We start from the raw sequence: 128,187 nt of genomic DNA on the forward strand, positions 1-128,187 counted from the left end.
TTTGCAGGAAAAGCACTGTGTAAAATGTAATTAGGTGTGACATTCCATGTCATGGAGCATTATGTTTAAAAGCCAAAGTTACTAACTGTAGCCTTCTACTGCCACCTGGCGGTTTAAATGTTTAGCATTGACTATTGCATAATATTATTGCATCATGCATTACTTTTGCAGCATATCCAGGATGTAATCACGAATTTTATGTTTAATGACATGTTGGGGGATTAGTAAAAACACATCTACATACAATGCATGCAATATGTAAGATTAAGTAGTATTCAAGACAACTCTTTTGAACAGCAGTTGGACTACACTAATGTCTCTAAATGTTGGTAAATAACACGATAATGTTGTCTCATGAGAGTATTTCCTAAGCAGAGGCATCAGCCTGTAATTTATTTTCTGACACTGTGAGTATCAACTCTGAAGGTTACACCCCACACTCTCATTAATTAAGGATTAGTGCTCTTTTGAAGTGGATGATTCAAATCCACGTGGGGGCAACATGTTCCACAAAGACAAAGCTGTTGCCTCCATTTCCATAGAATCTATGTTTGTTGTTAATTGGGGAGTCTCGGGAGATGCTCTCAAATATTCAATGCTAATGGTGGAGCAGTGCTGAAATATTTCAGGAACCCAAGAGGTACTCATCAGAGGGTGGCCTGCAATTTGTAAATGTGTTAGTCTTTCTGTGGTCTCTACTTTTATAATATATGCACAGCATCATTGCATTGTTTAAAGGTTTTGTGGCTTCAAGACCTTCTAGTATAGTGTTCCTAAAACATGGCTAAATGAATTTTCCTTCTCTTCCAGGATTGAAGACTGACTAAAAAGTCCCACCTTAGTTACAATCAGGGGATGAGGCAAAAGAAGTTTCTCATTAAGTTGTTTGGCTGGTCCCCACAAAACTACATGATCTGAATTGGTCCATCTCTTTCTAAATGCATGTTACATATCCTATTGTGAACAATTTAACCATGTTTAATTATTATTATGTATTTTATTGTTTTTTTTTTTTTTACAGTTTTGATCTGGCAGTTTCTAGTAAAAACATTATAACGGAATTAAAGATCTATTGCTACATTGATTTTAGTGCCACTTTAACACCTTAGCAAAATTAGCTAATACATTTTCTGATATATATATATATATATATATATATATTTAGCAGTGTCTTATGACGTTCTTGTTTGATATATGAAAGCACATTGCACTTGTTTACTGACTTACAGTACTCATATCTCTGCTCGACTTCCTTCCTGTGCACATCTTACAAGAAAATGTAGTATAACTAATTCATTACCTCAAATAGCAATCACTCAAATCAAGCTGTTCAGGGTGCAGGCCGCAGATTAAAAAAAAAAAAAAAGAAGAAAAAAAAGAAACTCATCTGGCTACAATATTTTACCACAGCTTGTGATTTCACAATTACCTCGCAAAGAGAGTTCATGATCTCATTTGAGTTGCTAATGTACTCCCCCGCCCCCCTTCCCACCTCCTTCTGTTATCTCAGGGGGAAAAAATATTTTGTACACAGGCCAGTTATTATTCCATATTTACAATGTTTAATTTGAATGCCAAGCGAAATGTGGCGAGTTGAACCATATGTAGATTTAATTACACTCCTATCTTGGTGGCTGACTCCCACTCATTTTTGAAATTACCTTTCATGCAGTGTACAACACAGCTCTGGGTTAACACAGTGAATGAAAACTCTAAGAGCGCACTGTGTATAAAGTTATTATCTTTCAAAAGAAAGAGTCGACTCCAAGTCATGAAAATGAGTCATTTTTTTAAAGCGAATCTTAAAGCTGTTTCAAGCTGACATCACCATGAAAAATTTGCATATTTATGCCCGCCCACTCGGATAGTTGGAAGAACAGGCAAAGCATCTGCTCAGATAAGACCCGGGAACCAGGAGCCGTCCTCACGTCCAGACTATAGAATTTAATGAAGGTGCTAGGAGAGAAACCAACTTGCCGCAGCAAAGACATCTTCTAACGAAGACCACTTAAAGACACCCTGAGAAGAAGCTACTGCTCTTGTAGAATGAGTACGCATCCCCAGAGGTGAAGTCAAGCCACGTCCCTCGTTGCCCAGAGAGATGCAATATTCTCTGTTTGCTGTCAGCAGACCCTCTTCTCTTATCACCAAAACACACAAACAGCAGAGCTGATCCATGCCACTGGGCTGTGCGGTCGACACAGACCTTCAATGCCCTCACTGGGCAGATTGAGAAAGCTTCCAAGATCACTGGCTGAAAGTGAAACAGAGTCGAAGCGACCTTAGGAACATAATCAGGCCTGGGTCACTCGTGCAAAGCAGAAGGGCCTTAGCCATCTCAAACTTTGTGTGAAACGTGTCGGTAATCTCAGCTGAGAGACCGGAACACGTTAGCGCACTCTGCTCAGGGGCCATACCCACAACCATGAATCCAGCCGAGGGTTCAAAGCCATACCCCAAGCTTGCGTCAGTAGATCGTGTCTAAGGGGAACCTCCCAGGGAGGGCCAACTAGCAGACTGACCAGGTCTGAAAACCATGTTTAAGTGGGCCAAAATGGGGCCACCAACAGCAAACGCTCCACTCTGTCTGACTGTACTCCACTGGCAGCAGCCCTTAGTTCAGGTGGCCTGAGACATGGGCTGCCCCGACTGACAGGAACTTGGTCTGAGCCCAAAGGAGAAAATTTTTCGTCAGTTTGCAGAGTGGGTGGGAATGTAATCCTCCCTGACGGGACATTGATGCTTGCATATAGAACAGCCACTGGCTCAGCACCCACCTACTTCCACTCACTATTACGAATCTACATCCCCTCCAGAAGTTTGAGATCTGATAGAGAGCAACACCTCGTGGTACCATCACAGAGAGGCTTAAAATCACTTTCCAGAACATTCTTGTTCACCATTCCTGGCTGAAGGAATGATCTTCCCACCCCTATCTGGAATGCTGAATCCCTGACAATTTCCAAGCGACAGCTGAAAACTCTTTTCATTTTTTAAAAAATAAAAAACTTTCTCTTTATTTATTCCTTCTTTTTCTAGCTTGTACTTATTCGAACAATGTCTAAAACTTGGTATTACAAGCACTTCCTGTGTCTGTTTGCCTCTTTAAGAAGAACTGCTTTATGTATCCCCCGATTGTTAGTCACTTTGGATAAAAGCGTCTGCAAAATGACTTTATGTAAATGTAAAATATAATGTGGCAACCCTTCAATTGAGGTAAAAACTGTTTGAGAGCCAGAAAGACTGGCATTAGCTCCAAATTATTTATGTGCCAACCGCGATGTAGCTCTGTCCAAACTCCACAAAATGGGCGTCCTTGATGGACCACCTTGATGGGTTACAATGAGTTGAAATATTTTGGCTCTTAATCCACCGCTGAAAGGGCAGAACAGTCTGAGGCATAAACCTACCTGGACTAAGTGGCCTGTCCTGAATTGATTCAGACAGGTCTGTAATGGCCAATGTTGGACAGTAATGCATTACTGTAATTTGATTACTTGTTTAGTAACAGAGTATTAAAGCGTGTTATAGCATTAGCTAGTGCATTTATTGAATATGCACTGTGCGATGTCCGAACCGATTGCACTGTATTTTGCGTATTCACTGTATTTTATGTAAAATCATTTTCTATTTTTAACTGTTTTAAATTCATTTTAAATAAGTAAATTTTCAAATCATTTCCAAAGTTTTAAAATTGCTTGTTTTTATTTTTGTATTACTTTTCTTCATGACTATTTTACTTTCTTTTATGTTAAGCACTTTGAATTACCATTGTATACGAAATGTGCTATATAAATAAACTTGCCTTGCCTTATAATTTTCAAAATAGTAATATAGTTATAGTTACAAGCCGAGGTCTCTATACATTATTGCCACGTTACATTGCTGACAGAATGCAGCGTTTTATAATCTCTAGAGTTGCTGGGGTATATTTTTAGCTGTATGGGTCAAAATTATAGATTTTTCTTTTACGCCAAAAACCATAAGGTTATTAAGTAAAGATCATATTCCATGAAGATGCATGGCTAAGTATGGCTATGAATTCATCTGGACATTTTCAAAGGCAATTTTTTCAGTATTTAGATTTTTTTTTGTACCCTCAGATTCCAGATTTTAATATAGTTGTATCTCGGCCAAATATTGTCCGATCCTAATAAACCATACATCAAAGGAAGCTTATTTATAAAAATTAAAAAAACACTCAACAAATTTCTAAAAATTGACATTTAAGACTGGTTTTGTGGTCCAGGGTGACATTTATCTATTGCACAAAAGCAACATAATAGGGGTGTGTTGAAAAACGTATTCCACAAGATGAGACGAGACACGAGACAGGGTTCACAAGAATGTGACGAGACAAGATTTTTTTACTTTTTTTAAGAGAAATCCTCATTGATGAAATATATAAGGAAAATATTATTTTATTCAACTGAAAAACACGAAATGCAAAAAAAAAAATGTAGATTGATTATGAAATCAACTTGTACTTTATGAAATTAAACATCTACATCTACATATTTTAATCAATTTTATGCAGTAATAAACAACATGTAATCACTGCAGAAGGCTGTGCCACAAACTCAACTGACAAGCATGTAACTGCATAAAAATTATAAACAGTATAAATAAAAAAATAAATAATAAACAACACAAATATCCCTCTAAATTGGATGTGAAGCAGTCAATCAATGTTGATGTTTTAATGCTTTAATAACAAAATATTTATCTGGAGCGTGCAAACTGGGATTTCATCCAAGGAGAAAAAAAGTAGTGTAACTAGTAATGTAACTAATTACTTATTACTTTTGAAATAAAGTAATCAGAACAGTAATGTGCTTCCTTTTAAAAGGAGTAATCAGTAATTTGATGACATTCTCAGAGTAACTTGCTCAACACTGGTAATGACTACACATGCGTGCGTATTCTCATTGCTTCGTTACATTACAGTTGAACCACTGATGGCAGATGGACTATTCTGACAATATCTTTCATACTTTTCTGGACCTTGACATTGTAATGACTACTTGGCAGTCAATGGGACAGTCACAAGCCTACCAGTTTTCATCCAAAATATCTTAAATTGTGTTCTGAAGACTAATGAAGCTTTAACGGGTTTGGAATGACATGGGGGTAAGTTAATAATGACAAAAAAGTTTTTTTTGGGTTGGAGTATCCGTTCAATCATCTTTCCATCCACATGTTTTACTGCAAACTGTGAGACACTGCAAAAAAATAAAAATAAATTAAATAAATAAATAAATAAAGATAATGAAAACATTATAAAATACCAATATAATTTCCAAAATGCTCATTAAATATGTACTGTACATGCTCACTTTAGGTTGTGCATTAACTCCTATGGCAATATGCATCAAGACTCATTTATTTTTGTCTGATGAGTTTTACATTTAATCTGTCATTTTCTACAAACCTCAAAAAAAAAAAAAAAAAAAAAAAAAGCATGGCATACGTTACTTTGGCATTGCTATAGGGCCATGTTCCACCAGGGATAAGATTCGCTGGGACAATCGCTTCTTGACCAATCTCAGTCAAAGACACAATATTAATAACTCATCAAACAATCATGGCTTGGGTCTGAACCTGCAACCTTTCAAAGCTGCCATCCCACTACGCAGCACCTCGGCAGTTAATGTATCTTACAGTGTGACCGTAAGTTGACAGTTGTTGCCTGTTTATTAGATAAAGTGAATTGTTTTTTTTGTGTTTTTTTCTTCTGTCCACCCGGTCCACCGAGCTCAGCTGGAATATTTCATCTCCACTCACCCGCAGTCATCCTCACATTAGCAAGCATCTGAGCTTTGAGGTCATTTGATTTGCAGTCCACTCTGGTGGAGCTAATGTTTTCTAGATGGCTTTATAAAATGCACATCGCTCCTGGCTCCGTTACAGTGGATACCCATGGTCCCCGATATGTCACTCACTCCTGCTTTGGCTTCACGGAGCAGCCTGACAAAAACAACCTTTGGAAATGTCAACAAGTTAAAGCTGCACGGTTCTAGACGAGCAAGGCCAGGAGTGTCAAACACCATTAGCTTTAATCCTATTCGCTGTGAATCTTCACTTGGAAGAACGCATATCTGTCTCAGCTCATTAGTTTTGTGCAGGTCTCTTGTTTTGCAGGAGACCTTTTCTGCTGCCAAGAGGCAAAACCACATTTGACTCGTCGAGCTCTGAAGAGTTAAGCTGGCTTCAAAATGGGCAAAGGCACTTTTTTTCTTAAAGGCTATATCTCCTGCTTCAAAGAATGCATCCTGTAGCTTTAGTGCTGTAGCTTTTCTCTTGCATGTATTATTATACTGCATTACAAATCGAAACGTTCCTTTTAGTTTTAACAATTTGTGCCTCTGTTTTGAAACCTCTCTAAAATCTCCTTATTCCAACTTTCAGTAAACAGGTAAAGTCTCGGCATTGAGAACAAACAGTGAGTGCAGTGCATGTTTGTGCTAGTTTATGAATAACAGGATTTCTCTATCAACATCCTCTTTGACTGCTTGCACAGCAGCCCACAGACGAGTCTACGCCACTTCCTCCCTTAACTACAATAAAGAGATTACCACAACGGTTTCATTTCTCCTTCCTCGGGGGAGGTTGGTTTTCTCTGAGGATAAGTTGCTATGGGGCCCCGGAGCCACAATATAGCTGCTAGTACAATAACAGAGAGATAGCAATGTTTGCACACCTAGAGATGAGATATCCTTTTGATTATGCCGCTACCTATTTCATGCAACATTTTGAACAACAAATGCTGGAGCGACTCCAGTCAGGTAGAAAAGAAAGAGTTTTAATTGCCTAGATCAGACTCTTAAAACAGGGTCCAAGACACACGCTTTTTTCCCGTCTCGGCGTCTTCCCTGAAGACACAACCTAAGACTGCACAGATGTTGAGCTAAACATCATAACATACAGAGGTGAATATGATGTTGCGGTTTGTGCCCGCCTTTTGAGTGTTCACCGCAGGAGTGCTTCCTGTAATGTGTGTGATCTGCACTAGCAGCCCTCCATAATAACTAACAAATTCTCTAATTGCCCATATGGAGAATAATCTTTCCCCCTTTTAGTATGAGCACCAGATGGTTATTGTCACAGTGTCTGGGTTGTGTTCCCTGGGTTTCCACTAGGTGTCCTCCTTTCTCACAGTGTCTGTCTCCTTATCACTTCCTGTTCCCTTATTTGGTCATCTTCCTCCTGTTTAGTAATTGATTGTTCCCCACCTGTCTCCTGTTCCCTCATTATCCTTCTGTGTATTTATACCCGGTCTGTCTCAGTCTGTGTTACGGAGTCCTTGTTTAATGTTGATGTTAATTCATTTCCGTCATCTAGTCGTGCCCTTGCCTTGTGTTCATGTTTTGTTTATGCTTTGGATTTGTTGGATATCGACCCCTGCCTGGACTGTTTATTCTCTTTGGATTATTCCTAAATAAACACCTTACCTGCAATTGGTTCCCTCTCCTGTGTTTTCTGTAACACCGATCGTGACAGTTATTTGAAGAGAAAAGGGAGTTCAGACCTTTGGACCACAAGCATAGATTGAAGCAAATGGTGCTTATGCGTATTAAAAATTTGGTGGATGCAGTCTATGGGTGGCAGGCACAAAGGTCACAGGTTTGATCCTGGGTTGAGGTAATCCATCCAATTAGTGCTTTTATTATTATTATTATTATTATTTTACTTATTTTTATGTAAAGCACTTTGAATTACAGTACCTTTGTGTATGAAATGTGCTCTATAAATAAAACCTTCCTTGCCTAGTGTTTCACAAGTCCTGCAAATAAAAGTATCTGCTAGAATTGTTCAAGCTTATATTTCTTAAAGATTATTTCAGCCCAAAATAAAAATGTTGCCATTTACTCAACCTCATGTTGTTTTAAATCCATTAAGCTTTCTTTACTTTTTTCGGAACACAAAAATGTAAAAAAAACAAACAAACACTTTTTTCATACAACAAAAATTTAAGCTTACAAGGTCCAAAAAAAAAAAAACACCTTTAAAGTGGTCCATACAGCTCCAAATGCACGTTGTTCCTGAATTTTCTCCATCATACCTTTAAACTCATATCTTGCGCTTTTGGATATTTCATTGCAGGTTTCTTACACACTCCCGTTTTTTTTCTGAAATAAATTAATGTATTTTAATTCACCAAGGCTGCATTAAATTGATTAAATGCGACAGTAAATATTTTTGTTTAAAAATTAAATTTTAAATAAACGCTGTCCTTTTTTATCACAAAAATTTACCATGGTTTAAAAAAATAATAATATATATATATATATATATATATATATATATATATATATATATAAAATATATATATATTAAGCAACACAACTGTTTGAACATTTATAATTACTTGAGCAAATATTAGAATACAATTCAAATAAGTGTAATACATTCTTTAGAATAAAGACTGGAGTAAAAGCTGCTGAAAATTCCGATATGCCTAATCCAAATCTTAAAAATTAAAGTGCAACTTTCAAGGACCTAATGCAAATTTGTAGCAAAAACCAATTAAAAAGCAGCACAGTGGGATTTTTTTTTAATATAATATAAAAATGCTAATATAATCTTCAGTTAGTATACAGTAGCATGACCTTGACCTGCTCTGTAGACCTTCATTTAAAATTCAATTTTCTTGTGCTGTTTTATACAGTTGTAGATATTCAATGGAGAGCTTGTAGTGTCATGCAACTTTATATGAAGTCTTCATTTAAGGGCCAAAAGATTTATACTGTTGTAGATCCCATTATAATCTATTTTTCCAGTTGGGCTGTGAATCACTGTGGAAAGCCAGGGATGGAAAACAAAACATGAGGGAAATGGTTATTATTATCAACTTAATGCTGACCATTTTCCCTTTAGAAACAGAGTCAACATCAACAAAAAAACATAATAACATACAATCTATCTTTAATAGACTTCAAATAATGGAATGAATTATACACTCACCTTGCAGCATGGTAAATCAAATGTGAAATAGCCTATTTTCCTGCAAGTTAAACTCATACTGATTGAAATGCAACACTTATGAATGCACTGCATCACAAACTAATTTTAAACAAAAATGCTATTGCCAGCATTGTCAGATTTCTGATATACAATGTCTGTGCAACGTGCTGTGCTGAACACAGAATTGTTTATGCAAGCAATACGCAGCCCATTTCTTTATATTGCACTTCATACATCACTATTTATGTTTTGTGTCTTTTACCCGTGTTACCAACAAATTATGTGTTGACTTAAGCACCTATGTTTCTAACCTTATAAATGTGTCCCATACCTTTCTCCTCGAAGATGTTATCTTTTATTATGAAAGTCCAAAGCTATTATCTGTTGAATATGTTGTTAATTTTCTTATATTGAATGCAAAATTCTTCATTCATAAAAAAAATGGCTTCAGTCCCCTTTTCAGTCTTTCCCCCTTTTTCTTGTGGAATTGAACTCTCTTGTTTCATCTCTTAGACTTACGAATAACAAAAAAAGTAGTAAGTTTTTATGTATTATGACATCTTTTCCAAAAGAAGTTTCCATAATACTATAATTTGATATGTAAATCCAGAATGTTTGTTTTTATTTTATGATTGCTTCTTGTTGGAGTGTATTTATGTCTCACTTCCCTGTTTTTGAATATTTGTGCAAGTTTTGCAATTAAAAAAAAGGGAAAAAAAGAATAAAACCTCGTCAGATAATGCAAGGGATTGACTGATAAAACTCTTAGACATCATTTGGCAGGAGGTCGTGTTAATTCTTTTAAAATATGTAGGAAGAAAAATAAATTAAATGACAAGTAATCTTTGAGGCGCCGCCTGTTTGTTTATTCTCTTAGGACCAACCTGTTTTTTATTTATTTTTTTGCTTTGATTTGATTTCAGGTTTAGATTTTAGATTGTATACGTGATTTGACCAGCATTTGTAAAATAACTATCTGGTCTTTCACCATTTTAGTAGATAAGTCGTTGTAAATAGGCCTAACAAAGTCCCTTTAAGGGATAATTGTAAATCTTTGATAAGTCTTTGATATACTGTATCTATACCTGAGACAGTCTTGTGAAAATAATCCTAGAAGTGGATGTAAGATTTTATAGTGTTGTTATTATTATTACTATAGAACTTATTTAGGCCTATTTATTATTTTATTTATATGTTATTATTTTGTTATTCTTATAGATTCTGCTTGCAAAACGCATGGTCATTGTTGTTTTTGAACTGTATTAAACGTGTCGTTCCTGATAAAATTGAACAGCAGAGGGCAGCAAATGCTCACGCTCCATCTTAAACACTCCCTGGCCTCTATAAGCCCTTTTTTCATCAAAATTAGGAAAACATAAGCTTTTTTTCTTCTTTTTCTTCTTTTTTCTGCTGCTGATGGAGCTTCTCTTTGCACGTCTCCTGACGAGATGACTTTAAGAGAATCTCATCAAAGCAGAGACTCTTACTCCAAGCTGTGAAATGTGCCTGAAGACAAGTGAGTGTGCATGTGTTGGTAAAATTAATTTCTTCTTTAGCATCTTGACTGGTCTTCCCAAACCTCTCTGCTGTGAGATGCACTGACTTCACCCCGGATCATATTACATGAAGCCATATGGTTTCGCTAGTCATTTAGAAGATTCAAAGTAACTTATGGTCCCCTGGAACCAACCTGGGGTTTGTTGAATTGCATGGGTGTTGTGGATAATCAGATATCTGCTGATCTTATTGCAGACCTTTTGAATATTTTTCACTCATGCCAGAATTAATATGATACATCCACCATCCTGAGTTCACTGTCAGCCTTATGGTCACACACACACACACACACACACACACACACACACACACACACACACACACACACACACACACACACACACACACACAAAGTATATGAATATTACACAATATCACACGTGTGCATGTTAAATTCATCACATTGAGGTTTGGAATTTCAAGTAAAGTCACTCTTTATTACTGTAGAAAGAATAATATTAAATAATCCTTTGCAAATGATACATAAATGTGACCCTGGACCACAAAACTTAAAGTCTTAAGTATACATTTTTCGAAATTGAGATTTATACATCATCTGAAAGCTGAATAATCTAAATTTAGACTGAATTTGTGCATTTATATATACATAATAAATATAAGGTACACATACATATATTATGTAAACAAATCTTTTATTTTAGATGTGATAATCATTTAAAATTTAACTGTAATTCTTTTTTGTGTAAAGCTGTATTTTCAGCATCATTACTCCAGTCTTCAGTGTCACACCACCTTTCAGAAATCATTCTAAGATGCTGATGTGGTGCTCAATTATCAAAGATGAACAGTTTTTTGTTAAATTATATTTTTGTGGAATCATGAGACTTTATTTCAGGATTTATTAATGAATAGAACATTATTTATTTTAAATAGATGTGTGCACGTGCGTGTGTGAGTAGTGCAAATGAGCATATTCTAAAACCAGGATGTGCAATTGATAGGGTTACACCAGAAATGATCTTGTTTCTTTTTCTCCAGTCGGAGGCAGGTGTTTTTCACCTCTGCATCACTTTCTGTACTTCAGCCACAGCCAAGAGTGGCATTCACTTGAGCCCTGTCTCAGACAAGGTTGACAAGACCCCCAATGGGTGACTGAATGAATGAGTCAGCTCAGTTTGCATCAGGATAAAGACACTGACTGAAATGTGCTGTCAGCATCCTTGCGGAATTTGTGTGTCAAGATGTCAAAGCTTCCATTTCTGGGTACTGTCTGTTCATATGTGTGCATATGACTTTCCATGTGGCACATCTCTGTGTGTCAAGGTTGTGCTTGTCGTATGTTATTTTTACATGTCTGTGGTGCACAATGTATGCCCATTTACTTTGTGCATGTTCCTGCATTGACATTGTGCACTGCAGTTTATGTGCAAATTGATACTGACAGCATGGTCGTGTGTATTTGCCTTTCTGTATATCAATGTGTTTCTCAAGTGCATATGGAACGTATGAAGGTGAGTGTTAATGAACAATGTACTTAATCTTTATAACTGGGATAATGCTACTTTAATGCCATGCTTGTCGTTTATTGATCCTCATGATATTAATTGTGGAACAACGTTAATTAAGAATTCCCACTAGGTGTGAAATAAAAGGTCTCGAGGCCGCCCAGCAGTACTCCAGATATGTTTCATGCCTACAGGAGATTTGATGGATGAAGGAAATAGAGATAAAGAAGACAATTAAGAGGGTTGAGATCCTCTAAAATGTCTATACAATCAAACACCATTAGCATGCAGCAGCCTCATAATTATCTAAAATTAGCAATCTTATGGTTGACCAAGTATGTTTATTATTCAAAGTGTAGCCATTTTTAAGATTGGCGTGACCAAGTTTTGTAACTTACCGTTCAAAAGATTGAGTAAAAATAAAATAAATTTTTTTTTTTAGACCAATAAATGATCAGAGTGAAGGCTCTTAAAAAACAAAATTATCACCGTTTCCACAAAAATAATAAACACAACAGTTTTCAACATAGAATTAGAAAACTGTTATTTTAAAATGTAATATTTCATCGAAGATCGCTGCCTAATGGTGTGTGAATACATATAGAGCATACGGGGCTGACACAAGTCATCCTGAAATATCCACCCTCAGGTAACAGAAATCAGTGCGGAGCTAATGCACGTTCCCTGAACACAAAGAATCATAGATACTTGGTCAAGTTTAGCTTCCTTTTACTATCATATCACATCTGACCGGATCTAACTTGTCTTAGATTAAATGGACCAAACAAGAAACAACACTCCAGCATCTCCAAATGTGACTTTATGTATTTTCCCCCTTTTTTGGCTGTATGATGATTAAATCTGGACGAGGTTGGATTTACAGTCACAGTCACCATGGTTACATAATAACTCTGACCCTCCTCTCTCTTGACAGGGACTGTAACGATATGCTGATGCATTCTGAGTAATAGGATGAGATCCCTGTTAGAGAATCAGGTGGTGCAACCTTGGGATTTAAAATCAAATTCCATGCTGAACCCTTAAACAAATTGATTCCTTAACCTGGCTCACTTGTGAGATATGTCGTATTGAATAATAAAAGATCACTATCGCAGTCTTACATTTTGGATAGAGGAAACGGTCTGCTAAAAGACATTGATGTTTTGCCAGTTACAATTACAGTCTTTCATAGCAGAAAAACAGCAAGGGTTTCAGAAGTATAAATGCAGAAGTATGTGTTCAAATCAAATACAGACCTCAATGATAACACATGGTTTGTTGAGGAGAAGTATGCTGCTACTTTTAAAAAAAATTGTTGGAAATTTACAGATTTGGAAAATAAACAGATCTGGAAAAATCTTGCATCACATAACTTGTTCAACAATGCATCCTCTGCAGTGAATGGGTGCCGTCAGAATGAGAGCTGAAACAGCTGATAAAAACAATCTCAAATATAGCTGCAAGCAGCAATTATGGGCACAAGTACTACAGGAGCAAGTCTCTGACCAACTCCAGGAATGGGTAATTAAAACCATATTTTAAGATTATTTTAGTCAAAATGGCTGAAAAATCATAAATACAACCACTAGTAATATGATTTCTTGGCTTATCACTTTTGACCAATAGGTAGCCCTGTTAAAAAATGAATGTGGCGTGGTGAGTGTGAGGTGACAATGCCACATACAAAGTTTGGTGTCGATATGTTAAATATTTCCAGAGATTTCTAAAATGTGTTAGTAAATTATAGTATTTTATGACAAGATTCAAAATGGCAAATGCCCAAAATGTCTGACATTGGGAAAATTGGATATTATTTGATTTGGCATTATGCATCAAACCTAAAGATACCAATTTTGTCATATTTGGCCCAACCATTCAGAAGTTATAGCAAAAATATGCATTTTTCTGATCTCCTGACCACTAGGTGGCACAGCTCCGAAACAATACAGGTAGTCTCAGGTTATACTTGTTATAACACACACCAAGTTTCGTCTCAATATGCCAAACCGTTGTGGAGATATAGCCTCAAATGCATTTGGAAGAAGAAATTCATGCTAACGGATAAAATAGCTTGGCCTCTAATTATCCTCAATTAATCCACATGATTCAAGGCTATTAATGCCTTGAGCGAAAAGCTGCATGTTTGTTATATACAAATCCATCATTAAAGGGATAGTTCACCCAAAAATGAAAATGATGTCATTAATAACTCACCCTCATGTCGTTCCAAACCCGTGAGACCTCCGTTCATCTTCTGAACACAGTTTAAGATATTTTAGATTTAGTCCGAGAGCTCTCAGTCCCTCCATTGAAACTGTGTGAACGGTATACTGTCCATATCCAGAAAGGTAAGAAAAACATCATAAATTTTTATATAAATCCTAAGTATTAAATACATGCTATTTAGTGCATCCCTGGGAAACAAACCTATAGACTTGATGCCATGCTCTACAGGAACCTTCTTTAATAAAGCAATTGGATCTCAACCTTCCAGCTGTGCTAAGCTGACTCGCTCCCCGTGCTGGTTAATTAACTCTTCATGAGTTTAAGGTTAATGACTTACTGGTCTCCAAGGCCAAGCAGAAGACGCCATGTCAATCTCAGACTGATTTTAGCTTGAGGTTTCTTTCTGCAACAAGGTTTTTCACTCGCCCCTTATGACATCAAACTGGAAATTATTTTTGAAAATCACAATCTCCGATCAGATTGCAACACTGCAATGCAACACCGTTAAACATTATGTAGAAACTTTCATTTTCTGTAAAGCTGCTTTGCAACGTTTTGTATCTTGAAAAAGCTCTATACAAATAAACGTGAAAAAACGTGGACATCCAGGATATTGGTTTGTTTGAACTCAGAGGGAGTGTCAGCCACATTAAAAAAGTTAACAGCTTAAGTCATTTGTGGATTAATGCGTATTGGTCACGCGAACCGTTTAAAACGATTCAGTTCGATTTGGTGAACTGGTTCAAGAAGATCGTTCGCGAACCGGATATCACTAAACTGTTGTGTTTTGAACTCTCTCTCACAACAGACACGGAAGAGAAGACAATGCTGAATAAAGTCATAGTTTTTGCTATTTTTGGACCAAAATGTATTTTCGATGCTTCAAAAAATTCTAACTGACCCTCACATGGACTACTTTGATGATGTTTTTCTTACCTTTCTGGACATGGACAGTAGACCGTACACACAGCTTCAATGGAGGGACTGAGAGCTCTCGGACTAAATCTAAAATATCTTAAACTATGTTCAGAAGATGAACGGAGATCTTACGGGTTTGGAACGACATGAGGGTGAGTTATTAATGACATAATTTACATTTTTCGATAAACTAACCATTTAAGACACATTTAACTTCAGAGCAGTAACTGCTTCAAGGTACAATATAAGTCCAATATTACTTTCCGTAGTGAGTAAGTGAAATAATATGCAGATCAAGGCAAGTCCCCTTTATTTATAATGTTTTATGCAACACCGATTTTGTCGAAGCAGCTTGATGGTATTAAACGAGAAAATAGTGTGTCGATAATGAAAGGGCACAATAGCAAACACTAAATTTTCCACTTAATGTTAGTTCATTATCGATTCGGTGATGTTATCATCCAGCTCAGTTCAGATCAAATAGTATCTGTGCAGTCAAGTCAACAATATTACCAGAAATTAAGTTAAGTTAAGTTACAAGTGAAAACAGTCCAAAACAGTTCTAAACAAATGTATCAGTGTGAGAGGACAAAACAGGATGGACTTTCACTGAAGAATGCATCATTATGGATCAGGGTATCATTTTTGGCCAAAAGCCGTGGTTAATGACGGGTTTATTTCTTACAAACATTTTTGTGTCAGCAATGCTTGTGTTCACATTTGTGCAGTACAAGCCTAGTCCAGTACAAGCACGTAAATAGAGATTTTGGGGTACCATCGCATGAAGTCATGCATGGGTTATTTAATTTGAACTTCTTTATTTGGGTGTCTGTAGAGATTCAAAAGTACTTACAGGAAACTGGGAGATTTTAGTTCTAGAATACTACAAAAGGTTGACTCTTGATTCTTGTCAGTAATGCAGTAGAGAACATTACTTTCAAAGTGCTGAGGCTTTCCTTTTGCTTTTCCCTTTACACCTGGCCCAGTTTTATCTACGGATTACAGACAAATTAAAGCTCACTCTCATATAGCACACAAACATAGGCGAAATGCCACATAATAAATTACCATTTCAATTAAAAGTGACGGTGTAGCTTATTTTAAACCTCAAAATGAATGGTAACTGGATAGTGGAACTGAGGAATAAGTAAAGCCACAGAACTAAAAATAATGACCACTCCATGAATAGTATGCTATGGTTTGGAGTCTCACGACTATAAACAAGTACTTGGTTCCAAATTTGCTAGCTCATACTAATATAGACTAAAGTGCTTGTTACTAGTTGACATTTCTTTAATGTATTGTATTTTAGTCAGATTCTAAACTGTGTGTACACATGTCCAAAATAGTGTTGCAAATTTAGTTTGACCTCCTGAGATCCACAATCAAAATGTTCTGATAAAGAGTTCACTGAACTTTTGATTAAAAAGGAAGGTAATTACTTTATTTGATGTTTCAGGCCCTATTTCGAACCCCTTTTAAGTGCTAATTTCAACACATAACACATTGTAAGTTAAGAACTGCCTGTACACATACTTCTCTGACATGAATAGTCTCATCACAACAAATCTGCCACCTTAGATTTGGTCATGTCATGATGACATGAGCATCCTGTGGAGAAGTGTGATGATTCCTGATAACTCTCTCAGTCTTTCTGGGGAACCAGGGTTGTCACACATGCACCATGTCTTGCCAGCTCACATCACATGTCCCCGTTTAATGTTGTCAAACAGCATGGCATATGTGACATAAGGCCTTAGGTTCAAAATGTCAGTAAGATGTCCGTTTGATGAAATTAATCCGTATGCATTCAGGATGCAAAAGGAATGGTCCAGATTCATTATAAGTCCACCTCTATTGCATCAGTGACATGCTGCTGGTCACTAAAGGATGTTATTTCATCCCTTCTGTTTGTAAAAACAGGTAAAAAGTCTTGTTTACGGTCAACCTGTATGGCTGTCACCCTTAGATAACACAATATAGACTTTTAATAAGATCTCAAGATGATAAAGGTTCATCCAAGACAGAAGGGAACACAAGCATTCACAACAATAATGAACAGCAACTGAAACAACCAAGGAGAGATCTTAAATAAGGCTCAGGGGTTAACTGAAAATTGACTAATGAAGTAATGCACTAATGACTACAGGAACAAGCCAGGCTTTTGATTGGTAGGCTCCAATGGAAGTTTGAAGCAGTTGGTCTTGGAGTTTCTGAAAATCCCAGATTATCCATACAGCATAAATTGATGCCACTCACCATAAGAAAACTCATGTATGAGCTATCACAGCTGCTCATTTGAAGGAAGAACACTAGAGGATGTTAACTGCGTTGGTTTAAAATGCTGAAGGCAAGAAACATGCAAGATGCTGTAGGCCTACGTTTCCCAAAGGGGGAATGAAACCCATTAATATAAGATGATACTAGATGAATGGAGAAATGGGAGAGAAAAAAGCTAAATTAAATAAATTTTCTTGGAGATTTTGCTCCAATATCTGTGATTTAGGACTGTAAATCTGGATTAAAATGTATGCACCCCAAAACAAAAATGCAAAAATAATAACTGTTATAATAACACTCCCCCAGTCTGCCATTGGTCAAACATACAGACAGTCTCGCTGCAATTTCACAATGTTGCTGTGCTGCTTAATGGCTTATCCTTCAAATTTGTCTCTGCATATTAAGCTTGGAAAGAAGAAAAATTATACAAATCAGTAGGGCTTAGTGTGATTATCAAATCGCAAAGACTGCGATTTCATTCAAATTAATGTATGTGAAGGGCTCTGAAGCGCTGCACTGGGTTCATTTACAATTATGCAGGTCGTGATCCAGTGCTTGTAATGACAAATGTATATTTTTGCCAACTGTAATATTGCAACATCTGTTAAATATTTTATTTAACCTCAACACATATAATAATAATAATAATAACTTTAAAATAATACTGATTTATAAATCACAAGATCCTCAGCACAAAATCTTTTAAAAAGGAATACATTTTTTTCCCCAAGTTGCAATGCACAAATTAGCTTTAAATATCCAGAAAAAAAATTACAAATAAAAAAAATAGTTATTTATGCAACCTCATGTTGTTCCATGCCTTTTTCTGTGGAACGCAAAATAAGTTATTTTAGTCAATGTACCTGTTTTTGCCCATTCAATAAAAACAGTAGGGTCCAAAACAACATTGGAGCCATTTGACTTTCACTGGACAAAAATACACTAAAGATGACAATGTTTATTTTTAGGTGAACTATACCTTTAAGCATCTAATTAAGAATCTATAATGCCTACAATTAATCAGACATCTGATAAATGATGAGACATTCCTCACCTTGTTGCTATGAAGTCCTAACAGTTTACACTTACTTCAGCATGTTGTAGAGGTATTATGGTTCTTTTACAGAAGCTGACGCTAAAGTTTTTAGCATCCTTAGCCTAGGGCTTTCTCTGAGCTTTCACAATTTCCCCCTCAGTTTATAGCTCCATTACTGCAGGCAGTAACTGTGGCATTGCGGTGTTAATTCACTGGCTGTAAATTCAGCGATGACAGTAAATGGTTCAGCGCCTCTGGACAGCACCAGGTACTGTGTGTGTGCGGACACAAGCTGATTAGAATCCAGCTGAAATACTACAAGCACATCCGTACCACTCAGAGATATAACAATGGATGTAACATTAGAGGTTGCCCAGGGTGTAATTTCAAGCTTGTTTCCCATAATTCCACATTGGTTATCATTGTACAGCTTGTTTGAACTTTGGAGGCTTATTCGATTATTTAACTGCTCCCGACCGAAACAGAGCATCCCCAAACTCAAATTGTAATGTTTTATTTGTATGTTTAAAAAAATATTTAAAACATTAATCTTACAAAATATCAAACATGTTTGATTTTTTGTCAGAGCCAGCTGACAACATCGATTGTTCTCCATTAGTTTTTAGTTTTTTTTCTAGTAAAAAATGACTATAGAAACTAGTTCGCTAATGCATCCTTGCAGCAAAGCCGAGAATTCAATGCATGCTTCGGTTTTATTCTGAACTGCAACTTCAACTCTCTGTACATTCCCTTATTATTCCTGTCTGATTTCATCATTTTCACCTCTTAACTGCTCTTTTGTGTTCTCATGTCCATTTTCTTTATCAGCTTTCTGTTACTCTCTAGAGGATGGGAGGAGAGTATTTGTCAGTGTCAGTCACTGAGTTCTGGAGTGGACAGACCTTAAACTGAACTCAAACTTAGAAACCAGAGCATATTCACACACGCCTGACCCTCCCTCATGCACCAAACACACACACACACACACACACTGAAGGAAAGAAAATGGAGAATATCAGCAGAAGGGAATCACAGTGAGTAGGCAAGAAAGAAAATCCAATGATGAGTCGCCGTACAAACATTCACTCACTTGCGGGTCAAAATGTTCTGTACATATTATCTGAGAGCACTCAGGGTGTGAGGATTAGGTGTTTACTTCATCTTATTACTTTACCCCTCAACCCACCTCAGCCCACATTCCTTCAGCATTACCGCCTGAAAATTAAATTATGTTTTATTTAACGCACTTGTGCAAAGTGATTTAACTGTCACTAAGAGAAAACATCGACAAAGATAGGTTAATCTCTAACATAACATGATTCTCTCGAGAGACTTCCCACAAAACTGTAAAGCCGGTTCTACTGTGATGAATTCAGTTTAGTTTCCATCTGATGTGTATCTGATGTATATGATTTCCTCCTATGTGATTTGCTGACATTTCTTGTATTTCTTTGTGACACAGCTTCTTCAGTATCCGCCTGATGTAATTTCTCAATCTTTAAAAAATATATTCCTGTATCAGTACAAATAATTACAGCTCTATTGACAGCACTTGTGGCATTAATTAACAACAATGCATTCAATTGATCAGAAGTTGCAAAGACTTTCACATTGTTAAAATTATATTTCAAATAAATGTTCTTTTGTTTTTTTTTTGTTGTCCTTTATAAAATATATATAACTTTTTGCTGCTCTTTTGAAAACTAGTTCAATTTTTCAAAATATCTGTTTTTGTGTTCAACAGAAAAACAATATTAAAGCCATTGTCACAGATATGAACTCTCTTCTGTGTTTCGTTTAGTTTCTGTCTTCTGTTCTGGTTTAGGTTTGCCCATATTTGGTTCTGCCCCAGCTCTGTCTTCACTCCCAACCCCTTCTCTTTCTGATATGCACACACATGCACACCTCATGCTTCAGCAGTGTCTTTCCAGGCGTGCATCCTGATTTAGAGTCTATACATTTATTCATTAGGCATCTACAATTGCACAGAAATCACGATCTAAATCTCTTCAATCTTAACTGGCGTAGCCTAAATTGCACACTAATTAGAGGTGGGCTGTGCCGTTACACACAGATTGAGCTTTTAAGGCACAAAACAATCTTGTGCGCCAGCATGATGCAACTGCTCAAGATTGAGAAGTGTGTTTTTGAACAAAGAAAAAAAAACTGCATTGCAGGGGTTAAACAAACAAGCTGGGCCATAAGCACTTAGCCCTTGAATGAGTTCATGTGATAACAGCAAATTTGAACAGTTGAGGACATGGTGACTTGTCACAGCAACTCCACCGTGGACTTCTATTTGCAAGAAAATTAACATGTTTTCACCAAGTATGAGACCAGAATAAGACCCTCACAGTCAATTGAAGACCCAGCAGGAGACGATGCCTGTCATTAAGAGATGTTTCCTCTAACTATCAGTGGCATGGGCTCCATTAAAACATGTCTCTGCACCCTGATTTTAGTTTCATTTTTGTCAGAGAAGACTGATCTGATCTGTTGTGCATTTCTGGTTGAAAGATGCACAGGTGCTAGAACCTATTAGCTCTCTGGATTTTGTGTGTAATAACTGAACATTTTATTTATATAAAATGTATATGTGTGTCATGCACAGATTGTTTGTATAATATGTTGTCTTATAATTTTCTGCTAAATATGTGTTAGTATATATTGCTGTCATTAGTTTGGGGGTATTTATTTATTTTATTTACAATTTGATTAAAAATAAAGGAAAAATAATATTGTGAAATATAATAACAATTTATAGAAAAGAGATAAAAGAGATTAAAAAGAGACAATTTTTTCAGGACTGACTAAAAGAAAGTTAAAAAAGCATTTTATATATGTTTTTATTTTTATATATTATATATTATATATTTATATATAATATATATATAATTTATTATATATATTTTATATATTATATATATACACATATATATATATATATATATATATATATATATATATATATATATATATATATATATTTTTTTTTTTTTTTTTTTTTTTTCGAAAAACTGAACTGCAGAACCTTTTTGTGTTTGTGTGTGTGTAGAGAGACAGAGCATGCAAATATTGCAGTGGCTTGGTTGTTGATTCCGCACATATTGTCTTTACTAATTACAGAAACCTTACACTTGTGAATCATCTTACATTTGCACAACTTGTTCTCAAACTTAAAGACTCAAATGTGTGCATGCCCTGTCTGGACTTGAGAACCCTCTAATAGGATGCTTGTTATTTAAGGATGTAACAATTAACTGCGAGCCGTTCGAAAAAAATCTATTCAAATACGTGACGATTCAAATTGGTGCCAAACAAATCACAATACAACTGGAGTAGAAGTTTATATTAATGTATCGCTGAGGGGAACTGTTTATCTTTAGAAATTGTAAGTGGTATTATCTTTTGATCTTGCCTCTGAACAATGCATATTAAAGCGCCCCTATTATGGGTAATGAAAGTTACTGTATAATGTCTTCAATCAAATTTTCTCACAGAAAAATTGTAAGAAAATCGAATCGTGAAATCCAAATCGTGAATAAAATCGAATCGTGAATTGATTGAATTGTTACATCCCTACTTGTTGATCATCTGGATCATCATCACCATAGACGAAATGCACCGAAATTTAAAATTAGAATTTTCTCTCTTTTTCTTTGTAGATATACCCTCTCAAACAAGTTCCTGTTTCGTGCTGCTCGACTGCCCTATCAGTCGCCATGACACAGTGATTTATTAGATCAGAGAAGGGTGGTGCAACTAAGGAAGGGAAGAGGTGTGAAATTCTCCTTGACTGTGAATTGCTTTGGACCCAGTCCTGCCGCATACGAAATACTTGCTGGGAAAGGTAATATTTTGTGCTTCAGGGAGACCGGGGCTAGTTGTCACACTGGGTAGCGGTTGCAGGGTCTTTGTCTCAGTAACTTAACGGTTTCAAGTGAAAAGTCCAATTAAACTAAAATTAATTTAGGTATTTTTATTTTATTTTTGTCATGTTATAAAATATAATAAAGTCTGGATTTATTTGATCAAATTTATTCCTCTGATGCAAAGCTAAACTTTCACTCTAGTCTTCAGTGTCACATGATCTTTCAGAAATCATTCTGATATGCTCATTAGGTGTATAGACTAATAATACCCTGACAGATATTTCCTGTAGTACAAAGTGTGAAAACTAACCCCAGTCTCATTTTCCTTCCATTTAATCGTACAGCTGGATTCAGCAAACAGTTCAGTGTCATACAATAACAGTATAAAAGCACACAATGTGGGATCAATTCTCAGATTGAAACTAGTGCTATTTGTCAGACCTCATCATATGCTCTGAATGGTCAGATCAGAGTCAGACCTCACCTGGTCTACTGTGACAGGACAGGATTGATGACAGGGAGTTAATCTGGCTAAGAGTGTGAAGAATCTATGAGATGAGATTCAGACAGTTAATATTCACGCTTCCAAGTCACTGAGGGAGATTCGCAATGACAGCTGCAGATAACAAGCTTTACCCAATCAGCTGGAGAAAAAGAAAAAGTGAGAGAGTGAATAGACAACTGCTGTTTTTGTAGTCTAGCAATGTGTGTAGTTTTGTGAACAAAAATCGTCCAACAGTAATCAGTGCTGATTATTATTATTATTATTATTATTATTAAAAACTATTATATGCAGTTCTGTTTGTGAATAGTTTGCCTCAAAGATGCTTACCCAGTGCCTTTTAAACTGCTGGATGTCTACGTTTATTTGTTTTTCAAGATACAAAATGTTGCAAAGCAGCTTTACAGAAAATTAAAGTTTCTACATAATGTTTAGCGGTGTTGCATTGCAGTGTTGCAATCTGATTGGAGATTGTGATTTTCAAAAATCATTTCCAGTTTGATGTCATAAGGGGCGAGTGAAAAACCTTGTTGCAGAAAGAAACCTCAAGCTAAAATCAGTCTGAGATTGACATGGCGTCTTCTGCGTGGCCTTGGAGACCAGTAAGTCATTAACCTTAAACTCATGAAGAGTTAATTAACCAGCACGGGGAGCGAGTCAGCTTAGCACAGCTGGAAGGTTGAGATCCAATTGCTTTATTAAAGAAGGTTCCTGTAGAGCATGGCATCAAGTCTATAGGTTTGTTACCCAGGGATGCACTAAATAGCATGTATTTAATACTTAGGATTTATTAGGTGCATATATAAAAATTGATGGAAAGCAGGAAGAGTTTGGTGGATGGGACAGATAAGCCTGCTTGAGTGATCCAGTAGTGCCATCCAGTCAACATGAGTCTAGTTGTTTAAGGATCTAGATAAAGGCTACATTCACACAGCCTTGAAATGTCCTGTTTATACCACAGCTTTCAACAGAGGCTTGGATATCGTCTGTTTGAACATGCAACTGACGTCAACCCCGTCTTCTGTTTGTGACTTTCACCTGTAACTAGCGACAGTGACTAAAGAAATCAAAGATGGCGATGTTCGAAACTTTGAAGACTTATACCATTTGACATTGAGGCGCAGGTTTCTCCATCAAGATCTAATTAAAGAATGGCAGCTTTTATACCTCCGTAAAGAGTTTGAGTCACATGCAGACCACAAAACTGTATGGAGCAGTTCTGTTGGAATAGAGTGACTGGATTTAACCCTTTAGATGAAACAAGGCCCATATATGCATCTTTGTAAGTCTTACATATAAAACCAGCAAGATGCATATGTGCATTGCAGATCAGATGTTTTTCAGTCCGGTTCTGTTCACACAACAGGGCTTCCATGACAATAGAGCTGTGAGACTTCGAAATATATTTGCGGCTGACTTGCTTTGCTGCTCTATCAGGCAGTGTTGCTTTTAAAATTGATCAGATGAAGGCATCTTAGTCGACAGGATGTGACACGATCATTAAATTCAGACATGCTTTGCTGACTTCCTCCCTCTCTGTGCTGAGCATGGTGGCAGCATTTGTCACAGCCTTTAAATCTGGTTTAAGTGTGTTTGATTAGGGTTGCAGCTGAACTTTGCAGTAGATCTGCTGGAACAGGATCGGGCACCCCTGTGGCTTAAAACAGAGGGAGATTTTGAATCCATAAAAGAAGGTAAACTGCTGAAAAGGAGGTCAGCATGGTAGCAAAAGAGTGCAGCTCCTTAGTGACTTGGTGAATTCCCTAGTGAGGAAATTAAGAGATTGGCAAAAAGAGCCTCGTGTATTTTTCTGTACCACCTTTAAATGGTTAATTTTCTAGAAATCTCCGATTTGAATAGCAATACATGAGATGCCTAGATGAGAAGAATGGAAGTGGCATTACCTTACTGGTTTTCAAAGACCACCATTCATTGTTTAGAAATATGTATCATGCAAATTGCATGCAAAAACATCAAAGAATATTTTAGACTCATGCTTTTAAAGTGCACATTCATCACAGGCAGAGGTATTTTTGAGCAGTATTACTGCAAATGCCTTGTTTGCCATTTGCATATAATGGAACTATTTATATTCCAAAATACTCGTTGCATTCACTGTGCTGTTTCTTTTTTCAGGATTCAGAAACTTCTGTGTTCTTGCTATTGCATTAGGAACTAGCAATCACCAGCAGTCAGAGTTTGTTTTTGAAATTCTAATCATACATTTCTTACATAAAGTTGCCAGTTAAATGCTATAAGCTTTTAAAAAGCCATAAAAACAATGTAGGATTAATACAGTCCTAGAGAATAAATAGATGATTTGTGCCTGATTGCAGATTTAACACAGAACCAGGAACGTTCTTGAAAACAGCTTTATGTCATTGCACTCGTGGTTTATGAGAACAATGTATTCCTATGCATAGCAATGGTCTGTGGCCCTCTGATGAGACAATGGAACAATTAAAAGAGGCCATGTTCCAAAAACAAGTGTATTGAAATTACCTTTCAATTTCAATTGAACCCATGTTGATGAATTGTGAGAGCTTGTATTCTAGTTTTCAAATAGTACATTTCAGAAGATTCTTTTTTCAGTTAACAGGACTGTGTTTTGCATTTGACGAATAATATAAAGGTTCTATTAATTTTCGCAATAGGTAAATAGTTTTTTTTTAACAAGAATGTATACGCTTTTTAGGACAGACAATGTGATGTAGAAAAGAAAAAGAAAAGAAAAGAAAGGGAAAATCAGGTTTAACAGTTCAATTACTGGTGAAGGACGTGAAGGACCACACTAATTATGAATCATGAAGATCTACCAATCAGTGAACTGTTACTATGGAAACAGAAATTGCCGGAAAAGAGCTTGATGACTTCAAACTTCCATGAAGCAACGTAATCAAGTCTCCTTATGCTCTAAAACCTCTTACTGTGCATATATTCATATATTAATATTTTGCAATTATATATATTGATATTATATAAAATATAATTGCAAAATATTCATTTATTTTGCTATACACTATAGCATACTTGATCTTTCCTTTCTTCTGCGTATTCTATAGATGGATAGATAGGTAGACAGACAGATAGATACTCGTATGTCTTTTTTTTATCCCAATGGAGAACATGATTGAGAAGAACTTGGAAGCAAGACTGCAAAAAAAAATAAAGTGGGCAGCTGCTCTCAATTAGTGACCTGCATGTCCTCTCCTGGTTCATCTTCATTCTTCTTTTCTCCACGTGACCTCAATAACCTTAACAGTTTCTCTAACTTTTGTCTTTTTAAGCCACAACACCCTCTGTCGCTTTACTTAATTATTTTCCCGTCGACTGCCATGCAACGCCTCTATCTTTAATTACAATCACATATGAAGATGGGGTGGAGGAGGATAAGGCAGAGGAAGTGAAAGAGGAGCTTCATAAAAAAAAGAATAGATTAGGGGTTGCTCAAAGCTGTGTTTCTGTATATAAACGATAGAAAATGTTACCATGTTACTGGAGCTGAGCCATGATAGTACTCCTCTGTAATGTTGTGATGCTGTGATTATACAGTATGATTGGGATAAGTGACGGTTGCTGTTATTGAGTGATATTGTAATGTTGTTACTGGGGTGCCTCGCATGTGATTTTAATATGTTGTGATTCTGAGTATTATATTTGTCTGATGTTGGTGTTCTGGTCTCAGTTACACCAGCTGCACACTAGTTACAACTTAGCCTAGTTTTGACATAAATGTGCACTAAGCTTCAAGTTACAACATTTGCACCACTAAATGTTTTCTTCCTTTGAACCATTACATACTTAGTTGAAGCATAACTCTACTTATAAACTAAATGTTTATGGAAGCATCTGGTCAGGAGTAAAAGTTGGAATTAAATAACCGACTGAGTGAACTGCATCAATATAATTTACACTTACGTACATATTAAGAGAGAGAACAACATGTCAATAAGCTTATTTTTGTGCTTCTTCAACACCCCATACAGCGCTCCTCTGTGTGCTGGTGCTGGGAAGTCAAAATTATATGATGCTTTCTGTGTTGTTTGAATATTATTGTGATTGTATGAAGCAGTTATTCAATGCTCAATGATTTGTGTGGTGTTGTTGCAGTTAAGTGATATGACACTATGCAGTGCTGTGATTGTGTGATGTTGCGATTTCGGAGGTGTTCTAGAATTTTGTGTCTTTGTTGCGATATTGTAACGAATTGTAATGTGATTGTGTTTATTCAAAGTTAAAATGATAGTAGTGATAGTTATTGTGTGGCATTTGAATGTTGCTTGCATGACTCAGTCATGTGATAGTATAATGTTGTGATTGTGTGATGCTATCGTGTGTAGTGGTGTGGTGTTATTTTCGGGATGCTGTTGTGTAATTGTCTGCATTTTGTATTTTTTTATTGTCCTTGCCTGAACCTCATCACTGTAACTTGCTATGATTGTGTGATGTGAATAAGCAATACTGCAATGAGGTTATATGTTGTTGTGATTGTGTGATGCTAGGTATTTTGTGAATGCAATTCTGCGATTAAATTGTGTGGTATAGCAGTTCTGCAGTGATTGTGTGATTGTGTGATGATGAGAGTTGATCTGAGGGGTGTGGCTCTTGGCTGGCTGCTCTGTTGTTCTCTAATATCCTGCATTTCAGACCCGCTGCTTGATATCTAGCTCCCAACTGTTCTCTCGGCTGAGGGTGTGTGGAGGGATTCGTGTGAGAGTGTGCTTGTGTGTGTGCATAACTGTCTGCTAAAGGAATGTTGAAGAGGATTTGACCATATGTGCATGTTTGTAAGCATGGGTGTTATGTGTCTGTTCTGCTGTATCTAGTAGCATGATGTGTATGTAACACATCATAACCATCAAGACAATAACAGCTGGTCTGTAGATGACCACAGATGGACAGAGAGCATGCACATCCCCCCCAAACACACACACACACACACACACACACACACACACACACACATTGGCCTGTTTCCCTGGTGACTAGCAGGCAGGTGCAGCTTCTGCCAGTTTTAAACTTTTGCCATTGAATTGCAGCTGAATTCCTTGTGTGTTTTTCTTTTTGCCAAACTCACAGCCAGACACTACTGGTCCTTCTCAGTTAGTGAGCCATCTTAAGCCTCTAATTAAAAAATAACCATAATAATAACCATCATAATCTTCATTATCTCCCTATCTCTCACTAAAGGACTTGTGTCCAGTGGCTAGTGGATAACCTGCATGTAGGACTATCTATCTATCTATCTATCTATCTATCTATCTATCTATCTATCTATCTATCTATCTATCTATCTATCTATCTATCTATCTATCTATCTATCTATCTATCTATCTATCTATCTATCTATCTATCTATCTATCTATCTATCTATCTATCCTCAATTCTTTATTCAGGATGCAAAACTAAATCTAGCAAAGCATTTAATTTTACATTCACATCGCCATTTCAAGTTACCATGCACAGCATTTAAATCCTGAATCTTGCCATTGCACAACAGGACATTATATAGACAGCAATCTACTTATGTCAAAAGCATAATTAGATTTTTTGGTCAAGGATTCTGATCTTTAATGCGATGCAACAGCTTGCATGTAAATCCGAAGGCACTAATGTTAATTATTCCATTCTAGATAGCAGACTGCAGCAGAAAGGACAGTTGCTTGAGCATAATTTGCATAGAGTTAAGCTTTGCCCTATGCTCCTTAGTTGAGTCAGGCCTTAATATTTTAAAACTGATCATTAATGAAGCTGTCTTGAGAGGAAGGTGAGTGTGAAGGTGTGATGGTATGTCCACTGGAGCTGCCCTCAATCAATATGATACTACCAGATTATCTGATTAAGTCAATAAACAAAATCTTGTTTTTAGTGTCGGATATAATGCTTCTTGCATGTTTAATAAGCACAGTGATGTGAGCAGGCAGGGGTTGGGGCTGAATTGGTAGCTGCAGGCTTGCTGGAAGTGATAATGTACAACTCTGGCAGACTCCAGTAGATTAGTGTCATTATATATTACACTAAAAAGTTCATAATAAAAGGTTTTTCGAGGCTGCTAATCTATCTAATCTATCTGGCATTTTACAGTTCTGTCTGTCTCTCTGTCTGTCTGTTATTGCCTCTGTCTGTCTATCATTGTATCGTTCTATCTAATGGCTGTCTATCATTCTATCTTTCTGTCTGTAGGCTAGAAGCGTCTTGTAAATGGAAATAAACCTATATATAATATTATACTATTATTTTATATCCATCAAACAATATGTATGTTAAATGTCCAAGAAATCATGATATTATCCAAGTAAAATTCATAAATCCTTTGAGGGAATATGCATTTCTTATAAACAAAACCTTGTGTTTTCAAGTTGCAGATTGAATTCTGAATACAGCATGTTTCGTTTAGTTGCATCATTTCATTTGAAAGGCATCGTCTGACACAGAAGCAGAAACAAACCAATAAATAAAATAATAAAGTGGCTTGCTGGTTAAGCACTTTAAGTAACTGATAAGTAGCACTTACTCAGTTTGCTGATTAATGATATGCTTGTTAATTGAGAACGGCTGTGGGTTTGAGAGGCTAGCGAGTCTGAATTACAGCCAAGCTGCTGGGTAAAGACACATTACTTCAGCTCTCCCTTAAGTACTCTTACTCCTTCTCTCTCACTCACTCTCTTCTTTTCAGGTCTGGTGAGATTGGTGTCTGACAACTAGGTGTGCAAGGAAAGACTGGCTTCCCCTTGAGCTAATACTACTAAAAACCCTGAAAGGCAAGTGGCATCGGCTCTTCGCTTCTGTGTGGAGTAAAAGCACAAATAAAGCATGTCACCGAGGATCAGCTTGGTGCAGCTATATTTCCATTTTTTATCTTGGTGGTTTCGAAGTTCAAGGATTTGTGGACATTGTTAATTTTCAAGTCATGTGCTCTTCTAATCTTGAATGAAGGAATAAATCTTTCAGAAAACTGTCACTCGATAGCAGCAGGTAGCAAACAACAGTGATCCAAACAGTTCCCAATGGAGAAAAATCAAGTCCTGCACATTGTTCTCATTCCAGAAACTGTTTTACTCCGATTTAGAGATGACACTCATAGTTTCCATTTAATGCCAACTTCCAACTGCCAAAGAAAATGTTGAACTTTGTCATGTACCTGTGAACAAAACTGTGGCTTAAAAAGAAAAGAGATCAACTGTACTGTTTCAAAAGGTTTAATATTTTACCTAGTATCAATCGATTTTGTTCAGGAACTGAAAACTGTTGTTAACATTATCATTACTACAGTAGCTAAAGTCGATCAGCAGCAATCATGTTCTTTCTATTGTTTTGGAGAAAATACAAGCATTTCCCAGTCCCATATGTTTTAGCAGACGTCTTAACAAACCCAATCAGCATCTTCTCTAATGCAATTCACATTAGGCAGGAAAACGAATTAAATTCTGCAAAGACAGCCAGTTCTTGTCATTATGCATATGAGAACAAATTGCATACGTGTTGTAAGCTACTGTACGAAGAAGACGTAGGCTATACAACTTAATTTAAGAGTGCATATTTTTATATAACACTAAAATAAGGTAATAAGGTAAAATAAAAACTCACATACTTACTAAAACATATGTAAATAGGTTTCTATCCACAAGTTGAATTGTGATTGACAGGATTAGATAAACACATTCCTCCTGTCTTTCATGTCCAACTCCATTATTTGTAGTTAGAGGACTATGGTAGCTTTGAGGAAAGTGAAATGGAAATAAAAATGAAAGAATTGGGGGAACTACAGGATATATATATTTTTAAGTATCATGGGAACCATTGTTTCAGTTTGGCTTTTGAAGTCAACCCCCGGCCAACTCTCTCTCTCTAAAAGCATGTGCATGCATTAGGATGTTTCTGAGTGAATTCTCCTGAGTTTTCCTATCTTTATTCTTTATTTATTATTTTATTTTGATGATGCCATGTAACAGAGGCTGCATGGGTTTCTTTGAGAGGATTAATCTCCAACACCTCCAGGCGAGGTTTGCTCATCGTACAATTTGTGTGAGCGTTTGGAGTTTCCGTTTCACAGCCAAACTGGCTGAACAAATCTGAGTTTAACACAAACAGGGTTCAACAGTGTCTTTTTAACGATTTTTTAGGATTCATATTGTGGGATACCTGTTCACCTTCTTGATTTATTGCTTATTTGATTAGTCTAGCTATACAGATGTTGCCCATGGGCACTTTATTTGTTGATGCTGTACTATCTTAACAGCAATTTTAAGTGTGAAAATACTTACAAGACAATAAAATGTGTCTTCGTCAGTTCCCTTTCTTAGTCGCTCTTTACTTAAAAGAGTGTATGCTTCTCTGCATGCATTGAATCTATTACTGTATGGATTTAAATACAGTTAACCAGGATCATTTCAAATGCTCTAATGCACAACATCTGTGGAAAAATGTTGTGACCCATTTTATGGTGCTCATGCACATATTGGAAATGTTTAGAATCAAATATTAGCATACTCTGTACTGCACTGTTATTTTAGTATCATAAAGATACTTTTTTGTTTTTATTAATATTTTTATTGTTTTTATTTTTATATTTTCTATTTTTATTGTAGTTTTAGTTATAGTTTTAGTCATTTTCTTGTGTTTTTGTCATTTCATTTTTTTTATGTTTATACACCTTTTATTCATTTCTTTTTCAGTTTTTGTTATTTTAGTACACCAAGTTAAATAACATTTTAATTAATTTAATTTAAAATTAAATTATGCCTTGGCAAAAAAAAAATTATAATAATAATTATATATATATATATATATATATATATATATATATATATATATATATATATATATATATATATATATAATAAATGAAGAAATAAATAAATAATAACACGTTTCTTTGTCTATACTAGTCTATACTTTTACTCAACCGTAGTGTACTGGACATTAAAAATTAAAAACTGTATAGTGTTTTTTTAAATGGTACAGTACAATTTTTACCTACAAATCTATGTAGTGTGCACAGTATATACTGCAGGAATGGTAAGACTAGTATGATATCTCAAACTTAGCCAAACATTTCATATGATATGCTACACAGTGGCATTTAGGTTTCACAAAGTGGTTATGTTTTTTAATGCTATTTTGTGTACGGTGTGTTTTGTCATTCTAATCCCATAATAATGCATGCACCAGTCACATTTTATAATTTCTGGTTCACTTTTCACACTGAAATGGAAGGCCATGTTAAGTAACAGGATATTTAATGTATGTGCTTTTGTTGAAAACTGCATAATTGTTGTTAATGTCATAAGTTATCTCATCTGTGTATCTATGAATACGGAAAAATTTTATGCATGCAGTATTTATAGTGCAAAAATAGCATTGTAGGTTGATACGCTATAATAGCTGACATTGCCATTTCCTTCTCCTGTCTCTTTTTTCCTCTCACTGTCTCCATCTGTTCCCGCTGCAACTTTCCGTATTCATTATTTAGATTGAATCACTGGTCAGGCACTTCACATGGCAGGCATTCAAGTTAGCATAGTGCTAAAATTGCCCGCTGCTGTATACACGTGTCCGGACTGCTCATGTGGATGAGATTGCTCACTATGTATAAATGTTAGCTTGCCCAATGCTCAACCATGTAGACCACCAGAAAGCTGCTTGTTTGGTGTGCTTCCTATATTGCTAATTACTTCAATATTGACAATAGACTTTTATGGCCAATAAACATTTGTAAAGGAGGTCTATGTGACTTGCCCTATATTCCAGGTCTTCTGAAGTCACAGGAAAGCTTTGAATGAAGAACACCATTACAGTTTGACTTTCTGTATTATCACACACAAAAGGTTATCTGCCTCTTCATAGCTGTCATTTGGCACAATTGAGTATGATTGGCTATTTAGTCAAGTATTTAATAGACATTTTAAAGAAAATAAAACTAATTTCTATAGTCTATTTGAATGTAAATTGTGGTAGGTTTCGGGTTGGGGTAGGTGTAGAGGTTAATAAAACACAATCTAAAAGGTGGAAAATTAAATTTATTGTTAGCTTCTGGTTTTTGCTGTATCCCTTCTAGCCACAATACGTCATGTTTATCTTCATGCTAGAGCATTTAAACAGTCCTCAAGTAACAAATATCTTCTTATTAGAGCTACGGAAATTATTAATTCAAGAGCAGTGAGTGATTTTCTGTTTTATTTCATTGTTTGAGTCATTTTAACAGCTTAGACAGCATATTACACTGCTGTCATCAGACATAACCGACTGTGTTTTTGTAGCTTATGTGTGTTTTTGACATAAACTTGTGAGTATTTGACAGTTTAAGTGCAATAAGACATGAAAGAGAACTTATTTTAGGACTTACATGTTGTGTGAGAGCTGCTTTCTGTGTGCCTTAGAATGTGTGGCTTAGAAAACCCTATATCATAAGTTTAAAATTAACACATGATTGCAGCACATTAGACATGATAATCAAAATCCAACAGATTTTTTTTGGCCAAGTAACTAGCTGTAAAGGCACAGCCCTATTTTGGAAAACAGGGCAGGAAACAGCAGGTCATTTGCATTTAAAGATACATGCACAAAAACAGCATACTTCTGCTTCCACTCAAAATGGGCATTTACAAAATGAAATGTATGGAGTATTTTCAGCTGATACCTCACAGACACATTCTGGGAAATATTGTGCAGACTTGTATTACTTGTATTATTTACTTGTAAAAAGGGTGCCCTTAATAAAAGGTGCCCTTTAAAGGCACAATGTGGAATTTTTTGCCGCTAGAAGGATGTACTAAAAATAAACAAAGACCAGGTAGCATAGTTTGATGATGAAAAAGCAACTGAGCTTTTATTATGCCACAGTCGGAAATCGAGGGGTTATGACATCATCAGCAGGCAACACAGTGACACTATGTCAAGCATTCCTCAAAACATTTGGGATTAATGCAAGTACACAAATCCACAAAATATATAACATTCTAGTGGTTTTTGGATATTTCAACTAAACAAATCTTACATATTGTGCCTTTAAAGTTAAAACTATTAGTGTTACAAACCAGCATGTTTATATTTCTTATAAAAATTGAAATAGTATGAAAATAAACACCGGTCTGCAATATAAAGCAGCAAGACCGTGTGTTTTTGCCACACACATTGAAGTTACAAATGGCTGCACCTGCTCTTACCTTAAAAATAAGGTGGATAATGTTCTCAAATGAATGGCATTTTGCGTGCATACACATTCAGCACATTTTGTAGACTGACTTACTGTAATCTTACTTTTGAGGTTACAAAAACATTTAAAATGCTTCTCAGAGGCCATTCCTTCATGGTAAACAAAACTTCTGGCTAGGCGAAAACAGAAACAACAGCAATAGACACAAAGAACAAACTAAAAATGGATGAGAAAAGGAAAGGACGTAGCATGTGGCTAAGAATGCTGACCCATACTTGGAATTTGTACTCTGTTTTTACCCATCCAAGTGCACACACACAGCAGTAAATATAGTGAACAAACACACACACACACAGAGCAGTGAGCAGCCATTTGTCGGTGCCTTGCATTGAAGGTGGAAGAGAACACTGAATATTCACCTACAGTCCCTACCGAGAATAGAACCAGCGACCTTTGAGTTTCAAGGCTGACTCTCTAACCGCCACGAATGAAGTAACTTGTCTTGAAGAAGAATAATGGTAGGCTATATAATCAGGGTGTATCTAAAGCTCTGCGGTAATTTACAATTAAGATAAGTAATTCCAGCTCAAAGTGACAGCTCCTGTGTTCATTAATTTGTTAAGGACCCACTGATTGCTCACTATCCATTTGAAATGCCACATTTGCACTTGAGGGTAAAATTGCACAACATTATTCTTCTACAAACTCTCAGAGTTGTAATTCAATTGGCCAATCTCCGTGAAAACATTAGAATGTAATCCACAAGCTTTCCTCATCATCTATCATATTCCAGCCTTTCATCCCCTCACGCAGTCGGTTGAATATTTATGAGTTTGCCGACGTCACCGGAGCGCTGAGCAGCGCGTGAAAAGCGGGATGTGAGGGAGGGAGCATGCGGGGAGCGCGATAGAAGAACGCTGCCATGCAAAGCGTCGCTTGACAGCGTCTTTTTCACTTCCACCTGCGTTCGTCTCTTACGGATTGTGGATTTCATCTAAAATCGCGTCCTACTTCGATGCATCTTTGCTTTAACAGATAGACGGAGTCCCGCGAAGGATGCTGCACACGGAGAATCGTTGTTTGACATGCACTGACATTTAAAATGAGCCTTCTGAACTGTGCACATCTCGTGCTCTTCGACTCCTGAGTGCACAGCGTGATTAAACGCGTGCTTTTAATCGGAGCGGAATATCCGTAGGCTACTCTGACACATTTCTAAACGTTTGTTATGGGGGTCAACACAGGAAACCGTGGCGGTGGGATTTGATTGCAACCTCTATTACGTGTGTTCGCTTATATATCGCATATGCATCATCGTTTATGCTCGCTGATCAGCTGTTAGGCTTGTGAAACTGCGGCGCGCGCGGTTTGTTGTGCGTGGTGCTGAAAGGACAGCTCCCTCACAGCCGATCATATGGATCAATATTAGGGGTCTGACAGTGTCGCTCGCGGGCTTTAATGGCTGTGGCACGCAAAATCAAAACATTGCTGACGGTCAACATTCTGGTGTTCGTCGGGATCATCTTGTTCTCCGTCTACTGCAGAATCCAGGACCGATCCGAAGAGCTCGTGCAGATCGGGAGGCTCTCGGATCAGAGACTGCGAGGCAGGAATGCCAAAGTTACGAACTCCATGGACAGACAATCCATTCTCAAAAGGCTCGAGCGACTAGAAGATGTGGTCTATAACCAGTTAAATGGTATGTAGGCTTTAATCATCTTTGACGTTCACATGCATTACATAATGCAAGACAGATCAGTGTTTTATGGGCATTTAGATATGATTTCATCTAGATTTACACTTTGGATTTTACTGGGATTGTCATCCTAATGCTTTAACACATGACAAGCAATAAACGTGAAGAAAAGCAAGATTAGGTGCGCATAATCCTAATCTGACCTATCATAATATATCAATCAAACGGATTTAATGTAATGATTGATAAACGTTATATGGTTCCATAACGTTATTGATTAAATATAAAGTGCTGTCAGAGAAATTAGAGAAAGGGCAGTATAATAGCAATGCCTGATTGTAACAGTAATGCATTTTTCCTGGGTCTCTAATTTGAAGATGTTGTTCTGAAAGTTTTGTTACATCATAAAAACAAAGTATGCATTGTCATGTCTTTCCACATGTGTATTAATTCTTGGAGTCATGTGAATTAATATCAAATTAATGTGCAATTCTGCATGCTTGTTTGAATCCTTATGAACTTATTTGAATGATGAATGATCATTTTTTATCTAGGCTGATTCTTTTTTTTTTTTACAAGCAAAACATAATGCAAGAAATTGCAACAGTGAATCATAATTAAAGTAAATAAATATTTCAATTGTTCTACATTCCCTATAATGTTGGAGAAACCTTAGGAAGAGCATGAATTTAGCATGAAAAAAGGAAATTTTACGTCTTGTCATTCAACAAATTGTCATATTTGTAGCTAATTTTATCAAGTTTTCGGCTGCCAATATTAATGTCAGCTTTGTTTAGTACGTTTTACCATTTTTAAATCCATTCCTTAAAATCCCAAAGATTTTACCTCAAAATAAGTGCAGAAAATAATCAGAAGCTTCTCTCCGGGCCTTTAAAAAAATTGTCCTATGTGATCTTGCTTCCCATGCACTCGTCCTTGCCTTAACCACATTTGTGCTCTCTCTCCTGAGTTCTTTTCTTAGAATATTAGAGCCCATTTCTTCAATAATTATGTTCCTGGATCATAGAACATTTTCATCATGTGAAGGTCATAGATCACGTGATGTGCTATCTTTCCTTTAAACGTCTGTTAGAAGATCTGTTTGCTTTTCTTAGTGCATCTGTTTGATCTGATTGTTATTCTGTAAGACCGGCACCATTTGTGTATGAAGGGGGTCACTCTGTCAGTTTGAATTATCCTTCTTGCATTTGGAAGAAAGCCAAGAGGCACTGCTTCACAAAAAGCTCTCTAATGTGCCCTACTGATTGAGAGGGCTTTCATTCTGCACAAGTGCCACCACATATTTCCCCCGGAGGCTTTTCCACTCTGTAGAATTCATCAGTCTGTCACAAATCTTCTTGATGTTGGGGCCGTTATACATTTTATTTTGAAACATATTTATCTGATGTGCATAAAACTTGTGCAATAGTACGTGGCATTTACCCATTGTATGTGGAATTGGTTTTCCCATGAGGTTTTCAAATTTCTGTTTTCATTTTTGCTTCCAATGGTGAATTGAGGTATTTTTCAATTTTTTTCAGTTGTTTATTGTCCTGAGAATGAGACCCAGCGGATTATGCCAAGGTCCAATTGCATTTCTAGGACACAGCAAGTTTTACAAGAAATCAGTAATTGTTTGGTTGTTGATGGTGCCCTCGTGCCTAGAAAGATCATAGCAAATATGCTGTGAATGTTTATTTGACCATTACTTTGATGAATAATTTCCCAGAGAACATATAAAACATTATCACACATAATGATTCTGTTTGGAGATGTACAGATGTGGCATCATTTCCCACCCCCAACATTCATTAAATGAGAATTGTAGCTCACAGCATGATCATGCACCAGTTTTTTATTTTCGAGGGGGCATGAGTTGTGGGCCTGGCAAAATTGCAGTTTAACTTGACAGCCAGTGATCACGTTGCATTGTATTGCATGCAGTATATACAAGAAGGTGTGACCGGACTGAATGGACAATATTTAGACATGAATGGATGATCTTTACCACATTGTTTTACACACAAAAAGTTTTTTTTTTCAACCTACAGTAATCAATAAAGTAAATAAATAAACAAACAATCTTTTTTATTTTTTTAAGCACATTCCACCCTAGGGCATGGGCATGATGTCTATGTATAAACGCAATAAAAAAAAATTAATCAGATTTTTTTTTTCTCAGTAGCATAAGTATTCTTATATAGTGTCTCGTTTACTGTGGATTTACAGACAAGTTCATGGCCAGTTTGAATATGTGATGAGTTTGAGTACAGTTGAAAATTTGTTGAAAATGTACTCACCCTCAGGCCATCCAAAATGTAGATGAGTTTGTTTCTTCACTGGAACAGATTTGAATAAATGTAGCTTTACATCACTTGCTTACCAGTGGATCATCTGCACTGAATGGGTGCCATCAGAAAGAGAGTCCTAACAGTTGATAAAAACATCACAATAATCCACACAACTCTTATCTGTGCCTATTTCTTAGCCGGAAGCAACAATTTGAAGTTAATAGTGTTTTGAAGGATTTGAGGATTAAGTTGTATTGTGACATTCTTCATTGTTTAATGAAAAGTGCTTGTTGATTGTTCTGTTGGATTGCTTCACCTAACTAAATCTGACCTTAAGGAATAGTTGTGTAGCTAAAGTGTGTGAGGGAAGTGGAAATGTCACTATAAAACCTGAGTAGTTAGGCAATTACTTAAATAATGCATGCAAAATTGGTTACCTTGAGTCAGAGGAGTCAAATTATTTCCAATGTACAAAGCTACACAGTATAGTAAACTACAACAGCATAGATTAAGGTAATCAGTGCAGGAAGTGTAATGCCATATACCATTTGGACAAACTAAACAAGTGCATTTAACAGTAAAAAACAAAGTGCAAAGAGCCATTCAGGGACAGACAGTGTGTCATCTCAGACACAGTTGTTTAGAAATGCTGCATTATTGTGAAAAAACCCCTTTATCTGAATGCTATTAAAAATGCAGATATGAGAATATGCAATTAGCCCCCTGATTAGGCAGCAGATCTACCGTGAGCATTACCTCTAAAGTGTGCTTAATTTCTACAGCTGTAGTTCGGTTTATCTCGGCAAACACAGATGCAATAGACCTCACAGATTCCTACCTTGGAAGTTAAGTAAACAGAGAAGACTATATAACCAATCAAAACTTTGGGTTAGGATACGATGTTTAAAATGTTTTTAAAAGAAGTCTCCTCTGCTCCCCAAGGCTGCATTTCTTTGATCAAAAATAAAATAAAAACAGTAATATTGTGAAACATTATTAACGTAAAAATGTTTTATTTTTATTTTAATACATTTTCCTTTAATACAGTTCCTCCAGTCTTCAGAGTCACAGCATTCTACAGAAATCATTGGAATAGTTGATTTGGTGCCCAATAAATATTTCTTATTATTAATGTTGAAAACAGTTGTGCTGCTTAATTTTGTGCAAACTTTTTCTTTTGAACTATCTATTTTTCAAACAGCATTTATTTGACAATATACGTATTTGTGTATTTTTGTAAATATGAATGTGACAATGCAAAAGCTGTTTCACTTTTGATCAGTTTAATGTATCCTCGCTGAATAAAGGTTTTTATTTATTTAAAAAATGACCCAAAATTGAATGGTTTCCAAACCTTTTGATGCCAAAAATTCCCAAATATGATAAATGCATAACTGTGACATTATGAAGACAGCACATTGTTTGCTTAATTACATAACTGAGTTTAAAAGAGTTTAATTTTTTTTTAAAATAGGTTTAAAAAATATGTTTAATTTACTCACTTGCATTTAAACATTGTATGGCTTTCATGATTGAAATTGTGCCATAAAGTTTTTTTTTTATAAACATCAATTGGGTCCAATATTGTTCCTAACATGTCTTATGTTCTTCATAAAACAGGAAATGACATGAAGTGAGTAAATTATGACATAATTGCCATTTTGGTTTAACTAAAAAAAAAAAAACCTTAGATGGATAGGCCGTTAGATGAAGCTTCAATGTAGTGTTCAAAGACACATTTAGGCAGTATATATGTGGTTTATCACACCACGCAGGAACCCCCTGTAGGGTTGAGGTTGTGTAGGTGCCTTGTTTGTCATGCATCTATAAAAAGTACAACCGCCCCGACATTGGTCTGATACAGTATGCTGGTGCTATAGATAATGTAATTTCTCTGGCTCTAGTCATTAAGAGGAATAAATGAGATTCAGTGGAAGAAATTACAATATCTATAATGGCTCCCAATGTATCACATAATTTGGTACTGTACTGAAATACATGAAAAAAATATTTTTCATAATTTGTATGTTCCAACTATATCTCTTACTTTATGGTTATAAATCTGGCTTCGAGTAGGTATTTCACTACCATTGATGCTTTATGGCCCAGTACATTTTAGTGTCTGATGCATTCACTGTGGACTCTAAGGGGACTGTCCAATCCTGTCATTCAGTCCCCTTAACCGCATTTTCCTCATGAATATTTATGCTGCACTAGCATCAGTTTTGACACGCATTTTTATATTCATTCAACCCCTAAATCACCTCAGAAAGGAGTATCTCTTACCCCACGATTCACAGAGGGTCAGTAAGAACATTTATTTTATTTTCAAATCATGTTACATAATTTAAAGCAATCCTGAGTGAAGTGAGGCAGAGCACTTTATGAGAAAGTAGGAGATAAACATGACTTGTAGGATCATGGCTAGATCAGGAACGGATGACTGATTGACCTTCACAAACACAGAGCGGATTAAACTGCATCAGTCGAGGCAGTGGCTGAAGGGGTCGTGACCTCTGTCGTTTGTTGATGTTTTTTATAGTACACTGTTCACCAGCAATGTGCATGGTTCATTTTTCTGATGTGTCCCAGTTCCCAGATTTAAACTTAAACTGCCGACTTAGTGTAGTCTTATGAGCTAAAAAACAGTGACCTCTAAGTTCCTCTGGGCTTGGATCTGTACTTTGGCTTTCAGGACGGTAATAGCTTATCATGAGTGAAGTATTCATGTTTCTGAACTGTCTAAGAACACATGCACGGAATGTGCTTGAAAAGAAAGTGAGCTATATGAATTGAAGCTGTCAGGAAATTCAAAGCTTTTGCCAAAAGTATTGTAACAGGATGTGTTCATAAGCCATTTCTCAAAGACAGACTGCCGAGCTGCCTGTTAAAATGATGAGTCTATTACTGTAAGAGAGAGAATGTCACAGAGAGAGAGTTACTCTATTCCTAATCAGGGATCATGAATTTTAGACACACAACCTTCACTTTTTCAGAAAAAAATTGTGTTGTATATTTTTAGCAGACAAAGTACAAATTTTGTGACCAAACTGTAAAAGTCAATTTTCTTTATTTTTTACTTTCATAATATGAGCAAATGTGTTTTTATTGACTGCATGAAGCAGAAAGGAAGGGAACAAAATTGCAACTCCAGTGCTGATGTATTATTATTATTGTTATTATTATTATTATTATTATTATTATTATAGAAAAATAAAATTGGGTCAGGGCTTTCTTTAATTAACATATGATGCATGAATTAATAAATGTTTTTTTATATTTCTAAGGGCAAACCAAATTATCATTTTTTTACTCCATTTTTTTTTTACACATAAGAAGGCTATACATTTTATATATGTCCTAAAATAAATAATTATACATTTTATTGTATTATTTTAAATTATTATTATTTTTTACTTTATTTTATTATACTATTGTATTTCTCTTATGCAGATGACCTTAAAGCTAACAGATATTTTAATATTATATCATGGGATCTTTAAGAGGTGTTCTTATTTTTAATTCAAGTGGACACTTTAAATTGTGATTGTGTGCAGATCTGTGACATCGTTAAACAATGATACTTGGTTGTTTTTGTTTTTTTATGAGTGAATTGCATTTCATAATTTGATGTACTGATGTCAATCTTCATGTGGAGCAGAAAATATGGAAGAGTGCTAATGGTTTAGAAGCAGTTGCTGATTAGTTTCTAGACTCCATGTTTATCTTATTTCTGGGGATTTGTTAACTAGAAGCTTCCAGATCACCAGTCTCTATTATGCTCTTTTCATTTGGAGGTTGAAATAATGGCAAGAGAACTGTAGATTTTCTTTTAAAGGTAAGAAAACAGAGTAATTGCTCGTCAACAGAGTCTGTTTCCTTTGGTCTTTGTAACTTAATTTCTTCAGATCACTGTAATCACTTCTGTCTCTTTACAGCCTTCAAAGTGTATTATTATCAGCATACACATGCATGCACACGCACATTTACATAGACAGAGATTAAGTAGTGACTTTGAGCTGAACAGAAGGGGGATAAATAATCTCCTTTACCAAATTTATTAGCAGCCACTAAAATAATCTGAGGAAGTCAGTTAGCTAGTTAGTTTGGAGGTTGAAAATCCCTAAATCTACTTACATATACTCTTAAAAATAAGGGGTGGAAAAGCTGCAGATTCATTTAGGTGCTTCTAAGGCATCAATGGTCCTACAGAAACGCAGAATTCTGAGTCGGAGGACTTGGACAGCTCCAACTAGAGTAACGCGTTATCTCCAAATTAAGGTAATTATGACATGACGTGAACCCCAATTAAACCCACCTGAACCAGAGTTTAGCTCCAGCTTGAATGCACTTGCAAGGAAGTTTGTAGTTGTGGTTTAATTTTGTAGTCTGCATCCTCTGGAGTTGTACCTCATCGAGGATGTCTCATTTCAGAAAAGAAACCAATATAAAATGTGCTGTTATTTCATTTGAGGCATAAATTACTGTAATTTAGTGTTCATTTTGTTAACGAAAACTATGATGAAAAATATATAGTGATGAGCTTTTTTTCCCTTGACTAAGATGGGAAAATGATGTGACGAAAATAAGGTCGATGGATGATAACTGTGACTTTATTAACATGCAATATCATTGACGATAAAAGACGAGACTAAAATGTATTTAAAAAAAAATTAAAACTTTATAAAAATCTCTTTTTATTTTCGTCAAAAAAAAAAGGAGACAAATATTATTGTGGATTGTTGTACTCACCTCTACTATGCCAGCTTTTTTGTGTCAGATATCAAGAATTCAAATCCCCAAATCAGAGCTTCTCTGTTTAAACGATTCATTTTCTGCCCAGTGTTTTTTTTTCTTTCTCGCTTTTCATTACGGAAGATGCGACAATGATCTGAAAACAAAGACAAACAAGTAAACTGAAGTCTGGCGAATCTGTGTTCTATCATGAGATCTAGACTACAGTATATTGTTTGCGATTGTGATTGCTGAATAAAAACACTTACTCCACCGCTGTTGTTTTAATAAAGAATCATTATCGCAATTTGTAATTATTGGAATTAGGCTTCTATTAGGAATTTCACTCTTGTAATATTTTAGTTTGATTTAACAGTTTTCATAATACATATAGAGAGAGTTTTAATATTAATTAAAAAATGCAACCTCCAAAGGACGCCGGCCTTTAAAATGAGACACAGCAACCACAAACTTCCATGCAAGCTGGTTGGAGTTAAACTCTGCAGGACTTCAAGAGCATGATTGGACATCTTTTGTTTAGAAACCCAGCCAAGTTGGTTTTCAGCTGGCTTAGTTGGCTGGCCAGCTCTTGACAAATGTCCAAAAACCCTCTAAACCAGCTTAGGCTGTCTTGTTTTTTTAGTTACATCATGAGATCGTTGGCGAAAATGTTATTTAATAACTTTTCTAACTTTATATTCATGAAAATGACATGATGTTGCCCCTCGATATTTTGTGTTGTATTAGCAGTATGCTGCATTAAGTCAGTGTGATATGCAGGTTCTCTCTGCCATAGACAGCTGGCTCTTAGGGATTAGTGTCAAAATGCCAGGCCGCTATGTAATAGAATTCTCTCCAAACAGCCAACAGAGGCAGCCTTCGAGACAATGGCAATAACAATGACACAAACCCTCAGACGCTTACAGAGAGACATTTCCATTTCAGCTCCAGCTTGCGAGAAAACCTCATGATCCAAAAACTCAGTCTCTAAGACAAGGCAACACTCTGGGAGGTCACCGCTGCAGCTGGGACGGAGCCAGTTGTGGTGCAAGTCTGGTTTCTAGGGTTGAGGGTGGAATTGGCTTTAATGTTGCACCAACTGCTGTTTGTAGAACCGACCGGTTTGAAGTTAACGACACAATTTCTACGTTTGGTTGCAAAGCATCGTTACCCAAGCCAAACTATCCAAGCAGACCTTCTCAAAAACATTCTGTAAGGATTCATATAGATTTTAATGATGTTTGTGAAAGTATAACCTCCCGATCAAAGAAGCTCTTTACATGGTGGACTGGATTTCAACTCTGTGGTCTTGAGAAACATGGACATTCGGAGTAATGATGAGAGGAATTCATAAAATATTATTAGAAAAATTGCATGTTTTAGTATAATTTTAAACTATTATTACTGTATCATAATAATATATTATAAATAATAACTCATTTTGAATATTTTTTAATAAAGAAATTTAAGTACTTAAACTTATTTGCTTGCCAAGAAAACATTTCTAATTTCCATCTAGTTTAAAAAAATAATAATAAAAAAAAAGTTATCTAATGTATTTGTAATAAAACAGCATTTTTGTAATATGTTATGTGACGAAAGTGACTTTTATTAGTTATGATTGCTACTAAAACTTTTCTGAATATTTCAGTTCACTGATCACATGTTATTTTATTTTTAATGCATTATTTTGGTTAGTTCTAAACTGCATTTACTGTATGTATTATATTGAGAATACATTTAATGCTTATTGCTTTTAAAATATCACAAACAAAAAAAAAGTGATATAAAATAAAAAAATAAAAATGATATGACTCAGATGTTATTATATAAATGTCTAATAATAATATTGATTAGCTAAAAAATATCTCCCAAGTATTAGATGAATGTATAATATAGAATATATTTTACAGTCGTACACATGCTTTGCTTGGCATCTTCAAACATGCCACATTTTAATTATTGTTAAATGATTTTTAATGCAGATTGATATTCTGTTTATAAAAAGAGCAAGTAAAACAAAATCAACTGCAGGGTATTTCTGTCGTTTAATGCAGAACCATCTTAGAAACGTGATAAAACAATTTTTTTGTTATTCAAGGCTTTAAAATGAACATCATTGGATCATGCACTTATTTCAGAAACGTGATAGAAATTTTATGTAGTCATTAATAATGCAGTGAAACACATCATTTTGCTTTTTTAAATGTCAAAATGAAACGGCATCTTTAATAAGTCCGTTACACTAGTTTCATCTCTTTTAAAGAGCACAGCAAAGGCTTAAATCCTGGCTTTCAAAGAACATGTCAATTATTCCGACCAAAAACTTTGGCAGTTCACGAATATTCAGCAGAAAGAATGATTATTGTAATTAAGAACAACCATATGGCACTCACTATCAGATATAATGGATTTATTCTTTTTTGTCATATTCTTTGGGGTGTCAAACTGTACAGCGTTTGATGTGCCGGAAACAACCCCCGCATTTAATTAGCATAGAGAACAGATGAGACGTTTTAGGTGTATTTCCAAAGGGAAAGAAGTCTTACTCTGTACTGACAACCTTTTAAACATAGTTCACTTGCTTTCCACCTCTCCCCCCGGGAGGTCCGTATCAAAGAGGTGACAAAAGGCGAAGGTGGTGTCTTGGAGTCCAACATCCAATTATCGCTCTGTACCCTTGTTCAGCAGTTGTTCAACCGTTCTTATGGGATGTCCTGACCTTTGAAGTCAAACCTGTTTTTCCCCACATTGCTTGGCAGGTCTAGCCAAGCCCATGGGTCTGGTGGAGGGTCCTGGAGGTTTGGGAGAGGGCGGTGCTGCGGCCACGCTGGGGGTGGACAGCCGAGAGAGTGAAGGAAGGTTCGAGGAGTACGGCTACAACGCCCAGCTGAGTGACCGCATCTCCTTGGACAGGAACATTCCGGACTACAGGCCGAAAAAGTGAGTGTGCTGCAGTGCCTTTAAACAAAGAACATGCCCTTGGAGGTGAGATAAGAATAGACACTGAGCCGCAGTGTGCTAAAGGGGTTTATTCTTTATATTATATTATATTATATTATATTATATTATATTATATTATATTATATTATATTATATTATATTATATTATATTATATTATATTATATATAAAGTTTTAATAATTTTGTTGTATGTTGTCATCATTTTTATTAAGTTGATGATGTTTTTTTAATAGTTTTATATAGGGTTTATTAATTATTATTTGAGTTTTAATTTAAGCTATGCTTAATGTTAAGTTGTTGTTTTATTTTCTATAATATATGTAATTATATTATATTTTCTGTTTTAATGTAAATTTTAGTTAAAGTCTTAGTAATTTTGAATTGTTGTCATTTTTATTAAGTTTTGTTTTTATGTTTATATAGATTATTTTTGTTATTGATTATTATTTATTATTATTCCATTTTTTATATTCTTTTTATTTCAGTTTCAGTTTTATGCATCAAGTTAGACAAAATGTTAATATGTTAGTATTTTATATAAACAATTTAAATATTTTACATTATTTTATAAACTCCTTTTTTTATTTCAAGTAACAATTTTTTAAATGCCTTTTGTAAATATAAGAACCCTGTGTTCTACAATGAACGTTTAAAGATTTTATGAATAAAAAAAACAAATTTTTTACCATGTTCAACAGAAAATAGAAACAAAATGAATGTGAATCATGACTGAATTTTCATTTTGGGGTGAACAATTCCAATAATTATTTACAGGAAAATATTCACAAGATATTTGAAAATATTCATTCTGTTCTTTGATATTTTCTGGAGGAAAATAAACATTTGGGGTGGTTTATAACAATCTGTGACCTTATTTGCCACTTTGATTCGTCGTGCCATAAATGTCATGGCCCTTTAAAACTAACTACACTGCAGGGTTGATTTTCAGACGGCGTTATACAAAGAAAAGGGGTTTATAAATAGCCTAGAGGCTGAATAATTTTAGCATTACAACGCCCTTCAGGGGAGAATCACATTAATAGAGTCAATAGCTAGCAGTGAAAAAGCATTGCATTAGACAAAGAAAATATTAGCCCACTAGGATAGTGTTAATGGTAGGAATGTTAATCATGCAGCAACAGTGCAGGGGTGTTTTATATGGCGGGAATCAACCTTAGAAACAGCACTGGAATATTAATTGTCATTCGTAAGAAGTTATATATTTAAAACGCAACCCAAAGCACAGATCCAGTGACTGGACGAGATAACATCATCCAGCTTTTCTTTTGAAACTACGCATAGTTTTTTGTGGTTAATGTTTGTCAACTGCCAAAAAAACTAAAGCTAATATGTGAAATTTTGAAAGTATCCTGGACTTTTTTTTTCACACTGATGGGTTTGATTTTAGGCCATTGTAGATGATGGAGCCTCTTGAAGTTGTTGTGATTCAAACTGTGTGTAAATCACGATTCACTGTGTGCATTCATCTTGGCAGTAATGTTTCCGCTTGCATCCCTGATAAACACAATCATTCACGCTCCTGTACACAAACATGTGTTGTATAAGATATCTCCATGTAACTTGCACAATCCAAGGCATCACAAATCTGACCCTCACGCTGCATGAGGTGGAAGGTCCTGTTATGCAACTATTATATGGAAGCATAATTGCAATGATTTTTTTTAACACGTAGGTAGAACAGGGTAGAATCATGGTAAATAATTAATGGGCTCCTTGTTTGGTAAGAAACGTGAAAAATTTAAATAAACATGTCTGCTCACAGTCCTCACTGTCACAGCATTTCCTCATCTCTTGTGTGGTGCTAAAATACATTGAAAGTTGGTAGGATTTTTTTTTTATGTTTTTAAAAAGACTTCTCTTTAAAAAAAAAAAAAAAAAAAAAAAAACATTACTAGATGGCGATTTAACACATCCCTTCGACAGCTATTTTAGAAGAGAGTGGGCATGCTTTCTAAAGATGAATGACTCCCCGGAATTATCCCCTTCTCTTCTGTGGGAAGCAGGGAAAGTAGTACTAAGAGGAAAAATCATTTCATTGTCCGTTCACAAAAAAAAGAAAGAGAAGGAACAACAAACAGAATTGGAAAAAAAAATCAAAGAACTACAAGGCTCGAATGTAAATAATCCAACAGAAAAAACACAGGACACATTAAGAAAATATTAACTTCAGTTAAACGAATTAATCAACAAACATACCCAATTCTTAATACAAAGGTTAAGACAAGAAAACTTCCATCATAGTAACAAATCTGGTAAATATTTGGCAAATCAAATCAAGCAAAATAAGGAAAAAACAACAATAGCAGTTATTACAGACACAGCAGGGAAGTCCACCAATTCACCAGAAGAAATAAATCAAATTTTTCTCAATTTGTATAGTAAGTTATACTCTTCAGAAAAACACCCTATACTCAGAAAGACATCAATTCATTTCTCAATAATATCAACTTATCTCAACTTAATAAACATCAAATAAATACTCTTGAATCCCCGTTAATAGAAGTCGTGGCCTAATGGTTAGAGAGTCGGACTCCCAATTGAAAGGTTGTGAGTTCGAGTCCCGGGCCGGCAGGAATTGTGGGTGGGGGGAGTGCATGTACAGTTCTCTCTCCACCTGCAATACCACGACTTAGGTGCCCTTGAGCAAGGCATCGAACCCCCAACTGCTCCCCGGGCGCCGCAGCATAAATGGCTGCCCACTGCTCCGGGTGTGTGCTCACAGTGTGTGTGTGTGTGTTCACTGCTCTGTGTATGTGCATTTCGGATGGGTTAAATGCAGAGCACAAATTCTGAGTATGGGTCACCATACTTGGCTGAATGTCACTTCACTCACTCAGAACATTAATTTTTTAATGCCCTTAAACTTAATAATAAAGCACCAGGTCCTGATGGATACCCTGCTGAGTTCTACAAACATTTTGGTCTATCTTATCACCACTATTTATCCGAATGATAAAAGAATCAAAACAAAAATCAAAATTCCCAGATAATATGAACATAGCTACAATTTCGCTTCTTCTCAAAGCCAATGAAGACCCAACACTACCATCAAGCTATTGTCCAATTTCCCTTATCAATGTAGACATTAAAATCATCGCCAAAGCAATAGCCTATAGATTAGAAAAAGTCACACCATCTATTATACATCCAGACCAAACTGGTTTCATTAAAGCTAGACTTGCATCTAATAACACACGTAGACTTTTTAACTTAATGTATTACTCATCAATTCACAAAGCCAAAACCACCATAGTCAGTCTTGATGCAGAAAAAGCATTCGATAGAGTAAACTGGAAATTCCAGTTCTCTACATTAGAGAGGTTTGGTTTTGGGGAGTCGTTCATCAATAGGATTAAAATTCTATATACATCACCCTTAGCCACCGTCATCACCAACGGACAAACATCACGTATCTTCACACTGCACCATGGGACTAGACAAGGATGCCCACTCTCCCCCTCTCTTTTTACCATTTTCATTGATCCATTAGCAGCAGCCATCTGTCAAAACGACAACATAAAAGGAATTCAAACACTAAATATACACCACAAAATAAGTCTTTACGCTGATGACATATTATCATATTTACAAGATCCTTCATCATCATCACAAGAAATTATTAAACTCATTGATTCTTATTCAAATATCTCTGAATACTCAATCAATTGGAGTAAATCTGCTATACTTTCATTACATTCCACCAGTTTGGATGTGACATCCCATACACTACTAATTCCTCTGTGCATCGATCACATCAAATATCTGGGTATTAATGTTTCCTCCAGGCTGTCAGAGCCGTTTAGACTCAATTACATTCCACTACTTAAAATAATAGATGAGGATCTACAACGTTGGATGAACATACCACTGTCTACTGTGGGCAGAATATCAGTAATTAAAATGACTATACTCCCTAAATTAACTTATTTATTTACAATGACACCAACACAACCCACCCTTTCTTGGTTTAAAACACTAGATTCAATAATTACCAAATTTTACTGGAAAAACAAGACCCCAAGAATCAAATTGACCACTCTACAGAAACAGAGAATGCAAGGAGGACTGGAAGCACCACATTTTTACCACTACTTTATGGCCAATCAGCTTCAAAATATACACAAATGGATTCAACCTAACCCATCAGAAAGCACATGGCTAGATATTGAACAAACAATTTGTAAGGACATCAATACTTCAGATTTACCCTTCTACAATCAGACAATCAAAAAGCATCACTGTTTTAAAATGCCGACAATAGCAGCAGCTCTGACAGCCTGGTGGAAATTCCATAAAATCACAAACTCTCCTCTTGCACCATCTAAACACACCCCAATTTGGAATAACCCCGATTTTACAGAAAACAACAAGAAGCCACTTAATTTACGCACATGGGCAGAAAAGGGAATCACACAACTTCAGCATATCTTTCATAATAATAACCTGGCATCATTCTCCCACTTGGTTCAGAGATACGGCATTGGGAGCAATTGGTTTTTGGAATATTCACAAATCAAATCATCAATTCAATCAAAAATTTACTCTAGGACAATTAATAAATTCCCCTCCCAATATCAACGCTATTAAATATTTCTCCTTCTAAAAAGCTACTTTCCAAAATATACAGAATTATTTCAAAATCGGACAATATATTAGGCATACTAAATGTTAAATGGGAATCAGATTTATCTATTGCCCCCGATGCCGCTCTCTGGACACAAATTTGCAAAAACATTTACTTCATGACGAAAAATGTCAATCTTCAACTTATACAATATAAAGTACTTCATAGATTTAATCTTACTGGACGAAAATTATTTAAAAATATTTTTTACTTCAGAAACATGCTCGCACTGTACACAAAACACCCCTGAGACCTATCTTCACGCCTTGTGGCATTGCACCCCAGTTAAAGAATTTTGGGAAAAGGTTACGGAGTCACTATCTAACCATATGGGATGTCACATCCCATTGTCTCCCTCCCTTTGTATATTAGGTGACACATCCATAATCAACTCAAATGATACAGATAGTAAATTACTCTTAGTAGCTCTAACTATCGCCAAAAAAACTATCCTCATGAACTGGAAATCAAGGAATAACGTACATATTTCATCTTGGAAAAACTTAATAACAGACTACATCTCCATGGAAAACCTGTCAACTTCCACTCCAAATAATACAACAGAATTGAACCCCTCTTTGTTATCTCTCATAAACTTCCATCAATCTTGAACCCGTTGACCCTCTTTGTGTGAAGCCACTCTCAACAACACACCATTCATCAATATCTAACCATGTTGGCTGTATGTGCTGTATTCACACAAACCGTGTTGGCTGTCATGTATGTTTTGTTGACTCTGGTTACTCTGTATTTGATTTGTCACCTTGAAATAGTATGTTTGTTTGCATAAAAAAAAGAGTTCTATTATGGTTGCATTTATTTGATTAGAAATACAGTAAAACTTTAATGTTGTTAAATGTTGTTAACTGCTTTATGTTTTAATCGTTTTAAATGTAATTTATTTCTGTGATGCAAAGCTGAATTTTCAGCATCATTATACTGCAGTCTTCAGTGTCACATGATCCTTCAGAAATCATTCCAATATGCTGATTATTTTCAATGTTGAGAACTGTTTAATATACCTGTTTTCTTTTTTAATATTTTTTTGAAATGAAAGTGATGCAGAATATTCTTTGTGGCTTTTTTTGTGTGTGTGTGTTTGTTGTTGTTTCTAGATTTGCTGATGAATAGAAAGTTCACAGAATTGTTTGAAATAGAAATCATTTGTAACATTACAAATGTCTTTACTGTCACTTTTTATCAATTGAATGCTTCCTATCCTAATCAAAGCACTTACTCGCCACAAAAAGATTGAAAAAAGATTAGAAAAAGGGAAATACATTTTTCATCATTGTTGAATTCCACATATTTCCTGAACAGGATGCAACAATCTCTAACATGAAATTATGAATTGCTTTTAGATGTTACTGCACCATAACAAATGATAGTAGATATTTTGAATTGTTAATATAAATTCACCAGTGTTGTTCTTTTGGACTTTCCGGAGAATCCTGAAAAAGGTATTTCCATAAAAATATTCAGTAGCAAAAACTGTTTTCAATATTAATAATACTAATAAGCATATTAGAATGATGCATGCTCTGGTATAATTAAGTATTAGCATCAACATTGCCATTTCGATTGAAGCCGGATTCAGACCACAATAATATTGAACAAGAGGATTTTGCATGCATGGATATTGCAAGACTTAGAATGGTAACGTTATTGTTGTTGTTGTTTTTTGGGCAAAATCATGTTTTAGATACAATCTCAGCAGCCACTTCTGACGCTGATGCAGGGCAAGCAGTTGTTGATGTGTTTCTTGGCTAATTGAGGAGTCATTCTCCAAAGGTCTTTGATGTCCAGAATGGGCAGCGCTTTGATGGCCGTTTCTATTTAATGCACGTTTAATTGCAGATCTCCGGGATACCTGCTTCTTCACTCTCTCTGCTCGAAGGCCTAATTGATGTGATTTCTCAAACAAAGGCAGCATATTTTTATGCAGCCACAAGAAAAGTAGTCTCTTAAAAAGGTCAAGCTAACCTTAACTCAAAATACTTAACGCAAATTAATTTACCAACATGCGAAGAAAAAAAATCGATATAACCACATCAAGGAGCCATTTTATTAATGTCCCAGGAAAGGATGGAGGAGGAAACTGAATGCAAGGAGATGAGTGAATAAAATGAATTGGCATCAGTCAGGTGTTTCGAGTCGGTGTATAAAAAAATAGATGGATTGATTTTTGTGAGCCTTTATGTAGTGGGAATGAGATCAAAAGGGTGTAGAGATCCATCAACTCTCCTTCTTGTAGCGATGAGATGTTTTCAGTGAAAACATGGTGTAGTGACAAGCCAAGTTATGATTTTTTTAGCAGAGGTATATGATCGCAATCAGCAAGTTGCTTCAAGACTGCAAGCAGAACGCAGAGGCAGTGTTAGAGGTTAATGAGAAGTCTTATACAGAGAAATGATTCAGGGAGAAGCAGAGACCGAAGAGCAAGAGAGAGATAGGAATACATCTTAATCTAAGTGTCTGTTTCTGTCATACTTTGTTCCAGGTCAAATTATGATAACTGGACAGCCAGCTTTGGCTCTATTTCACACGGATGAGTCCATCTCTCATCCTGCTACAGCCTGTAGCTGCCTGCTCCTGTCCAGCCGTACACATTCAGACTTGAACAATGGCCTAGATTTCAGGAAGTAACTAGAGCAATGAAAGTGTAGCGTTACTTATGGTGCTGAATCTAAATGAATAGCTGTGTGGGAAAAGCATCTCCGACATTTGAAATGCACGTACATATTCTTTTGATTTAATAAGTCAGCTGTAAATGAACATGGATATTAAATTAAATTAATAGCTGTTAGAGGACTTAAAATAATAATTTGTGACCCTGGACCACCAAACCAGTCTGAAGTCGCTGGGGTATATTTTTTGCAATAGCCAAAAAAAACTTCTAAATCATTAGGATGATATTAAGTAAAGATCATGTTCCATAAAGATATTTAGTAAATTTCCTACCGTAAATATATTAAAACTTAATGTTTGATTATTAATTTGCATTGCTAAGATCTTCATCTGGACAGCTTTAGACGTGATTTTTTTTTTTTTATAGTAATAGTTATATCTCAGCCAAATATTGTCCTCCTAACAAACCATACATCAATGGAAATCCTATTTATTCAGCTTTCAGATGATGTATAAATCTCGAAATTCGAAAAATTGGCCCTTATGACTGGTTTTGTGCTCCAGGGTCACTTTTTGTATCGTAGTATTTTATGGAAAAATACTTACAGAAGTCTCTTATGCTCTGGACTAGAGTTATTTAATCCAAAATACAGTAAGATTGAATGCATGAATGAATGAATGAGGCATTTATATAGTGCTTTACTATGTACTACTGTACACCCAAAGCGGTTACAATCATATGAGGTGGTCTCTCAGACCACATTTCAGATGAAATATTACTGCAATTTTAAAAAACAGTTTTTTCATCTGAATATATTTTAAAATGTAATTTATTAATTCATTGTGCTGAAGTAGTACTCCAAATAAACTTTATAATTTTTATATCAGTCTCGAGTGATATGTCAGTAAACATGTTCATAGATTTGAACTTCACTTAGTATGAAATAAATATGTTTTTAAATTCAGTAAGTACTTTTTTTTTTTTACCTTTTTTTTTTTTTAATAGGGTAATGCTTCTTAGGTAAAATTATGATTGTGAATGTTTATGAATATTACTCAAACATCGTCTTATTTTTCAGTGTTGACGTGACGTAGCGTTGTTGTTTTGGCCTGAACACGACAGTGCTTCACTCCTGTGATAAAAGGATTTACTTGGATTTATTTGATGTATTCTTGCACATTTGGTGGAAAAATACTGCGGGTGACATCAGTTTTATATTCATGGTGCTTTGCATGAGCAGTTGAGAAAAAAAAGGGATTGGAAAAACAGCAACCTGCTGGGAAGCAAAGAAAAAATGCTTTAATGGCCTGATCAATCAAACCTTCCTAATGCTGCTATGGCTGCAGAACCGCATGGTATTAGAAGACTGTTCTAAATAGCTTTGAATGATATTTGCACAGCTGTCACTGTTGAAACTATCATAATATTTTGTTTTTATGCAATGGGTGTTAGCCATATACGCTGTATGCTTGCTTTAGCACAGTCTAGCTGATATAAGTAATATTCCATAAATAGGCTTGCTTTTATTTTGTTCTTCCTTATGGCCTGTTGTTTAGTCCTAGAATTGACAAATTTTGAAATATTTAGACTTTTCTTTAGACTGTAGTTTGGATACAGAGCCTGCTAAATGAGCAAATGTAATTTAAGGTGAAGTATTTTAGTTTAATATAGCTGAGATATTGCTATAGTGTTTTTTTTTTTCAGGATTTAGCGGTTTTGTGTATTTTTGTTCATTTTACTTAGTGCACTCATAGTTTGCATGTACTTTTATAGATCAAGCTGGGATTTGAAAATGTTTTTTAACACCTACTGTGAATTGTGTTTTGGTAGTGTTGCGTCATTTCAAGCTGACTGTTCTCCACCTGCAGTTAAAACACTAAACATCACCATTATGACTCACAGAGACTACAGTACGTGGCTCTTTCACGCATGTGAGTGTGTACTGTACTGTGCGTTCACACAGGGAGAGCTATTGCTCCAGATTGGATGAGGGGCTTTTTACTGAGGAGAGCAGAGCCATTAAATATTACTGACTGGCAGCAGGAGGCTCAATCAATATTATCCATGTCCAAGAGGCTTAAGAAATGACTTAGCTTAATAAATACATTTTTTTTAGGCTTGATTGTCTGTATATTTTTATATATTACAAACATTTTTGATGGCCTTATGATGAAACCCATAAACTCATTTGTGCATAGATTGTTGCACTGAAGTTAGCATTTTATGTTAGGATGTTTTTTTTTTACATCGATTTACACTGGACTCATTCTGCTGATTAAGGTCTTTAGATGTTATGTTACCCAACTATAAAGGACAATTTATAGCTGCTCTAAACAATGTTAGCCTAACAGGCATCTTGCTAACTTCTCTATTTTAGACTATGTCATTGAATTGCCTCTCATCTTTTCAACCGTGCTCTCCAAATCTCTGTCCTATATTTTGCAGCAAACCCCAGTGTGTACTATGACTGAAAGGTAAAGGTATGGCTCTAGGATTTCTGATGGGCTGTAATCCACCACAGTCAGATCCTTTTTGCTGTTTACAGAGCCTTTGGTTAAAACGGAGACTTGTGTGATTTCTCAGGACACCTAGTGTTTCAGTGATATCTATCTGATAGGGATTTTATACTTGTTATTCCAAAATAAGACATTACCAAATTCAGCATTCAGGATAAACAACTAATATTTGTGGTTGCATCATAGCATGACTGTGTTAGACTAGGCACAATTACCTTTTCTCCTCATTGGAGAAATTATTATGATTAAGGAAATGTCCATGCATAAATTGCCACAGTCATTATTTTAGTGGACCATTAGTCATTTGCGATCAGTAATTGTTCTTTTGCAGTTTGACTAAATAAAGGTCCTCATTATTGAAGGACCTGAACCCAATCGAGATGGTTTAAGGGTGAGCTGGACTGCAGACTGAAGGCAAAAGGGCCAACAAGTGCTAAGCATCTCTCGGGGAACTCCTTCAAGACTGTTGGAAGACCATTTCAGGTGACTACCTCTTGAAGCTCATCAAGAGAATGCCAAGAGTGTGCAAAGCAGTAATCAAAGCAAAAGGTGGCTACTTTGAAGAACCTACAATATGACATATTTTCAGCTGTTTCACACTTTTTTGTTATGTATATAATTCCATATATAATTCCACATGTGTTAAATCATAGTTTTGATGACTTCGGTGTGAATCTACAATTTTCATAGTCATGAAAATAAAGAAAACTCTTTGAATGAGAAGGTGTGTCCAAACTTTTGGTCTGTACTGTATACAGAAAGTTCTGCTAATACATAAATAAATACAATAAATGTTCACTTTATGATGGTTACATTTTGCAGGTAATCCGTGAATAACATGGATCAACTATGGATTCATTTGACCCTTAATATAAATATATAAAGGGATCATACATATTTTTATGTACGTTTTTATTTAGTATTTATTTTTATTTATTTTATTTTATTTATTTAGTATTATTTTTTTGTAACAGGGCTGCAGCACCAATTTTTTGTGTTTTAATTTTACATTGTTTTCATCCTGAAATTGGGAGTAGTCGTTTGTTTTGTTTTTTTGTGGATCTTGATTGAAGCACAGCATGCTGGGTCCAAAATAAGTGGGAGATTGAGGCAAAAATGACCATAAAATGACATAAATGTCCTCAAAATTCAAGCTATGGGGCAAAAATATCCAATAATAGGTTTCGGATTTTCATATTTTGCTATTGTTAAAGCATTATTAAACCAGCACAATTGCCATATTCCCTTAATATCAGCTCCATTGAAAATGTGATATTGCTTTTAGAGAGTAGTTTAAGAAACAAGAAGTTAGTGACTTATATTTGAATCGTGTCTATTTTTGCATACAGTATATTGATGCACATACATACTTTTATTCTTTTGGTTGTATATAATCTGATTACTTATTTGTTGAGTATACCTTTTTTTGTGAGCAGATGACTCAATAATGTGATTGCCTAGAGAATTTTAATCTGCTAAATGCCAAACCTAGTCTCTGTAATCGTATTTTATGAAATATAACCTATTGCTGAGCCCTATAATCCTCAGCCATATTAAAAGAGCTGAGAGTAAGTCCATACGATCAGCTTAGGACGGCCAAGGGAAGGATTTCACAGTGAGATGTTGATCAAGAACTTATGGCTTCCATATTTAACCAGTCCACATTTACAATGTGCATTAAAGGCAATGTTGGCATGCTTCAAATTTCCCCACAAGAAGACTGGTAAATGTGGGAATGAAATTAGGCTTTTTAGTGGCTCGTCAGGTTTTGTCTTTACCCAAAATGTAGCAACTCATTAAATATTCACATATTTATTAATGGCAAGACAACTAATCTTTAGCTTTGAGACGCCAGGTTGTATTTTAGATGTCTTGTGCAAATATAAGAACTCCCTTATGATTCCTAAATGTAATGAAATAATTAATGTTTCTAATATACTGTAGCTTTGCACCAGAATTTCCATCTTATCCAAAGCATAATCAGCTATAATATAATATCTCTATAAAATAAAGATATTCATGCAATGCATGCAGTTGAGAGTAATCCAGAATGGTGCTTCAACAAAATCTGACTTTTCTCAGTAAGACTACAAAAGCCCATTCATAACATGGACGATAACTAATGAGAACAGGATATAGTTTTAACAATCATTCTTAATAAAAAATACAAATAAAATAAATAATGCATCGTCCAGAACACAACTGTAATGACACAGAGTAACAGTATTGTTGGAATCACTTTTAACATAATTTTTTCTAGCTGATATAAACTATAAAAGAATTGACAGCCAATCAGAATCCTTCCTGCTTTAAAGAGCACTAGCATTTGAGCATCCTGTGCTTATAATAAACAGAATGTCGCTGTGATCTTTATAGTTATTGTTCTTGGTGTGAACCAATGAAATTCATATGCATTGCTTTTAATTTTGAACTATTTCTCTGCCATTGATGGAATTTTCTGGCTTTCCATGTTTTCATGCTCATCAAATTTAATCAGAATATAAATCAAAGCTGTTGAACATTACCAAATTAATTGTTAACCTAGGAAGCTGTATAGGAGTGTGAATCTTTGGGGTGTCGAGAGAAGCGATCTATTCCATCTGTGTTTTTTTCATCTGAATCTGGTCTCTGAATCCAATCTGGATGTAGTCTTTGACAAAAAAAAGCTGTCTCATCTTTTTAGCCCGAATTTATGAAACCTGCCTATATGCATGTGTTGATAAAAATGCATTAAGCTAGAATAAAACTCTCTTCTTTCTTTTGATGTATTGCATGCTCAAACATTTCTGAAAATGATCAAAAATGACTGGCAACTTTAAAAAAAAAAAAAAAAAAAGATGGTGGGGAAAGTGTAATGTGAAACAGAATATCTAGAGCTTGACACTTTCTTTTTAAAGATAATTTAAACAATAAAATAGTACTGTTATTTATAAATAATGATGATACAAATAAAAATGCATAGTCATACACACAATAAAACCTCCATAATATACAACAAAAATGATTATGGTCAGTTATGATTTTCCTATAATGTAAACTTATTAAATGTTCTGACTTTAAAGCTGCAAGCTGAGACACTATGTCTGTTTTCTGTCCAGGTGTAAGCAGCTGACCTACTCTGATGACCTTCCCCAAATCTCTGTGGTCTTCATCTTTGTGAATGAAGCTCTGTCTGTCATCCTTCGGTCTGTACACAGTGTGGTCAACCATACCCCGGCTCACATGCTCAAAGAAATCATACTGGTGGACGACAACAGTGACAGCGGTAAGGACGCATCGCTTTATGTTTCTATTAATGATTTATCGCTTTGTTTTCACTGAAACAAATACAGCTGTTTAATTTTATCCAGTTTCTCTTGTTGCTCCAGACATAAAAGCCTTGTGTATAGTGAATAAACACAGTAGGCATCCTCAGTTAAAGTATGACTAACCTGTTTTGGTATGCTTTAACAGTCTATGTTTTGTCTGAGCAAACAAATAGTTCTGTTGCTTGGTTAGAGACTGCGCTTAAAGGCTAACAAAAAGAGGGAAAACAAACAGCAACAGACAAGCACCGCAAGAGTAATCCTTTAGGTGTGTACTCTTGCACACAGCTCAAGGTTTATAAGTGAGCTTTAAGAGGAACTTTTTCTTTGAGACATTATTTACAGTTCCCACTGATGCTGTATGTTATGCTGTCGCTTTTATCTGAAGTATCGGACTGACTAAAAGTAGTGATGCTTCTAACTGAACATTTTTCATTATCATGACAGCAGCAGCTCAGCTGTTCTCAAAATAGTTGAGCTTTTTTCATTTTTGGTGTCACATAAAAATATGTTGTCTGTGTCATGTTGTTTATTGCATACAGCCTTGAAACCAAGCAAGGTGGAGCAATAATGAACCATTCTTTCTTCATCACTGTTGGGTTCATGTGAGGCTCGGGTTTTTGAGGCTGCAAAGAAGGCGCTCATGAGCACCCTTCTGTATCATAAAATGATAAATGGGATACACTACAGGCTCGTGGACTTTATGGATACGCATGAACGAAGGACATGAGACCACGAATCAAGTGTGCCATTTGACACAGGGCCACTCTCTGAAGTATAATGTGGAGTTCACATTAATGATGGTTCTTCTTGTGATCACAATCAAACTTTAAGATTTAAAATTCAGATTTTAAGTAGTTCTCTGAGTCCTCAGTTGAATAGAGATTCTGGAAATCATCGCACTCTGTTTATAGCCTTTACCAAATAAATTATACAATCAAAAATACCATTACAGTCGAAAACAACATTTTTATAACTACATTTGAAGAGTTTATTTGCAAAAACAGATAACACGTTTTTTTTTTTTTAAATTCTGTTTTATATTATGTAATCATGTTTTTATTGTGTGTTATTGTGTTAGTTAGCTGTATTTTTTAACCTAATCAAAATAACCCAACTGCAGTTTAAGTTGAGATTAATTGGAATGCACAATGAAAAAAAATTAATTATTTTTGAGAATTATCTGTTTTTGCAACCGAACTCTTCATTTAACATTTTTATTTATTGCTATTTATTCAAAAAAATAATCAAATAAATGGTGTTCTTTTAAACTTTCTATTTATCAAAGCACCCTATGAATATTACTGTATCATAGTTTATACAAATATATTAAGCTGCAAAAATAGTTTTTAACATTGATAATAAAAAACAAACTTTATTAGTATTTGAATACCAAATTAGCATATTAGAAAAATTTATGAAAAATCATTTGACACTGAAGACTGAAAAAAAGATATTTTGAATCATAATAATATTTTACAGTAAAACAGTTTTTACTGTATGTTTGATCAAGGAAATGCAGCCTAAATGCAGGATTATTTCAAAAAGTAAATAAATAACAAGCAAAAAAATAAATAAAAATGTATATATATAAAGAGATACACACAGAGCAGGAGCAGATGACTGACAGTACTGCTATCTTCCCAATTTGCTGTTATCTCACACGCTCAGGTTCTCTGGATGTGGTGTTTCTAATTTGATATGCTAATTTCCTGCTGATGCTTCAGCTTCTTCCAGCTGACATTAAACTATTAGCATGCAAAGGTTGCCTACTTGACCTTTTCTCTGCGCTGTAGCTTGTCGTCTCCGGTTTAGTGCTCGCACCCGAAAAACGGCTGGAGGTACAGGCCTTCACCACTTGAATAATGAATTGACCTTAGCGAGCGTGTCTCTGGCTCACGAAGTCTTCAGTCCATTATGAAGACGTTTAATAGAGTCCCATTCTCGTGTTACACTATTCACTGAAGCCAGTAAGGTTTTTGTCTCCTTTTCTGTCCCTCCATCATCCCTGTCTGTTTGGATTAATCTCAGCTGAATCCTGTTACGCAGGGTAGCATTCATTCTCACCTTGTGAATAATATTAAGGGACATTGCATCTATTTTTCTCATCTCATTAAACACAGAGTGGTATTGCGCCCTTCAAATTCTATTCATTTAGACGTCACTTAACAGATAATAATGGGTTTCAGTCCAAATGAAAGGGAATTTAGGCCCTTTAGATGAGGAGTTTGTTTAATACTTTGAGGATGTTCATTTATTTGAGACTCTAGCTAGTAAATGACTTCTGGCTTGATCCCCAAAAGCAAACTACAAAATTAAAAGCTTCATACGTTAGGCCAAAACTAGTGTATATAATTAGCATTCATCCCAAAATTATAATGTTATCATCATTTACTCAACTTCATGTGGTTACTAACCCATTTGAAACTTTCTTCCTTTAATTCTATGGGACACACATTTATTTATTTATTTATTTATTTATTTATTTCTTGTGGATGATCCCTGGTTTACTAAAGCCCATTGGCACACACATACACATGCATCCATGAGAAAAATCACTTTCTTTAATTTCATTAAATGCTATTCCAGTGCTATATTCAGCCTTCGGTAGTTATTGCGTATGGTTGTATTTCAAGTCAGAGTTCTTGATATATGCAGATGAAAAATGATAAGTCCTCTTTGTTGATTAAATAAAGCAAAGCAATCCCTTTGCCATAGCTGATCTATCAAGATCAGCATGCACGTCGAATATTTTCATAATGCTCAATTTTGATCTGCAGTGTTCCAGAACTTATTTCTGCTTTTCTATTCACAGTATGATGGATGGATATTTGTTCTTCATTGATTGGTGAATGCTTATAAAATATTTCTGCCTCATGATTCTTAATTTCAATCTCATTCAGAATGCACCAGAGGGAATCCCATAACTTTTGTTCTAACAGCGTGTGTGTGTGTGTGTGTGTGTGTGTGTGTGTGTGTGTGTGTGCGTGTGTGTGTGCGTGTGTGCACACTGTTCGACACACACTGAATTACGTTTTGTGCCCGCCCTAATATGGCAGTGTTATAATAACTGGAGCAAAGCTGACATTAAAAGCAGTCAGCGTGAATATAATTTATGAACATATTTATGTTATGTACTTTCACATTATATTTATTCATTTAGCAGACACTTTTATTGGATTTGGGTGAATTTTCACGAAAGTGCTTAATAATTTTTTTTTCCAAAAAATTGCATTTCACCCCCAAATTAAAAACAAGATACAAATTTAAGTTGAGTAAAAAAATAAATAAATAAAAATTTGTGTGTGTGTGTACTGCGATGAAAGCCTGTAAAAAGACAGTATTGCATGTGTATATCAGTATAAATCACTGTTATATTCATTGTACTTTATATTTATAATATTTGCTTATTAAATTAATGAGAATTAGATTTTTTTTTCACAACACAATGGAAATTTAGGGGGGGAAACTGCAGATATAGTCTTAAAATAAATGGTCATACTTGTTCTATGGTCTATAATGTTGCCTATGATATGGCCATATACAAATCACAGCTAAATTAGGTTCTCAGTTCATATTGTTTCGCTTAATCCTGTTCTGCACACAGTGAGGGACAACTGCATTCTACAACAAAAGTGTGTACAGAACCAATCTGAACTAGTTGTTAATGATGTATTTAGACCTGTATCAAAGTTGTATCTTTTCTGTATTTTAAATCATTAGTGTTGATAGATCTTGCTTGGAATACACCAACAATGAATAAGAATAAGCTCATAATAAACTTTAATTCAAATATGTTATTTTGGAAATAAGCCACATACCAAAATATAGTGAACTACATCTGCCTACTTTATTACCTCCATACACTGGAACCCAAATAACAAGCCCAAAAGAGCATGATAAGCATCGCTTTTATAATAAGTGTGCATGGCAACCCTTCAAGCGCATAAACATAAACATGACATCTCTGTTGATATTGGTTTAGTATTTAAAAGCAGGTGTGTATGTGTCCTATGAGTCTTTATAGGCAAACATAAAAACATTTCACCTTTTATGTAAAATAATTTTAAATCATATTCTTGGGTGATTAAATTCAGTGCCAGGGTTTTCCATCGCACCGAAACATTGAAATGTTAATCTTTCTTCTAAGCTGATGAATGAGAGGGGAGGTAGTTGTGTGCATCAGTGCCTTAAAGAGTGCTCTGTTCCTACTTATTCCTCTCCCCATAGAAACTAGAGCACTCAGCAACCTGCAGGAGAGAGCCCAAACACTCATCTATCTTCCTTGAGTGTGTGTATGTGTGTGTTTGTCTCTCTGAGTGTGTGTGTGTTCTCCTTGCACTCCATTTGTTTACCTCCCCGCGTTCTTATTGAATGAGGACAGATACAGTAGCTAACTCTAAGAGACTAAAGGAGTGGGGAGATTCAGGCAGATTTATTTACCATGTCATCTACAGTGCCACGAAAACCTTCTTTTTTATTTTATGCTATTTATGCTAAGTTTATCGTACAGAATTCAACACAAGCTTCTTGAAACACTCTACACTCCTAAAAATAAAGGTTCTAAAAGGGTTTTAGTTTTTTTGGTGTTGCCATGGAATAACTATTTTGGTTCCACAAAGAACCTTTGAGTAAACAGTTCTTAACCCCCCCCCCCCCCCCTCTCTTTTGTAAGTGTATAAAACATTTTTAAAAATTTTAGCCATAAAATATGCTTTTCACACTCTCACTCTACATTTAACTGTTTTACAGTATAATGTTTTGTCTTGTTTGGGGGGACATTTGCATCACATCTCAATTGTGTCTTGTTATGAGACAAGATCTCATAGACAGTTTTTTTTTAATAAATTTTTTATTGAAAATATACAAAATGAATAGTGCTTAATTTAACCAATTTGGAGCTTGATGAACACACAAAAAAACAAAACATCACATTTCATTTCTCATCTCATTTACATCATATTAGTTAATTTAGCAGGCGTTTCTATCTAAAGCGACGTACAATTGAGGAAATACAACAAGCGATTCATCTAAAAATAAGGCAAATAAACACAAGAAGTGCTTGTGATACAAAGTTTTAGACATTGGGCCTCATTCATGAAACACGAACAGAACCAGTTTTTTGTAAATCGTTAAAAACCTAAACTTTAAAATTCATGAAAATGTTCGTATTTTCAAAATGTTAGTTGGTACAAAAGATATGTACACCTGCTCACAAAACATTCAGTGTTATTTTGGGCAAACTGATGACACTGAAATTTGATGCACTAATAATTACAAGTTCATTTGCCCCTGCGCTCTTTTTGAAATGTATTTATTTATTTATTTATTTATTTATTTGCTGCTGTTGATAAAACACAGCGCTCGTCATTGCCACTATTTACCAAACCTTAAACAGAGGATGGGTCGGACAAATAGCAACCAACCTTCCTACTTGTACAACAACTACAGAGAGGTCAATATTAGTCGTTACTGCTTTTTTATATTGAGTAAAATTCTTAAAAATGAGATACTAGTGATACGTTGTCGCCGTGGATATTCCAAATCATAGAAACTAAATCGTCTCAGCTAGAGCAATGTAACACCAAAGCGTTCTCCAGCGACACTAGCTAGTCTTTTTAAGAGGAGCGCCTGACATTTTCTCAGCAGGTAAAACTCTCTTTGGTGAATGCACGTTATTGAATGTTTATTGTTAGGAATATGGCTTAGTAGTCTCTTTTGCATTTATGCAATATACCTGAGCCAAACCAGAGAACGTAGACTAGAATATTTGCAATTTGCTGTAGCTGTAATTCATAGACGGGGATTATGGTAATTGTGAATGAGCGTGCACAAGAATGATTGGAGTTCATTAACACACATGTTTAATTATCAAATCTGATATTTATAAACATTTGTGAATCTGGAAGAAAGTTTAGGGAAGGTCTGTTTTTACGCGCAAATTGCTCATAATTTACTCATGCATGTTTCATGAATGAGGCCAATTGTTTTTATTAGAACAAGCTAGACAGGTTAAGGAAAGAGCTAGATTAAGAGAAAGCAATTATTTATTTATTTTTATTTTAGGATGATGAAAGAGATTTGTTTTCAGCTGTCGCTTGACATTGTCAGAGAGCATTATTCCAGATGGGGGTGGGAAGATTATTCCACCAGCCAGGAACGGTGAATGAAAAAATTGTCTGAAAAGTGGTTTTGTGCCTCTCTGTGATGATACCACAATGCATTGCTCACTTGTAGATCTCAGGCTTCTGGAGGGAAAATAGATTCCTCAGAGTGAGTGTAAGTACAGTAGGAGGGTCCTGAGCCTGTGGCTCTTCTATACACAATCATCAGTGTCTTGAACTTGATGTGAGCTCCGATCGGTGATAAAAACAGGTTTGACCTGGGTCCTTTTGGGCTCTTTGAAGACCAGTTGTGCCACTGCATTCTGAATCATTTGTAGAGGTTTGAATGCACATGATGGAAGCAGAGCATTGTAGTAGTTCAGCCTAGAAATAACAAGGGCCTGGTCAAGAGGTTGTTAAGCATGCTCCGTTAGGACTGTCCTTGGAATACCAGTACATTAGCATTTAGAATTTTTTTTTAATGAATAAATTACAGCACAGCTGAGGGACTACCATAAAAACAGATAAAGCAACAGAACTATTCAAATTTTGGTTCATTTAACTCATTTTTTTTTTTTTTTTTTAATGCAATAATTTTTGCAATAGTTTTGGATGAATTTATAAGATCAAAAAACATTAATAATCAATGCCTTCACACTAAAACCTGTGCATAAAAGGAAAATAAGTAAAAGAAGCACAATATGGCATGAAAAAAGGGTTTCCAAGACAATGTGACCTTCATATAATAAAAAGACAAATGTCGAAGTCCCTGTTATTGATGTAGGAGGTTTGGATTTCCTCCCTTCACATGCTCTGTTTTTCTCTCGTAGTGGAGCTGAAGTTCAATCTGGATCATTATGTGAACAAGCGATATCCCGGCCTGGTGAAGATCGTGAGGAACAGTAAGAGAGAGGGACTCATACGGGCCAGGATCCACGGCTGGAACGCAGCCACTGCGCCTGTTGTGGGCTTCTTTGACGCCCACGTGGAGTTCAACACAGGCTGGTAAGTGGGATTCACTCTTTTATTATTTAATAAGGCATTGTCTCGCCACTCAGAATATCACTGTTGTGCTTCACATGACAAAGGCTTGATTTAGCGGAGAATATTCATCATGACATCAATGGAAGCTTAGACTTCAGTGAGGAAGGCAGCCTGATGGTTTTTTATCTAAAGCATCTGTCAAAAATGAACTGATAGATTAATGATCTCAGAAATGGATGAAGGAGATGTGCCCCATATTAAATAACCTTTTTCCTTTCTGATGTGTAATGGGCTTCCCTGCTGAGAAGTCTGGTACATGCTGTTTAGTTCTGGTCTAGTTAGAACCTGTGTTCAAACCACAGTCCAGGTAGAAGAATAAAGTCATTATTTGTTGACTCCAAAAACACAAAATGACTCTAATGCGCTGAGAGTTGCTGTACCGCTGCTCTCACAATCCTTAAATGAACTCAAGCATCCTTCATCTGTCACCTCCATCAGCTCGACAGCAATGAGTTCTCATTAAGGCCTCCCATTAGAGTACTATGACCTCCATTTGGGAATTATGGATTAACCATTAATGAGCTTTTCCTCTTTGTTCCACAACATAAACATTTAATGGAGAGATGATCACTGAATGGGGCCACCTTCTCAGGTGCATGATGCCAGATCTGCGGTTGGAAAGACAGGACATGCATACCTCATTTTGGAGCCAAAATTAAATTAGAGTTTTATTATCGCTTCCCTCGTGCAAAACTATTTCATTTAAATGTGTTATCCTTCTGTCTAATCTCCAAATTTCAAGGTGTGAAATGAAACGGTCGGAAATTAAACACATTTTAATTTTGTATTTAAAAGAGGTTATATCATGATTTATTATATACCCCTTTAAGCATCATTATTTTGTTTTTCGTGCCGATTTTCCACCTTCTTTCTGGCTTAGAATTCTGCTTTTAAGAAACACCCTCATTAACATGTAAAACAAGCAGACGTTTTGAAATTAGCATATGTTTTCACAGCACACCGATGTCTTGTATGTCAAAAAGATCAAGGAAAATATGATTCCTCATCCCCCCTCTTCTGAACCATGATGAACTCCTATCCTCATGTCAGCACTGCCCTATTCCTTCAGCAGATGTTGTCAGATTCACTCAGGACTTTTAAATTAACATCATTTTTGCACAATATTCCCATGTACATGTTGTTCCCCCATGTTTATTTTGTTAAAACACACATGCACGCACACACACACACACACACACACACACACACACAAACCCCTCCCGCACACACACACACACACACACACACATATATATATTTGATGCATAGTTGAGAACTTTTTTCTATTTATAGAAACATCAAATGTTAAACTTTGAAGTAACTTGACATAACCACACTTACAAGCACAGCTTCAAAGAAAAGTTGTTTTGATATTGGCAGCACACTGTGCTGGAGGTTTGACAATTAGCACTTTGATATATTAGTTTCAAAGCAAATGGAGGCAACTAACTGAATTCCAAAGAGGCCAATTAGTCAATATATGAACCGCAAGAACATTGGTCACAGAAACACTGAAAGTATTTCATGTGTAAAGGACAGCAGTTTTTCAAATGTAGCATAAATTCACCAAAAATATCAAAAAATTTGGGTTTTGGACATCTGTGAGTGAAATTTCCCTTTCACTAGGTGCTCATATAGAGCTGTGCCTTGAATAAAACACTTAAAGTGTTAGTTCAAGCTGTTTCAAAACAATGTGTTTTTTTTTGGTTAGAAAAATATCCATATTTAAAACGTAATAATCACTTAAATCTAGCTTGCGCCAACAGTTGTATACGGAAGCAGCTCCGGGTGGATGTATGAGGTTGTGCATGCGACGGTGAGCCTCGTAAAATCCAACGTTTGGTAACAGGATTCTCCTCTTGGCTTATATCGAAATCCTCTGACATTCTTCTTTACAAATTCTCCTTTTGTACTTCTAATTCGAGACCGTTGTTTTGTTTTGATCTCTTCGCTACGCTTCCGCGTTTGTCACTTCTGAGCAGCACATGCGCAAAGCCAACCTCATACGTCATTCCCCCAGAATGCTTAGTTTGCAACAGTGAGCACAAGCTAGATTAAATTATTATGTTTTACTTTTTTTTCTTACAAAAACACATCGATTCGCTACAGGACGGCTTTGTTCACCACCCGGAGCTATATGAGACACTTTTTTTATGGATGGCCACTTTTTATTTAACTTCTTTTGGACTGAAGCAGTGCAACACCCGCTGACTGCCATGAAACAGCTTGAAAGATCAAAGACGATTTTTAATATTACTCTGGACTGGATTCGTCTGAAAGAAGAAAGTTATATACACCTAGGAGGGCATGAATTTCGGCGTGAGATTGTGTATAATTCTACTGATTCCCACAGTTTCTGTGTTTGTAACAGAGAAATTTCCTCAAATAGCCGCCACACACCCAAAGCGTGCACACATAGAGATACATCTGAGAGCATGCGCCTTTTTGTCACAGTCGATATTTACAAAACATTGTCGGTATACAGGCTATTATGTTAATGTTAAAAGTTAAAAAACAAAACTTATGTGTAACAGTTTGATCGGCGCATGAGTTCTTAAAGAGACAGCAACCTAAATAAACCTGCTGCTCTGTCATTAATGTTTATTTCTATACATTGAAGACTAACCAGTAAAGTTAAATAGATTTTTCTGTTTCTGTGGTAATTCTGTACCTGAATATTACTGTTATACCTACCTGAAAAACTTAATGCAAAATTAATTTTAGGTGTATCTTGTAATTTTATTTGTTTGTGCCATTGCTTGTCATTAATCTATTCCTATTTTATTACTATTTTAATAAATTATATATTTTTTAAGTATCTTCCTCACAATATAAATACAAATCAACAACATTATAAATTGTAAAACAAATACACTGGGTGACAAAACATTTAGTTTGGATGATTGTAGTTTAAAAATATGTCTTAAAAAAATACCCCCCAAACTAGAGGTCTTCTCGGGTCCTAAAAACTGTACCCGACCCGAATCGACCCGAATCACTACTTACCCGAACCCGACATGCATACATTATTTATTTTTAAAGAAAAACCCGACCCGAGACAGACCCGATAAAATTAGACCCGAGTCCGACCCGACCTGACGGCATTTCCTTTAGAACCCGACTGGACCCGAACGTAAACGGCATTTACATGTGCACAGCCTGCAACCATGCGTTTCTCAAAAATGCACTTAACATAGACGCGGCAGTAGGAGTAGCCTACGCGCTGAAGTGCTGAAATGTCAATCACACATGTAACCCATTACGTCCTTTAAAAGTTGGCATAATGTTATTTACCGGACCATACGATGATTAACATTAGAACCACCACAGGATAAAATTTACCGATGGCTGTTTCTCAAATATAACTTTTCAGATTACAGAATAACAGATTTTCAATAAAATATACAAAGTCTCCCAGTCATTGATTTTGACTAAACACCGATGACGACCCTGGATGTTTCTGTTCTACATATTCGTTTTCCCTCACCTTTTTCGCAATGTCTGTTATCGCCTCCATGCTTTTCTGACAGTGTCGCGTATTTTTCAAATTGATTGACAGGCCTGGCTTAACGACAATTCAAATACCGGTACTTGCATTTAGTCAAACATCCATCCACATGATGGCGCACTAGTTCTTGGCAAAGGGAGGGGGGTTGGTTAATGTGGAACTGAGTAAATAAATGCGTTGCGAGGCAACCGTGCTTATAGCCCGTTGCACGTAGAAGCGCTGATTTGCTCTCACACTTAGAAAAAATGAGAGAACGGTGTCATAGTTGTTTTAAATAATGCAATTTTGTTAAATGCCCAACATAGTTTAAAAGAATTCGGGTCTTCTCGGGTCCATTTGGAAAAGGCATATTTATTTTAAATTACCCGAGACCACTAATACCGAATCCGACCCGTGTCCGAGGTACTCGTTGGAGTTTTGGACCCGAACCCGCTCGGGTCTCGGGTCGGACCTCGGGTTTTCGGATCCAAGTGGACCCGTGAAGACCTCTACCCCAAACCCACAAGAGCCTGGAGGAATACCCCCCCCCCCTAACCCCCCCCAGGATGACTTGAGGGTGAGTAATTTATGGGCTAATTTTTCATTTTTGGGTGAATTAACCCTTTAAATGGCATGCAGACTGTGCTCAGCTCAGATTCTGTGGCTGTGTTTTTGCTGTTACTTAGTAATTACATTGTTAAAGCAGGAACTGAAACTACCCAGACAGAATGTGCAGATAAGCAGTGCTGTCAGTGAGTGCTAGTTTTTGCCTTTCCCAAGAGGATATGTTTTACAGGACAGTTGCTAAGTGGCACAAAAGTAGCTCCTCAAATATGATCACAAACCTCAATCCTCTTCACTAGAGAGAAAAAAACAAACACTGTATGTCATGAGCTTCACAAAGCTCAGATTTATGGCAGGGCTGCTGTTACGAATCCTCTTGTTTCCAAGACCAACACACAAAGACATAACCTGGTGTATTGAGCATAAAACCAGGATCCCTGGGCAATGGAAAAGGTATTATGGCTTGATGAGTTATCTTTCAACCTCATGTCTACCTCCCGACAGGTTTGGCAAATCTTTTCAACTCAAATCACTGTTGCCACCTTTTATGCACAGAGGGGTTCAGTAATACTTTAGGCAGTCATTTTATGGTAGACACATTGTGCATGACATTACAATGGCCAAGGGATATTTTTTTATGTAATATATACAGTACATACCAAAAGTTTGGAAACATTACTATTTTTAATGTTTTTGAAAGAAGTTTCTTCTGCTCATCAAGCCTGCATTTATTTGATCAAAAATAAAGAAAAACAGTAATATTGTGAAATATTATTACAACTTAAAATAATAGCTTTCTATTTGAATATACTTTTAAAAAATATGTATTCCTGTGATGCATAGCTGAATTTTCAGCATCATTCCTCCAGCCTTCAGTGTCACATGTAACATCAGTCTATCACATGATCATTTAGAAATCATTCTAATATTCTGATTTATTATGAGTGTTGGAAACAGTTCTGCTGTCTAATATATTTGATGAATAAAGGGTTAAAAAGAACTGCATTTATTCAAAATAAAAAAATTCTAATAATATATATTCTAATAATATATTTTCTTTAAAATCACTTTTTATCAATTTAACACATCCTTGCTGAACAAAAGTATTGATTTTATTTTTAAAAAAAAGAAAGAAAAAAAAATTTACTGACCCCAAATTACTGACCAGTAGTGTATATTGTTTTACTTTATATATATTTATATTTTTTTTACTTTTTATTCATCAAAGTATCCTAAAAAAGTATCACACGTTCTGAAAAAACATTAAGCAGCAGAACTGTTTCCAACTTTGATAATGAATCATCATATTAGAATGATTTCTAAAGGATCATGTGATAATGATCCTAAAAATTCAGCTTTGCATCACAGAAATAAATGATAATTTAAAGTATAATACATTTAAAAACAATTATTTTAAATTGTAATAATATATCACAATATTAAATTTTTTTCTGTATTTTTGATCAAATAAATGCAGGCTTGATGAGCAGAAGAAACTTCTTTCAAAAACATAAAAAATAGTAATGTTTCCAAACTTTTGGTCTGTACTGTATATTTTTTTAAAAAAGTATCCTATGCTCACAAAGGCTGCATTTATTTTTGTTCGCAAATAAGTGTTTTTATTGTATATTTAGTCAAATAAACACAAATACTTATTTCACTCTCTTTTTTTACCGACCACAAACTTTTGAATGCGAGTGTATGCATCATCTTATAATTCTGCACGTTCTGTGTTATATGTCATGGACAAGTAAAATAAGTTTTGATTATAGCAGATTTTGGCATGGGTGAATTTTGCAGTCACTTTGGTCCAAATAGCTGCTGTTGCAAATGTGTAATTTAGTTTGTCGTCTGTATGCGCAAGCTTGTGAATTATGTAATTTTCTAAAGGTGTTTCAGTCTTCAGTGTGAGTGACACTTGTGAACAGGACATAACAAATTATACCACAGCCTGTAATTCCATCCTAATTTCAGCTGGTTGGCCTGTGCGTGTGTGTGTGTGTGTGTGTGTGTGTGTGTTTGGCATGACGTTACAGTACAGCTAGTCCAGTGGGTCATAAATTGCACCTACTGTGCCTTACACAAAACCTTTTCTTCAGCACAGAGCACAGTGTTCTAAACTCATTCATTATTCATGACGTGTTGAGGCAAAGTTGAATTGGAATGACAGAAATAAAACTGTGTAAAACTTTTCAAACAAGACTATGTCAAGCCAGTATTCAAAGTTTGCCTTGCCAAATGCGCTTTTATAGCTTAAATGACAGTTTATAGCATTTTTCAAAGGCCCATCCATTGATCACTGGTTGAAAGATCTGTCACATTACAGTATATTGCATTGGAAAGAATAAGCTACAGTATAAAGGGCAAACTGAAGAACTGCCATAAAAATTGGAATCAGTTTATTCCGTGTCTGGAAAATAGGCAAACATTGGCACAGACAATGTTAGATATCTCTTACTCTACTGATTGATATGTACATGTATGGTGTGCTTTTGTATTTAAAAATATGTGGATGTGTAATTTATATAATAACTTCTGTACCTGTGTAATTGAATTTTTGTATGGGGGGGTAGGAATTCAAACATATATATATATATATACATTATATATACATATATTTTTTTTCTCAACATTTTCATGCCATCTTCTCTTTTCTTTTAAAAAAAAGTTAAAAAAATTTTTTATGTTTTCATTTTTTAAAATTTATTTTAATTGAACTTCCTTGCAGTATTAATTCCCATACTGAATCTTATTTTCTGCTTCAATTAAAATTCAGCTATTTAATTCGCAATGTCATATCACCTTGATTTATGCACATTCTGTGCATTTTATTTGCATCTTGCATCTCGTGTTTCTTTTTAGAATTTTTCAGCTGCCTGAAATGAATGAGATCTACTTTTGCAGTCCTAGTCACAATCGCTGTGTATTTCAGTATGCATTGTACATATATGCCTGTATTGTAGTATCAGGTTGCTGACAGAATTTCATTAATAAAAAACAAGTTTAACCTTTATAGAGTGGCCCAGCACAGTGTTCTGTGGACTGGCAGGATTAGCTGTGATTGTATGAATACATTGGGAAGGCCTCGGGTGAGCATTATTGATTATTCATGACTTAGGTCTTTTATCATCTGCTGCTGAATTCTAAAATGCTTTGTGTGTGTGTGTGTGTGTGTGTGTGTGTGTGTGTGTGTGTGTGTGTGTGTGTGTGTGTGTGTGTCATTAGATGCTTGACTGATAATTGTTGAGCCCTCATCTGAAGTCCAGCTTTTGTTGTTTATTTTTCCGAAAAGTATGTCCAACCTTCCACCCTTTTGCCCTGTGTCCTGTTCTCCCAGTCCCCCTTGTTCACCGTTGTGAACCAAATTTTGCTATAAGTTTGATTGCATCATATTTTGATTGCTGTTAATAGTGTTTATTGTCTGTTTGATTATGTCTTTAATTAGTTTTTCTGTACATTTCTGCAATATGCACATAAACTGACAGTCACCACTGATAAGCTACTGCTAAATATTGTAGAAACTAAATTTTCTGTAACGTTGCTTTGCAACGATTTGTATGTAAAAAGTGCTATACAAATAAACTTGAATTGAATTGAACTGAATACATGGTACAGCCAGTAATTTATTTAATCCCTATACACATATTGTACATTTATTGTGTAAAATAAAATGGTCCTTGATTCTGATGGGTTGAGCCACGTTTGAAGTCACTTCCCTGGAGAAATACCGGTCCTTGCTGCAACCCATTCCTCTGGCCTTTTATCTCAATCTAATGTGGAGAAAATACACAAAGGATGAATTGTAACTTAACAGTTTAACTTTATATAGTTTACATTTTTATTTTGCTGCATACTATGCTCACCTTTCTGTCATCCATTGCAAGCAGTGTAGTTTGGTGTGAGCTTTCTTAGCTCTGTGTTGCCACTGATTTGTAAAGCAACTGGCACTGAGACAATCTACAGCAGCCACTGCATGCCAAGCACAACTGTACAAAAACTCTCTAATGCCGGTCTAGCGGTGAGAGAAATCAGGTCAGTGATGGGGCATGATTGTGAATTGTCCCTGCAATCTTTCTGGCACTCTTAACTACAACGAAAGAAGATGCTGGAGCAGCATCCTCGCCTCTGGCATGCACAAATAAAGCAAACCTGTACAGAATCAGAAACTCTGTCAGACATATTTGATCCATTCTTCAACAACTGCACAATATAAATGTCATTTTATAAAAATAGACAAATATTGATCAATAAAAGTTTTTTTTCCATACTGTTTTTTTCTGCACCACTTTTGTTGCAACCACAACTGTCTCTGATGAACAACATTTTATAATGTCTATTTTTTTTTTATATTATAACATTTTATTAGCTTTGTTTTATTTTATGAAACCTAGGTGTGTAAATGGAATAAGAAATGAGCCCTGTGAATATACTTTTTAACTTAAATAACCTTTTTTTAATTTGCATTAAAATTACACAATCATCAAACACAATAACGTTGATTTGCGAAACATATTTCAGTATATAGAACAGTATTTACACATTTTATTACCATTTGTCGTTGCTGAATTTAACTTGTCAACCAGGATTTACATAAAAATACCTTTGTGTTGCTTTTGTTATGGTCAGTATTTTAATAACATGAACAGTAATACCTAAATGCTTTGACCTTTAATTGTACATTCATTTATTTACATTTTTTTTTTTTTCGATTGCTAAACGACAGTGGGCACAACTGGAGTCACATGTGCAAAACTCTAACTACAGTCTGCACAGCAGCAGTTCATGTGGACCAAACTCTAGTTCGTTTTTCATAGCTTAACACAGTTTTCAAAACTCTACACACTTATCCCACAACTTTAACCACAACCTGCACAACACTGTGGATTTACAGCACTTTGTTCAAATGCTAACACACTGCTGTCAAAACTGTGAAGCACACATTCAGAACAGAAGAGATTTCAAACACTGCTGATTGCAATTTCAGGATTAGCCCTGAAAATTATTTGTTCGAATTACAGTATGTACTTTTAGTTTCTACCTTTTTTCCTCATTACTGTAATTCTGTAAATTACTAAAGACTATTGAAGCAAACTGCTAATTTTCATTTACCTTAAAGAATTGTTATGTTCTAAAAATGTAAATAAATCATGTGAAAGAATGTCACTCTTTTCTTTGAAGAGTCACTGAAATTGTTCAAACTGTAAAGATGAAAAGCTTGTATTTTCTGTATTGTTGTTTGATGTGAGTGTTTTTCCTCTCGGTGTGTTCTGAGTGACAGTGTGTGTTATCTCAGTGAGGGTTGTGTGCACAGTAGTGTTTCTCCTCTCGGTGTGTTCTGAGTGACGGTGTGTGTTATCTCAGCGAGGGTTTTGTGTGGTGTTTCTCCTCTCGGTGTGTTCTGAGTGACGGTGTGTGTTATCTCAGTGAGGGTTGTGTGTTGTGTAGTGTTTCTCCTCTCGGTGTGTTCCGAGTGACGGTGTGTGTTATCTCAGTGAGGGTTGTGTGTGGTGTTTTTCCTCTCGGTGTGTTCTGAGTGACGGTGTGTGTTATCTCAGTGAGGGTCGTGTGTAGTGTTTCTCCTCTCGGTGTGTTCTGAGTGACGGTGTGTGTTATCTCAGTGAGGGTTGTATGTAGTGTTTCTCCTCTCGGTGTGTTCCGAGTGACGGTGTGTGTTATCTCAGCGAGGGTTGTGTGTGGTGTTTCTCCTCTCGGTGTGTTCCGAGTGACGGTGTGTGTTATCTCAGCGAGGGTTGTGTGTGGTGTTTCTCCTCTCGGTGTGTTCCGAGTGACGGTGTGTGTTATCTCGGCGAGGGGTGTGTGTGGTGTTTCTCCTCTCTGTGTGTTTCGAGTGACGGTGTGTGTTATCTCGGCGAGGGTTGTGTGTGGTGTTTCTCCTCTCGGTGTGTTCCGAGTGACGGTGTGTGTTATCTCAGTGAGGGTCGTGTGTGGTGTTTCTCCTCTCGGCGTGTTCCGAGTGACGGTGTGTGTTATCTCAGTGAGGGTTGTGTGTGGTGTTTTTCCTCTCGGTGTGGTCTGAGTGACGGTGTGTGTTATCTCAGTGAGGGTTGTGTGTGGTGTTTTTCCTCTCGGTGTGTTCTGAGTGACGGTGTGTGTTATCTCAGCGAGGGTTGTGTGTGGTGTTTTTCCTCTCGGTGTGTTTCGAGTGACGGTGTGTGTTATCTCAGCGAGGGTTGTGTGTGGTGTTTTTCCTCTCGGTGTGTTCTGAGTGACGGTGTGTGTTATCTCAGGGAGGGTTGTGTGTGGTGTTTTTCCTCTCGGTGTGTTCTGAGTGACGGTGTGTGTTATCTCAGTGAGGGTCGTGTGTGGTGTTTTTCCTCTCGGTGTGTTCTGAGTGACGGTGTGTGTTATCTCAGTGAGGGTTGTGTGTAGTGTTTCTCCTCTCGGTGTGTTCTGAGTGACGGTGTGTGTTATCTCAGTGAGGGTCGTGTGTGGTGTTTTTCCTCTCGGTGTGTTCTGAGTGACGGTGTGTGTTATCTCAGCGAGGGTTGTGTGTGGTCTTTCTCCTCTCGGTGTGTTCTGAGTGACGGTTTGTGTTATCTCAGTGAGGGTCGTGTGTGGTGTTTTTCCTCTCGGTGTGTTCTGAGTGACGGTGTGTGTTATCTTAGTGAGGGTCGTGTGTGGTGTTTTTCCTCTCGGTGTGTTCTGAGTGACGGTGTGTGTTATCTCAGTGAGGGTCGTGTGTGGTGTTTTTCCTCTCGGTGTGTTCTGAGTGACGGTGTTTGTTCTCTAAGTGAGGGTCGTGTGTGGTGTTTTTCCTCTCGGTGTGTTCTGAGTGACGGCGTGTGTTATCTCAGTGAGGGTCGTGTGTGGTGTTTTTCCTCTCGGTGTGTTCTGAGTGACGGTGTGTGTTATCTCAGCGAGGGTTGTGTGTGGTGTTTTTCCTCTCTGTGTGTTCTGAGTGACGGTGTGTGTTATCTCAGCGAGGGTTGTGTGTGGTGTTTCTCCTCTCGGTGTGTTCTGAGTGACGGTTTGTGTTATCTCAGCGAGGGTTGTGTGTGGTGTTTCTCCTCTCTGTGTGTTTCGAGTGACGGTGTGTGTTATCTCAGCGAGGGTTGTGTGTGGTGTTTTTCCTCTCAGTGTGTTCTGAGTGACGGTGTGTGTTATCTCAGTGAGGGTCGTGTGTGGTGTTTCTCCTCTCGGTGTGTTCTGAGTGACGGTGTGTGTTATCTCAGCGAGGGTAGTGTGTGGTGTTTCTCCTCTCGGTGTGTTCCGAGTGACGGTGTGTGTTATCTCAGTGAGGGTTGTGTGTAGTGTTTCTCCTCTCGGTGTGTTCTGAGTGACGGTGTTTGTTATCTCAGTGAGGGTTATGTGTAGTGTTTCTCCTCTCTGTGTGTTCCGAGTGACGGTGTTTGTTCTCTCAGTGAGGGTTGTGTGTGGTGTTTTTCCTCTCGGTGTGTTCTGAGTGACGGTGTGTGTTATCTCAGTGAGGGTCGTGTGTGGTGTTTTTCCTCTCGGTGTGTTCTGAGTGACGGTTTGTGTTATCTCAGTGAGGGTCGTGTGTGGTGTTTTTCCTCTCGGTGTGTTCTGAGTGACGGTGTGTGTTATCTCAGCGAGGGTTGTGTGTGGTGTTTTTCCTCTCTGTGTGTTCTGAGTGACGGTGTGTGTTATCTCAGCGAGGGTTGTGTGTGGTGTTTCTCCTCTCGGTGTGTTCTGAGTGACGGTTTGTGTTATCTCAGCGAGGGTTGTGTGTGGTGTTTCTCCTCTCTGTGTGTTTCGAGTGACGGTGTGTGTTATCTCAGCGAGGGTTGTGTGTGGTGTTTTTCCTCTCAGTGTGTTCTGAGTGATGGTGTGTGTTATCTCAGTGAGGGTCGTGTGTGGTGTTTTTCCTCTCGGTGTGTTCTGAGTGACGGTGTGTGTTATCTCAGCGAGGGTTGTGTGTGGTCTTTCTCCTCTCGGTGTGTTCTGAGTGACGGTTTGTGTTATCTCAGTGAGGGTTGTGTGTGGTGTTTCTCCTCTCTGTGTGTTTCGAGTGACGGTGTGTGTTATCTCAGTGAGGGTCGTGTGTGGTGTTTCTCCTCTCGGTGTGTTCTGAGTGACGGTGTGTGTTATCTCAGTGAGGGTCGTGTGGGGTGTTTTTCCTCTCGGTGTGTTCTGAGTGACGGTGTGTGTTATCTCAGCGAGGGTTGTGTGTGGTGTTTCTCCTCTCGGTGTGTTCTGAGTGACGGTTTGTGTTATCTCAGTGAGGGTCGTGTGTGGTGTTTTTCCTCTCGGTGTGTTCTGAGTGATGGTGTGTGTTATCTCAGTGAGGGTCGTGTGTGGTGTTTTTCCTCTCGGTGTGTTCTGAGTGACGGTGTGTGTTATCTCAGCGAGGGTCGTGTGTGGTGTTTTTCCTCTCGGTGTGTTCTGAGTGACGGTGTTTGTTCTCTCAGTGAGGGTTGTGTGTGGTGTTTTTCCTCTCGGTGTGTTCCGAGTGACGGTTTGTGTTATCTCAGTGAGGGTTGTGTGTGGTGTTTCTCCTCTCTGTGTGTTTCGAGTGACGGTGTGTGTTATCTCAGTGAGGGTCGTGTGTGGTGTTTTTCCTCTCGGTGTGTTCTGAGTGACGGTGTTTGTTCTCTCAGTGAGGGTCGTGTGTGGTGTTTTTCCTCTCGGTGTGTTCTGAGTGACGGTGTGTGTTATCTCAGTGAGGGTCGTGTGTGGTGTTTTTCCTTTCGGTGTGTTCTGAGTGACGGTGTGTGTTATCTCAGCGAGGGTTGTGTGTGGTGTTTTTCCTCTCGGTGTGTTCTGAGTGACGGTGTGTGTTATCTCAGCGAGGGTTGTGTGTGGTGTTTCTCCTCTCGGTGTGTTCTGAGTGACGGTGTGTGTTATCTCAGTGAGGGTCGTGTGTGGTGTTTTTCCTCTCGGTGTGTTCTGAGTGACGATGTGTGTTATCTCAGTGAGGGTCGTGTGTGGTGTTTTTCCTCTCGGTGTGTTCTGAGTGACGGTGTGTGTTATCTCAGCGAGGGTTGTGTGTGGTGTTTCTCCTCTCGGTGTGTTCTGAGTGACGGTGTGTGTTATCTCAGCGAGGGTTGTGTGTGGTGTTTCTCCTCTCGGTGTGTTCTGAGTGACGGTGTGTGTTATCTCAGCGAGGGTTGTGTGTGGTGTTTTTCCTCTCGGTGTGTTCTGAGTGACGGTGTGTGTTATCTCAGCGAGGGTTGTGTGTGGTGTTTTTCCTCTCGGTGTGTTCTGAGTGACGGTTTGTGTTATCTCAGTGAGGGTTGTGTGTTGTGTTTCTCCTCTCTGTGTGTTTCGAGTGACGGTGTGTGTTATCTCAGTGAGGGTCGTGTGTGTGGTGTTTTTCATCTCGGTGTGTTCTGAGTGACGGTGTGTGTTATATCAGTGAGGGTCGTGTGTGGTGTTTTTCCTCTCAGTGTGTTCTGAGTGACGGTGTGTGTTATCTCAGCGAGGGTTGTGTGTAGTGTTTCTCCTCTCAGTTTGTTCTGAGTGACAGTGTGTGTTATCTCAGCGAGGGTTGTGTGTAGTGTTTGGCTGCTCTGAGCCTGTTTTGAGCCATGTGTTAAGAGTTGTGTTGCTTGGAATGAGTTTTGCAGGTGATGTGAACTGTTGAGCTCAGGTGACTGTTGGTAGTGCAGACAGTTTTTAGAGTTTTGCACATGTAGCTCCAGTTGTGCTCACTGACGTTTAGCAAGTGAAAAAAACTGTAATAAAGGTCCATCTAAATGTAAAATAATGTATTTCGTTTTCAATGTGAAATTTGCACTTGTTTATCACAAACTAAAATACTGTACTTTAAAAAAAATTGCATTAAAATTACACAGTCATCAAACACAATAACACAAACATATTACAATAGATAGAGTACTTTTAACACATTTTAATGGCAGTTTTCGTAATTGAATTTATCTAAAGGATTAACATTAAAAAATACCTTTGTTGCTTTTGTTACTGATCAGTATTTTAACAGCATTTGATCCAAAAGGAAGCAGTTCATACAGAGAACATTTCCCTAAATCAGGGTATTCTTTCTCAATGCTGCACCAAAACTTTGTCAGTGGTGTCTCTGAAAGCATCATCTTCGAACCCCTATCTGAGGGCATATCTATAAGTCGTTCCTGAAGACTAACAGGAGTGGTCTCAATGCGGGTAGCCACATTAGGGTTTCTTATCCAGTCATGTTGAGAATTCTGAAGCTCAATGTTTGGAAAATATGATGACTTGAACTTGCTCATGTGTGTCTGTACTGTCTATAGAGTGCTGACTTTATCAGCTCCCCATTTAAAATGCACCTGTTAAGCTGTTAAGGGAAAACTGTTGAGATCCCATCCTGACATTTCCTTTTCCAAGTGGTCAGTTTTCTTCATGAAACCGGAAACTCGATCATACATGAGTAAGACAGATGTACTGTATCTGTACCTTGCAGTTCCAAGTTCAATTCATTCAGCCTGCTGAAAATATCAACCAGGTAAGCTAAGTGTGCCAGCCAGTTGAAATCTTTCAGCAGTGCTGCAAGTGGATGCAAGTGCTCAGAGAGAAAATCGCCAAGTTGCTCCTGTAATTCAAACAGTCTCTGAAGTGTTTTTCCTCTCGAGAGCCAGCATACGTCAGTATGCAGCAGTAATTGATTGTGCTCGGTGCTGACTTCGTCGCACAGTTTTTTAAACAGTCTGGAATTCAGAGCTCGGGATTTGATTAAATTAATGATTTTAAAAGCGTCATTAAGGACTTTGTTTAATTTCGGGCTCAGTCGTTTTAAAGTTAAAGCCTCCCTGTGAATTACGCAGTGCATTGTTTTGATGCCGGGATGTACCTGCTTGACACGCAAGACAAATCCATAGATCCGCCCGTTATCAATGCTGCACCATCTGTGCATATGTGTGAGCACATCTGCCAAACCACAGAGTGTTGCGTGTAAAAGGAGTCCACAACATAATATATGTCCTCACCAGCACTAGCTTAAAGAATAGTATATGTTAACTGATATCGTCCATGTCCTTGTAGCGAACAAATGCAACCAATTGTGATTCGCCACTAATGTGAGTTGACTCATAAAGGAAAGGAAAGGATGTGACGTGTGGCCAAGTATGGAATTCGTGCTCTGCATTTAACCCCTCCAAGTGCACACACACAGCAGTGAGTAGTGAACAAACACACACACTGTGAACACACACCTGGAGCAGTGGGCAGCCAATGCTGTGGCACCCAGGGCGCAGTTGGGTTGTTCGGTGAGTTGCTCATGGGTCTCACCTCAATCGTGGTATTGAGGGTAGAGAGAGCACTTGATATTCACCTGAGACTCGAACCTGTGACCTTTGGGTTACAAGTCCAACCCTCTATTCATTAGGCCACGACTTAACCCCCAGAAGTTGTACCATATGGGACTCCAATCCATAACATTATAAGTTTCAGTGCCAGTGGCTTAGCAGTGTGAGCCACTCAAAACTTGCATTGAAGCAAAACCTGTAGTCCATTTTAAGTTGCCCAACACCCGTGCAGTGATATCATCAGACATTTTAATTTGTCTTGTCTCTTTTGAAATTCAGAATATTTTCTGTGGATGAATTCTGCCGACCTACCGACTCATGAAGAATGTTGGAAAGGTTGGAGCGTAGGCTATAACCCTCTACCTTGAAAGTGTGGCTGCTATCGCATGGGACCTCTCTATTGTCCTGGCTGGACTTCAGAGGGGTCCCTTTGAGCCGCTGGATTCAGCCGAGCTTAAGTTTCTGTCTTCTAAGACAGCATTCCTGACAGTGCTCACTTCCATCAAGAGGGTCGGGGGGACCTCCAAGCATTTTCGGTGAGCAAAGAGTGCCTTGTGTTCGGGCCGGCCTACTCTCACTTTGACCTGGATATGTGCCAAAGGTTCCCACCACACATTTTCACAATCAGGTGGTAAACCTCTAAGTACTGCCCTCAGAAGAGACTGATCCAGCCTTGGCATTGCTATGTCCCGTAAGAACGCTGCACAAATACATTGACCACACCCGGAGCTTTAGAAGCTCTGAGAAGCTCTTTCTTTCTTTCTGTTTTGATCACTTATGTGTATTTTGAGCACTTTATGGTTTGGTCAGATTGACCAATCATATTGGCCAGCCTAAATTTCAGTTTGGACCAGCCGACAGCCAAAAATCTGGCTATCTGGACTTATAATCATGGCTTAAATTATTTTAATCATTAGTCAGAGACTTTGCTGAATTTATATGATAGACAAATACTGTTAATCTACGTTTGAATGTTGAGTGGACTTAATATCCGTCTGGGAAATAACCCATTAGAGAAATGTGATTTGAATAAACCTTGACACTGAAGGAATTTAGACATGATTAGTTGTATAGGCTTCTTGAAAATGACATTACTTATTCATCATATTTAGTAAGTGGTTAATCATTGTGTTTATGGTTAAATTAACATGAGTGGCACTGCAAGTGGGCAGGCTTCATCCTAATTTAATGAGTTTACTATCTAATATGAGCTCATGCATTTTAAGAATATAATTTTGTGGAGTAAGATACCATGATAGAATGCTCTTGGGAGCATTTTGTAAATATGTCATATGAAAAACGTAAACCTTTTAACAGGATGAGGCTAACATAGCTTCACCGTGACAGGCTGCAACATGTCCAAAGGCTAAAAATCTATCCCAGCTTCTAAGCTGCTCAACAGATCCATAATGTGCTTAAAAACAGCATGTAAAACTTTTTATCCTCCATCGTGCTACAGGAGAGAGAAAAAAAATTCGGGGAACATTTTGCCCCAGTCTAACCAGGCACTGTTCCCAAGCAGACACAAACAGTTCATGGGATCTTCACAGTGAATGAGGCGAGATTTCATTTTCTGATAGAGGTACATGAGAGAAAGTTTCCTAATTCGATATATGTCACACAGGAGTTTCATCAGCTGTGGAGAATGGTGGGCTAATCTCTAAGGACTGTGTTTCTTGGATATCTGTAAAGGGAGGAAGACAGGGAGGATAGTAAGACTTACCTCCATAAAATGACATGCCAAGTCAAGCACAGTGGCTGATCGAGATCCGTTTACTCAGCAAATTGTCAGAGACTGTGCATGGGGTACAGCGCTTTATTGTTTCTACTAAGAGTATAAGTGATTTATGATGTACCCCGTAGACTTTAGTCAAGGTAAGTGCCATATTTAATTTGACATGAATGAAAACGTGGTTGTGAGGGATAGACATATGGGTTGTGGGACTGTACTGTCTTGAGGTCGCTGGTTGCATCTAAATTTGTTTTCAGTGCTTCATCATTGAACCGATTGTGCATCTCAATTATCAGTGTTTTATTTTGGTATTATTTATTATACAATGTATTAATATTGTCAAATAGGTCTTAAATTTAATTTAACATTGTCACCTGACATTTTAAATGTGGCATTGATGCTGCTTTATTGTATATGGCTGTTAGTCTAAGGCTGTTATACAACAGTAATAACCAAGATTTTCCTTTAGCATTTCTGATGTTATGTCTGGCACTTTCATCTGTTTGAAAAGATCCAGACGAATCCTGTGGGTAATGAAAGAGCTGATCACTGTTGCCCTTCCACACACCCTGTCTCATATACCAAAGAGAGTCCCTTTTGTAATTAATCCCAGCAATTACTGGCAGCTCTGTCAGTAATGAGACAGGGTTTTAAAAATTGGACATTCAGCTTTGAGGAGGCAATGCAGCATTTTATTTTTTTCTTTACTTTTGAATTTCCATTTTCCTGTCTATATTCTCAAAGTTTGTTTGTTAGATGTTTTTCTTATTTCCTCCTTCTGTTTGCTCCCTTCACACTGTCTACTGTGGCACTTGATATGTTTGTTTTGAGCTGAGCCTTATGTAGCTCTCCAGTTTGTGCCATGACACTGTGATACTCCCTCCCTCTTTCTCTTGTTTTTGTTCTCTTTTGTGACTTCCAGGAGTAAATCAAGCGTGGGCTGTAACTTTGCTTTCATTGCACTAGTTTGACAGATATATTCCTGCTTGAAGTCAGTAGGTATACATTATACTATTTAGATAGATATACTATTTTATAGGCTGACATTATCACTGTGTCCTAATATTATTAGGAGACAGTAATAACGTCAGCCTATAAAATAGGATGATAAAATCAGTGAAAGGCCCACAAAAGATATAGCAGCAGTGTATTTTATTTAAAATACTTGTGTGCTGCTCATGTGGTTGATTAATTTGTTTGCTATATTTCCTCATTACCATATTTAATGTGTTGCTATTCACTTTGAAAATGTATTTAAACTTTTAAACAATTTTTAATAGTTTTAATTTCCATTTTAATATGGAAGATTGTTTCTGCCACAGGATTAAACAATTAAAAAGGTAACCTTTTATCTTGTAACTTCTTTATATTGCACAGTTAGTTTATATCACACAATTTTTTGGACTTTTGGATATAAACTCAGAATTGTGTTTCTGGTAAAAAAAATAAATAAATACTCTGTCTGATATATAACAATCACTAGAAAACAATGCTGAATTGTGAGATAGCCTTAAAAAATAAAAAAGTAAGAAAAAAATTAATTGTGAAATGTAAACTTAGAATTCAGAGAAAACAAAGTCAAAAATTACCTTTTTTTTAATTATGTGGGAGAAACAAGCTTCCATATTTTAATGCATTTTTTAATCTCTCAGTTAAACCGTTTTTACTATAGTATCTGAGCTCTCTATGTGGTTGCTCTACTTATCACATGATCAGATTAGAATTGTTTTTCACCATCACAAGAAAGGGCACCCAATATAGTGGGCTGCACGTATTGAGTCTTATCTGCACATCGCTGGTTTATTATAGCCCATGAATGAGCTCCTTTGGGAACTTACATGTAGCTAGTCCAGGTTATGAAGCCAGTGGCCCAAGGACAGAGAAGATGAATAGAGGATTCACACGAAGGATGGTTTCTCTTGCAAGGTTAGCATATCAGTACATCCTCATATCCCCACATGTGCTGTGTCGTGCTAATTCAGGACCAGCTATTCATGAAAGAGCATCTGCTCTTATTGAGACTTCTGTAGTAGAATGTTAGATGTCAATTTGTGACAGGGCTTAGTTTCTGTTGTTTTTATCATTATATAATGTAGATTGAATACTTTTACCCAGGTTTACCCAGAATTTGATATGTTGCACAAGTGACATTCTGGTTTGTGAAATGTTTAAATCCCATATTTATTATTCTCCTCAATCATGTCCATATGCGGAAACATCTTAATAAAAAGACAACAATTCCGAAAAGTTAACATAAAATTTGCAAAAGTTCACACACACACACACACACACACACACACACACACACACACACACACACATACAGTATACTATGTCTGGTAAGTGTATATGTGTTTATATACATCACAAATCAGATATAGAGAGAAATGTATATTTTTATTTATGTTTAGGCTACATTATTTTATTGAACCATATTTTTATTTACTGTTAATTCTTTGACAATAAAGACGTTTTGAATTTTTATTTTTTTTTTACTTTCTATTCATTAAAGAATCACAGTTTCCACTAAAATATTAAACTGTTTTTAGCATTAATAATACAAATGCCACATCATAATATTCAAATTATTTCTGAAAGATCACTGAAGACTGGAATAATGGCTGTTGAGAACTTAGCTTTGCATCACAAGAATAAATTACATTTTAAAATATATTTAAATATAAAACATTATTCGAAGTGTTATACTATTTCACAATATTACTCTATTTACTATTTTTTCTAATAAGATGAATGGCCTTGGCGAGCATAAGAGACTTTTAAAAACATTGAAAGTCTTACCGACCCAGACGTTTGCACATTATTGTATAGCCTTAAAGATGTCCCATAATTGAATACGTATATAAATCCTTCTGCATTCCCTAAAAAACAAAAAGACCTCTGTCCTCGATGATACCAATATACAGTCTTTTTGAAAACACACTTTTTCTTGTTAATTGGACACTTACATTAAGAAGCCTCTCAGCAGGCTATTTTTCTTCTAAAGGCCCCACTTTCTAAAAGCCCTATTAAAAGTCATATCTCAGTCTTGATTATTACCTTAATGTGTTTGAGCTTTTTAATGATGACCTCAAAAAAGATGAAGGACACCAAAGGAAGAGATATAGGAAGAAATAGTAAAAAAAAAAATAGGACATTCAGGAGTCGAAGAATGATGCTAGACAAAAATGATTTGTGAGGTGGTGAAAAAGGTACAGAAAAGGACAATGATGAGAGGGGTGGATAGTTGCTAGTCTTGTATGTGCTTCTGCTGCTGATGTCAATATGTGATGAATACGCTGTCAGGCTTGATTGTTCTCCTTTTAAACCAACACTGGTTTTGATAATGGAATACAAGCTTATTTCCAAAAATGACAGAATCAATTTTCTACCCAAGATCATTCTTGGAAACAGCCACATGGATTTAAAAGTAAAAGGTGAATGAATTGAATGAGAAAGTAGCATTTAATTTGTTTTGGTTATTTACAATCTCAGCTTGCAAGAGACATTTGCACATTACAATCAAGTTTGTGGACTGTGTGATGTACAAATTGTATTACCTTTCACAAATTCAAAGGACGCAGTGAAAAATGTGAATGCAACACCTTGTCAACATCTTTAATTATTCATCAAAAGCAAAAATAAAGCATTGAAAATAATATCTCATTAAACATTTGGTTTAGCTGGATACCACAGATGAAATCTGAGAAGAGTGCTATCATACAAACATGTTTCCCCATTGTAGAATTTTGTAGCTGCAACCTCTGGTTTAGTCATTTTGGAGAGTGCTTTAATCAAATATTGTACGTTTATCTAAATCTAACATTCGTTAGATTTACCTCTGTTGCTCTTTTATAACCACTATTTGAGTAAAAAAAAAAAAAGAGTAAGAAAGGCTCAGCATGTCTCACCTCCCGATCTCTTTCTGTTTCTGATCTCTATCATTTATTCAGGGCTGAGCCTATCCTCACCAGAGTGAAAGAAGATCACACTAGGATAATCCTCCCTGCTATAGATAATATCAAGTACAACACCTTCGAGGTGCAGCAATACGCTAATGCAGCTCATGGCTACAACTGGGGCCTCTGGTGCATGTACATCATCCCACCACAGGATTGGCTGGACAGAGGCGATGAGACTGCCCCCATCAGGTAAGGGCATCCAGCGGTCCACTCCATAATGCATGAGGATATTGTCTGAAATATAAATGACCAGGGATGTAAGAGATGAATATTTCAGAAGTGATAAGGTTGCATTAGTTTCTTGGATGTGCACTAAATGCATTCATGTTTTTGCTTCCTTGAAAGATTTGGCTGTGTTATTTCATACAGTGCCGAAAAACGGTTCAATCCACATTTCAGGGTTGCACGGCCAGTACTAAAAAGGAAAAAGAAAAACTACCATGGATTACCACAGTTTGACATCATTATTTTGGATATTTTTGTTTTCTGACCTAGACGACAGTGTGCTGCTACTCTAGTTCAAACTGTTGTAACAACAAGATGATCATGGGTAAGGTTTGATTCCTATAGGGAATGGATGAACTAATAAAATATATATAGTCACTCAGTGCAAGCCAAAACTGAAACAGTAGTAACATAATGTTTATTAGCACTTCTGTTTGTCTGTGTCTTCAGTTTCAGGTCTACAAGTATGAAATATCATATTTTTGTTCAAAAATTACTTGCATGCCAAAAAAGCATTTGTACATATTTAAATTAAATGTATGCATTTAGCAGATGCTTTTATCCAAAGCAACTTACATTGCATTCAATGCTAACAATTTTCTCCTAACATGTGTTCCCTGGGATTTGAACCCCCAACACTGCACTTGCTAACGCAATGCATTACCACTTGAGCTACAGGAACACTGTAAAACACATATAAATTACATTTTAAAAGGTTTAAATGTTACTACAACATAAGTGCAAAATAAGTGGCATTCATTAAATATCAGACTAATTGGCATATTTACTGTATGTTGCATGGTTTTCAGACTAAACAAGATGAAATGTGTAAGGTTTCAAAATATGAAACAGTAGATTTACAGTACGTATATTGTTCAAAATGAAGACAGCATTTAGACATTTTCTAGCTGTCAAACATTGTGGAACATGATAAATCAGTATAGAAATATAAATCAGTATAGTATAACCATAGAAACGCTCTAGCATTATTTGTATGTACTAGATGGCAGTGTTCCAGTGCAATTAAAAACAATTTTTAAGTGCACTAATACTTAAATGCCAGGAAAGTTATTACAGATAAGTAAGCATTATCAACAATAACAAAGAGATTAATTAGAAATGATTGGAAGATATTGGTTTAGAATCCATACCATGGTGCAGAGGCTGGTGTCACACAGCACCCAACATTTTAAAGCTGTCCAGCTCTACCACACCGCAATTCTCAAATCATGAACCTTTACAGTTAAATACTAATTTTATGCTTAAAACCAGCTCGGTGAAATGAGCGTTGTTACAGCTCAGTCCTAAACCCCTGAGAGCGGTGGATATACCTCGCTGGAGGAGAGTGGACTTTTTCATTTCGTATGAAATCTGGTCAAGGTCACTATTGTGTGAGAGTATCAGGACAGCAGAAATCCCATTCATTATTCATGCCTCTGACTCATAGCTATTTGGAGAGAGAAACTAGGCCTGTAGCCCAATATTACTGCATGGAGCTGATCCCTGTGATGTCTCATATTGGCTACTGAAAAGTTTTTTTATTATTCTTTTCTTTTTTTCCTATTTTTCAGTGATATCTAATACCCTAAGAGCTTTAGATATGCGGAGCCAGTGCGATCTCATTCCTTTTCATAGCAATTCATACCTAAAGTGTACACATATATTTATGTATGTAACATGTAGCATCTAAAGCATAAACATTTCTTTGTTTACAGTATATTTTTATCTTTAGAAACACAAACCAAACACCATCACAGCTGAAATGCACTAATTAAAGTCATTGCACTGTTTGTATAGCAGAATTTAATTGTCATAAATGCTCAAAAAGCATGCAATTTTAGAAAAACGTTTAATTTTAGATGTGTGTGCACTATCACGGAAGTTCTGATTTCTTTTTAGAAGTTAGGCATATATTGCACACATATACTGTAATTTATTATAGATACAATGAAATCAACTTATGTTTTATGTACTAAAACATCTTTTAAAGTCAAAGTAAAGTATTTTTTTTTACGTTGGAAGATGCTTTTATCCAAAGTGCATTCAAGGTATAAATGTTTTATCAGCAAATGTGTTCCATGGGAACTGTGTGTTGCTACAGCTTTACGATCTTTTTTTAGTGAATCTTTCCAAACTAATTTAGCCTTTGCACTTTTTTTTAAAATCCTTTACTTAATTAGATTTTCCTAGTGAACTTTTTTTTTTCTTATAAACCTCTAATTATTCTGTATTGTTATTAAATCTTTTTGTCAACTTGCTTAAATCAATTAACACATGTTTTATATTTCATTGTGAAGCCTCATTGATCTGAACTTACACACCTCAGTTTTTGAATACTTTATTTGGGCATCATTTTGGCAAAGAAATCCTCTACAGGTCAAAATGACCAGAACACAACATGAGTGTTCATCGACTAATACAGTGAATCTCTCCAGATCGATTTCTACTGTACCTCAAAAAAAAAAAAAATGTAAAAAAAAAAATTGCATATGTGACCTGAGGTAGCAACATGTGTTAAACGTTTGAACAAAATCTCATTACATTGAAAGGCAGCATGCATTGTCCATGCAACCCTTTTCTCAAGTGCTGATATTGACAGGTTAAAACGACCGCCCGCAGGCCTGCAGTGTGTCAGTGAGCTGCGCTATTGGAAATCATTCCAGCTCCACTTCTCTCAAGCTGTCCATGTATCCACTGCAGCTCAACTAGCCTGTGGCTATCCAGCACTGAGGATCCCAATGCTCATAGCACACTGCAGCAGCATTTATTTAAATGATTCATGTTTACTGTTAAATGAAGGACAGCCAGGTTCAAATGTCTGTGAATAAGCAATTAGTCACTCTAAGGGGAGATATTCCACATGAATGCTTTCCAGAAAGACCACCCTGACATACAGCGCCTATAAAAAGTATAGGAAAGTACAGAATACAATCTTTATGCTCCATTAATTATTATTTTTTTATTATTTTTATTTAAAATGATAACTGCTATCTTTTCTACATTTTATGCTGACTTGAGTGTTTTATTTATCTATTCAGAATAATAATTAAAGACTTGCTGTTATGTGAAATTTTTTTATTATTTTGAATAGGACAAATATTAAACAACAATAGACATTTATGCATTTGGGTGAGTTTGTCTGACAAAAGAATATTCTTACAAAATGGGCCAAATTAATTCCTTTGTGTTTTAGTGTTGTTAGAAAATAAAATATAAAGCATTCCAAGGGTGTGAATGTTTGTACGTGCACTGTACTTGGTTACCAGGCCAAATAAAAAATAAAAAATTTATTTGTTTGTCAGTATTGGCAAAAAGAACACTGCATACCACAAAGAGACTATTCATACAAATAAAACATTTCTTTTTCAAACTCTCTGGTCTCTGCGTAAGTATCCGTGGTAATTGTGCTCTACTAAATCACAATTAAATCAATATTGGAATGAGTGAAATATTTTCCTTAAGAAAGCACTGTTTACACAAAGACCTGGACTCTAAGAATGTTTATTTTCTTTGTGATCTATATAATGTGTCACTGTAGAACTGTTTGTGCATCTAGCATTCATAATCCTCTCAAAGAGGCCCACCTGTGGTCAGCTAACAAACAATTCACTTTCAACCCAACAGCAACGCACCAAACCAAAAATGACATTCAGTGACAAACTCATCTTGAGGTTCTGTAACACAACAGTTGTTTTGTCTGTGGAGAGCTGAATCGTCTTGCCTCCTTGCTGTGTTCACAACAAACCTCAGATCTGACCCAAAAGTTTTTAACCAAGGCAAGAGTTTTAGAACAAGTGTAAAGTAAACTTGCTAAGAAAACTTTTACAAAACTTCATATACTGGTTTCTGTATGACCCCAATAAACTGAGGCCAAAAGTAAAAAAAAAATAAAAAATAAAAATGTTTTATTTAGCTACTTGTTTGCTACAAAAAAAAATTATATATATATATTTTTTTAAATTTAATTTATCACAGGACATTCACATTTTTGAATGCCATTTATTAATGAATTGTATAAAGATATCATATATAATTCAAAACTAAACTACTATTATTATTTCTAAACTTTAATCATTACTGTTTCCAAGGTTGTCACAGACGGACATTTACTTTGAACTTCTTGGAAAGGGTTTTGAATTGAGTGTGTCTCTGACCTGAAAAACCAGGGACAAACGCCATCTCAGCAAACTCTCATATGTGGAGTTGTTTTAATATTACACGCTGAAGAGCAAGAAACCAAGTGGGAATACAGGGAGAGGGTGAAGAAAGAGTAGCACTAACAAAAACCAAATAAACACATTTCTCTATTTCTTTATCTATCATCCATCATCTGTCTGTCTCTCTGTATATCTATCTTAAAAAATAAAGGTGCTTCACGATGCCGTAGAAGAACCTTTTTTGTCTAAATGGTTCCATAAAGAACTTTTAACATCTGAAGAACCTTTCTGTTTCACAAAAGGATCTTTGTGGCCAATGAAGGTTCTTCAGATTATAAAAAGGTAAGAAACAGATGGTTCTTTGATTGAATGGTTCTTTGTAGAACCAAAAATGGTTCTTCTATGGCATTGCCGTGAAGATTCTTTTAAGCACCTTTATTTTTAAGAGTGTATCTGTCCATCCGACCAATCTCTCTGAATATGAATGCTCAAGTATATTTCTCGTGCACAGGACACCTGCAATGATCGGCTGCTCCTTTGTGGTAGATCGTGAGTATTTTGGAGAAATCGGACTGCTTGACCCAGGCATGGAGGTTTACGGAGGAGAAAACATTGAACTTGGTATGAGGGTAAGTGAGATCCTTACTAAACCGTATTTGTGCACTGATGCCATTATTTGCCTTAGATAAGTGAAGTATGGTGATGTAAACATATGCACATAAAAACATGTAAAAGAGACAAGTAGGTGTCTGCCTTGTTCATTTTGTTCAGTTGAGACATTCTCTGTCCAGTGTATTCAGGTAATTGGTATTCATTGAGCATGGAGCTTTTTTAGCATATGAGACCCTCTCAGAAATTACAATTTGCGATTGTTGCCACCCTCTCTGTAAATTCACAGGTGACGATGTAATTAACTCTATCTACAAAGCTTCAGCATTTGACATACGTTTAATTACATTTCTTCATGCTTTCATGCCCAAGGCATCATACTAGAGAGTGTTTGCTAAGTGTGCAGATTCCCCCCTCCATCAAGGAGTAGATGCATTGCCCAAAGGAAGTGAGAGTACTCCGTGCCAAATTACACAAGCTCGAATGCTTTAAAGGCAGTAGGGTAGAAAGAAAGTAGATTCCTGGAGCTGCAGCCTTGAGAGAAATTTCATGGCTCACATGGTCTGTGAGCCAATGGAGAATTGAACTTGCTTAAATTCAGAAGCTGTTCTTTCTGTGGGGCGTCAAATATCCTTAGAAGATTTGCATAATTTGGATAAAAATCCTTTAATTCATTTTAAAGATTCATTGCCAGTGTTGGTTGACAGAAATGTGTTTTCAGCCTGATGATAGATTGAACTACGGAGATGAATTGTGCTGTTTGAAACGTCTGGTTGAAGACGGTTTCAATTGTCAGTTTGTTATGTCTCAGCTGATACAAACGTAGACAGAATCATTTGTGGTTTTCTTTGAAAATTGTTTCCTGGAATGTTGTTCTATTTTTATTTTTTTTTTACTTAAATTGAGAATCAACATAATTGCTGAAACCTCAGAGGCATTTTATACTGGATCGGTATAGATTGATATTGCACAGTGACTGTTTGCACCCTGATATCATAATGTTCTGCTATTTTACATCCTGGTACTTGATTGTAAGGACATTTTGTTTGTTTTTCTACAACAAATAACAATGGCATTGTTTGTGTTCGCCACATATCCTGGATGATTCATACATTTAATAATAAAGACTTTTTGTTTGAAATGTAAATAGTTCACATACTTACCAATATTTCACAGACCACTTCTGAGAAGATTCTTACTGTTTTGCATTTAAAAACATTTTTTTCTGACCTCGGTTTGAAATTGCTTGGTCTAGTGGATTTAAAGGAATAGTTTACCTGAAAATGAAAATTGACAGAAAATGTATTCACCCTCAGGCCATCCAAGATATAGATGACGTTGTCTCTCCATTAAAACAGAGTTGGAGAATAGCATTACTATGGGTGCCGTCATAATGAGTCTAAACAGCTGATAAAAACATCACAGCTATCATCAAGTAATGCACACCACTCCAGTCCATCACCTTGCTTGTAAAGTAAATAGTGTCACAAGACATTAATTAATAAATCATGGACTGCTTTTTTTGTTTCGGGTTAAACTATTCCTTTAAAGAAAACTTACAGGGATAGTTTAGCCAAAAAGTCAAAACCATGTCAACATTTGCTCACACTATGTTAAATTAGATTAATTTTTTGGGTTAAACTATAACTTTAAGTGAAAAAAGTGGCACTGTGTTGTGCATTCCATTTGTTCCTTCATTACATGCTGCAGAAGGTTTCTTGTAACAGAAAAAACAACAACAAAAATATAGAATTTAGCAATTGTGTCAAAGTCCCAGCTTTGAAATAAACCAAATGCTTATTGGTGCTGAACACAGTGATGGCAGATATGATCCATCTCATCCTCTGGTTAATCCTCCAAAGCTGATGCAGCTCATTCAGGAGGGATAACTTTGACTGACAGCTACATATTTAATAATTAACCTTATGCCACACCAAATAGACAACCTTAGTTCACTCTGTAAAGATATTCAGAAGCGGGGAGTCGAGGAGAGGACGTTGTGGAGCAATAGGCTCAGATTGAATAGGTTATATGAAGACTTAAAAACATTAGAAGAAATGTGCAGCGGTATGATGGGAGATTAATTTGTGTGAAGTTGTACCAAATGCCCACAAGGGAAATTAAAACTGCGGTAAAGTGGCTCAGAAAGAGCTTATTTGACACTTACAGCCCAAACTAATTGCATTTAGTGTATATCAGTTAAATTTTATCCTGAAGTGACATTTTGTTTTACCAATGCAAGCAGGAACTAAGGCTGGCAGAGGATGATTCACAGGGGTACTTTTTTTGTGAGCAGCCTTTTATAGCCTTTTCCAACTGCTGATTTTTTGCAGTTTTGTAGATGCTGTTTTTTTTAACAGTGTTGAACTTGTAGTGTATGAAGATGCAATGCTTAACAAATAGCTGTAGTAAATTATGTTGTAAATGTTGTATTCTAGTTACATAAACATTGAATTTCTCAAAATTACTGCATGAGATCCATTAATTAACACAAAAAATTGTAACAGTGTTTTAATATTGTTTGATCTCTCTCTCTCTCTCTCTCTCTCTCTCTCTCTGTCTCTGTCTCTCTCTCTCTCTGTCTCTCTCTCTCTCTCTCTCTCTCTCTCTCTATATATATATATATATATATATATATATATATATATATTGAATTTTTCTATTATATGGTTTTTCCATTGAGTCTAGTGACAGCCCTAATAAACATATATACACATTTATTAATTTATTATTATAGTTATTAGCCACACAGTCTTTTCACTGGCAACAATTTTGTGTTGGGAATGGGAAATTACAAAAAGCCTGTGCTAAAAACAAATAGCAAATAAAAAATTCATTTTGAAGCAATACTCGATTCTCTTTGCTAATCAACCAGCCATTCGCAACCTGGCATCCACTTTTTGTTGAGTCTTTTCTTTTTCCTTTGTTTTCATGTATTCTCAGCCTCTGAGGGTATCTGCAGGATTTCAAAATCTTTTTAGACCTTTTGAAATAATAATAAAGGCTTTTCTTGTACCATTTCAAACATTTAAGACTTTTTAAGGTCTTAAACTTGATACAACTAAATATGCCTACTATGGGCCAGTTTTACTAACAGCCTGTGCCAGTGAAAACCATCTTTTGATGTTAAAATTGTACGGTCAGGTTTGACTAAAGATGCACAGTGATGATTTAGCTCTGAAAAGGCGTGGACAGTTATGTTTGGGCCTGACCTTTTTGAATATGAATTTGTAGGAGTTTCCCTTTCAGATGCAAAAGCTATGGGAGGAGAGTATTAAAATGCAAAACGCAACACATTTTACTAACATTGGCATTTGTCAAATTACAGGTATTTGTGCCGTTATTTTAAAACATGTTTTAAACAATTTTGCATTTGAAATGGCTGCAACTGTTGCACAGAAAACAGAGAGTGCATGGTAGAATGGATAGGATTTTTTTCACATGTATTCATTTTATTTGGAATGCCTAAAGAACACATTATTCGAACGTATCGTTTGCCAAGCCATGTTATTTTTAATTTGCTAAAGAAATTAAAGATGACTTGAAACCCTCTAGTATGAGTAACGCAATACCAGCTCCATCTCTATCTTTTCAATGTACTGTGGTTCCCTTTCAGTCGGTCACTCTCGACGCCACGTCGGTGGCCGACGAATATGGGATATTGCTTCGATAGACCAATCTACTTCGAGTGTAAACTAAATGAGCCAATGCACATTGGCATGCAATTATTGTTACTGTCGTGTTGCAAGCAGCCAATTCCCCTGTGCGCCTCAGCACTAAAAGAGCATTTCCTAAAGAGCAAATTTCTCTAAAAGAGCTTCATGGGTGCGTCTTTGTAAAGACGACGGATCGACCTTATAAGGATGCCGTTTCGCCCCCGTGCGTTTCTGGGTGCGGTCGTTACCTGGCAACGGGTGATGGTCACGATCGCTGCCTCAGGTGTCTGGGCGTCGAGCACGCTGAGGTGGCTTTCGTGGATGAGTCATGTTCTCACTGCAGGAATATGACCAACTCGGAGCTGCGAACCAGGCTCCGCTACCTTCAGGGGGGCAGAGTCCCGTTGCCGCGGCCGCGATCTGGGGTTTGTTCTGGTGGCCGACAGACGAGAACCACAGTAGCACGGGTGGTTTGAGGGTCACAGTGGTGGCAAACCCCGCAGGGAACCAACCCTCTGGGGACCACCTCTCCGATCCAGTGGAGCAACCCACGGAGCGCGCTGGGCCCTCTTCAAGGAGCGTACCAGTGGTATCCAGTGGGACTCCCCCCAACCAGATGTGGATCTCAGCATTGGAGGGAGAGCTGTCGAATGACGATTCGGCTGCACTACCGCCCTCTGGGGCGGTGCCAAAGCCTGAGTCGGATCCCGAAGTGGCAGCTATGCTTTCCCAGGCCGCCGAGAGGGTAGGGCTCGAGTGGAATCCCCCACCGCGTCCCGAACCCTCGCGGCTGAATGATTGGTTTCTCGGGGTGGCGCGTGCTGGTTCTCAGCACCCCACCCCAGTGCCTTTCTTTCCGGAAGTGCATGACGAGCTCACCAAGTCGTGGACGGCACCTTTTACTGCCAGAAACCGGCCGGTGGGCTCCTCCTCCCTCACCACCCTCGATGGCGGTGCAACGAAGGGGTATTCAGGAATCCTGTCGGTGGAGCGGGCGGTAGCGATGCAATTGTGTCCTAAGTCCGCCTTCTGGCGTGGAGACCCGGTGCTCCCTTCCCGGGCCTGTAGGCACTCGTCTGGTCTGACCGGCAGTGCCTATGCGGCTTGCGGGGAAGCTGCTTCCGCCTTACACGCTATGGCGTTACTGCAGGTGCACCAGGCTAAGGCACTGAAGGACCTGCAAGAGGGTGGTAATGATCCAGCGCTTCTGGATGAACTCTGAACCACCACTGACCTTGCGCTTCAAGTGACGAAGGTCACCGCGAGTTAGCTGGGTCGTGTGATGTCCACATTAGTGGTCCAGGAGCACCATCTCTGGCTGGGTCTGGCAGACATGAGGGTACACAGAAGGGGAGTGCCGTCTCTAAGCAGAGGATGGCCCACTGGATTGTGGATGCCATAACCCTGGCTTATCAGGCTCAGGATGTGCCCTGCCCGTTCAGGTTGCGAGCTCACTCAACTAGAAGTGTTGCATCCTCCTGGGCGCTGGCTCGTGGCGCCTCGCTGACAGATATTTGTAGAGCTGCGGGCTGGGCAACCCCTAACATGTTCGCTAGGTTATATAGCCTTCGTGTATCCTCCTGTGTTCTCACCTCAAACAGGTAGTGGCACTGAGAGGCCCCGGTTAGTGTCGGCTTGTTTAAACTGCTCCAGAGTGTCCGTACTGTAGACCCTGTTGAGATCCTCCATCACCCTAAGTAGCTGGACGCGGCGGAACGTCCGGCGCCAGGCCTTCATGATGTATCCGGTTGAGACCTAAACGGTACTCGTATGTGTATAGTCCACGGTATAGCCTTAGAGCCCGTGTATCCCCGGCAGACTTCTGCCTTCCCAAGAGGGTTTTTAATTTAATATTTAATAAAAAAAATTCCGTATACTCCTAAACGGATGCTATATGTGTATTTGCCTCCGAGACCTCCTTCCAGAAGGATGGGGCTTCCAGTGGATACACTAATTTGCACTGTGCATGGTATATTACGTTGGTCAGTATGTAAATTAGATGTTGCATGTGTGTTCTTTAATTTGCACGGTTGTTAGTAAATCACCTACAGAAGTTTCCCGTCCCATCTGCACTGTTTTGGAATTGCGCTCTTGCACTAATTTGTCCTGTTTAGTAAAACTGGCCCTAAATTTTTAACTATTTAGTACTGATGAAATTTAACATTTTAATCAAATATATAAATGGTTTTTTTTTTAAATATACAATTACATAGATATAGAAAAAGGAATACTGTACTTTAATAAAATGGGCTTTTCATAAAGTAATTTTTCCCCATGCTTCAAACTAATGGCGCCAAACTATTTAATCAGGACTCAAGACAGACCAGATTCTGCAGAACCTTTTCTAATGATTCATAAGACTTAATGAGATGGATTTCGTGTAGAATCAGATGTAAATCAAAACCGTAACTGAGGTTAAAGCAGCACGTCAGATCTCCAGTGACTTTTGTCCTTGCTTCAAACCTTCCAAAAGGGAGCAATTTTTCATTATGAAGACAGGCGAGCGGGTCTTTTTTTTTTATCTGTGGTCTCTTCACACCCACATGCACACATACCGCATGGATGCTGAAAGGCGAATACAAAACAAACCAGTGAAGGGAGAGAAGGAAGATGACCTTTGGATCATGTTGGCGAATTGTAAAGCTTTTAAATCTTTCTGAGCAGCATCTTTGCTTGAGGTTGTATCGTACATTCACAATTGGTTTGCCCTCTGGTCAATCGAATGCAGCTTTAATGGACTCAAAGGCATGTATTTTGTCATGTTGATATGCATTATGGGAAGCTGCTCGATTACTGAGTATCTGACTCTCTTTGCTTTATGTAGATAGATAGAATTAATTTGCATAACTAACTAGTGACTACCCACATGGATCAGTGCAGCTTTTCTCTTTAATTGGGTTATCGGGGGAATACATTTATTAGTTGCTTTAGAAAATTGAAACACTGAGACGGAAAATATTTTGAGAGCTCATTCCCCTGTCTGTGTGGATCATATTCAAGAAGATCAGCAAACTCTGAAATGTTTCTCATACTTTTTAAGTTAACATCCCAACTGATTGGATATAACCATCTGGGGAAGATAAAGATAGCTGGAACTTAGTCTAATTTGTTTTCAATGGGTCGTGTCATGACAGATTCATTTTTCTGAATCTTTTGAACACAAAAATCATAAAAAAAAAAACATTAAAAATGAAGCTGCAAAAAACGGCTCATTTTGAGCTTGGCTCATCTTGAAAAGAGCATCGATTTGTATTTTTTCATTTATGATTTTTTTTACAAGATTCCTCAGCACACTGTGGATTTTAACCATTTCTGCAGCACCTTTTAGACCTATTTTCTCACAACATAGTAAAGCAGCTTTTCAAGGAGGATGGGGAACTGCAAAACTATATTGGACTCGACTGTAAACTCACAAACCATAAGTAAGAGCAGCCACTCATTTCTCAATGAAAGAAGAGTGTTTACATATTGTAGAGGTCTACAGAATTGTTTTCCTCATTAAAAAAGTTTCACCCCATAGAAATATCAAGATTATAGCAGCAAAGATGTAGTTTTTTTTCTGTGAATGCTTGTGTGTTTTCTTTGCATGCATTATTTTAAAAAGTTAAGTAAAGTTAAATAGAAAAAAGAAATAAAGAATAAAGAAAAAATAAGCAAAAAGTCATACAATGAAGATATTGCTTGACAGCTGACAAAATTAATAATACAGCACAGAAATCTTTCCCTCACTGTACTATCTGAATTTATTTTCTCCTCTGAGCCAAAATTTAATTTTATAATTTCCATTAGGCTTAGCTCAACCAGCGGATCTGGAACAAACTCATTTTTCCTCTCCTGTTCTATGTTTAGTGAAGAGAGAGGACACGAGAGATGCAGCCCTCTGGGAGGCTCTGTTATGGCTCATCTGAGGTTTTTGATACATCCCACAGATCATGCTGTTTCAGTGGACTAGATGCGATGTGTATAAGTGTGTGTGTGTGTGTGTGTGTGTGTGTGTGTGTGTGTGTGTGTGTGCGCTGGTACATCTTCTTGCTGTACTCTACTACCTACCCATCGTTGTGCACGTGGACCTAGAGATCTACGTAGTAATATATATATATATAACATTATTTATTTGCAAAACTGAAAGTAAGCAACCCATTACATCATTACATGGAGATTTGGGCCTTAGCGTGCTTGCATTTCCCTGACAGTTTAAAGCCAAGCCTTGATTTATGAGATCTAACATCCCTGATCCTAAACTTTACATTAACCCTTAAACATCATCGTATTATATATCATCACTTCCCATGCTCTGCGTGAGAAGATTATTTTTCCTGCTACACTCCAAGTACTCCACAGCATGCCACCTTCTTACTAGTGGCTTAGAATTACTGTACATATAGACATGTAATGTAAATAGAAGTGAACACTTAATCAAAGAATATAAACTTTCATTTACCTCAAAGGATTCTCATTAACTCATATTTGAATGCTGATGTGTGTATGCTTTTTAAATATGCCACATTACCGTAAGTACGTGCCATCATCAGATTCCATTTCTTAAGTCAATTTCATCTTCTTCATGTCTTTGCAAAAACTAGTGTGTTACCATGCAACTCAGTCCAAACAGTTTAAAGATCCTCAGCAAACACAGTTAGCGACAGCTGAGGGGAAATTATAATTCATTTAGTAAAGCTCACTGGCAGAAATGCGACCCATGCATCTCATCCTGATTGTGATTCCTGGGAGGGATACTGAATATGTAATTAGAAATCTAAAAATTAATATTATTATTTTTTTTTTAGAATGTCCCCAAAGGGCACAATGGAAAAGTCGATTATCCTTATTCGAGTGGCTCACAGATGCTTTCAGGCTCAAGGGTTCTTTTTCATAGTCCAACAGCCAAAGCTAGACATGTTTTATCCTGCCTATTCTAGTATAAACTCAAGCATCTCATTTAAATGTTGTGTAATGATATGTAGAAATTTTAATTGTAGTTTATTTCTATACTATTATACTATTTATCAATATTTTAATTCATTTTTATTTTAATATTTTCTTAAAAAATTGACATGTTGAGCCATTGGCACGTCTTCATAAAACATCTAAACCTGTGTGTGTGTGTTTGTGTGTGTGTGTGTGTGTGTGTGTGTGTGTGTGTGTGTGTGTGTGTGTGTGTGTGTGTGTGTGTGTGTGTGTGCGCGTGCATGCATGTGTCCATGTGTGTGTGTGTGTGTACTTGTTCATCTAAGTAATATAACAAAAGTTTACTGCTTTTTGGGCGACACTAATTATTTTTTTTCCAGTTCCCACAGTTTTACTGTAATAATTGCAATATGTTGGCAGCAAGTCACTGTGTTAATGTTTATTAGAGGATTCAGTACTGAACCTTAGGCAGCGTTTCTACAGGTAAAACTTAATGAGCATTGATGAGACAGGAAGTCAGATTCATTTTTAGTAGCTTTTTTTAAATCTCAGTATGAATTACTGTGGCACTTTTATCTATCCTCCAGTGTGACAGCATTAAGTCATGGCCTTTTATTGCTATTTTTATCATTGCAATGATCATCAATAGCGTCTGATCATTGAAATATGACTCTGAGAGCACAGGCTGGCAAGAGGGTCCAATTAAATTAGCCAGCGCTTGATCTGAACCGTACATCACATAAAACCGTCTGGTATAATTAACGTGATTAAAAAAATAGATGGCAAAGCTTTGTCTGTTCCCTGTCATAGGAAGAATGGGGACGAGAGTGAGACAGAGAATATAATGCTCAGGGAGCGAGAGAAGAGGAGCAGAGTTTTCTCAGAGTGACTCAGAGGATGAGATGATGTAACTTTTTAAAAACAAATGAAAGTACGTCAGTCTAACACTGGCCAAATATGCTTGATTAAGAGTAAGAGGGAGGAGTGAATGAATTGCACCCACTGATAGCACCATTCATTTGCATGCACTTTTTGCATTGTTTTAGCACCCAGTTCACTAAAGGAATTATGCAAATCGTGTAACAGTAAACGCACCCACAAAATCTGTACTGAGCGAATTTTGCTCACCACATTTGGAAGTCTTGGAGGTCGGATCTGATAGCTACTGCAGACTGCGGTGAAGCCTGATTAAACTAGATTGCAGATGGTTTGTAAACAAGAAATATTACAAACAACAATGATGCAATGATTTAATTAAGTTTTCAGGATTAGTATTTTTCTCCTTAAAAACTGCAGTCAAACACACTGCAATTAATAAAATAAATTAATACTGTAATCCAGCATGGATTAAATTTATGAAAAGTACGGAAGTATAGATATAAAGAGCCATACAATCATTGATACAAATAATAATAATAATTTCAAATAATTTTGAAAAAATATCTAATTTGCAGCTTATAACATAGCTATCCTCAAATAAAAACAATCTTCAAAGCTGTTAATCAAAAAAATGCATGATAAATAAAGATATTGTCTCTCAAAGGAGAGAGTCGAATCAGAGTCATCAGAGTCTGACCTGCCCACAAACACTTCCACTAGTGTTTATGTCATGCTGTGTAATAATAAGAAATGTTTCTTGAGCATCAAATCAGCATATTAGAATGATTTCTGAGGGATCATATGACACTCAAGACTGGAGGAATTCAGCTTTGCCTTCAAAGGAATAAATTACATTTAAATTTGTTTTATTATACTTTGTATTTTTACATTCTTATGTTAGAGTTTCGTTTATTTAGTTATTTTGCATTTAGTTATTTTGTAAAAATGAATGTTGCATCTTAAAAAGAAAAAATATATATAGAAATGTTGGCATTGCAAAAGCATATCATATACTGTATTTTTACAATTAGTGATTTAGCAGACGCTTTTATCCAAAGCGACTTACAAATGAGAACAATAGCAGCAATCAAAATCAACAAAACTCGGTTATTTTAAAGCAGTACACATACTGTAGCCAGGTTTTTTTTTAATTATTATTATCTAAATTAGAAGGCTAGTGTTAGAGGCCTTTTTGCTTTTGTTAATTGTATAATAAATAAAAAGATAACAAATTGATAGGATACAAAAATATAAGAAATGCTAGTGTGTGTGCTAGTGTGCAAGTCTAAAAGGGGATTTTTTTTTAAGAATAGACTTAGAATAGAGTGTGCTAGAGTTAGAGTTATATATATATATATATATAGTGTATAATTCATTGATGCTTGCTAAATTGTTTGATATGACACCCTTGACATCTTGAGTAAAAGTCAAAACTGACTTTGCAACATCTTTTATGACACACTGTACACTGTATCTGAGGGCTTTGGACAGCACTGATTTTGCCCAATAATGATTATGCCCAATAATGATCAGAAAAGTTTGAGTCAGAGTGTGCTCCTTGCAGTTGTTCACCAAGAGTTTTTGACCTTGATGGCTCTCCTCCAGACCGCTTAATTACAGCAGGGAGAAAAAAAAGAGAAAATAAGGTCAGTAATGACCTCCCCTTAGCGTGAGGTAAATGTGTTTCTGTCAGTGCTCTTCAACAATCATCATTTCATCAACAAGGCTCCAGAGTCCGGAGAGAGAATGATTTGTTTTAATAATGTTATGAAAGAAACCTGCTGAAAGATGTGCAGAAACATCTCACTCCCTGCTTGTACGCAAAGAAGATCAACAGTGACAGAGACTATTTTTATAGAGGACATCATACATATATGGAAATAAGGGCCTATGAAATATATTTTGTCTCAATGCATTCAGATTTATTCGGTGATATCCAGACATTCAGAAGAAAGCATAAAAGCACAGGTAATTGCAGGATATGAATGAGGCCACTGAAAAGCATTACAATTACTCTCTTTAAACACTTTGAAAACTCCTTTGACACTCTTTTCACATAGAAATTGCTAATAAATTGTCCAAATAGATACAAAGGAATGGCAAATAACAAAGAATTAAACATGTAAAAGTATTTTCTTGTAAAACATACTTCAAAAATCCTTAATTAATTGTTTTTAAAAAAATTGTACATGCCAAGCTGAATATTAAATATCTGATCATGCTGCTGGCAAGATAAACAATGTATAATGTGTAATTGATTTCCTGTATTAATGTATTTCCTGCTGAAACAGGAAGTTGCAGTGGCTTTTTGTCTATAAAGGCCTATAAAACCTCACTTTACAGATTTTATACAGGCAAAAGCAATGCAATCTCTGAACTTGAAGATATATGGAACAAGTTATCAATATTTTTGTTTCAATCAAAATGATGTGAACGTTTAGTAGTTCATTGGATTTTGAAGTTTTTATCTCACCATTGTTCCTTATCATCATGTAAATAGCTATGATATATAGCGATAGTGTGCAATAGGTTTTGGGTTTTTATTGTCTTTGTAACACTAGCTCTGTGGTGTTTAACACCGTTTCTTTCTCAAAGAGTGGGCAGTCTCTTTACTCAACTCTAATCCAAACACAGAGGGCTGACAAGTTAATTTGTTGTCTTTTGTCTGTTCTGTGACTGAAAGTAGGCTTTTATCGAGCTTGAACAAAGCACACAATGGAGTATTCACTGTAGAGTGAGAGAGCAGGGAAAAGCAGACCTGCAGCATGTGAGGCCATAACAGAACTCTACTGCTCTGAGATTGATTCTGTACACCAAGGTTGCACTATGGATCAGTGGAGCTGAAGTTGAAAGTATTTTCACAGCTAATGAAAGTCGGCGAATGCATAGCTAGTTCCATTAATGTCACGGTTAGTGAAGGACAGAGGACCGCTAGCTCTCAAAGCGAAGGTGTATGCACTTCTGCTTGTTGCTCTCAAGTATAAAGCCACCAAGGATGCACAATGCACTTAAAGATCGTCTTTATTAATTTTACTCGTATTTCCTGTGTCTTGATTCATTCTAGGTGTTCCATGTTTTTCATTATTTCCTTTGTGTGTTTGTGCTTCTGAGTTCTCCTTTTATTAGCTTCTTTTAATGTAAAATATTAATTTGGTGTCCCTGTTTTCAACACCTTCTGGTTTCAAAAAGCAGAGTATTCAGAATTAGACTGAATCCCAGATACTTTATTTATATTAATAGAAGATGTTTGTCACTTGAGAAAACCATTAAAAGGATTGTAAACTACCGTTCAGAAGTTTGGGGTCTGTAATTTTTTTAAATGTTTATGAAAAAAGTTGCTTTTGCTCACCAAGGCTGGATTTGTTTGATCAAATGACATTAAAATGTGAATCACGTGTCATGTGATCCTTCAGAAATCATTCTAATATGATTTTGCATAACATTTAACAACATCATTACTATAAATGTTGAAAAAAAGTTATGCTGCTTGTGTGTGTGTGTGTGTGTGTGTGTGTGTGTGTGTGTGTGTGTGTTTTTGTTTAGTTTAGTTTAGTTTAGTTTAGTTTTTTTTAATAGAAAGTTCCAAAGATTTGCAAATAGAAATGTTTTGTAATAATGCTTTAAAAAAGTATTTACTGTCACTTTTGATCAATGTACTGTAATGCATCCTTGATAAATTGAAGCCTTTTTTAATGTGACGTAATTTATAGTACATATATAACTCTTAAAGCTGTCATAAGAGAGGTAAAACAATTATCATGTAAAACTAAATGATCACTTTTTGGTGCAAGAATCTTCAGTTTAGTCCTAAAATGTACTCCTTGCGAATCTAGTAGTGCTGCTTTCAAGTATGTCATATCCAGTTACACACATTATCTTTTCAAAGCTATCCACCTGTAATGTTAATAGCCGATTATTAATATACATATGTTCATTTGTTAGTCTCTGGCCTTTCAGGTCAGTAGACCTTCTGTATCTGTTCTCCAGCAGTTTCGTTGAACTTTCTGGTGCCCCTGTCATCAGCAGTAGGCTGACTCTGCCTTATTATGGCATAAATACATTCACTGTCTGTTTTTTCATATTTCTATGATGTGGAGGCAGACACACAGAGTCAGCATAATAGTGTGACTGGTGTTGGATCTCAGGGGTAGATGTTTTATATTTGCACTCGTTCTTCCACACATTCATTCATCATCCCGTTTCTCTCATCTCAGCACAAACTAATGGTCCTTAACACTTAATTGCTTTATCAGGCAAGCTCACACACTTTCTATTATGAAGGGGGCAAACCTCAACAGGCGAGTTGAGCCGCCCTAAATAAAAAGCAGTTCATTTTTTGAGCTCTGAGAATATTTAGATGGCAAAACATTTGACTTTGTACTTTTTTTCATACGCTGAAAATTGCAAATAATTTTGTTGTAGTTAAATGCTTACTCTCACTGTCAGGACAGTCAGCATAACAAGAAATTAGCAAAAATAGGCATAAAAAGAGTTCAAATTATACAACCCGAATTCCGGAAAAGTTGGGACGTTTTTTAAATTTTAATAAAATGAAAACTAAAGGAATTTCAAATCACATGAGCCAATATTTTATTCACAATAGAACATAGATAACGTAGCAAATGTTTAAACTTAGAAATTTTACACTTTTATCCACTTAATTAGCTCATTTAAAATTTAATGCCTGCTACAGGTCTCAAAAAAGTTGGCACGGGGGCAACAAATGGCTAAAAAAGCAAGCAGTTTTGAAAAGATTCAGCTGGGAGAACATCTAGTGATTAATTAAGTTAATTGATATCAGGTCTGTAACATGATTAGCTATAAAAGCTTTGTCTTAGAGAAGCAGAGTCTCTCAGAAGTAAAGATGGGCAGAGGCTCTCCAATCTGTGAAAGACTGCGTAAAAAAATTGTGGAAAAATTTTAAAAACAATGTTCCTCAACGTCAAATTGCAAAGGCTTTGCAAATCTCATCATCTACAGTGCATAACATCATCAAAAGATTCAGAGAAACTGGAGAAATCTCTGTGCGTAAGGGACAAGGCCGGAGACCTTTATTGGATGCCCGTGGTCTTCGGGCTCTCAGACGACACTGCATCACTCATCGGCATGATTGTGTCAATGACATTACTAAATGGGCCCAGGAATACTTTCAGAAACCACTGTCGGTAAACACAATCCGCCGTGCCATCAGCAGATGCCAACTAAAGCTCTATCATGCAAAAAGGAAGCCATATGTGAACATGGTCCAGAAGCGCCGTCGTGTCCTGTGGGCCAAGGCTCATTTAAAATGGACTATTTCAAAGTGGAATAGTGTTTTATGGTCAGACGAGTCCAAATTTGACATTCTTGTTGGAAATCACAGACGCCGTGTCCTCCGGGCTAAAGAGGAGGGAGACCTTCCAGCATGTTATCAGCGTTCAGTTCAAAAGCCAGCATCTCTGATGGTATGGGGGTGCATAAGTGCATACGGTATGGGCAGCTTGCATGTTTTGGAAAGCTCTGTGAATGCTGAAATGTATATAAAGGTTTTAGAGCAACATATGCTTCCCTCCAAACAATGTCTATTTCAGGGAAGGCCTTGTTTATTTCAGCAGGACAATGCAAAACCACATACTGCAGCTATAACAACAGCATGGCTTCGTCGTAGAAGAGTCCGGGTGCTAACCTGGCCTGCCTGCAGTCCAGATCTTTCACCTATAGAGAACATTTCTCAGTTTAAACATTTGCTATGTTATCTATGTTCTATTGTGAATAAAATATTGGCTCATGTGATTTGAAAGTCTTTTAGTTTTCATTTTATTAAAATTTAAAAAACGTCCCAACTTTTCCGGAATTCGGGTTGTATTTAACTACCTGTATTATTTAATGATGGACACCTTAGCATTGCTTTTGCACATACTAGAACCTATGGAAGCTTGTTTCCACCACAGGATAAAAAATTAAATAAAAATAATAATGGTAACGGCTATTTTTATATCACAATTCTGACTTTTTTCTCACAATCCTAAGTTTATACCTCGTAACTCTGAGCAGAAAAGTCTGAATTGTGAGAAATAAAGTCGCATTTGTGAGAAAAAAGTCTGCTGAAGAATAAAACATAAAAAAGGTCACAATCATAGACTGTATAAAAACATGGACGTAGTGTCCGTGACGTCACCCGTAGACTCCTGAAGAGGATTTTTGAAGCTCAAAGTGTGCAGAGCGGGCAAAAAAAAAAAGGCGGGAGCTGGTTGCTAAAGCCACGCCCACCTAGCGTGACTGCAATGTCAACAACAGCAATCCACCTGTCACTCAAGTGACCACACCCTTAATTATGCAGAAATTTAAGGCTTAATATAATTTAAACGGATGAGTTATCAAAAAATTCACCCCCCTCAGAGTTGTCATGAAGGGTAAAATTAGCTATACAGAACAAAATCATTTTTTGCACCAGGCTGTAAGCATGGGAGTCTATGGGATTGACTCCCTTTTGCAGCCACACTCAAGTGGCCAGTCGATGAAGTACAGTTTTAGTCACTTCCTTGTTGGGCTTCACGAGAGATAGCGGGAGGTTTGCGCTCAATCACTATCCAGACTTTTTTCTCAGAATAGCAAATGAGCATCTTGATATGAATACAAAAGAAAAGTTTATTGTGCCTTTTAACTCAATATTCAGACCTTTTTTCATAGAATTGTGATATATAAAATCACAATTGTGAGTTATAAAGTCAGAATTGCAAGATATAAAGTCAGAATTGCATGACGTAAAGTCAGAATTGCATGATATAAAGTTGCATTTTGAGGAAGGGAGAAAAAGAATGTTCAAAGAATTACGAGTTTATGTCTCACAATTATGACTTTAAAAAAATGTGTGATATAAACTCACAATTGCGTGTCAAAGTCAGAATTGAGAGAAAAAAATGGAGAATTGTGAGATATAAACTCAAAATTGGCAGATGTAAACTCACAATTGCAAGAAAAATACTCAAAATTGTGAGATGTAAACTCACAATTCTGATTAAAAAAAATCTGAATTGTGCGTTTATATCTCGTGGATCTGACACGCAATTGTGAGTTTATATCAGTTTTGTATCTAACAATTCTGACTTTTCTTCTCATAATTGTATGATACAAACTTGCAATTCAGATTTTTTCTCAAAATTGCATTGCAAGTTTGTATCATACAATTATGAGAAGAAAAGTCAGAATTGTTAGATACAAAACTTGCGAGTTATAAAGTCAGAATTGCATTATATAAACTCGCAATTGTGAGTTAAAGTACAATTTTGAGGAAGGGACAAATACGGTGTTCTCAGAATTTCTAAAGATCACAATTTTGTGAAAAAAAAAAGTCAGAATTGTAAGGTTATATCTCGTGGTTCTGACTTTATTTATCAGAATTGCTAGTTTATATCACGCAATTATGAGAAGAAAAGTCAGAATTGTTAGATACAAAGCCGCAGTTATATATTAAAAAATTTGATCAGCGACGGAAACAGGCTCCATATTTAGCAATTCTGAATTCAGATCTCGCAAATCTTTTTCTAGAACTGTGAGAAAAAAAATCACAATTGTAAATTATTTATTTGTAATTTGCTGTTGTAAATGGGCTTTCATAAGAAGTTGTTGTTCATAAAATGTGTAAAAAAAAAGTTTTTACTGTTTTAGATTTAACTGTTATTTACCGTCTCTGTGTGCAGGTGTGGCAGTGTGGTGGCAGTATGGAGGTTCTCCCGTGTGCACGAGTAGCTCACATCGAACGCACAAAGAAACCGTACAACAACGATATTGACTACTATGCCAAGCGGAACGCGCTGCGGGCAGCAGAAGTTTGGATGGATGAGTTTAAGTCCCACGTCTACATGGCCTGGAATATCCCCATGAATGTGAGTCCAAGTTTTAGCCATCACCAAACCTCATTTGAGTCTACGCAGCCAATAGTTAATGGAAAATGATTACTGTAATCAATTTTGTCCTGATTAATTTACTTGCGTTTCTTCTGTGCGAGGCACAATATACAGAACGAGGCTGTAGATTAAGTTTGGCAACTTGTCAGAGTCAGTTTTAATGTCACCCTCAGCGCACAATTCCCGCAGTCATAGTCTTTACAGAAGATATGCTGCAAATACGTTATGCTTTACATTAGTTAGATTTTTTTTTTATAAAGGGAACTCTTGTATCTTGCCTTATCGAGCATTATTATTAATAAAATGTGCATTTCATTTTAAGAATCTTGGTATGTAAACATGAAGCTTATTTTCTTCCTAAAATGAATCGCAGCGTATTGAAAGGATAATTCATCCAAAGCCAGCACTTAAGTTATTAAAAGGCTTAATTGCACTGAAGTGTTTCCAGAATGGCCTTGGTCAATAAATGGAATGAGATACTTCACCACTTAAAAATAATATCTCCACGCAGTTTTAAAATGGAAAACAAGTTCATAATGGCCAAGTATACATTATTAATAGTTATTCATAAAGCAGTAGTGTTCAATTACACATGTACTATTACAAATGCACCCTTCACTGTGCTTGTTACTGGTCTTGCAGTGCTCAGTAATGATAGTGATGTTTACTTATGAAGCAAAACAGTGACATAACTGCAAAAGTAATGCTTTACGCTGACAGTATTACTGTTGCATATCAAAAAGGCAGATTTATGCAGAAAATTAAGTTAATTCTTCTCCACTTCAAATCTATTCTACATGAATATGTCCTTAAATACTACCCATTATTTGTCAAATAGTTATATTAGTCATCTTATTAATAAAAGGTATTGATAATAAATATTACATATTTTATTTTATTTTAGCAACTGGGATGCTGTGCACTGTAAAAATGATTTTCAGATAATATTGGACTATATTCAGTTTTCTACTTTAAAAAAATGTCTTTGCATTTTTTTTATTACAGTTTTTCCCAATTGCTAAAACACTAAACCCTATTGTCTGAACCAAATGCTCAGTTGCCTGAACCCACTGATTGAATCAATCACTCTTTTGGCAAAACCATAAGCACTTTTCACCTGTTTAGACACAACTTGCCGACACATTTTCATTGTGATGCACCCGTGCTGTATAATGGTGAGCACAGGTGACAAAAGTTAAACACAAATAAAGCACAGATGTCACCATTTGAACACAACAACTCAAAATTGATCACACTTGTGGCTAATGATGTGAGGGAACATATACAGTGAACCAGTTCAGAGAGCACTGGTTTGTGAGGTCCTACAATGGATAGAAATCTGAGAGGAAGAGTTCGTGTGAGAGGAGGTCGAGGTGGTCGAGGTGGTCAGCGAAGACAAAGAACAGTAATATCTGATGAATTCAGAGCTACTGTGATTGACCATGTTCTTGTCCATGGTATGAGCATATGGGAGGCTGGACAAAGGGCACAACCAAACATCAGTAGATTCACGGTGTTCACCATAATCCGAAGATTTAGAGAACAGGTAATTACCTTTTTTTGACATTATAGAACAGTATGTAAATGTTGACAGCAATTACTGTATGACATACTATATATTGTACCACAGTATACTGTAAGTAAATATGTTTCAGTACATCACTGTACCAATATACTGTAATATTGTAATGGAGGGTTGGTCTAACTGTTTGTATGCCTAGTATTCCATGTACATTTTTTGTAACTCCATGTTCTCTTTTTGTAGAATTGAACGACTGTCACATGGGGGTGGGAGGACAGGTGTGTTCTCCCCACACCAAGAGACCCTAATTGTTGATATGGTCCGTGAGAACAATGCCATTAAACTGAGTGAAATTCAGCAGAAGATCATTGAGCACCATGTACATTTTGAGGGTATCAGCAGTGTCAGCCTCTCTGCTGTTGATCATGTCCTCAATCGCAGCAGACTGCGCATGAAACAGCTATACAGAGTACCCTTTGCCAGGGGTTTCTTCCCCCGTTGCCTGGCCAGACAAAATGTGGCCTGTGATGTGGATGAAGTGCTGTGGCCTGACCCAGTAAGGAGACATGATGCTGTGGCTGAGTAATGCACTTGTTTGTATATTTTTGTACTTGATTTTTACATGGGGTTACTGTACACAAGTGGCAAACGCATAAGATTTCTGTTTTGTCTTTTTGTACAAGTGCTAAATGCACAGTTTTTTTTTGTTTTGCAACATGCGTTTAGCCTACAGTGAACAATAAACATTCATTTCTCCAGCTTCATGTCCTGAGCATTGTGTTTTCTATTTTTCTACGTAGTGTTTAGTGACTGTTCAGTAGTGTCTTTCATTTTGATTGACTCGGGGCACGATTTGACAACATAGTTCAGTTTTGAGCACAGATTGAACTGTTTTGAGGTGAAAGTTTGGGTTTACAAGAAGAGTCTGAGGTTTTGTGAATGTAGCTTGAATATTGGGTTTTGTTTTCACAGTTTAGATAAAAGAAGAGCAGCTTTCAAGAAATGTGTCTTAACAATCGAGAAAAACTGTAATAGCAATTATTGAGCTAAAATTGTTTCAGTATACTGTACATACTCCCAGTATTCGTGCAGCTATAAATGTTTATAAAATGACTGAATTAAGTGCTACAGTACATGTGAAATACAATGACAATTATTATAATTATTTTTATTTTTTGCTTGCTGACATGACTTCATTGCATCTGTTGTAAACAAATTAATTTTAATGTCATAATAAATTGCTAAACATCATTAAACACATATCAATTTAGCTTCTACACAGACAAAATAAAACATTAGAGACTGTGGCTGTATATAAATATTTCAAGTTGAACAAGCTCTCATTGGAAATGCTTTGTTTAGACATTTTATCAAACCCTATGAAAAATATGGATAAATACGGAAGTGTTCTCAACTGTTTGGGCGTAAGTCTCTACAAACTGCATTCTGTATTCACTGAACATAATTCTGTTCCCTGAAAGACATGTTTTTGTATATTAGGATGGTTGGCAACACTACTCCTATTAGCACTAGCACTGAGCATCAGAGACTGACTTTTAGATTCTGAGCGTGTTAGCAGAGAGTTTCTGAATACCATTTTAAGTTCTTTGCTTCAATCCACTGAGCACTTCTCCATGCTTACTTGAGCCCACTCGCTAGCACTGGTAATTAAACAGATGATTAGCATGTTAGCGGCTCCTAATGAAAGAACAATCGCAGTCTCCCATGACTGACATAAATGCAAGCACACAGAATTTCTCACTCACAAATTTGAGACGTTATATTGTTTAAGAGCGATGGTCTGATGACAGAACATGGTGAATATGGAATTCAAAATAACTAATACGAAGTACAAACTGTCCTAAGCTACATAACTGTATATAAATAGCTTGAACGGTCTGTTAAGCTAACAGGAGGTTGTGGGAATGTAATGCCACTAAATTAATAAATGAACAGTTCTAGCAGGCTAAATTCGTAACACCCTTTATTATTAATGTGGCTATAAGTCCCAACAACATTCGAGGTAGTTGATTTAACTTAAATTTTTTATATTTATATGTATATATATTCTCATTATTATCTAGTAAGTATAGATCGATAGATAGATAAATGGATGGATGGATGGATATTAATATTGTATTAAAGTAACGTAGAAAAATTCAACTATTAAAAAGTGTTTTGTGGTATTTTGTTAACCCAGAATCCCAGAAGAGCTGCTCCTGTAATTAGTGTATTTGAATTGTTTTGCATAAAACGGTGTCTGTCAGTCTCTAACAGTCTCTTTCTGTCGTTCCAGAACCCAGGAGTGGATTTTGGAGATGTGTCAGAGCGTGTAGCACTGAGGAAGAAAATGAACTGCAGGAACTTTCACTGGTATCTTGAGCATGTCTATCCCGAGATGAGAATTTACAACAATACCATCACTTATGGAGAGGTAATAAAGACAAACCAATCCCTTATGCACCTTTTAAACCAACAAAACCTTTCATAGAAAGGCATGTACTTTCACACGCTGTTAGTTTAATGTGTCTATAATCCTGTGAAGAATCTATTATTCTGGTACAGGTTTTTGGCAGATATTAAAGTAATCATTCACTTTAACAGCTTTCTAAAGATCATAAGTGCATTGCCTATATCTACTCTCTATGTGTGTGTGTGTGTGTGTGTGTATGTGTGCGCGCGTGTATATAATGGTTAATTTAATATAATTCAAGTGCTAAATTGAAGGTGAATATGTTTTTTTTTTTTTTTTTCTGATTCTTGCTAAGGTCACCAAGGAAAACTTTTTTCTTGAGTATATAGTAATTTCCATGTGATTTCATTAAGCACTGCAGTTTGTATTTTTGTACCGAACGGTAAAAACTGCAGTTACAGGAGCAAGGTAAAGATAATTGGTTTCCATAGCAACAGTGTAGCAAGCATTGGGATTATCTCCAACTTCCTCATAATGAGATTTAATGAGGCCCTTATTAACTTTGGAGTGTGTGGGTAGGAGAGATGTGTGTGTGTGTGTGTGTGTGTGTGTGTGTGTGTGTGTGTGTGTGTGTGTGTGTGTGTGTGTGTGTGTGTGTGTGTGTGTGTGTGTGTGTGTGTGTGTGTGCACTCTTGTGTGAGTGTGAGTGTGTGTTAGGATTTAACATGCCTTAATCTCAGTAGAAGAGGAATTTTACAGTATTTTGTATTTGTTGAAGGAAAAAAAATGAGACCTGCATTTCTACATTGATCTCTGTAACTGCAGGTGCGGAAAATCTATAGCTATGTTGGAGTAGTTTTTCTTTGAAAATATGCCTGCTAGACCACAGATTCCACATATCTCATCCTCTGTCCAGTATTAGGTTTTATGGATGGTCAATGTTGTCATCTCTCAAATGGATTTGATGAAGCATGTGTGCATGCATTTATGTTCGACATTCAGAGCAGCACTAATGCTATAAGCTAAACTGGGCAATTTGAAAGTACACAGTGTGCTCACTCTTCATGCGTCATGATTTGCCTGCCTGTGTTTATTCATGTTAATTTATTTTTTAGGTGCGAAACAGTAAAGCCAGTGGATATTGCCTTGATCAGGGGTCAGAGGAGGATGACAGGGCTATTCTCTACCCATGTCATGGCATGTCATCTCAGGTTAGTGTGTGTTTTATAAATAAAATAAAAACAAACATACATGAAAACATATTTTCAACATACCGTACATTATTGTTGTTCCTCTCTCCCCTACCTTTCTGAATTTTAACAAAGCTCATTTTTCTGGAAAGCACGGTGTGCTTTGATTGGCCAGCTATCCAGTGCATTCTGATTGGCTGAATACCCCAAGTGTGTGATGGAAAGGTTACGCCCCTTACCATATTTGGAAACACAGAGCATCTCCACGACAATAATACTACAGCGAGAATAATACATTTTACATAAAACATAAATTTTAACTTTCTATTTAGCAAAGAATATTTAAAAAAATGTGCCACTGTATCTACAAATATATTAATAATAATAAATATTTAATGATCACCAAATCAATATATTAGGATGATTCCTGAAGGATCATTTGACACTGAAGACTGGAGTAATGATGCTGAAAATTAAACTTCAGCATTACAGGAAAAAACTAATATATTTCAGTATTTCAATGGAAACCATACACACACACACACATACACACAGATAAAATCCCTCTCAATCTTGTTCTCAATCTTCTTGTGTTTGCATCATTGCATTTACATTAAATTTAGATCCCGAGCAGACAGCAAAAATCTTGTTACTTGCAAATGCAAGGACTGGGAGCCAGGAATATGCCACGTTCGCAAAGATAAATGACCCTATCAAGATTGACATATGCAGCGGTCTGGGGAAAAAATAAAATAAAATCACATGTGCATATTGATGTGAATTGTGAGAATTAAATTAGAATTTTTATTGAAGCACATGTTGTCAACCTAAGTGTACACTTATTTCACATCGGTGGTGCATTGCATCATTGCCTGGAGACAGAGAGCAGCTCAGGTTGAAATTACTTGTAGATTGTATCTAAGTTTCTGTGTTCTGTCCTTTCATAACTGTCTCCCTTGCAATACAGTTGTTATTAGTCATTAGTTTATGTGACTTTGGCATCTGACATTGTTATTCATTCGGATTAAATGGATGTGGAATTATCAAACAGTTCTCCTGTGACCTTTGACAGCATGATTTGACCTTTTCCTTGTCATTCATACACAATAGAGGCATGATCCTTTGAACAATTTAAAATACAGTCTCTCTTCCTCCCTCCTAAATCTTGTAAGGGAATGACAGTCTTAGTCTATAATCCAGGCCTAAGGGAAATAAAGCAATTGAAGTATATTCCCACTGTATCGTCAAATTATAGTAAAAGCTGGTTTTACATGATACAGCTAAGCTTCATTTTTTCCCCACTTTTTTATTTTAACTAAAAATTAAAAACAGGAATGATTCATGGCCCCTGTGTCATTGCCATTACATTGATTTATTTTCATATATTTATTTATTTAAATTAATATTACAAAAACTGGTTATAGCCTTGCAAATTCAATGCACAGTGTTTTGTGTTTATTGCTGTGCAAGGTTGAAGAACTCTTATAATATTCATGAATATAAAAAAATCATTCTTGAATTCTGTTTTTATTCCGTTTGATTGCAATGCATTCAAACAGTGTTCCTACTTGTCATTGTTTTACTGAAAAATCCTTTCTTTGCCCTCTGTGAGCGTGTCTGTGTGGTACGTCATCTTAGTGAATGCATGGCCTCTATGAGAGCTGGAATCACGTTACAGTACACATGAAGATGAGCTCACGCTATTGTCCTCCGGCTGTTTTCACCTTGGTGACTGGGCAATTACCCTCTGTTCTATAGATTAACTTTACTCAATAGAGAGAGCTGGATTTTCATTGAATGTCAGCTTGTACTTCATTGTGATGTGCCGACCTTGGGATCTGATATCTAAGAGATTGAGTTTCAGCTGAATTATTGACCTGTGTTATTCAGTGCCATGTACTTACTGTAATCGATAGCTGCTATTTAGACCTCCATCTCTCTCGATAGTTTGTGTACAGTGTTGTGGTGCTCTTAATCATACAGCTAAATACTGCCTATATCTGTTGGAGTGTTCTTCAAGGAATAGTTCACCAAAAAATTTTCTATCAAATTAAATTTACTGGAAATTTAGGATATCAAGGATGTGGATGAGTTTGTTTCTTCATCAGATTTGGAGAAATGTAGCATTACAATGGATGCCCTACAGTGAATGGGTGCCGTCAGAATGAGGCTGATAAACAGCTGATAAAAACATCATAATGATCCACAAGTAATCCACAGCACCCCCATCCCAATCAATTAACATTGTATAATATACAAATTCATAGTTTAAGTAATGGTAACTTCTCTATATCCATAATAACGATTTCTCCAATGAAAAAGTTGTCTAAATCAGGAGAGAAATATGCACAGACCAAAGAACTTTTACAAGTGAAAACCATTCAGAACAGTTCTTAACAAAGTTGTTGGATTGCGATATGAGAGGACAATGGGGGATTATTATTATTTTATTTTATTTTTTACTGTTATTATGGATTATGAACTGGATTTAGCTCAGAAGCACACCTTAAAAAAACGCCTGTTTTTTCCATTTAATTAGAGCCACTGGCATCCAAAACAACATTGGACTGCACTGACATTTATTATATGAACAAAAAGACACTTTTCAAAGTATTTTAAAAGGAATTTTTCTGAATACATTCTTTTGTGTTCCACAGAAGAAAGAAAGTCAAAAAGGTGGATTACATTATGAGGGTGTGAAAATCATAATGGCATTTTCATTTATGGCAGATATGCATTTAAGCTGTATTTCTAGGACCTTCCGTTTCATTGGGGTGGTGCTAGCGCAGTGGATAAGACACATGCCTTTGGTGTGAGAGACCCAGGTTCGAATCCACTGTGAGACACCAATGTGTCCCTGAGCAAGACACTTAACCCCTAGTTGCTCCAGAGGTGTGGGACCTCTGACATATGTGGCAATTGTAATTCGCTTTGGATAAAAGCGTCAGCTAAGTGAATAAATGTAAATGTAAATTTTATATATCACACATTTCTTTTTCTCACATTGTAACTTTGTCTTTTATTTCAGCTGGCGAGGTACACCACTGAGGGCTTATTGCAGTTAGGACCCCTGGGGTCGACTATGTTTCTGCCTGACACAAAATGCCTGGTGGATGATGAAAGAGGAAGGACTCCAAGCTTGAAAAAATGTGATGCTGTCACCAGGTCCTCCCAGAGGCTCTGGGATTTTACTCAGGTAAGTGAATGCACTCAAGCCAAACAATTTATCTATTAGATCGCTAAACGCTTCATATTAATATTTGATCCTCCACTTGAGACACGATTACTTTAAAATAAACATCAGATATTTTCAATTGGATTCTTTCCTTTAAAAAAGCACCCTTAAGATATATTTTATTCATGTACAACAGTATTTCGGCCTGTAAGATTTGTTAATTTTTTTGAAAGAGGTTTCTTATGCTTAGCAAGGCAACTGTTATTTGATAAAAACAGAAATACTGTGATACAATGCATATTTTTGGGAGATTGTTATATATAAAGTTCCAAAGAACCGCATTTATTTGATAGAAAATATTAATATTTTGTAAAATTTTGTATGTTTTACTATCACTTAATGCATACTGAATAATTTAATTAGTAAAAAAAAACATGTTATATTTTCAAATGTCATTTTATATTTTTCAATGTTTTAAATTCATTTTAAATAAGCATTTTTTAAATCATTTTCAAAGTTTTTATCTTGCTTGTTTTATTTTTTAAATGATTTTTCTTCATGATTTTTACTTTCTTTTATATAAAGCACTTTACCATTGTGTTTACCTGAATTACCATTGTGTACGAAATGTGCTATATAAATAAACTTGCCTTGCCTTGCCATGTGTTACATGTGGTCACTATTATAATAGCAGTAATTTATGCATAATTACATGCAACTAACCCTAATCCAAGCACTCATCCTAAACATAACCCTAAGTAAGTACATGCAGTTAATTCATTTTACTCAGTACTTATATGTATAATTACAAAGTAACAAGGACACCTTAAAATAAAGCGTAACCAAAAATCAAACTGGCCCCAAACGTTTGTAGGTAGTGTGTGATGCCAAGTGTATTTATAATTGATCTTAATTATTTCTTAGAATGGACCCATCATAAGTCGAGACACAGGACGCTGTTTGGAGGTTGAAATGTCAAAAGATGCAAACTTTGGCCTGCGGCTGGTCGTCCAGCGCTGCTCAGGGCAGAAATGGATGATTCGGAACTGGATAAAACACCCCAGACACTGAAGAACATCCAACCTGAAAAATAACCTTCCTGAGCTGGAGAGCAGCCATAGACACAAACCCAGAGTCTGGGGTTGAGACAGACGAGAAAAACTTCTTTCAGGGTGAAAAGCTTTCTATATAGACGTCTACAGGTGAAATATTATCTTTGGGCGCTTTTACTGTTGAGTGAGCGGATAAAGCTGAAGGCCATCATCATGGGACTGTACAGACTCCCGGTTTACTACAGCGTACTTGTGTTCCCGAGTGGAATTCTGATGAGCTGTCTTGGTGAAATATCAAGAGAAATATTCAAAAGAGTTGCGGATAAACAAAGAAGAGAGGAAGCGAAAAGTTGCAAACCCCTCTGAGCAAAGTCTTGAGTTTTACTTCTTATCAATTGCCATTTCAACACTTATTTCTTCAGGCTGTGAATTGCTTTGGATAATTGAATATCCATGTTGGGTATCCCAAGTGCTACAAAAAGTAGTATAGACTTTAATCTGACACAATAGTTGCAGCTCTTTTTCTTTTCTTGATTTACAGACTTAACTGCTAATGCACAACAAAACCATGTGTTCACTCAAGAACTCATGTGCCTTTCTCCATCCTTATGCCATCAGACCAGGGAATGGTCCTCCCTAAGCATGTACAAAATATTTGATTTTAAATAAACTAAGATATGGATATAATGTTAAGGTCTTGTTGTAGAAACACGTTGTAAAATACTCTGAATATGATAATCCAGGAAGATCGAAACAATAAAAACAAGTTTTCTTTTCTTTTGTACAGTGTTGTATGATTTAACTGATGTGAAAATCAGTATCTGTGTTGATTTATATTGTAGGATCGATGACATCACAAGCAATAAGTATGAAAGTCGACATTTATTTAGCAAAGTCGAGGTGAGACGACGTTTGAAACCCATTATGATTTTGTAAGCAGAACTTGAAGTTATGCATTGGAAATGGAAAAAGTAAACTATAAAAAATAAAGGTTACAAAAGGAGAAATTTGTAGAAATGCCACAAGAGAACAATTTTGGGAGCCTTTCTATGAACAGTTCTTAAAATATCCACTTTCTTAGTGTGAAGATTATTTTATTTGAATAGTTTAGCCTAAAATTTTTGCATTGCATTATTTGTTTACCAACTGATGCTTCGCAGTGAATGGGTGCCGTCAGAACGAGAGTCCAAACAGCTGATAAAAACATCACAATATTCCACATGTGATTCACATGATTCCAGTGCATCAATTAACCTCTTGAAAAGTGAAAAGATGCTTGTCTGTAATAAACAAATCCAACATTAATAGGTCTTTAATTACAAACTGTTTCTTTGGCATTCCTCTATCCATAACATTTCAATCTCCCAAAAAACAAAAACAAAAAAAAGTAATCTAATTTGAATCAGGATAGATATAGTTAGTAAATGGTGCTTGGTCTGTGAATATTTAAAATATAACATTTTGGGTTTTTTTTTACAAACACTGAGCTTTTCATTTCACAAGATGTTAACTGAAGGACCGGAGTGGTGTGGATTACTTCTGGATTATTGTGGTGTTTTTATCAGCTGTTTGGACTCTCATTCTGACGGCACCCATTCACTCCAGAGCATCCGTTGGTGAGCAAGTGATGCAATGCTACATTTTTCCAAATCAGTGCCAATAAATAACTTTTTATTTTTAAGAATGTGAGATGGATCAGTGTGTAAGAGAGGGACTAAGCTAAAAGAATGAAATAATTTAAGTTTATGAAAGATTAATTGTTCAAATGAAGACCATGAATGTGTTGAAAAAAAAAAAGTTTTATTTCCTGTTAACTTTTTTGCCTCCACAAGATATTGTCTGAAGCTCTATGTCTGGAGTCTTGAGAAACTAGTTGAGAAAAAGAAAGGACAACCTTTGTTAAACTTTGCATTTCCACACACTGTCACCGCAGGATGACAATCTAATCATTACAAACCACACAACTCATCACTAGAGCACTGAATGCTTCTCACAGCGGTCAAACTCAGCTTGCTGCTCCTCTTCTTCTTTGATGCAAACTCAAAAGCTCACAACTCAATGTTGTCAAAATAAATGTTACTGCTTTTCATTGATGTATTCACACATTTTTTCCTCTCTCATCTGCAGTGAAAGCCACTCCATTTCTTTCCTCTCAAGTGTTTGGTGCTCATGTAGTCCTGAGAGAGAGAGAGAGGGAGGGAGCACAATGCCTGACAGAGGCAGAAACGCTTGGAAGAAGCCATCCAACTGTAAGCACTTCTTAAATGACCACCTGTGTGATCTCAAGGCATTTTTTAATTTGTTTTCCAGTGTGTTTACTAAGAGAGACTGCAGAAACCTGCTCAGCCAGGCTTTAGCTGTTCAGCTCCAATAGTTTCATAAACAAGCATCTTCTCCCTCCACTCATCTACAAGGGGAAGATCTTATTCAAAAACTCAACAAGCGCTGTCGCTGCAAATCCACCCGTAGAAGGCATGTGGTGCAATGAAACAAACAGGAGAAATATATCAGCTGGCTGTGGTGTTTTTGTTTTTGCTTATGCTTTTTACACAAGATGTGGTTCAGCGATAAAGTCATAGAAGCAAATGCACTGCGAGCACGCATCTATGAATCACTCCACAATCTGCTTCCTCCAAGACGACTAACTCATTCAGTAGACCTGCTGAGCTCTGCGCTCTGAGCCAGTAGTGGGAGAGCTGGTGATGTGTGTTTTATTTATTTATTTTATTTTATCAACTATCGGTCCAAATGTTGAAAGACCTTGTAATATTTACATATTTATTCACAGATTTGACCATTTCAAATGAATATGGTTAATATAATTTTGTAATTTGCCAGCTTTATTGACTGTATTTGTTGCATATAAATATAACATTTATTTTGCTCTTTTGAACTTTCCATTCATCAAAGAAGCCTGAAAAAAGAATCACCACAAAATTAAGCTCTACAATCTTTTTCAACATTAAATTGCATTATTTTTGATCAAATAAAATTAGGTAGTGTTTTTTTTTAAATGGTAGTGTAAATATAAAACATTCAGAAGGTATTTTAAGTACTTTGCAGTTTAAGTTACACCCCTGCTTTATTTCATCTTAAGTCGATTTTATTTGTCATTCTATATCAATGAAATTTGGTTATTTCAGTAATGAATGTTGCAGTTCAAATCCAAAGACTGATGATTCACAAACTGATGGAATACTGATATTGAAATGAATGAATTAATTATTGTTTTCAAACAGGTTTCCAAAAACACTCCTACTGCCCTTTCCACATTAATGTGAAAAAGTCATATTATGTTAAATAATATTAAACTCACACCATTGGATGGTTCATGAGTTGACGTGGAAAAGCAGCAAACAAACATGTTTTGAAAGCTCTGCGGAGTCACAGTGTTCACAGTCTTTGGGGAAATAAGTCTACCAAAGGCTTATTTAGACTTGTCACTGATAGGACAAGCTATTTAATAGCTGCTTTTTTTTAATACCACGCATAACATTTTCCTGCTACCTGACAGATATCACTGAAATAGGTGTCTTGAGAATTCCCCCAAGTCTCTGTGACAGCCTTAGTCTCTGTAAACAACAAAGAAAGTGTTGGTCTTTTTTCCCCTCGCCAATTAAAACTCAGCCAAACAGAAGACACTCTCTTCCATTTCTGCCTTCAGGTTTGTATAAGGAGTTTGGCTCCAAACCACAAAGAGAGCAGGGTTTAGTTGGTGGGAGTAACTACATCATTTGGCTTCAAAAAGCATATTTCTTCATACTGTAGATGCTTATTATTAGCAATATGCATTTATTCTGTCTAGAACAGTTTTTAGATGTCACAAATCTGTTATTATGGAAGTAGATAAAATCAATGATTTGTTAATAGACATTCTTTCATTTATTCTAAAAATATGTATTTATTTGATATAAATGTTATAGTAGATATAATCGACGTTTTACCAATAATCATCCTATTATCTATACTGTATATTTATTTATTTATTTACAAATATTTTATTATACTGTACAAGATTTAATAGAGGTTTTACCAATGATCAGTCATTTATTTGTTTGTTTGAAAATAATTAACAGAAAAAGTCATCTCCACTCATTCTAACTCAGGAATATGTGTTCTATTTATAGTTTTCATTCTGACTAAAATTCACTTTTAGATATAAATCACAAATATTACAGTAGATATAATATTTATTTGTTTGTGTTTTGTTTGTTTGTTTGTTTATTTGTTTGTTTATAATTCATGTGTAACAATTAATCAATCATTAATTAATTAATTTAAAAATAATTTAATGCATAGTGTGAATGCCAACTTTAAACCAAGGCTGCTCTGAAAAACCATCCTTGTAATAAGCTCTCAAGGGACCAACATGTCTGCTAAATTGCGATAACAATGTTTCATTAATCATTTTTTTTTAAATGTCACATTAAGTCTTGTTGTGTCTAAAACGAAGCAAAATAGATGCCTCTGCTTTTATCGTGACTTTGTCAGACGAGATATGTGTACCGTATGATTGTGAATGTCTTCAGACAGCTAGTGTCTCCATAACAACATCTCTTTCATGTTAAAATGAAAGCGAGAAAAAAACAATTGTGTTGTTTAGTCTGGCCTTGCGAGATAAAAGTAGAAGTTGTAAAATGTTAATGTTTTCTCTCCTAGAGTTGTTAAACACCCAGAGGACATAAGAGGAGAGAGACAGCATTCAATTTAGCCAAAGAGGACAGTTACAGGTTCACGCCTTTGACAAGGGCAGCCCTCCTCACAAAACAGGAGAGTGGAAACTGATGTATGACTCACATTATCCCTTCCATTCTTTCCTCTGAAGCTCAGGATGGATGGCAGGACAGAGTAATGGGGAGATTTGAAGGGAAAGGCAGAATGGGAATGAGAAGAAGGAGAGAAGCAGGTCACTAGGACACCTTCCAAAGAATACTTTTATTGAGGTACTGGCTGCAAAAAGACTGGTCAAGATAGGAAGAATGTGTTTTTTTTTTTTTTTTTTCGTTTTTCAATGTGTTTTTCTCTATAGTCGGTTGTTGCTAGGGCAGCGATATGTGGTGTGTTATAAAGAATAGTAATGACGTCACATATATCCTTCAGAAATTATTCCAATATGCTGATTTGGTGCTTGAATATTATTACTGCCAAATTATCAATTATGGTTGTAATATCTTTATTTAAATGTAATATTTTTTGTGGAAACCATGATTTTTTAATGAATTAATTAATTAATATATCCTTGTTAGGTAAACTTATTAATTATTTTTTGATTGTGTGTGTGTGTGTGTGTGTGTGTGTGTGTGTGTGTGTGTGTGTGTGTGTGTGTGTGTGTGTGTGTGTGTGTATATAGATATATATATAAACTTAAGTGGCTGGGGTAATACATCTCATAGCCTCCCAAAAAAACATTGTATATTAAGTAAAGATCATGTTCCATGAAGATATTTAATAAATGTTCTACTGTAAATATGTCATAACCTAATTTTTTATTTGTAATATGCATTGCTAAGAACTTAATTTGGACAACTTTAAAGGTGATTTTCTCAATATTTAGATGTTTTTGCACCCTCAGATTCCAGATTTTCAAATAGTTGTATCTCGGACAAATATTGTCCTCCTAACAAACCATACATTAATAGAAAAATTATTTATTCAGCTTTCAGATGATGTATAAACCTCAATTTCGAAAAATTCACACTTAAAGGGTCACATATTGCACTATATTATTATTATGGTAGTATTTGAAATGGTCATACGATGTTGCTAAAACGGACATTATTTTGTGTATTTGGTGTAATGCAATGTGTTTATGCAGTTTAAGGTTCAAAAAACACATTATTTTCCACTTACTGTACATTATTGTTTCTCCTCTAATCCCCACCTTTCTGAAACGTATAGATTTCTACAAAGCTCATCATTCTGAAAAGCGAGGTGTGCTCTGATTGGCCAGCTATCCAGTGCTTTGTGATTGGACGAATGCCTCAAGCGCGTGATGGAAATATTACGCCCCTTACCATACTGTAATGCCGTCTCCTGGCATGACCAGACAAAACCAATAACACCCATTACAATTAAGGCATTTGTTGCATCCAGTGGAGACATAATTCCTTATTATAGTGACTTATACTGTCTTTTTTCGCGTTGTGTTGCATATCACGCTGCATATTGTGCTACGTAAACATAAAACCATGTTTTCATTTGTAAACGGAGAAACAACAAACAACTAGCGCTACTCTACACTGCTCAAAACTCGCGTTTGAACCGTCAGTGGCAAATCCATTACATATGAAAACGTACTTACAGACTGTGAGTCAGATGCGCCAGACTGTCCTTGAAAAGTTGGAACTGCCCCACTTTATAGAAACATACACTGGCATTGTACACTACTCTGCTGGTTCCGCTAACAGTCCTTGTCCTCTGTAAAATGTGTTGCACACATCTGAATATTTGGCGTGAACTGTTTCTGGAATAGTGTTGTAAATACAACTTAACCACTGATTTCTAGTCGTGTCCTCTTTTGGAAGGCCAAAGAAAGTAGTTTCTCTTTCGCAATGAAACACAGCTTCTCCACGACATGGCGCAGGAAGCAACAACGAGAATAAAAAGTTACGCCTTCTTTCTTTGCATGAAGATTTGGGCGGTGTTATGCAAATACTCCCACATTGTGACGTAGACATGTGGGGGCCTGTTTAAATTATGCATTTTAGGGGGGCGTGGTTGACTTAACTTTTATAAAGAAATCTCTTTGGCTTTCAGATTTTAGTCTTCGCTACTTTACAAATCTTCTCTATGCACCAAGAGTTTGTTACACTCCAAAGAGAAAGGAAAAATTGAAATTGCATCATATGACCCCTTTAAAGTACTTGTGAATGTAAATACTATAGTACATTAATATGGTAAACATTTAGTACCACTGTGTATGATTATACCTTTTGTGGTAGTATCATCTGCAACATAATATTACCATAGTACGTTTTTGTAAGTGTTGGCTTTAGAGTCCTGTGGAACTGCTGGGAATAAATAAGAAGTGAGATTATGCTATTGTTGGCAAAATAGGAAGTGGATCAAGAAGTCTCTTGTAAACTTTACCTGGCTGTAGCTACATAGTTGTCACTCACTTGATGTGACTATAATAAGAGTAATCTAAACAATATATGTGAAGATGTGCCTCTATGCACTGATCTTGACTTTCAACATAATTTTAGACACTGTAGGTGGTCCACCACAACTGTTCTCAGATCAGTGAGCAAAGCCGTGTTATAATGATGAGCATGTGCGACAACTGCTGAGGCCGAACAGCTTGCAGAAACCATAATGAGATCTCCAGAGGAGAGAGAGAAAGATGCTGCTCCAAGACACAGTTGAAACCAGACCCTGCATGACTGTATTTGTATGCAAATACACCTAAAAAAACCATTGACAATTATAATAAAAGTAGCCACAGCAATCATTTATTTTTAAAGCTGTTTACTGCATGGATATATTACAAAGCATTAAGAATCTCATATACAAGAAATTAATGAGGTTAAAACTGTAAACTACTGACAGAGAGTTGGAAGTATATTACATTTTTGAAACAAGTATCTTATGCTCACCAAAGCTGCATTTATTTGATCAAAAATACAGTAAAACCAGAAACCGTAAAATGTGACCCAGGACCACAAAACCAGGTTTAAGTGTCAGTTTTTTGAAATTGAGATTTATACATCATCTGAAAGCTGACAAATCATCTTTCCATTGATGTATGGTTTATTAGGATCGGACAATATTTGGCTGCGATACTATTTGAAAATCTGGAATCTGAGAGTGCAATAAAATCTAAATACCTTTAAATTTGTCCTTAGCAATGCATATTGATAATCAAAAATTAAATTTTGATATATTTACGGTAGGAAATGTACAAAATATCTTCATGGGACATGATCTTTGCTTAATATCCTAATAAAAGAAAAATCTATAATTTTGACATACAAGGTGTTTTTGGCTATAGACCCTTTGCAAACACGTGACTACGACCATGTGACAACGCCATGACGGACGGCAGAATCACCGGAAGCACAAGCTAAACAGTAGTAGATGAGCGGGAGGTTTCAATCAGTTTAAAATAAATAACACTAAACTTTATGGCTTCTTCTACTGAACAAGCTGTCATACCGTTATCGTTCGAGGTAGGGCATCTGGTAGGTGCTCACAAAGAACGGTATTTAGAGAAGTTGGAGATCGCAGGATTGCATACCAATCCTTACCTTCCTCTTTTTAGAGAACATGGTCTTTCGTGGCTACCCACTTAAGTTACTGTTGTTCACTGGGTGTGCCAATGCAACTTTCTAATTCACTTGATTTATAACTTTTTTTTTCCAAGTACCACCATAATGACCAATATTAAAATACAGTAGCGTAGTACGCCTAACTGTTCAGCTAACATTACTACTCTGCACAGTTAAAAAACGAGGCAGTTTTATTCCTAATAAGAATATTTATTGTTGTCAGCCACTGTAACATTGTAAATACACAGTTTGAACATTAACACTGCACTGTGATTACATACAAGTTAAAAAAATACATTTTATTACACGAACAAACACGAACTCGTACTCGCTTGGCTTGCCGTCCGTCCTACAGCATAGCTCTTCTGTTGTTCGTCATGGCGTTCAGAATTTGCGCGAGTAGAGCGTGACGTCAAGTGCAAAGGGTCTATTGCTACAAATATGCCCCAGCAACTTAAGAGTGCTTTTGTGTTCCAGGGTCACAAATATTATTTCAATTTCCCTGTTAAATACTTTGAAATGTAGGGTTTAACAGTTTTCACAAAAATAGTAAATAATAGTAAGTAAAATAGTAAATAGTAATAATAATGTTACAAAGTGTTTCTTAAGCGCCAAATCAGCATATAAGGGTCATGTGTCACTTAAGATTGGAGTACTAAATGCAGAAAATTCAGCTTTGCATCACAGGAATAAATTATAATACATTTATGAATTACAATCCTTTAAAACTGCAACAATATTTCACAATATTACAGTTACTGTATTTTAATCAGAAAACTTGCAACCTAGTTGCCTATAGGTGAGCATAAGAGACTTTCATAAAGCATTAAAATATTTTAATTACTCCTAGCTTTTGACTGGCACTTTATATGAAATTATATTAATTTTGTTCAGTTTCTCCTATCAATGGCTCAAACAATGTTGTGCATTTGAGGCATGGCTATCAGTTTCACTAGCCAGTGTAGGAACCCTGCAGTAAATAAAAATAATAATAATAATAATAATTATGGCAGTTGTGTTTGGTGACATCAGGGGAGAAGAAATTGCATGCATTTAAAGTGCAGAAAAGTCATATGTTAGGAGAAAAAAATCTGTGACAGAAACATGAGGTTGCTTTTATCTACTTCACCCAGTGACATTACAGTTTATTTAAGACTAATATTCTTTACCTTCCAAGAAAATATGCCCACAATTCAAGTTTTATCTCAGGAAGGTCACATGGAGTGTATAAAGCAGAAGAGTCAAGACAACCAACTGACCTTCACTGGTCACATTTCACTACCAGCTCTCACAATGTAAGGTTTATACAATGCATCAAACTATTGTCACGTATTCCTTTTTTATTTGACTGCATCAACATTGAGAATCGAACTGCTTGATGTG

At 36.3% G+C, this 128,187-nt stretch overlaps 1 protein-coding gene across 1 annotated transcript; it reads left to right on the top strand.

Annotated features, from left to right (window-relative positions):
• Window positions 1-34,860: 34,860 nt before the first annotated feature.
• On the top strand, window positions 34,861-119,321 carry LOC132141607 (polypeptide N-acetylgalactosaminyltransferase 9-like). The gene is made up of 11 exons (XM_059551289.1): window positions 34,861-35,675; window positions 45,460-45,640; window positions 58,550-58,716; window positions 65,691-65,865; window positions 86,857-87,054; window positions 91,759-91,876; window positions 108,979-109,164; window positions 113,004-113,141; window positions 114,236-114,331; window positions 117,339-117,506; window positions 118,410-119,321. The coding sequence occupies exons 1-11, from the start codon at window positions 35,435-35,437 to the stop codon at window positions 118,554-118,556; spliced, it is 1,815 nt and encodes a 604-aa protein (XP_059407272.1). The 5' UTR covers window positions 34,861-35,434; the 3' UTR covers window positions 118,557-119,321.
• The last annotated feature ends 8,866 nt before the right edge of the window (window positions 119,322-128,187 follow it).

Source organism: Carassius carassius, chromosome 5, assembly GCF_963082965.1.
Source record: "Carassius carassius chromosome 5, fCarCar2.1, whole genome shotgun sequence".
Classification (NCBI taxonomy): Eukaryota; Metazoa; Chordata; class Actinopteri; order Cypriniformes; family Cyprinidae; genus Carassius; species Carassius carassius.

What these genes read in the sequence shown, in the direction of transcription:
- LOC132141607 (XM_059551289.1), top strand. Translation starts at nt 35,435, where the DNA reads ATGGCTGTGGCACGCAAAATCAAAACATTGCTGACGGTCAACATTCTG. An exon ending in GGTCTATAACCAGTTAAATG is followed by an intron (nt 35,676 to 45,459) that starts GTATGTAGGCTT and finishes ATTGCTTGGCAG; the next exon opens with GTCTAGCCAAGCCCATGGGT. An exon ending in GGCTCTGGGATTTTACTCAG is followed by an intron (nt 117,507 to 118,409) that starts GTAAGTGAATGC and finishes ATTATTTCTTAG; the next exon opens with AATGGACCCATCATAAGTCG.